This window comes from Trichomycterus rosablanca, chromosome 11 (assembly GCF_030014385.1).
Source record: "Trichomycterus rosablanca isolate fTriRos1 chromosome 11, fTriRos1.hap1, whole genome shotgun sequence".
Lineage (NCBI taxonomy): Eukaryota > Metazoa > Chordata > Actinopteri > Siluriformes > Trichomycteridae > Trichomycterus > Trichomycterus rosablanca.
In genome coordinates, this window is record NC_085998.1 from 38,552,085 (window position 1) to 38,696,263 (window position 144,179).

General features: G+C 41.3%; 1 protein-coding gene and 1 non-coding gene across 2 annotated transcripts; one reads left to right on the forward strand and one right to left on the reverse strand.

Annotated features, from left to right (window-relative positions):
* Positions 1-15,490: 15,490 nt before the first annotated feature.
* clmpb (CXADR like membrane protein b) lies at positions 15,491-77,461 on the forward strand. Its single transcript, XM_063004913.1, has 7 exons — positions 15,491-15,783; positions 67,304-67,461; positions 70,706-70,901; positions 72,529-72,696; positions 74,319-74,441; positions 74,914-75,055; positions 76,984-77,461. Exons 1-7 carry the CDS (start codon positions 15,753-15,755, stop codon positions 77,294-77,296), a joined length of 1,131 nt encoding a protein of 376 aa, XP_062860983.1. The 5' UTR covers positions 15,491-15,752; the 3' UTR covers positions 77,297-77,461.
* A 14,869-nt stretch (positions 77,462-92,330) lies between these two features.
* trnap-agg (transfer RNA proline (anticodon AGG)) lies at positions 92,331-92,402 on the reverse strand. Its single transcript has one exon. It is a non-coding gene; the product is annotated as a tRNA-Pro (tRNA).
* Between the last annotated feature and the right edge of the window lie 51,777 nt (positions 92,403-144,179).

Sequence of the window (144,179 nt, forward strand, 5' to 3'; positions counted from 1 at the left end):
TCCTTTATTATTCCACCATTACCATATTTATTACAGTTCTGATTGGAGTTGATATATGGTCATGCACACAAACCATTTTCTTGGTCTCTGGAGGCCGAGTCTGTGATCGTTCCCACTTCAGAGAAAGTGAGACGTTCCTCATGAGGATTCACAGAGAGAAAATCAGTAAATCATTTAAATCAGAGCACAACAACAAGGTGATGAATAAAGTAAAGAGACGAAACTCTCTCACCTGTGCATCCGGAATGGGCTGCAGGTACCTCACGCCTCATGGTACGATGCTACAATGATGATGGTACATATCATGGTATTTTGTGATGTTGGTTGATGTTTTGGGTTTATTTCTGGTTAACTGATGGTAGGAGCTTCCTCGCCTGGGTCTGCTTTAGCAGGATCTGCATCTACAACTAAATCAGAATCTTTCGCCGTCCATTGACCTTTGTACTTTGTGGTGGGCAAATCAAATTAAATATGTGTGTGTTCTCAAAGACCCGACATAGGCTCTAGGTAGTTAAAATAGATCTATATGATATCACAGATTCCCATAGACCAACAGCCTATGGATTGTCCTGACCCCCATCTAGGCTCACTGAAGCCTCGGACCCCTGATGAGAACCACCGATTTACACTACGTACAGAGTACTTGTGTAAAATAAATACAAAGATATAAATAAAAAGTATAGTAGCATTATAATTGAAAATATAAATAAATAAATAGATAAATAAATAAATCATGTTGGGAGTCTGAGGTTGCATCTTGGAGACCTTGATCCAAAGCGGTTTGATTTACTCCTCCATCCCAGCATCCTGTCAGAAGCGACGCCACTAAAAGTCCTGATTTCCTCGTCCAAGGAGAAAATCTATCGTCATTTCTATTTCTGCTGCGGTGATAAATGAAACCTGTGCTCGACCCAAAGGTCGACGCCTTTACCAGGCAGATTTGTGTTGTACACTTGACATTGTAAATCAAAGCGGCTGTAATCTGGAACCATGCTAATCGCCGGCTATTATCCTCTCACATGTTCTGAAATGAGAGAACCGCGCGTTCGGAGGAGTGACGGCGTTAACGGCGAGACGCATTCTGACGTGTCCAAGGTGACATTTGTAGATTGTGACCGAAGACAAATAATTTTCATTAGTTCTCCGTCCGTCCACTTCCTGTTCACGCTGTTTAGCAACATAATGGGTTTAGAATAGACAATTACCCTGGTGGACCTTCTCACTTTATTAATGTGTTCCCAGATCAAGGGCATTTCAGAGCCGCGATCCACGGACGACGGAAATGATCTTAATAATTCAGCGTTGAGTTATGGTGCAGTAACACTCTACACTTACAGCTTGTATTATCCTGCAAAATATAGATTATTAAGGCTGGGTTTGGGGTTTAGGACCTTTTCTTTAATAAGAAGTAAGTCAAATTAGTAAGTCAGTATGTATGTAAATCATTCAGTAAATTAGTCAGTATGTTATACAGTAAGTAAGTATGTGAGTAAGTCAGTAAATAAGTCAATAAGATAGTAAGTAAATCAGTCAGCAAGCTGTTCAGTAAGTGAGTATGTCAGTAAATAAGTAGGTAAGTCAGTAAGTCAGATAGTCATTCAGTTAGTATGTAAATTGGTAAGTGTGTATGTCTGTAAATAAGTCAGTAGATCAGTAAGTCAGTAAGTCATTCAGTCAGTAAGTAGGTAAGGAAGTCAGTAAGTAAGAATGTAAGTCAGTAAACAAGTCAGTAAATCATTCAGTAAGTATGTAAGTCAGTAAATAAGTAAGTTATTCAGTAAGTCATTCAGTCAGCAAGCTGCATGTATGTAAATCAGTATGTAAGTATGTATGTCTGTAAATAAGTAAATCAGTAAGTAAGTCAGTAAGTAGGTAAGGAAGTCTGTAAGTAAGGAAATAAGTGAGTATGTATGTCAGTACAGTATGTAAGTATGTATGTAAGTCAGTAAATAAATCAGTAAGTCATTCAGTAATTAAGACAGTATAAGGCCTCAGTAAGTCAGTAGGTAAATAAGTAAGTATGAATGTCAGTAAGTAATTTAATAAGTATGTAAGTCAGTAGGTAACTAAGCATGTAAGTCAGTAAATAAGTCAATGAGCCATACAGTCAGTAAATTACTCACTAAGGCATTTGGTAAGTCAATAAGTAAGTAAGTATAAAAATTAGTAAGTAAGTAAATCTGTAAGTAAGTCAGTAAGTACATATGTAAGTCAGTAAATAAGTCATTAGTCATTAGTCAAATAAGTAAGTCATTCAGTAAGTCAATAAGTAAGTAAATCTGTAAGTCACTAGATAACTAAGCATGTAAGTCAGTAAATAAGTCAGTAAGTAAGTCATTCAGTCAGGTAAGGAAGTCAGTAAATAAGTGAGTATGTATGTCAGTTAACAAGTCAGTAAATCATTCAGTAAATAAGTCAGTAAGTCATTCAGTAAGTCAGTAGGTGAATAAGTATGAAGGTCAGTAAGTAAATCCGTAAGTAAGTATGTATGTCAGTAAGTAATACAGAAGGTAGGTAAATAAGTTAGTAAGTTATTCCGTATTCTTCTTTTGTTTAGTCCTGGTACAGGAATCTCTGAAACCGTAAGATGAATGAATAAATAAAAAAGCTCGTGATTTTTAAACACACGCTCGGTTTGTGATGGTGGGCTCATGGTGCGAGTGTGAGGGAGTTCATCTAATAGCCTGGATGGACTGATTGATTTTTATAAATGTCTGGGTGCCTCCGGGGGGGATGTTAAATGGTAAATCCCCGATCTCCATCGAGAACCCATCAACCTTTGGCATTTTTCACAACAATCCAATCTCTAGTTTTTAATGGTCTGTCCTCTACAGACAGTCCTGGATAACCCGTGTCCGCTTGAACCCCAGGACTGCAGAGAAAGCTATATTTAGCACGCTCAGCGTCGGGTGTGGAGTTCACTGAGGCGTACCGGGACCGCGGTGTTTTCTCTTACCCACGCGCTCATTACTGGTGGATGTAAATCATACCATACTTCATATCACACACCTGAGCTCGCTAATAGATCCCCGTGGTGATGATGCTGGTGCACGCCCGGCTGGATTAAAGAAGGAACGGGGTATATCATTTGCTCGTGTCGTGTTTAAATGTTGATATTCCGTCCCGCCGCCACTGCAGGGCTTGTCAGAGAGATGAGCTTGCTTGGCTGAGCTCGCTTTCGCTCTCTGTTCAGTCTGCAGGCTGTGTGGAAAATCACCAGAGCTTTTGGGTAAGACGTTCAACAGGGACGTGTGTGTCCGTCAACTCCCAAAAAAAATAGAGGAAAAAGGACACAGGCGCACCAGCACACCAGCACCAGCCAGAAATATTTTAACACCCGAATCTAATGAGCAGCTTTCGGTTGATACTGTAGGTCAGATGATAAAACAGTACAAAGATTACAATCGTGGGTTCTTACAGCAGTATGTAAGCTGAAGAACAAGGAACAGAACTGTGGGCCTCCCTGTATACTACTCTAGTCACAATTTCAACAGTAGGACTTTGGAACCTCCATTCTGTGCTAACTGTTGTTCCTTATCTGCTTACAACATCCTGCAACAGCTTACCGACAGACACGTCGCCCATCTCTGTTCTTTAGACTCCCAGCCTCACCTTGTGGCCAAAAGTATGTAGACACCAGACTACGAGCATGTTGAACATTCTATTTAAAAACAATCCACATTTATTTGCAGTCCCACCCTCCCTTGTGGAGCTTTAACAGTCTCCACTCTTTAGCAAGGCTATTAGGATAAGGATTTTTGCCATTGTTTACGCATTTTCTCCCTTTTCCTTCCAATTTAGTGGTGCCAGTTAGTCTTTCCGCTGCTGGGGACCCTGATGGCATACAAGGAGGGTATATTCAGCGGACATGTGGACCCTCTGACGCGTGTACTGTCCACCTACCTGATTTATATTTGCCATATATACTGTACTTATACATGTGTGCAGTACAACGAAATTCTTTCTTTGCTCATGTGGAAGCAGAGCTGGAGCAGAGAGGGTTAGGGGCCTTGCTCAAGGGCCCAACAGTGGCTTCATGGCTACCACTGTCCCACTGATTTGTGCTGATCTCCATAATCGTCCACTTCTGTACAGGCGCCTCGGGCTACTAACCAGGGTCCTTACACAGTGCCGAAGACTCCACCCACTTTTTTTTAGTCTGGTCTTTTTTATTTTTTTTTATTTTTTATTTTTTACCCCTTTTTCTCCCCTTTTTTAGCGCATCCAATTGTTCAATTAGCATCGTGCTTCCTCTCTGTCTATGCCGAACCCTGCCCTGACGGAGGTGATTGAAGCTAACCCGTATCCCCTCCGAAACACGAGCAGCAGCCAGACGCATCTTTGCCACCCACACATTGACGAGTTTGGCGCCACCCAGCGTTGCATGCGGAGAGACACACCCTAAGGGCACCCTCTCCCATCTCTGTGTAAGCGCCTCCAATCGGCCGGCAGAGAACGCAATCGCATTCTGACAGAGAGAGACCCACATCCGGTTCCTTGTCCCACCCCCCACATGAGCAACCGGCCAATCGTTGCTCATATAGCCACTCAGCTTCGAACCGGTAAAGCAAGGCTGGATTCGATACGACGCTTTCTTTTTACCGCTGCGCCACCTGAGCGGCCTTAGTCTGGTCTTTAACACCCAGCAGACTAGTGGCCGATTTTGTCCGCTGCACTGCCTGCACTGCCAATTGAGCCCACTAGTGGGCGCCCAGCCCAGAGATCAGAATCCCAACGCTGGCGAGCTAGTGAAATATCACGCTATGCCACTTGGTCGCCCGGCTAATAGAGTATATGTCTTAAATGTGAGGTCAAGGAAAGTCCTGGCTTGCAATCAGTGTTCCAGTTTATCTCAGTAGTGTTTTGAATCAGGTTGAATAGAGTTTTTATTTCTCTATATTAACTACATTTGCTCTTAATAAATAACTTATTTCACTCAACCGAAGTAAAAATAAAGTAGATTTTTTATTACTCCTCCCGGATTGTCCCTGAATTCTTGCTAAATAGAGTCACAATGGAATTTATTCACAAATTACTTTCACTTCTAGAGAAGAATAGCTGTATAATTTCCATCAGCTCTGCCATTGTAAGAAGACTGAAGGTGAATCCCTCAGCTTATCTCAGCACATTTACGGTTCCTTTCAATCTACATAAACTATAAAACCAAGCTCCTCATTTTCCTCCAGCACACCAAATTGAAATGAGGACCTCTCCGCCCTCGCTCTTCTCCCAGCGCCAATCCACAGAAGAATTCCGGCTTCTCTCTGACCTCTGGCTTTCGGCTGATTAGGAGACTCACGCGTGTAAAAGTGCTGCCAACAGTCGTTCTGGAACCGAGGAGTTCTGGATGGATAAGTACCAATAACCCAGGAATCCAGGAACGGGGGTTCGGGGAGATAGCGCTCTCGTTCTGCAGGCTTATTGTCTTTAAACTAGAGCATTTTATGCCATTTTATTCTTGTCCTCAGAGAGTTTCCAATCACAAGGTGATAAAGTGATTGCTTGTTCGCTAAATGCTGTAAATATAAAACACAGACATTTTAGATGTCAAGCATCTTCTTATCAACAACGTATTTACATGTCCTTCCTCAGTAACACCACTAACAGGGGACCAGCCTACCTCAGGGCATCAACCATCAACCAATTAACCAATCAGCCTACCATTTAATTAATCAATTAATCAGTCAACCAATCAATCAACCAACCAATTAATGAATGAATCAACCAATCAATAAATCAACCAACCAACCAATCAATGAATCAATCATTCAATCAACCAATGAATCAACCAACCAACCAATCAACCTACCATTTAATCAATCAATTAATCAATCAGTAAATCAGTTAATCAATCAATCAACCAACCAACCATCCAACTAATCAATTAACCAATCAATGAATAAATGAATGAATCAAGCAAACAATCAAATAATCAATCAACCAACTAATCAACCAATCAGTTAACCAACCAACAAATCAATTAATCAACCAATCAGTAATTTAACCAATCAATCATTTAATCAATCAACCAACCAACCAATCAACTAACCAACCAACCAATCAATAAATCAGTCAATCAACCAACCAATTAACCAACCAGTCAATCAAAATAATGTGACAATTTGAATTTGTTTTCCTGCCTGGACAGGAAACCGTCGCTGTTTCGTTTACTGCAGTCGTTCTGAAGAGCTGCAAAACGCTGAGAAATCGATATCAGGAAAAAACTTTAATTAGCATCACAAGCAGAATAATTTGCTAATTGATTCGGTTCAATAAAATCTCTAAAGCCGTTCAGCCGCTTCCCTTTGTCTGGGTGAATTTCCGGTTTGTGTGTTATACTGGTTTTACCTGACTCGGGTTATTCCTCACCACACAGACGTCGAGAACGCTGGTGAAGATGCACGACCGGCCGCTCACATCTGGTTGTAAAACCCTGTAACTCAATTTGGCCGCCATCTCAGTTCATCTCGTCTCATTAGCGTATTTGTCGCTACACAGGACGGAGACAATCTGTTCGAGCGCGGGGGCTTTTAGGAGGAAGACGGAGAGGGATGGCTTCAGAACTGTGCTGAGCCACGTCATTACAGAGAATTCATCCTCTTTATTAATTACACCTTGATGAGCAGAACCGTGTAATGAACCTGTTAAACACGTGTTTCACAGATATGTGAGCACATGATGTAAATCTGGTCAGGTTTTTATGTGTTTTATTTATTATTTATTTTATTCATTTTTTCTGCTCCGTCTGGTGGGTCTTGTGCTACTTGGAAACATTAGATTAGATGAAAAGCAGGAAAACACCCTGAACACCCTGGACACCCTGGACACCCTGGACACGGCTCCGACTGATCAGCAGCCAACACACGTTCACTTACTCGTACATCAAGAGCCAATTTAGAACAACTGATCCACATTATTTCATATTATTTACATTGTAGGGAGTAAAAATCAAGTAAAAATTGATGCAAATGTTTCTACAGGATGGACAGACAGACAGACAGACAGACAGACAGACAGACAGACAGACAGACAGATAGACAGACAGATATAGATAGACAGACCGACAGACAGAGACAGATTGATAGACAGACAAACAAATAGACAGACAGATACAGATAGATAGATACACTGTAAGCCCGGATAAATTCAATCTGCTTAAAAAATTTGAGTAAACCGGTTGCCTTAAAAAACTGAAGTAATGTATAATGAAAACTTGAGTTAGCATAACTTAAAACATTAAGTTATTACACCTAAAAGACAAGTTGATTAAACTTTCTTTTTTTTTGTTATACCAACTGCTTTTCCCAATAATTCTACTTAACATCTTGAGCTCAATGGAAAAAACTATTGATTTTTTCTTAGTTTTCATGTTAATTACATTTTAAATATGAATTACAAATGTTTATAGAGAAACAGACACAATTATAAAATAATTTTTCTTTATTTCACTTCAGAAGTATTTACTTAAAATACAACATGTCAAGAAAACATCTTTAAAACTGTACAAACTGTATATAAAGTTCTGATGAAACACAAACAGCTCCTCACAGTAACCATGAACCTGTAAAACAACAAAAAGAAACAAGAAACAGAAGTATTAAAATCAACATTAATAGCATTAATTTAAGGATTAAAATAAAGCAAGCCAGCACACTCTTTGCTTCGTATGAAGGCTAGCATGCTAACATGCTAGCATGTAGCCTAAATACGGCAAATAAAGCAGCGCTGTTTGATTATTTATTTAGTGTCAACATTAAGATCATTTATTTTAAACAAAATTGTTAAGTAAAGTACAACACTTACCAAAATTAGACGGAAGATGAAAAAGCCCCATCAGACTGGTGTACATGCTACTCAAAAATAGCATAATGAGGAAGAAAATGTTTGTCCACTTAGTTTAACAAAGGTTCTACTTCACAAAAGACATTTCAGGAAGACAAGTTTACTTTTGCAAAAAGCCTTCAATGAAAAGTAAAAAGTAATTTGCAACAACAGGTTTCAAAAGTTAAAACAAATGGCTGCCTGATTCACCAACAGCAAGCTGAAAAAAGGCGACTTACATGTAAATGGTTTTTCTGTTTTATTACCTTAACTTAACTTTTTTAAGTTAATCTGATAGAAAAGTAAATTTTTTTGTTTAGTAAACTTAAATCTTTTAGCACATTTAAATGTGTACTCAAATTAGTACAATGTACTCTGCATTTTATAGTAGAGCAAAAAAACTTAAATAATTTATGTATGTTGTACTAAAAATGTTTGATTAAATATAAAGTCCGGGCTTACAGTGTAGATGACATATAGATAGAAAGACAGATAGATAGATGGACAGACAGACAGACAGACAGACAGACAGACAGAAAAACTGACAGACAGACAGATATACAGACAGACAGACAGATATATAGACACACAGACTAAAGATAGATAAATAGATAGGCAGCCAGACAGTCAGGCAGATATATAGACAGACAGACATTAATAGATAGACAGACAGGCAGATATATAGACAGACAGACATTAATAGATAGACAGACAGGCAGATATATAGATAGACAGACAGGCAGATATATAGACAGACAGACATTAACAGACAGACAGACAGACAGACAGACAGACAGGCAGATATATAGACAGACATTTATAGTTAGACAGACAGACATTAACAGACGGACAGACAGACAGACAGACAGACAGACAGACAGACAGACAGACAGACAGACAGACAGACAGATAGATAGATAGATAGATCAGATGAGATATGCAATATGTATTGTAATAAACTGCTATAATGTAAGTAATATATAATATAATATACGTTATATAATATAATATAAAAGTTATTTAAAGTCCTTTACAAATTAAACCAGACGAAGGGAATAATGATATTTTGGAAGTGATTATGTTTTTGGAAGGGGGGTAAAAGCAGAACGCCCGAGCAGAACTCGAGAACAGGGAACAGAGGCAAGAACTGAACCCGGGTTGTGAGTACCCTCTCTACCAGCTGTACCACCCCCCCGGTACCCCCGATCACACAGTCAGTCCTGTGTCGTGTTGGTGATTCTGAACCGTTCACAGCTGTAACACGGTGATGATGAATATTCCAGCGTATATCAGGAGCACATGCTGGATGCCAGACGTTGCTTTTGTCCTTGTCTCTCCCTCTCAAGGTCGCTGTAGAATCATGAATAAATCAGATCAGAGGAACAATGCGGACCTTCTGAAGTCGGCTGTAATTCTGCAGGAGTGTTCCGACATCCTGCTCGCTGCAATCAGATCAGAAGCTGGTGAGAAGATTTATCAGGCTCTTCTTCTGCATCTCTGCTGCTTTAATGGAGCTTTTTACTGCAACATGAGCTGGTCCACGCGTTTTTTTATCATCCAGAGTGATGAGAAGATAACAGGCGCCGGTGACATGCAAATACGGCGTGTTTATTTATTTATTTATTTATTTATTTTTTACAGGATTAAAGGTGCAAGACTTGGCAACATTGAAGCAAATGTGAACGCACTTTACTGAGCCATAAACAAACACTGAATGAAGATGAATAACCTTTGGAGGACCACGATGCTTCCAGCCCTGGAGTATAAATCTCAGAAGGCTGTCCCCTCCCTCATTAAATTACAACAGATCCATGAGCCGTGAAACTCGAACGCTGAAGGATCTGGGCGGCGAGCTAAAAATAGCTCCGTGTATGAAGCACCGCGCCCATATTGTTTCCCACAAATCCTTTTAACTTTGCATCGGTCCCGGGACGTGAGCTCAGACGGGGTCACCTTGCTGTGGAATGTGGGTACTGCAGGTGTATCTGTTCCCTGTCCTCCTCCGTGACAGGAAACCGGTGCGTCTGCTCCTCATTTTTGGGATGATTTAGTGGCTGTGAGTGCGCTGGTGCTCGTTCTGGAGAGCAAAGAGACGGTTTAAAGAACCGGTCAGTGTTTAACTCCTAAAGCTAAGCTGTGAATGATGGAACATGGACACAGAAAGCTCACGTTAATCTGATAATATCACTCCTGCAGCTCAAAAAAACCCATAGTGAAAATCATCATCTATTAGACAGACAGACAGGCAGATAGACAGACATATAGATAAACAGATAGAAAGACAGATGATAGATAGATAGATAGATAGATAGATAGATAGATAGATAGATAGATAGATAGATAGATAGATAGATAGATAGATAGATAGATAGATAGATAGATAGATAGATAGACAGACATATAGACAGATAGATAGACAGACAGACATATAGGAAGACAGGCAGACAGATAGATAGACAGACATATAGATAAACAGACAGCCAGATAGACAGATGAACAGATAGATAGATAGATAAATAGATAGATAGACAGACAGACAGACAGACAGACAGACAGATAGGCAGCCATAGAGGCATCTATCTATCTATCTATCTATCTATCTATCTGTCTGTCTGTCTGTCTGTCTGTCTGTCTGTCTGTCTGTCTGTCTGTCTGTCTGTCTGTCTGTCTGTCTGTTTGTTTGTCTCTTTTTCTAAATACAAACCGGTGCATTTTATTGGTCCTTTTGCTACTCGAGTGGTTCTCAGGATTTCTGGGAGGAAGAGGGTCCATCTGTGCAACCATCTGCATTAGCGGAGTAGATCAACTCCACGGCCAAGTCACACTGAGGACCTGTAGCTTCACCGTACTGGATTATGAATAAAGGAAGTAAAATTCAGTAATATTACACTGATGATCTCTGTTTTATTAAATACATTCCGGTGGGTGGATTGCCCTGGGTATGAGGGAGGGAATAAAAGGGGAGGGTGTGTACCCAGTGCTCCCATATTTTAGGTGTGGCCACAATAGAGTGGATCATTCTGGTCTGAGTACCTGATGCAACAGTTCTTATTTTATCTGAGATTGGGACCAGCACTGAGAGCGCACTGATAAATGCACCTCCCGATAGCTAAACTTTTTATGCAACACACTTTATTGTCCATAAAGAAGAAAAACTACAACAGTACCTTAAAACTCATCGGCAGTCGGTTCTGGGAGTGGCGTCGAGTTTTAAACACGTTGAGTTTCAGGGTATTTTTCCTCATAAGGATGTTTGGGAAACCTGTTAATGCGTCCATGGTCCTGTAGAGCTGCAGATATTTTAGTCTCATGTAAAATAATGAGGATGTTTTTGACACTTTTACACTGAAAATAACACAAATATAATATAAACACACTGAAATACAATTACAAACAGTTAAACATCAATAAAAATACAATAAAAGCTGCACTTTAGTTTTACTACTTTATTGTTTCCTGACGCTTCTTAATGGTGGAGATGCTTGCTGTTGAAATACCGTATTGCCTTCAGCACCGGCGTATTCACATGAGAAGTGACAAAACCACTATGAATTTCCTATGAAGTGTGACGGCGGGTGCACAAAACTTAGCGTGACTTATTGTAGTAAAACAGCGAGTGAGGAATGTGATTAGTGGAAGAACTTATGAGCAGTAATAATGAAGAGAAGTTTAGTGCTCCTGTCTCCTTCTTTTACTACATTAAACCACGTTAAGCTTTACTTTCAACCAGAAGCGTTTTAGACTCTGGGAGAAGCTGATTCTGATTCTCACCATTTCTCAGAAGCTCGAGCTGTAACACAAGTTTAAAAGTGAAACAGGGAGGAAGATTCTGTAATGTGTCCAGTTTGCTTCGAGACCCACCAGAGCCGCCATTCATCACCTCACTTTTCTACCTCACTTCTGTTTATTTCACATAACTTATCGTTAAATCCATACATCACCGGAGCCTTTTAGCTTTGTCATTTGTTTTGTTAGCGATGTTCACGCTAGGTGGGTGTTTTCATGCTATTTCGGTGCTGACAAACGGCCTGCTGCTGAGTCCTGACAGATCTGACAAGTGATGCTGTGCTATCATCAGCACAACAAATCACTCCGGCTATAAATATATAAAAAACTACATACAGAGCATGTTTTCAGCCAGAGCTTTTATTTATTTATTTATTTATTTATTTTTCCTTCATTCATTCATTCGTTGTCTGTTTTACCACAGCTTTATTTTATTTAGGGTCGGAATGTGCTGCTCTATATATTAATTAATTTATTATTTCTTTTTAGGGCAGGGGGGTGTAACATGACGTCTAATATATACTAATATATACTGATCAGCCATAACATTAAAACCACCTCCTTGTTAGAGACGATCAGAGACGATCGCTCATCTATTGCTGCTGTTTGAGTCGGTCATCTTCGGTCATCTAGACCTTCATCAGTGGTCACAGGACGCTGCCCATGGGGCGCTGTTGGCTGGATATTTTTGGTTGGTGGACTATTCTTAGTCCAGCAGTGACAGTGCGGTTATTATTATTATTATTAAGTTATCTGCAAACCTGTAGTGCAGGTCTGCAGGTTAGTGTTAATGTGTGTGTGTGTGTGTGTGTGTGTGTGTGCGTAGTTCCGGTGTGGATGAGGTAGTGCAAGTAGGTCTGCTGGTTGTGGCTGCACTTTCTCTTTTATTCAGCATGTTTACTTAAACACATCATCACCTCACACCTTCACACACACACACACACACACACACACCACGAATAAATCACAGATCCTCACGAATCCTTGCTGCCTTAAAGGGAGTGTGTTCTGCAGAAACACACTCTCACTCTCTCTCTCTCTCTCTCTCTCTCTCACACACACACACACACACACACACACTCACACACACTTGGTACAATTTAGTATTTCCAGTTAACCTGACTGCACGTCTTTGTACTGTGGGGGGGAACTGGAGCTCCTGTAGGAATCCCATACAGACACTGGTGACCTGTTCGTGTTTCCTACCTTTTGACCAGTGACCAAAGTGGACCTCTGAGCGAGGATCTTATGCCACAGCTGCTTGAATCGTATTGAGTCGCAGTCACGGTAATGCAAGACCACCTGATGCACACATTACAAAGGCATGGCTGCAAAAGAGTAGAGAGTACGGGTACTGGACTGGCCCGCCTGCAGTCCTGACCAGTCCCCAATAGAGAATGTGTGGAAAATTTTGCACCCCATATTGTTGCACACCTTAATATGTGTTTGTAGAAAAAACGGGACAAAATAGGACCAGAAACAATAGGCAGTTGTAGCCCAGTGGTTAAAGTACTGGACTAGTAATCGAAAGGTTGCTGGTTCAAGCCCAGCCCCACCATCAGGTTGCCACTGTTGGGCCACTGAGCAAGGCCCAACTGTATACTTGCTTAGACTGTATACTCTCACAGTACTGTAAGTCTCTTAAAATAAAAACGTAAACGTTAATATTACCCAGAAGTATCTCACATGGACAGGACAGAACACACCACACGGGTGGTGAAGAAGGCCCAACAACGCCTCTTTTTCCTCAGACGGCTCAAGAGGTTTGGCATGAGTACCCGTATCCTCAGAACATTTTACACGTGCACTGTGGAAAGTGTACTGACAGGCTGCATCACCGCCTGGTACGGGAGCTGCACTGCTCTGGAACGGAAAGCCATGCAGAGGGTCGTACGGACAGCCCAGCGTATCACCAGGGTTCAACTGCCAAACCTCCAAGATCTTTACACCAGCCGCTGCCTGAGGAAGACCAGGAGGATTATAAAGGACTCCACCCACCCGAGCCACTGCCTGTTTTTACAGCTGGAGGAGGTACAGGAGCATCAGGACCAGAACCAGCCGGTTCCGAGACAGCTTCTTCCCCCGAGCCATCAGACTGCTGAACAGCAATGGACAAGCACACCCCTCATAATCAATACAGTGATCTCCCCCACCATACAACCCATTCTGCACTCTGCACTTTACCATGTGTAACTCTTGCACAATATCTTGCACAATAACTGTACATCTTGGACTTATTATTTCAACTCTATTTTATATATTTATATTCATTCACTTTCATAATTTTGTACATCTGCACATAAACATTCCTGTATTATATCTGTATATATTGAACAAATGGTGCTAGTTTTTATGTAAGTTAATGTGTATATTTTTTGTAATTAATGTGTATTGGAACTGTGAGGGACTGAGCACCTAAGCATTTCACTCACCTTTCACACCTGTGTTAATGTGACGTGACAATAAAGTGATTTGATTTGATTTGAAGTGGTAAATGCTGTCCCAACATTTTTGGAATGCGTTAAAGGCCTAAAATGCAGGAATGGATGTTTATTAACAAATAAAATGAAGTCTGGGAATGACAGAGATCAGTGCGTGACTCTCCATGCGCGATACGGATCTCCGTATGATCGCGCCTGATAGCGGTCGGTACTGCACACGTATGAGCTGTGTGTCAGTCACAGATCTGCAGGACTGCAGCAGTAAAGCAGTAAACGATTGGATAATCGGATATGACTAAATTGGAAGGAAAATTGAGGGGAAAATGCATTAAATCCTAAACGAGATCAGCGTCACAGTGCTGTCCTGCGCTCGCTGTTATTGAGAAGGCTAATTAAATGGAGGAAGCATGTGACGGCCTCCCAGCGGGATCACGTACAACCACAAAAATCAATACCAAAACCTCGAACCAGTGAAAAAACGTCCTCTAGTTCACATTGCTCACGCTTTTCTTCAAACGACGCCACATACAGCAAGTGTCTGCGCTGGGTCTTAATATAGCAAAGATCCAGATGTTCCTGCATTGTTGATTTTTTTTAAAACAGCTGTATCAAATATAAACATTTAGGCCTTAAAACATATCATTACAGATACCATATGTCCTGTTAAACACACACCGTACACCAGTATTCATTTATTTATTTATTTATTCATTTATTTATGTTTGAATCATTCAGTCACAGAGACACAGAACAGATTAAACCCCCAGTACCATCACCACATAAATGTCTCATACAATTTTCCCTTTGACTGGCATGAAAACTGGCACCAATAGTGTCGTGATGCAGAGCGAGTGCTGTTTTGTGCCCGTCTTTGGTAGAGGGGGGGTTGAGGGCCTTCCTGAAGGGCCCAATAGTGGATGCATGGCAGAGCTGGGATTCAAACTCAACCCGATTGAGAGCACAAAGCCCTACCCACTAGGATACCACTGTTCCTCTATGTTTGACCACTCGAATTTGTTAAGCCCACAATAACATATTTATTTAATTATTTATTTATTTATTTATTTATTTGTGACAAACAAGTGTGTTTAAACCATTCAGAGAGCTTACAATCATACAATTTCGACTTGACTGGCACACAAACTGGCACCGATAGTGTCGTGACGCAGAGCGCACGCTGTTTTGCGCCAGTTTTCGGTACTTCACGTTGCTCTGTCCCCGGTTGTGTGTGTGTGTGTGTGTGTGTGTTTCTCTGAAGGTAGTTGGACTCTAGAGGTCTCCATCCTCCCTCCTCTCTCCACCTCTCCAGTCTGCTCCGGTACCCGCAGCCGCGCACTCCGTCCCGCGCATCGTGCACACGCACCGCACCGCACCCGCACCCGCGGTGCCCGGAATAAAGGACGCACGGTGCCACGGGTAAACCACAGAGAGCCTAAAAAAGGGGTGCTTTTATGAAATTAATTTTGGAGCACATTTGGATGGGAGTGTTTCGGTGACACGGCTCGGTCTCTTAAGCGCGGATGGATCCCTCCGTTACAGTATCTTAGAAGCGGCGTCCTCGGCTCGAACAGCCGCTGTATTTTTATTATATTTTATTGTGAAATAGTGTCGCACAGCAGCTCGAGTGAATTATCGCGGGTTCGTGCATCGAGCTGCTCGGTTTTCATCCGCAGAGGACTTCGGTCAGCTCAGTCCCGGGTCGAGATGTCCACCACATTCCCGTGCTGGTTCCTCGGTGAGTAAAGCCTGCAGTGCGTTCTGCGTTTTTACACATCAGCCTGCACAGGAGAATACGTTTTACACCCGGGAGTCTGTTTTCCAGGTGGAATAGATGTCACAGTATGTTCTGCTATAGCAGTTTTATTGCTCGCGTTATGATGCGCAGAATAAATAAATCAAACCTTTAGGTTCAATTTCTCTGCTTTTAGATGCAAACTCTGCTTCTATAGGTGCACCTTTACCCATATTCATCAAACATACACCCTTGTGGTGTAGCCTACCTTCACTTTATTTATTTAAAAAACATTGATTTATTGATTTATTAATTAATTTACCTACTTTGTCTGGCAGCCTTTGCACTTCCCAAGTGTGCACTGATAAAATAAAAGTGCTTTATTCTCTGTGGATGTGATCAGTGTGGAATAACTAGAGTTTATGTTCCTTTTATATTATTATTGCTGTACAAGAGCTCATTTCTTCTATGTGCAATATGAATGCATCCCAAATTTAAGGTACCCTGGAGCCTCCTTCAATAGAACCGAATAATGGTTCTACTCTAATGCTGTACACCTTCACCCAAAGATACCATTACACACTGATGGAGGGCAGCTTACAGCTTTTATTTTTTATATATATAATAAAACAACAGTACTTATCATTCCTCCAAGGTACATATATTCATTTATATCGTAATTTCCTTTTTAAAAAATAGAAATTATATACAGGGACAGTTAAGGTACTGAACTAGTAATAAGAAGGCTGCTGGTTTAAGCCCCACCACTGCCAAGTTGTCACTGTTGGACCCCTGAGCAAGGCCCTTCCACCTCAATTGCTCAAACTGTATTCCATTATAATTGTAAGTCTCTCTCACTCACTTTCTTAACCGCTTATCCAGTCAGGGTCACGGGGGGGGTGCTGGAGCCTATCCCAGCTTTTCAATGGGCGCAAGGCACACAGTAACACCCTGGACGGGGCGCCAGTCCCACAACACACCCATTCACCTATAGGGCAATTCAGTGTCTTCAATTTACTTGACTGCATGTTTTTGGACTTTGGGAGGAAACCCACGCAAACCCGCACCGCCCCACCTGGGGATCGAACCCAGGACATTCTTGCTGTGAGGCGACAGTGCTACCCACTTAACCACCCTAATTGTAAGTCACTTTGGATAAAAGCATTTTCTAAATGCTGTAAATGTAAATATAGTATCAGGGTTTGGCGGTTGGGGGGGGTTGCCCTGGGATTTACTGTAAAACACCTATTTTTATTTTTTAGAGCCGATTCGGTTCTGAAATAATGTAACGAAGGCATCGAAATTCTCTTCTTTAAATAATCCAGCTTGTTACGGTACCCTTGAGGACTCGTCCCCAATGACAAATGTTGGCACCGCTGTGTTACAGCTACTTAAATCTTCTGTTTGTTTAACGAGATGGTTCAGATATTGACGATTTTACTCTAAGTGATTCTGATCGGTGGTTTTATTACAGTCTTTAACGATGTCTTCATAATAATGTTAATATTACTGTATAACTCAGGGGTTCTCAGCAAGCTGTGACACATGGACGTGCAGCCCACATTTGAGCATTTTAGGTCTATTATTGTTGTACATTTATGCATTCTAAGACCCTTGGGGTACGGCGCACCAGTGACAAGTGTTTATACCTTACGAATATCCTTTAAGCACATTTTTAAAGTGCATGGAGGCAGTACAATTGAATATATCACACATTATGTGTATTTAAACCTCTCTTCAAGGGTACCGTAGCTGTACCTATAAGGGCATCTGCACCAGTTGGAGCTGATGCAGTCATCTGCAGTTCATTACTGACGTCTCTTCATGCAGGGACTCTTTTATAAATAAAATCCACATGCATGTGTTGCTCTGAGCAGTTTCAGGCCTTTTTGTATTCGTTTGTTCTCCTCAATACTTCAAGCGTTCCAACCGGCAACCCGAACAGTTCTTTATTTTGTTTAAAGGTTCCATCTACACCTCAAATGATGGAATTTTTTGGTTTTAGAACACGGGCCAAGTAAAACACTTTAGGGTTCCTGAACTCGTCCCTCGAGGCCCTCTGGGCTGGAGAGGTTCGGATTTTCGCTGATTCCGACATCATCAGTATGAGCTTGATGTGCTGTGATGTGAGCAGGAATAAAGTTATAAAGCTTTGCTATACTGTATTGTGGGTTGATTACAAGTACCACACAAGGTTTGAACTTGGACTCAGCTGGACTTCTTAAATTTGTTATTTTAAGTAATAGTGGACTAGTATTTTTATATTTATATAATATTTTCGGCATTTAGAAGACGTTTTTTTTATACTTACAGTAATGTGACAGTATACAGGCTAAGCAATTGAAGGTTAAGGGCCTTGCTGAAGGGCCCAACAGTGGCAACCTGGCAGTGGTGGGGCTTGAACCAGTGACCTTTCGATTACTAGTCCACTACCTTAACAGCTAGGCCTAGTGTGTAAATGTCTCGGCTGAGTTTGGCCTGGTGGCTGGTGGTGGTGGGACTCTAAGTAGAGCGTCTAAATAATCTGCCTCATGAGCTCCACGTCTTATTAGAATCCTCTGAGAGTTACTGAGAAGCGTGTGGATTAAAAGAGGTTAAAAGCATCTATTCATGCCATTTTTTCCTCTTTTCATTTGTTTGTTTTATTCCCTGTAACACATTTTCTCCCATCCAAGGTTTTTTGCGTCCCTCTTCCATCCAGAACTCCCTCGGAGGGACGGCTCAAACGTTCCTGAGATTTATGACACCCACTCTATTAAAATTCCTAAAGCGTTTTTCAGGGAGTGTGAAGGTCAACCACCTCTTGAAAAAAAATAAAAACAGACACGTCGAGGTGAGAAGTTGATGCAGGACAGGCGTAGAGCGAGATACGACTGTGTTAAGGACGTTTGGAAAACTACCGTAGTCAAGTCAAGTCAACTTTATTTATATAGACATTGTATTTTTACAATAGACATTGTCTCAAAGCAACTTTACACTCCCTTAATAATACAGGAAGAAACCTTGAGAGGAACCAGACTCAGCAGGGACCCACGTCCTCCACGGGTGGCCTGGAGGATAGTTTCAATAAATAGGATTTACACAAATCATACAAACACAAATTAAAATGAACTAAAAGTTATAACTAGCAAAAAGTTCTTCATTATTCAGTTCAGTCTGTGATAAAGTCTGTAGTGAGTTCTTGACATTCTTGGTGCAAACACGCCAGGTTTCCGTCACATCTAGCAGGAGCAGCATTGTTGGCAAGGCAGTCTCGACTTCATTCCTTAACCTCGGGTGGGTGAACAGGTTTCCATCAGAACCACTTTGGTGTAAAACAACAGAAATGGAGTTAAAAATGTAAAATGTGAATTAAGTAAGATGTCAGTTTTACAGAGAGTAGCTTTAGACTCCGCCCACTAATTATTACAGCATAACTAAAAGTGAGAGCGAGCAGGTAACAAGGTCATGAAGGCTTTCATAGGATGTCAGCACCCACCTCCACCACCGTCATCAAACCTGAGTGATCGTACAAGAGAGGCAGAACGACAGCAACCCAACATCCCTGATCACCACGAGTTTCTATCACCTAGATCCCCCAAGCTCTGCGCCTTTGTCTATATTCGGTGTCCAGAAGCCAGACGCAGCTCCAGCAAATCTGCCAAAACATGCGAGCACCAGACCGCCCAGACCCCAGATCTCCAGGACTCCAGGATACACAGCACAGCTTCCTTAATAGTCGAATGTAAACCTAGAACATCCAGCGAAGGTGCGAGGCTTCATGTTCTGTCTCAAATACGACAAAACAAAATTCACCTCTCTGTTTCAACCCCCCTCCTTATGTCCACAGAATTGGTTGCTAGTTTTTCAAACTAAGTTACCCGAGTCGTGTACCCGGCATCTTGGACGTTTTGACTACGCTATTGCTGACTGAATTGCCGTAGGATTGCTAGGACGCCTCATAGTGCAGATTAACCGGTAAACGTGAGGCACTTGAACGCCGTGAATTAGGTAGGGCCTTAATTATAACATACTAATATCACTATCACTAATTTACTAATATTTAATATGCTGTAAAATATCTAGTTGGCTTTACTTTCTGTGCTCATCCAAAAACAATCTAATTGTACGGCTTGTTGGACATCCTGTCTTAAAACACCTTTGTAGACCTTCGTTCCTCAAGGAAAGGCTTTCCACAAGATTTTGGAGAACGTCTGTGGGACTTTATGCCCATTCAGTCCAAAGAGCGTCTGTGAAGTCGGACACTAATGTTAGACCGGAACGCCCGACTTTTCACAGTCGACTTTTCTCAATTCTGATTCATCCCAGACGTCTTAAATTCAGGTTTATTGTTATTTTTCACGTCTTGGATGGACCAAGAGATACAAGAAAAAGTAAAACTGAACTGGGCTTAGGAGCTTCATGAAATTAATTGAATAAAGGTGATTATTTTTTCTCTGCAGCCGCTAAGATAATAAAGATCGCTTTAATTAAGTACCGACGTGGAATCATGAAGCATTCAAGATGGAACGGGGTGAAACTTTTTTATCTGAACCAGAGTGCAGGATGATAAATGAGCCTCTCCTACATTCCATCCGTGTCTGTCCGAGCAGGAATAATGGACTTTAATTCACTCGGTGCTGACATGAATGATAACGTTCCGCTAATGAAGCACCTTTTTGAGAAAATATTTAAACATTATTGAAGATTTAGCTCGTTAATGGCACTGAAACCGCGATGTTCGGTTCTGTGTTCGCCCCTGTCGTCGTCGTCGGTATGAGGACGGTCGCCGGAGCAGGTTAAAGAAATGCAGATCGGGGTTCTGCTCTATATTTAGCCGATATCCTGCAGCACAGAGCAGATCTCAGAAACGTAATGAAATGTAGAGATGACAGAACATCGCACACCCAGGGGTTACGGAGTGACATGCTGATGCTCTTGTGCCTCGAAAAGCTGAGCGCGCACACACACACACACACGAATACAAAATAGAAATATATTAAAAGGCTGAGTTGTTTAGTATAATTATGGTGTTTTTTAAGGAAAACATTGATCGTGCCTCTGTTATTGAGAGATCTGTACCTATAAATGCAAAAATAATAATATTAATAATATGAAGGACGTTTACTGTGGTGTGGTTGTTGATTCACAAGTTACATGCATAGCAGAATGCAGAGATTTACACGTGATAGTGTAAGGGGCCGAGGTAAAGCCCTAAATTTCCAAGCAGGATACTAAAACAAGGTAGAACAACACTGTACCTAAAAAGCCGGGGTAAAAAAACGGGGATGGTCAAAATAACAGAAACAAAACAACAAATTAAAGACACACAAAATAAACATCAGCAGTCCGTGATGGAGAAAGTGGATAGAAAAGGAATAGTGCAGGACTCAGAGTTGGTTATCATAGATAGTCAGCTCTGTCCATAAGTACCCCAATACTTGGAAAAAGAGGAAAAATAAGGAACCCTAAAATAGACTGTGGCGTCGTTTCCTATACAGTGAGGCACACACTTTTGCCGCATTAGATTGTATTGTATTTTTATTGATTTTTAACTGTTTTTAATTGTATTTCAGTGTTTTTATTTTATATTTATGTTATTTTCAGTGTATAAGTGTCAAAAACAACCTCATTATTTTACATGAGACTAAAATATAAGCAGTTCCACGGGACCATGGACGCATTAACAGGTTTCCCAAACATCCTTATGGGACAAAATACCTTGAAACTCGACGTCTTTTAAACTCGACGCCACTCCCAGAACCGACTGACGTCGAGGAAAGATAGGAAACCCTAAAACAAGCCAGGGATGGCGAAATAGAAGCAAGAACACCACACCACTGACTGGCACAGCTCACACCACGCATGGTTCCATAAGTTTCATTAACCGGCCTGTAACTGGCCTGGCATTACAGAGAAGCTGGCAAATCGGTGATGGAGAAACCGTGATGAATAGAATAATTACCACCTGGAGCGAATAAGCGCTCAAACAAGCCAGGCCAATTTGGGCAGAACAACGTGATGAAAATAATTATATATATATATATATATATATATATATATATATATATATATATATATATATATACTGTATATATATATATATATATATATATATATATATATATATATATATATATATATATATATATTTATATTTTCACTGTGGGCATCTTGAAGCCTTAATTGCCAAGAACAGCTTTAAATTTTTATATACGTACATTATTTGTCTGTAGTTACAAGTACATAGTCAAAAGGCATCATGTGTGTAAATAATTCATTCATTGTCTGTTTTACCAACACTTTTTGGGTACAATTTACTGGCCGAAAGGTAGGAAACACCCTGGACAGGTCGCCAGTCCATCACAGGGCAAACACACATACCTAGGGGGAACTTTAGTGTCTCCAATTAGCCTGACTGCACGTCTTTGGACTGTGGGAGGAAACCGGAGCACCCGCAGGAAACCCACACAGACACGTGGAGAGCATGCAAACTCCACACAGAAAGGACCTGGACTAAATCAGTCAGGAAAGTCACTTGGAACCATTTCTAAGTAACTCTGTACAAAAACGTGTTGTTGGTATGAAGTACGTGGAACAGTGGTCTGCTGGCTAAATTCAGGAAGAACCTTCACCAAACTGTCGCCAGATCCTGCTGTAGAAGCTGTTGTACAGCACCGTGTTGCTCCAGTGCGTTCCTGCCTGTCTGTGGTGAGCAGTTTTAGGGACGTATCGTATCGAACTCATTTTAATTGAATACGAGTTCGGAGCTGTTTACAGGAAACCAGATGTGGACGTGGAATTCTGTAACGTTGCTCGGAGAACATGTTTGTTATGAACCCGAGATTGATTCATCGTCGTTCCTTCGGCGACCTGCTGTGTTTATTTCTGTACTGAAGCGTCGTGTACTGAGTGTTGAGAAAGGCGACTGTGCTGAAATCTTGCTTCTCACCCTGTTGCAAATGAAGTGGGTTCGACAAGGCTGATTAATTTAGGATTTACAGGCATTTTATAACAGTGTTATTCATTTATCTGAGCAGAGGAGGTTGTATTTTTGGGTTTTTTGTGGTCGTTGGACCCAAGCTGGATGATTAGGGGGACAAAGTAACACCTCATCAGTGTTTAAAATGGCTAGATGGGTTCCATACAGTGAAATACAGCTTATTGTGTTCAAATGAATTTCCTCACATGTTTTATGTTGGACGTGCATTTAGCAATCAGCATGATCAATAATTTAATATACAAGTAGTATTTATAAATATAAAGCAGTATATATAATATAAAAGTAGTATATATGATATAAAAGCAGTATATACAAATATAAAAGTAGTATATATAAATATAAAATCAGTATATATAATATAAAAGTATATAAAAGCAGTGCATATAGTATAAAAGCAGTATATACAGTATAATATAAAAGCAGTATATATAATATAAAAGTATATAAAAGCAATATATACAATATAATATAAAAGCAGTATATATAGTATGTAAGTAGTATATATAATATAAAAGTATATAAAAGCAGTATATACAGTATAATATAAAAGTAGTATATATAGTATAATATAAAAGCAGTATATATAGTATAATATAAAAGTATATAAAAGCAGTATATACAGTATAATATAAAAACAGTATATATATATAATATAAAAGTATTTAAAAGCAGTATATACAGTATAATATAAAAGCAGTATATACAGTATAATATAAAAGTAGTATATATAGTATAATATAAAAGCAGTATATATAGTATAATATAAAAGTATATAAAGCAGTATATACAGTATAATATAAAAGCAGTATATACAGTATAATATAAAAGCAGTATATATAGTATATAAGTAGTATATATAATATAAAAGTATATGAAAGCAGTATATACAGTATAATATAAAAACAGTATATATATATAATATAAAAGTATTTAAAAGCAGTATATACAGTATAATATAAAAGCAGTATATATATATATAATATAAAAGTAGTATATATAGTATAATATAAAAGCAGTATATACAGTATAATATAAAAACAGTATATATATATATAATATAAAAGTATTTAAAAGCAGTATATACAGTATAATATAAAAGCAGTATATACAGTATAATATAAAAGTAGTATATATAGTATAATATAAAAGCAGTATATATAGTATAATATAAAAGTATATAAAGCAGTATATACAGTATAATATAAAAGCAGTATATACAGTATAATATAAAAGCAGTATATATAATATAAAATTATTTAAAAGCAGTATATACAGTATATAAGTAGTATATATAATATAAAAGTATATGAAAGCAGTATATACAGTATAATATAAAAACAGTATATATATATAATATAAAAGTATATAAAAGCAGTATATACAGTATAATATAAAAGCAGTATATACAGTATAATATAAAAGTAGTATATATAGTATAATATAAAAGCAGTATATATAGTATAATATAAAAGTATATAAAGCAGTATATACAGTATAATATAAAAGCAGTATATACAGTATAATATAAAAGCAGTATATATAATATAAAAGTATTTAAAAGCAGTATATACAGTATATAAGTAGTATATATAATATAAAAGTATATGAAAGCAGTATATACAGTATAATATAAAAACAGTATATATAATATAAAAGTATTTAAAAGCAGTATATACAGTATAATATAAAAGCAGTATATATTATATAAAAGTATATAAAAGCAGTATATACAGTATAATATAAAAACAGTATATATTATATAAAAGTACGTATATAAAAGCAGTATATACAGTGTAATATAAAAGCAGTATATATAGTATATAAGTAGTATATATAATTTAAAAGTATATAAAAGCAGTATATACAGTGTAATATAAAAGCAGTGTATATAGTATATAAGTAGTATATATAATATAAAAGTATATAAAAGCAGTGTGTACAATACAGATGATGAATAACATCCATTTGACTTCATTCACTGTCCAAATCTCTCATTCACATCCAACCGTAGAAGTTCATTATTGTTACTGTCGTTATTATTATTATGATTAATAAAAGTACTTTTTTTACGTTTACTCAATAGAAAATGACTCTTGAGTTTTGCTTCATTGCTCAGAAATGCAGACGGGATCCAAAATAAACTTTAGGCAGTATTCAAGTCGCTTTTAAAGCCATAAATCTTTGGGGTTTTTGATTTGGACCCAGCAGGCTAAATTACTCCCAGATTACTGTGCAGCGTACGAACAGGAACTGGACGTTTTCCGTCATGCTAACCTCTGACAGATGCTGCTAAACGTTTGGGGTTTACTGTAATTTAAAGCAGATGCCACACGCTCGTACTGTAGGTTTCTTTTTGGAACATTTTGTAGCGTACACAGCGCACCCCACCCTCAGTACAGCTCAGGCTGCTGGTACGACTTTATAAAGCTCGCTTTTCAGTGCCAGGGTCTCCAAAACTGACTGTTTTATATAAGAGCAGAGCAGATCTGTGTGTTATTAACTGTAGAAAAGCTTCAGTGTAAATGTCAATGAACTTGAGTGGGGGAAGTGAAGTCTGTTTGCTCAATAGTCTCTGATTCCTGGAGATTTGGGACACACCCGAAGCTCTTTAGAGAGAATAAACACTCTGATGAGGGTCTTTAGGAGCGCTGAGATTTGCTCTGTCACACAATGATGTACTGGAGAGCTTATCAACAATAGGGTAGTGATACCAAATGGATTTACCATATAGAAGCACTTTGTAGTTCTACAATTACTGACTGTAGTCCATCTGTTTCTCTACATTATTTTTAACCTGCTTTTATGCTGTTCTTCAATGGTCAGGACCCCCACAGGACCACCACAGAGCAGGTATTATTTAGGTGGTGGATGATTCTCAGCACTGCAGTGACACTGACATGGTGGTGGTGTGTTAGTGTGTGTTGTGCTGGTATGAGTGGATCAGACACAGCAGCGCCGTGTACCGTGTCCACTCACTGTCCACTCTATTAGACACTCCTACCTAGTCGCTCCACCTTGTAGATGTAAAGTCAGAGACGATCGCTCATCTGTTGCTGCTGTTTGAGTCGGTCATCTTCTAGACCTTCATCAGTGGTCACAGGACGCTGCCCACGGGGAGCTGTTGTCTGTATGTTTTTGGTTGGTGGACGATTCTCTGTCCATCAGTGACAGTGAGGTGTTTAAAAACTCCAGCAGCACTGCTGTGTCTGATCTACTCATGAGCCCAACTCTCCTTTAAACAAAATAAAGGGCATAGCGTACAATGTTTAGAGTGCAGTACGGTTTAAATACTTATTTACAAAGGGTGAGTTTCAGGGTGAGCACAGACCAAAACGATAAACAAAACCTCCAACTGACCACAAAGAAAATTCAACTAAACTGAGCATTAAACAAAAGCACAATCCTAAACCTTCCCTTCTATAAAACACAGGATACAAAAGTCATCTAACATAAATAGCAGCTCACCACTACAAACATTTAAATAAATCATAAAGCAAAAGCAGGACAAAAAACACATCAAGCTCAGTGAACCACAACCACAATGCCAAGTAGTATTAGTAGTAGTAGTAGTAGTATTGTTAGTATTATTATTATTAGTAGTAGTAGTAGTAGTAGTGTTAGTAGTAATATTGTTAGTAATAGTAGTAGAAGTAGTATTATGAGTATTATTATTATTATTAGTAGTAGTAGTATAGTATTATTAGTAGTAGTAGTGTTAGTAGTAGTAGTGTTAGTAGTAGTATTGTCAGTAATAGCAGTAGTAGTAGTAGTATTGTTATTATTACGAGTATTATTATTATTAGTAGTAGTAGTAGTAGTATTAGTAGTAGTAGTATTAGTAGTAGAAGTGTTAGTAGTAGTAGTAGTAATAGTAGTAGTGTTAGTAGTAGTATTAGTAGTAATAGTAGTATTAGTAGTAGTAATAGTGGTAGTGTTAGTGGTAGTATTAGTAGTTATAGCAGTAGTAGTAGTGTTAGTAGTAATAGTAGTAGTATTAGTATTATTATTGTCTAATAGAGTGGACAGTGAGTGGACACGGTACACGGCGCTGCTGTGTCTGATCCACTCATACCAGCACAACACACACTAACACACCACCACCATGTCAGTGTCACTGCAGTGCTGAGAATCATCCACCACCTAAATAATACCTGCTCTGTGGTGGTCCTGTGGAGGTCCTGACCATTGAAGAACAGCATAAAAGCAGGTTAAAAAGAATGTAGAGAAACAGATGGACTACAGTCAGTAATTGTAATTATTAGTAGTAGTGTTAGTAATAGTATTAGTAGTAATAGTATTATTAGTAGTAGTGTTAGTAGTAGTATTAGTAGTAATAGTAGTAGTAGAATTATTATTAGTAGTAGTATTAGTAGTAATATTAATATAAACATAAATTTACAGTCAGATTTGTTGATGTTTCTGTCGAGTTTCCTGTCAGACCAGAGTTTTGACTGTAAATAATAAATTCTGCTCCGTTAATTCTGCTTTACAATCGTGCAGCGTTTCTTTATCTTCCAGACCAGATGCATGTAGCCGGAGGTAAGAACCATGCTAACACAAACCCACCGACTTTCCTTCCAGCTTACTGGACAAATTGCATCTTTAATGGAGCAACTCCTGAAGTGAAGCTCAGGAAAATTATGTTGAAAATTATGGCAATCATTTAGAACTGCATACGAACGATATCATAAGAACGTGTACCGCCAGCTCTACTCTAAAATAAAGAATAACTTCATGTGGAAACTTTGTAAGGTCAAAATGCTTCTAAAATAAATTATTGATTCATTAAAGTTGTAGCTAATTACGCAGAATGCACTTGGACCCCTAATTATGGGACTAGATTTAAAATCCAGATAAACACATGTGCTGAACTTTTTAACATGAGGTTCGAATCTCCTCCGAGCCTCCTCCGAGCGTCAGCTGAAGGTTGGGTTATCACACCATCGTAGGATGATGGATCATCTCTGTAATCGTACCCTCATGCAGCAGACGTCCTTTACTGCGGGAGGCTCGGAACCCATCAGTCACACTCACTAACCTCTTTATTCAGGCAGGATCTGCTGAGGTAAGGCATAACCCCGGTTCAGAGGGAGGTGGAAACTGGTTCAGTTCAGAGCTAAGATGTTTTTTTCTCTCAGTACTTCTTGGTTATCATGCAAGAGCTTCATCTGCACCAGGATCTGCAGGACTAGATGATCTTAAGACGTTTGACGTTTGAGGTCGGTTCTTTATTGTTTTCCTAGAACCGCAAGTGTTTCTTCTTCCTGTTGCACCAGGATGTCAACAGCAGATCAAAAACCACTTTTATTTTCTTCAGGATTGACAGATTTAATAGTTTACTTAAACATCATGAAGTGATCATCATTTGCATATCATTTCTGCTTTCACTGGGGTTTTATATTTAAATAAATATATAAAAACCACAGTTTACACCATCAGGGTCATCGCCAGTCCATCACAAGGACAATTTCTAGTAGCTCCAACTAGAATGCACGTCTTTGGACTGTAGAATAAAACCGGAGCACCCGGAGGAAACCCAGGCAGATAAAAGATGAACACGTGAGCCAAACTTATAACTCAGCTGATATTTTAAGATGTGATGCAGAAGAGATTGTGTTTCCTCTCACAAAGCATTGTGTTACTTCTCAGAAATGTTGTGGGGTAAAATAAAAGTCTTTATTGATCTGCTTAGGTCTTAGTAACATAAAATCATTATTGTTTAATATTAAGGTATTAAATCTTTGTCTTTTAGCTTTTTTGGAACATGATTACCCAACTCATACCTTCTACACCATAGAACCATGATGGATGGGTGGATGGACAGATAGATAGATAGATAGATAGACAGACAGATAGATGGATAGACAGATGGACAGATAGATATATAGATAGACAGACAGAAAGACAGACAGACAGACATAGATAGATAGACAGATGGATAGACAGATAGATAGATAGATAGATAGATAGATAGATAGATAGATAGATAGATAGATAGATAGATAGATAGACAGACAGACAGACAGACAGACAGACAGACAGACAGATGATAGAGATACAGATAGAGACAGACAGACAGACAGATAGACAGACAGATAGATAGATAGTTGGACGGACAGACAGACAGACAGACAGATAGCTTGCTAGCTAGGTAGGTAGCTAGATAGATAGACAGACAGATAAATAAATAGACAGACAGAAAAACAGACAGGCATATGGACAGATAGATAACATTAGGAAGAGCTTCTGCTGGGAATTTAAGGGAGAATTTAGCATGTATTTGGTTTTATTTTGTATTAAAAGTATTAATCAGAAGGTTTCCCAAATATTGATCAGATTGTAGATTAATCAGTTTGGGGATTAGATTCTTGATTGATGTTTGTAAAAACACAAACAAAAGAGCAAAAACAAAGTAAACAATCTGTGTTAGTCTCAGTCTTCAGGCAGCAGAACTAACGTCTGAGCTTCCTGAGCTCGTCTCAAGTTCGTCATGATTCTATTATCCTGTATCAGACTGCTTAAGTGAGTCTGTATGAGTGTGATGGCTGCTGGACGGGAAGAGGATATGACCAGTATTAAGCCATCTAAAGTCTCTGAGGTACTGATGTGAGAAAGAGCGCCGGATTCGTTCACCAGCCACCAGATCAGACATCTAGAACTCATGAGTTTGAATCTCTATTTGAAGCGCTATTTGGATCTCCATATGAACCTGTCTGGTGCAGGTGAAAAGAAGTGGTCGGCTACTGCACACGTGTGTTAGTCACGGCTCTCCTCAGTCGGTGGGTAGCACGGTCACCTGACAGCATGAAGGTCCTGGGTTCAATCCCCAGGTGGAGCGGTCCAGGTCCTTTTTGTGTGGAGTTTGCATGTTCTCCTCGTGTCTGTGTGGGGTTTCTCCCACAATACAAAGACGTGCAAGTGAGGTGAACTGGAGATGCAAAGTCCCCATAGGTGTGTGTGTGTGTTTCACCCAGTGGATCAGATGCACCGCGACCATGACCAGGATAAAACGGTGGTAAAACAGACAATGAATAAATGAAGGATTTTAGAGTATGTAGAGTATAACTGTCTAAATAAACAATCATATATTTGTCCACAATGACCAACATTAAACAAATAATAATAATATTATTAATAATAATAATAACAAAAAATTATAATAATGATAATAATTAAACAATAATAAAAATTATAATAACAAAAATAAAAATGATAATAATGATAATAATAAAACAATAATAATAATTAATAATAATAATAACAATAATAATATTTAAAATAAAAAATAATAATTATTAAAACAACAATAACAATAATAATAATTAAAACAATAATAATAAAAAATAATAAAATAATAATAACAATTAAAACAATAATAATAATAAAATAATAATTATTATTACAATAATAATAATAATAATTAAAACAATAATAATAATAAAAATAATAATAACTATAATTAAAACAACAATAAAATTAATAATAATAATAATAACAATTAAAATAAAAAACAATAATAATTATTACAATAATAATAATAATAATAAAAATAATAATAATACAGACATTAAATAAATGAATGAGCATATGAGCTTAGTAAAAGCACATATTTAAGGTCCATTTATTTTTATTTTAGCTAGAAACAGGAACTAAAAACAATATAAATGTTGTGTTGATCCCCTCAGACCCCCTGCTGCACATTAAAATAGTCCATTACCTGAGCGAGCGCTCCAGTACGTTCAGTGTTTTGGTCGTTTATGGTTCACTGTGTCTGTCTGTAATTTTCCCTGGAGGTGTGATAACCGTCCTGTAGTATTAAACCTAATCAGGAGGAACCGCGCCCGTTCATGACCTCTAATCATCCTGTCCTCCACTGGATCTGGACTTTTCTTTATATTCCTGCAAAAACAGCTACAGCAGCCTACACTCATGTGTGAGGGCTTTGAACAGGATTCTGGAGTGTGTCTGTTTGAATTTGTGCCTATTTAATAAATCTATATTTATGTTTGTGGTGAGGTTCGTAACTCATAGTTGATTTCATTAATCTCAGACGTGTTTACTGGAGTCCAGACTGGGATTCTGAGGCTACTGGAGTTCCAAAACTCATTTAATCAAGTCTGATTGGATCCTGTTTTGTGCACAGGGGCAAAGTCATGGTAAAAAGGACAGGATCTTCCCTAAACTGTTGCCAAAGCTGCGTGCATATGTTTTATATCTATGCTTATTAATAATATGTGGCTATTTACTATTTATGAGGGTTGGAGGGGTGGCCACATTCGTTTGGATAATACAACATGAGGCCGTGCTTATCATTATACACACTATATGGTCAAAAGTATTAGGACACCTGAGCTATTATGTATTATACTGTATGAATAATGGATAGCACAGTATTTAAGACATTTGCCAGCGTACCTCGGGCTGGTTTTATCTCATTTACTGCATGACTATTGTCTTTAAACTGATGCTGATGTATTTTTAATGAACTGCGCCGCACTGCACTGTGTTTAATCTATTAAGCTCATAAAAGTTTCATGAATTGATTGGACGCTTTTGCAAAAGGCTCGGATGATGAATGCGGGAATTTTGAACGATATTGACCGAAGCAACTGCGTCTGTGGCACAGGAAGCCTGGTGGGGCACGGTAAACCATGTACGGGCGCGGCCCCATCAAGCAATATCCGACTGGTCAGTAAAACTAAACACAAACTCACGCTTATTACTAGTGAGCTGGTTTATGACCTTCCTGTAGAGCAGACCTGGGCATTGTACGGCCATCCCCAACCGGCCCGCATGAGGTTTGAGGCAATTAAAAATCAGACGTAAATAAATGTACATCATGCAATACATGCAATACAACAGGATTGTTTCTGACGGGAGGGCTGTGTCTTTAAATATCCGCAAGTTTCGTTTTCATGTGTGTGAGTGTATCCAGCTTCACCGTAATGCGAAGTTGCGAACAGAACTGAGTGTGACTGACTGTCGAGTTTTTAACAAGATGTGAACTTCTGAAGTATTTATTTACTGAAGTCAGATGTAAAGCTGTTTAACGATCACAATTTAGGGTTTAAATCGCTGTTATGGTACTAAACTGAGAAATACATGAACATGAACGATGCAGAGCGTCACACCTGAAGCTTCACTAACTGAACTGCAAAAGCAACAAGGACTTTTTATAAAGTTGAACACATCCAGAACTGAAGCAGTCAGGACCAACTTTGTGATTTTAATAAGAATATCCAACAATAACAAAGGACTCAAAACAAAATAGTGTAAAGTTTAAAAACCTGCACATTTTGTTCACATTTGTTTAGTTTTTTTGCATTTGTTTGTTTAAATAGTAAAATAATGTTGATGTTTTTACTCTGCCTACTTGTAATTGTCTGATTGTAACATCTAAACATTAACAACTTATTAGAACTGCACAATTTACTGCTTTTAATAAAGAGTGAGCAGTTGTAGCCTAGTGCTTAAGGTACTGGACTAGTAACCAGAAGTTCACTGGTTCAAGTCCCACCACCACCAGGTTGCTGCTGGCCCTTAACTAATATTGAGCAGAATTAAGTTCACCTTATTGGTCCGTCCCTCCACAACAGTCCCAGTTTCTTATGTGGCCCTTTCGAAAATGTAATTGCCCACCCGTGCTATAGAGCATCACGTTACAAACCCATACAGTCAGATCATCACTCAGAATTTAGACACGCCCTCTTCTCAGGAGTGTAGTATGATGTGAAATGCCTCTGTGTAGAGAGATCAGTAGGTTTTCAGACAGACAGACCCTTTATGCTTACGTAACGGGTACAGGAAGATTTTCGGAATGTATCGCCTCTAGAGAGGGAGTCCGCTGATCGATCGCCAGCCTGCCTTCAATTACCTCGGCTAACAGTTTTAGCTTAACAGAGTGTTTCAACCTTTAAACCTCTCCGTCAGTGTCTCACACACACACACACACACACACACACACACACACACACACTGACTGGAAGACGTTGCTGTTTGCATAGCAGATTAAGCCTCCAGGTGTGTTTGCCGTCCGGGACATGGTGCTTCAGCTTTCCCCCACCCCGCCCTTTTCTCTCGCTCCGTTTCCCCCTAACACCCCCCCCCCCCCCCCGGAAAACGTTCCACAGCAGATGGTTCCTGCTTTTTTATTTTACGAGTCGTTAGACGTGACTTGTTGATGAAATGGAGACTTCGCACCCCTGTGCAGATGTGTATCTGTACGCATTGATGTATCACCCGCGCCTCCGGAGCGCTCGCGTGCCCGCCGTACGGCCCGGGTAAATCACGTCCCGATATGGATGTCACACACCGGCATTTCACATATACAGTGTATCACGAAAGTGAGTACACCCCTCACATTTCTGCAAATATTTCATTATATCTTTTCATGGGACAACACTATAGACATGAAACTTGGATATAACTAAGAGTAGTCAGTGTACAGCTTGTATAGCAGTGTAGATTTACTGTCTTCTGAAAATAACTCAACACACAGCCATTAATGTCTAAATAGCTGGCAACATAAGTGAGTACACCCCACAGTGAACATGTCCAAATTGAGCCTAAAGTGTCAATATTTTGTGTGACCACCATTATTATCACTGCCTTAACCCTCCTGGGCATGGAATTCACCAGAGCTGCACAGGTTGCTACTGGAATCCTCTTCCACTCCTCCGTGATGACATCACGGAGCTGGTGGATGTTAGACACCTTAAACTCCTCCACCTTCCACTTGAGGATGCGCCACAGGTGCTCAATTGGGTTTAGTCCATCACCTTTACCTTCAGCTTCCTCAGCAAGGCAGTTGTCATCTTGGAGGTTGTGTTTGGGGTCGTTATCCTGTTGGAAAACTGCCATGAGGCCCAGTTTTCGAAGGGAGGGGATCATGCTCTGTTTCAGAATGTCACAGTACATGTTGGAATTCATGTTTCCCTCAATGAACTGCAGCTCCCCAGTGCCAGCAACACTCATGCAGCCCAAGACCATGATGCTACCACCACCATGCTTGACTGTAGGCAAGATACAGTTGTCTTGGTACTTCTCACCAGGGCGCCGCCACACATGCTGGACACCATCTGAGCCAAACAAGTTTATCTTGGTCTCGTCAGACCACAGGGCATTCCAGTAATCCATGTTCTTGGACTGCTTGTCTTCAGCAAACTGTTTGCTGGCTTTCTTGTGCGTCAGCTTCCTTCTGGGATGACGACCATGCAGACCGAGTTGATGCAGTGTGCGGCGTATGGTCTGAGCACTGACAGGCTGACCTCCCACGTGTTCAACCTCTGCAGCAATGCTGGCAGCACTCATGTGTCTATTTTTTAAAGCCAACCTCTGGATATGACGCCGAACACGTGGACTCAACTTCTTTGGTCGACCCTGGCGAAGCCTGTTCCGAGTGGAACCTGTCCTGGAAAACCGCTGTATGACCTTGGCCACCATGCTGTAGCTCAGTTTCAGGGTGTTATCAATCTTCTTATAGCCCAGGCCATCTTTGTGGAGAGCAACAATTCTATTTCTCACATCCTCAGAGAGTTCTTTGCCATGAGGTGCCATGTTGAATATCCAGTGGCCAGTATGAGAGAATTGTACCCAAAACACCAAATTTAACAGCCCTGCTCCCCATTTACACCTGGGACCTTGACACATGACACCAGGGAGGGACAACGACACATTTGGGCACAATTTGGACATGTTCACTGTGGGGTGTACTCACTTATGTTGCCAGCTATTTAGACATTAATGGCTGTGTGTTGAGTTATTTTCAGAAGACAGTAAATCTACACTGCTATACAAGCTGTACACTGACTATTCTAAGTTATATCCAAGTTTCATGTCTATAGTGTTGTCCCATGAAAAGATATAATGAAATATTTGCAGAAATGTGAGGGGTGTACTCACTTTTGTGATACACTGTATAAGGACCCCCACAGAGCAGGTATTATTTAGGTGGTGGATGATTCTCAGCACTGCAGTGACACTGACATGGTGGTGGTGTGTTAGTGTGTGTTGTGCTGGTATGAGTGGAGTTTTTAAATACCGTGTCCACTCACTGTCCACTCTATTAGACACTCCTACCTAGTCGGTCCACCTTGTAGATGTAAAGTCAGAGACGATCGCTCATCTATTGCTGCTGTTTGAGTCGGTCATCTTCTAGACCTTCATCAGTGGTCACAGGACGCTGCCCACGGGGCGCTGTTGGCTGGATGTTTTTGGTTGGTGGACTATTCTCAGTCCAGCAGTGACAGTGAGGTGTTTAAAAACTCCAGCAGCACTGCTGTGTCTGATCCACTCATACCAGCACAACACACCACCACCATGTCAGTGTCACTGCAGTGCTGAGAATCATCCACCACCTAAATAATACCTGCTCTGTGGTGGTCCTGTGGGGGTCCTGACCATTGAAGAACAGCATGAAAGGGGGGTAACAAAGCATGTAGAAAAACAGATGGACTACAGTCAGTAATTGTAGAACTACAAAGTGCTTCTATATGGTAAGTAGAGTTGATAAAATGGACAGTGAGTGTAGAAACAAGGTGGTTTTAATGTTATGGCTGATCAGTGTATATTATTATTATTAATTTACTATTTTGATACAAGGTCAATCACTGTGTGTGTAGATGTGAAGTAAATATATGCACAGATGTATTAAATATATAAAATAATAAATATAAACGTGTATGGATGCGTGTTAGACGTGTGGACGTTAGCGTACATGCTTTATCTTTAGCACAGCGACCTAACCGCACTGGTATCTCAAAGCTGCAGTTGCTATCGTAGCAGAACCTTCCTGACCTTGAGCCGCGTGGAGGTTTTAGCTTAGCGCTAACAAAGCTATTAAAACATGGAGGGACAGGGGGGCGGGAGGGGCGGCAGTCGCCGTCTCAGAACAGCAGCAGAGGTTTTTCGCCCTCGCCACGCTCTGTTAGACGTTTCTTATTGTGCTCGTATGAGCCTTACTAGCCATTTTAGCTTCTGGCTAATTCTTGCTCAGTGACCCCCATGTAGCTACGCTCGCTCTGCTAATGTAAAGCAACCCAATGAACGAGATCTATTTTTTAACGAAGCGCTAGTGCTAGGTCTGATCTCCTTTTGTGGTGTGATGTTCCCTTTTTGGAGTCTGATGTTCTCCTTTTAGGGGTTTGATGTTTTCCTCTTTAGGGTCTGATGTCCTATTTTTGGGGTCTGATGTTCTCTTTTGGGGGGTCTGATGCCCTCCTTTTGGGGTCTGATGTTCTCCTTTTTGGGGTCTGATGTTCTCCTTTTGGGGGTCTGATGTTCTTTTTGGGGTCTGATGTTCTTTTTGGGGTCTGATGTTCCTCCTTTTAGGGGTCTGATGTCCTTCTCTTAGAGGTCTGATCTTCTCCTTTTGGGATCTGATGTTCTCCTTTGTGGAGTCTGATGTTCCTTTTGTGGTTGAATGATCAGAAGGTTGCAGGTTTAGTCCCTGGTTTGATTGAGACTCTGAAACAGTTTAAGTTTTGATGACTATTCTTGAATTTTTGTTGTTTTTGAGCTTTTAAAACAGATCTTGGTATTTAATCATCTTTCCTTTCACTCTGTAGGATTTACTCCTGAGATTAAGACCTTGGTATGATGCTCGGTAAGCGCTCACACTTCAGCAGCTCACAGAACAGCTTTGTGTTTCAGCCGTGCGTCTTTCCTCTGTATAAAATTCTTCTCGTATTTATTATCGCATTTATTTCACCCTCCTCTCCCCCCCCCCCTCCCTGCGATTTCATACCGGGGTAAAGTAGTTACTCAGAATAATTCGTCTCCCTGTCGATTGTTTACCCGACGAAGCAAAGTTCGGCGACGGGACAATAAAACACAAACACACTAACACTGAAGAGGTTCCTCCGGTACCGACCCGCCTCACCGCGGTGTCGTCCCGAGGATGCTCGTGAGGGTGGCAGCTAATGCCTTCAAATCAGGCCTGATTAAAAGAAGCGAGTTGCCTGATAACGACAGGATTAGAGCTGCTCGGGAGCATTAGCAGGCGTAACTGTCTGTCGCTGAATGTTTCTGCTCACTTATCTGACGGACAGTTTCAAGTCGCTAACGAGACTTTAGTTTTGTAATTACTTATAATTGTATATATTTTGGGAAGCACAAACACATGGGTATTTAAATGCCGAAAATGTAAATGCCGTAGGTGCTCATTTGCGAATATATTTTTTTATTATTGGAATGAGTAAGTACGCCTGCGTTTTATTGTAGACACACGAAGGATTGCAAAGCGTTCATCATGTTCCTCAATTATTTTCTTGTCCGTTTGTCCACCTTCTTTTTTGTCCTGACTGAAGGTCGATAAACGTCATTTTAGAGGTCGTATTAGCTGCCATGTTGCAGATTGATTTGGGAGGAAGGGATTCACTGTACCCCCATTCTCAATCGAGGAGGCTGTCTCACGTCCCATTTGACACGCTGATCGCTTCTTTTCACCTACCAGGGATGAAGTCCGTCACAGCGCAGTATTGCATACGGAGATCCTCCCCCCTGGACAACTTATCTAACAGACAGTTTCAGGTCGCTACAGGACTTTACTTTTGGAATTACTCATAATTTAATATATTTTGGGAAGCACAAAACACAGCAGGTAGTGTATTTAAATGCCAAAAATATACATGGTGTAGATCAGTGGTGGGCAAACTACGGCCCATACTGTTAGGCTGTTTAATCCGGCCCGCTGAGTATTTACAAAATTGTCCTAAAAGCGCATTAATTTTACCTTTATCCTGCCACACCCTGCGTTTTAATTGATTCCACTAGATGGCGCACGCCAAACACTACCGACCTTTGCTAAAGCCGAGTCTATCTGGTCTACACACAGATTCGTCACATTTGCCATCGCACTGAGCCCTACTACCCCTCTGGAGTCGCCCATCACACCAGCGTGATCTAACCACTTGGTCGGGTTTAAAACATCACACATAAACCATTAACTCATGTCGAAGGTGCTGCTTTAACCGCTGAATTGGTTTTGTTTTGACGGCGATACACCAAGTAGAAACAAAGATAAAAATAATAAAAAATACATTTAAAAAATCACATTCACGCACGTATAAACGTGCACATAATGTGGTGAGTCTGAATATTCAAAAATTCATCCTTGAATCACGTAAATTGAGTCACCAAATTTCGATGCATTGGCAAAAAAGGGTGACCAACAACACTGTTCATACTGAAACTGAATACGGTAGGTGGGCAATCTTTACCTCTTAGATTTCACATGAGTTTCACATGTAATTTATATTAGTTCCAAACCCTCACCCCCGCACCCACCCGGCCCGTCTGATCAATTTGAAAACCCAGTGTGGCCGAAAGTAGATGTAGATGCTCATTTAATATCGTTACACCATCCCGAATCTCAAACTATGCTGACACGATTGGTTAGTGTCTGTCGGGTGGGAGGACCGGAGTGAAAAGAAGTGGTAGGCTACTGCACACATGTCAGAGGGGGTGTGTTTCAGGTGCAGCCCTTTTCAGTAGTTGGAGTTGAGGTATGCAGCAGTGAACAGAGACACAACTGGGGAATTGGATATGATTCAATAAGGAGAAAATAGAAGAAAATACAAAAAAATTGAGAAATTATATTTATTGTGTGTGTGATCGATTGCGCTGCTGCGACATGATTGGTTGATTGGATATTCACATGAATAAATAAATAACGATGTTCTTAATACAGGTGACCAGTGAGATTATCAGTATCTGATGAAATAAACAATACAGAGTAAAGCTGCTCTTAGCAGAGAGAGATTGATGTACGTATCATGTCATCGTCGTCGCTTCATGAGATCTGGATCAATACACACAGATCAGCTCTTGTTTTCAGGTCAGCTGGAGGGCACGATGATAAGACCTTGATAAATTGCCGCGTAAGATTACGGTGGGCGAGGACGAGACGGTACAGAGACGGTACAGAGACGGTACAGAGCCCTCGAACGCCGTCGCTTTCACTTCAACCACTCAGGAACAGCAAAAGATCTCAATTAATTATGTGCCACGAACGGCGTAAACAGAGGCGCGCTGTTCCTCCTCGTTAGAGCGAGCGAGCACCGAGCGCTGGACGCGTGTCTTGTTTTAACCTCGCTACGCCGCGCTCCTGTCGTTTTGAGTCTGAGTTCGCTAACGAGCGCTCGTTATCTGCTTGTTTACAAAGCTCGCCGCGGCTTCCCTCGTCAGCTTCACTCGTCGATACTCGGTCGGGTGTGAACTCCACACCTACAGTCCAAATTTAGACCGTATGGATGTGCATTTAAAAGGCATCTACAATTTTCCTGCACGTCTTTGTACTGTGGGAGGAAACCGGAGCACCCGGAGGAAACCCACACAGACACGAAGAGAACATGCAAACTCCACACCACACCTGGGAATCTAATCCAGGACCTTCTCGCTGGAGCTTCAGCGGTGGCAGCTGTAGCTCAGCGTTTAAAGTACTAGCAATCAGAATGTTCCTGGTTCAAGCCCTATCAGTGCCAAGTTGGCACTGTTGGACCCCTGAGCACGACTCTTAATTTCTAAGTTGCTCGACATCTTCAACAAATAAATAGAACACGTAGCAGCGACTTAGTAATGCGTAGGAACGGGTTCCTAATGCATGGCCATGACTTAGTAAGGTTGGGCGTGGCAAGACGACCCAACAGAATCGTATATTTGCTCAGGTATTCATGTATACGACTGTCCAAGAAAGGCTTTATACGCGTTAATGCGCCGAGTTTTATCCCAAACACGGATATATCAGTTGTGCATATCCCATTCCCACTTGTAGGATCTGCAAGGCGTGGCCATGCACTATTTGTATTTAAATTGTTATACCGGTGCTTGAGGTGAGGCTGGGAGTCTAAAGTACAGAGATAAGCTAAGCTGTAGAATGTTGTTAGCACATAAGATACAACAGTTAGCACAGAATGGATGTTCCAAAGTCCAACACCCAATGCGCAGTATATAGGGAGGCCCACAGTTCTGTTCCTTGTTCTTCTTCAGCTATTCCACTGCTATAAGAACCCACGATCGGGCCAATAAATCCTCTCAATCCAGTCAACCGTAATCTTAGTTTTCATTTATCATCTCACCTTATTTTTCCACAACAAACCGCACACACACAAACACACACACACACTCATCAATCTATAATACGTCACTTTACCTTCTTAATTACCAAGTATATATAAAAAACCGCCAACGCTACACCTACTCCTTCATGTGTGAGTGTTTTCAGGGCATCGGGGCATTAAAGTCGTCTATCGCAATCATCCATCTTCGTCTCCTCTGTGACTCGGGCGTACGGCGCCATGACAAGGTTCAGATAGAAACCGTCGGAGCTGACTCTGCAGATATTAAAGTACATACACATCGAGCGATGCAGCTACAGAGCACGGTCACGGTGTGTAGTTATTTAATTAACCTCTCTTACACAAGTTGGGATGGTAAAGCATTCACCACTTGTGATGTTTTGGCACAGAGGAGACCAAGCGATGGAGTGTTTCTGTTATTTTGTCCTGTTCTTTCTGCAAACACGTCTTAAGGTGTGAGACAGTGCTGGGTTCAAAATTCTTCACACACTCTCTGGTGGGGGCAGGTCAGGACTGCAGGCAGGCCAGTCCAGCACCCGCACCCTGTTCTTCTGCAGTCACGTCTTTGTAATGTGTGCAGGAAAAGACGACGTCTTGAAGGCAGCACATGTTGCTCTAAGATCTCAACTTACTTTTCTGCATTAATGCTGCATCACAGAAGTGTTAATGACCATCACCAAGGGCACTGATACACCCCAATACCATGACAGACCCTGGTACTGACACACCCCATACCATGACAGACCCTGGTACTGACACACTCCATACCATGACAGACCCTGGTACTGACACCCCCCCATACCATGACAGACCCTGGTACTGACACACTCCATACCATGACAGACCCTGGTACTGACACACTCCATACCATGACAGACCCTGGTACTGACACACTCCATACCATGACACACCCTGGTACTGACACACCCCATACCATGACAGACCCTGGTACTGACACACCCCATACCATGACAGACCCTGGTACTGACACCCAATACCTTGACAGACCCAGGTACTGACACACTCCATACCATGACAGACCCTGGTACTGACACACCCCCATACCATGACAGACCCTGGTACTGACACACCCCCATAACATGACAGACCCTGGTACTGACACCACATACCATGACACACCCTGGTACTGACACCTCATACCATGCCACACCCTGGTACTGACACCTCATACCATGACACACCCTGGTACTGACACACTCCATACCATGACAGACCCTGAACCTGGTCCAGGTCTCTTATGAGTTCATCAGCTTGCTCCGTTTGTTGGCAAACATGGCATGTGTAAAGCCGTAATTAAATCCTTGATGTGACACTTAACCACTGGATCGTGACGTCGTTCTTGGCTTTCCGTGACACGTCGGTTTCCCATGACACGTCGGTGCCAGGCTCGCCAGTCATGGCGATGCAGTGATAAGTACTAACTGGTGGGAACGTGATCTTATCGTGTGTTTCGCAGGGCAGCAGGCAGCCTCCCCTCACCGAAACGACTACGCTCACGGCTCAGTGAGCGCTAATGAACAGCTATATAGCGGCCGTAATGACCGACCCTGGGAGAGCTCCTGGTTTTGGCATGATTAGCGGGATGAGTTTCAGCTTCACACAGTTTAAATTACCCAATTTTTTCCTTTATGGTTTTCCAGCTTATTCACGCTGATTCCCAGAACGGTTCCAGGTTTATTAATCAGGTGTAAATCTGAGTAACTCTGGTCTGGTACCATGAGGAACGTCTAAAAGTGACGTTCTTTACTGCGTCAATTGTTTTCCACCGTCAGGTTTAATGAAATAAAATAATTTGTTTTTAATTGGCGCACATTCATTTTGATCCTAAAAACCTCACTTTACAACTTGAATGTGTACCTGAGAGTCCAAGAGATCATAATTGGTCGTTCTTTAGGAGTTTGTAACGCTGGGTTGATGGTGGTGGCACCCCGCTTCATCGGTCCATAGGTAGGAGTGTCTAATAGAGTGGACAGTGAGTGGACACGGTATTTAAAAACTCCACTCACACCAGCACAACACACACTAACACACCACCACCATGTCAGTGTCACTGCAGTGCTGAGAATGATCCACCACCTAAATAATACCTGCTCTGTGGGGGTCCTGTGGGGGTCCTGACCACTGAAGAACAGGGTGAAAGGGGCCAACAAAGCATGTAGAGAACCAGATGGACTACAGTCAGTAATTGTAGAACTACAAAGTGCTTCTATATGGTAAGCGTTTTTCTTCTAATGATTTAGTACGATGATAAAGCGATTTTATTTTTCTTATTTTCTCTATTGAGATTAAAGGAACATTAAAACGTCTTTCTTGAGCATCTGAAAGCTTAATAACAGCATTTGAATCTAAATTCCTCCATAAATTGCTTCCTGGGTTCGAGCACGACTCCCCGATATACTGAATTAAGACTGAACTCGGCTCTACAGATTCTCGAGCCGTGAGGAATTTCCTAATGAACGTCTCCGCAGGCCGAGACGTAGAAAATCAGCGCTGTAATGTCGCCGTCGTTTGATAATAAGCGCGTTTGATTTAAACGAGTCGTGCTCGACTCACTTCACATCGTTCTTTAATGACATTTGTCTACTGAGAGCGGCTTGTGCTGCTCCGCCGCTTTCGTAATGTGACCGCTGGGAGCTAGAACGTGCCCGCCGGTGGGACCCGCGCTGGATGCGGATGCTTCCGCGGTGTCCAATGTCTTTAGGGTGCTGGGAAGACTCTGAGCCAATCAGAGAGCTCGGTGATGAGCGCTCGGTTCAGTCGGGGGGTGACATTTCCAGATGTTTGCAGACGTGAGGTTGAGGTGGGAGGAGAGTTCGCACTGGGCGCTCGTACCCTCCTTGGCGAGGAGGGTCGTGTTTCATTCCTGGCACATTAAGGTCCTTGGCAGTGTCGCTGACAGGTTGTTAACTCGCTGTAAACACTCAAACCTGTTATTTTATTCTCTCATTCTTATGCAAGAAGGTCATGGGTTTGATTCCCAGGTGGAGCAGTCCGGGTCCTTTCTGTGTGGAGTTTGCATGTTCTCCCCGTGTCTGTTTGGGTTTCCTTTCACAGTACAAAGACGTGCAGTCAGGTTAATTGGAGATACTAAACTGACCCTCGGTGTGTGTGTGTGTGTGTGTGTGTGTGTCCGTCCTGTGTTTCCTACCTCTCACTCAGTGAATTCGACCCACTGTGACCCTGACCAGGATTAAACTGTTGTAAAACACTCACTCACTCACTTTCTTAACCGCTTATCAAATCAGTGGTCGCAGGGTCCCAGCTTTTCAATGGACGCAGGGCACACAGTAATACCCTGGACGGGGCTCCAGTCCATCGCAGGGCACACACACACACACACACACACACACACATTAACCTATAGGGCAATTCAGTGTCTCCAATTAATCTGACTGCATGTTTTAAGGGACAGTTGTGGCCTACATGTCAAATTTATTAATTTGGTTGAATTTAATGCCATTTTATTTTACCCAAAACACACTGGGGTGTCTGAGACACCAAAGAACAAAGCAGCAAACTCAACATCAACAGATTATAAGGGTTATTTTTCTTAATCGGCTTTTTTAATTGGCAAACCTGACATATTATAACCAAAACATCAATAAATAAATAAAACAGTACAGTCTTTGTGGCTCTCGTTCTGCCTCTGTTTATTAATCTTTGCACTAATAAAAACTTTACACATGAACGGGCCAAAAATAAAATAATTAAATAATAAAACACTCACATTTTTAAACTCTCGTCTCGGGAGTCACTGAACGCGGCTCTTTAATTGCAGGGCTGCAAAACCGCGGTGCTGCTGGTTTAAATTGCTCTTTTTTAATGGGAGCTTTTTTGTGGACTGGAAAATGCGGTAATTGGTCGGCGTGGGTAATTACAGCAGCACGAGTTTTACGTCAGGACCAGAACAGGACCAGAGTGAGCGCGGGCGGACATGATTACACCGGATACCCGTCCAACCTTTATACCTGAAGATCACTGGTTTGTGTTGACGATTTTGGAAGGTCAGCGAGGTTATACAGGGTTCTGCACGGTTTACTGATCGTCCTGATGGATAAAGACCCCCTATACAGCAGAGATGTTCACAAGTCACAGAATACGAGTCCGAGTCTTTAGACTAGAGTCTGAGTCATCACGAGTCTTTGGACTAGAGTCCGAGTCAAGTCACGAGTCTTTGGACTAGAGTCCGAGTCAAGTCACGAGTCTTTGGACTAGAGTCCGAGTCAAGTCTTGAGTCTTTGGACTAGAGTCCGAGTCAAGTCACGAGTCTTTGGACTACAGTCAGAGTCAAGTCACGAGTCTTTAGGCTAGAGTCCGAGTCAAGTCTCGAGTCTTTAGGCTAGAGTCCGAGTCAAGTCACGAGTCTTTAGACTAGAGTCCAAGTCAAGTCACGAGTCTTTAGACTAGAGTCCGAGTCAAGTCATGAGTCTTTAGACTAGAGTCCGAGTCAAGTCACAAGTCAATATAATAAACACAAAACATATATTATAAATGTAGCGTAAAAATAAAGAAATAATTTGTAAGTTCAGATAAAAAAAAACAACAACAGATTAGCGAGTGTATTTAGCCGTTTTACTTCGTGTCTTTACTTTCCTCCTCATTGTGTAAATGAATGTAATTTCTGTAACAAGAAGATTCCAGTTAAAAGCTTCAACTGATACGTTTTGTTTTCATTACAGAACAAAAGCGCTCGATAAATCACGGCACAGCGGCCAAAATCCCAAACACAGCAAAAACAATCATAACCGCTGCTTACCTTAGCTTCTGTTCTTTCAGATGCTATTACATTTATAAGCGTGCGTCCCATTGGGAACAGAATCCGTTATTTTGTAAATGTGCTTATAATTAAAAACCTCCAAACTTTTCCCGGTTGTGAAGTAAAACAGGAAGTGGTTAGAAAGCCGATCGAGCGTTTCATTACCACGTCATCTGTGTGACGCAAACTGAATAAATGCAAATAACAGCATTTCTTACTAACAATTACAATCAGAAGCTCTGATTGGTTCAGAAAGCGTCTTTCAACCATCAGCACCGATTCTGTAGGAGCGTTCCATTCACCCCGGTTGTTCCTGTGAAGTGCACTACGTAGGGTATTCCACCATTTTAAGTGAGATTCCAATCCAAAGGTAACGAAAATGTTCAAATGAAGTGAACTTCAAACTGTTAATGCTAGGGACTTTTATTCTTTGCGAGTCATGAGTCGAGTCATTTGAAACGAGTCCGAATCGAGTCTTAAGTCGCTGTGTGTGTGACTTACTCGAGTCCCCATCTCTGCTATAGGGGAGATAAACGATAGTGGTTAGTGTGCCAGCGTGGGTCCAAAGCAGCACCTGATTAAACACCAGGGGAGGTATTTAATTCCGAAGCCAGGGGGCGTCACTATCACCCTTCCAAAAAAAACAATGTCTTAATAATTACTGATGTTTATTACAATACTGTTGTTTATTTAAGGAAGCATCGGACGCTCCCTCATTATTCAGTCGGATAATCACTCAGAATTAAGGCGCCTCAGTAGGAGCATAATAAAGAATCTAAGAATTTAGACACGCCCTCTTCTCGGGAGCGTAGGATGACGTCGTAAATTGCGTCTCTGTGTAGATAGTAGTAGAGAGAGTATTTATAGCGTCCTACATTTATTGCAACCTTGGTGTAGGTTACATTCTTTAAGCAGATTAGCAGTTTTACTGTTGCTTCCATAATTCCGGGGGTCGGAAGCTCGTCGTCCTCCGAATTTACAACCTATAGATCTATAGATCCAGGCGGGGCGAACGGCGTCAATTTAAGAAAGGAATAAGTCACCGTCAGAGGAGGAATGTTGACTGGATAAAGGTCCGTCACTGATAGCGCCGCTCACGGTGACAGAGAGTTAGTGACATGAACCGACACGCTGGTGTTTATCTCCAGCCATTGTGGAGCGCTTCAGAGAGAGTGATGGGAAATAATGAAGCAGAAGGAGATAACAGGGCGGGATAAAACGGTTTAGTTGATCAGTAAGAACCAGACGGATAAGTGGAGAAGGTTCCTTTGGTATGTGCTGGTCCATTACTGACTAATTAAACATAAAAGCTAATCTTGAACTATCGACACTGGGTGTCATATCTACATATCGTACTTCAGCCTTTTTAGAGTTCTAGTACTGGTTTTACTGGATGCCAGCACAGTCCTTAAAACTGTCTTAATAAAGTTTTAATAAACAGGCTGAAGCAGCAGACTGGAATACTTAGAACTGACCTTGAATAATGTATTTTTAATTTGTTTAATATGAAATTTGTAGAGTTTTATGGTAACAAGATCTCTTTTACTGTGACTTTTAACTGTAGGGTGGCACAAGGATCCATTTCTAATGTAGTGGCGGACTGTGTTAGGTAATAACAGTTTTCCGAAGAGGTTCCAAACCAGCCTGACGGCTCCATGCAATGCTTGAAGATCACAGACTTTCAATTCAGCCCTAAACACTAAAATTTCTCTGAATTACCTGAATCTTTTCACAATATTTTGTACGGTAGATGGTAAGAACCTCAATTATTCACAAGCTCATGCTGACCTGACAGTACTCTCGATACACGACCCATTATTGATTGCAAACATTGCTTTCGTGGAACCTTTTATACGTCAAACCCAAGCCTGTGATAGACTGTGCATGATTGTCCACAGTCGAGCCAGCTTTATTTATTAACAGTTGGTTTAAAGAAAGCTTGTGATTCTGCCTTTGTCACTGTCAGATTGATTAGCTCTGAGCTGCCAGTTCAACGATTTAATTTGGTGATTTAAAGCTCGCTTGACTGTGGACACTGACAGCTTTAGGCCTGTTTTCTTTTTAGGTTCTTGAAATACATCTGAGCATCTTTATGACCTTTCGAAGATCCACATCACATTAATATACTGGACTAGTAAGCAGAAGTTGTAGCCTAGTGGTTAAGGTACCGGACTAGTAATCCAAAGGTCGCTGGTTCAAGCTCCATCACTGCCAGGCTGCCACTGTTGGGCCCCTGAGCAAGGCCCTTAACCCTCAGTCGCTCAGACTGTTTACTGTAAGTCGCTGACCGGCTCAGACTGCTGTGCTGCCCTGGTTTTATTTCCTGCTCTAATCAATAGGCCGGTTATGATCCTGCTAATTGGTTTTACATGATCTGTCGTTAAGACATAAAAGATCTAATCTGGTTAAAAGCTTCGGGTACTTCAATGTCATCCAGCAGGATATAAAGTAAGTAGAGATATGAACCATCCGTTCCCAGAGTGGGTTCACATGTCCAAAATGTTCACAGGTCTATTAAGGTAAGCCTATTGATCATCCAGCACCTACATATCACATCCTACAGATATTTATATGTCATATACACCGATCAGTCATAACATTAAAACCACCTCCTTGTTTCTACACTCACTGTCCATTTCATCAGCTCCACTTACCATATAGAAGCACTTTGTAGTTCTACAATTACTGACTGTTGTCCATCTGTTTCTCTGCATACTTTGTTACCCCCTTTCACCCTGTTCTTCAATGGTCAGGACCCCCACAGGACCACCACAGAGCAGGTATTATTTAGGTGGTGGATGATTCTCAGCACTGCAGTGACACTGACATGGTGGTGGTGTGTTAGTGTGTGTTGTGCTGGTATGAGTGGATCAGTCACAGCAGTGCTGCTGGAGTTTTTAAACACCATGTCCACTCACTGTCCACTCTATAAGACACTCCTACCTAGTCGGTCCACCTTGTAGATGTAAAGTCAGAGACGATCGCTCATCTATTGCTGCTGTTTGAGTCGGTCATCTTCTAGACCTTCATCAGTGCTCACAGGACGCTTCCCACGGGGCGCTGTTGGCTGGATGTTTTTGGTTGGTGGACTATTCTCAGTCCAGCAGTGACAGTGAGGTGTTTAAAAACTCCAGCAGCGCTGCTGTGTCTGATCCACTCATACCAGCACAACACACACTAACACACCACCACCATGTCAGTGTCACTGCAGTGCTGAGAATCATCCACCACCTAAATAATACCTGCTCTGTGGTGGTCCTGTGGGGGTCCTGACCATTGAAGAACAGCATACAGAGAAACAGATGGACTACAGTCAGTAATTGTAGAACTACAAAGTGCTTCTATATAGTAAGTGGAGCTGATAAAATGGACAGTGAGTGTAGAAACAAGGAGGTGGTTTTAATGTTATGGCTGATCAGTGTGTTGGTCAGGTGTAGCTAAAGAACAATATGTGCAGACATTAAGGGCTGATTTTTTATTTTTTTGTTATTGTAATTTTCTTGCCTGTTGTGTTTTTATATGCCACTTAAATTGGCTGGCATATGTGTGGCGTTAAACATGGCACCGGTACAGGATTAAAGGAGGGAGGGACGGGGGGGACGTTTCTCTTTCTGTCCCCTGCTGCCATTAAAGGTGAGAGACTGTTAGCTTTACTGTATAAGGGCAGACTAGAGAGGACGGTGCAGGGACGAGGTGTGTGTGTGTGTGTGTGTGTGTGTGTGTGTGTGTGTGTGCGTATGCTGAAGGTTGGGGAACTTGGCGGCGGGTGTGTGGCTCTCACGGTTCCCCCCGGCAGGTTCTGCTTTGGCTCATCTTATCCAAACAACAGCTCTGAACCAACAAGCCAAGTGTGTGTGTGTGTGTGTGTTTTGTAATTTTGCCACTTTAATGTGAGTGTACAGTGTTTAGACGTGGTATTTTTTACACCCTGGTGTTGAATGTGTGCAATTTTTGCCATGCAAGAGTTATTTATTTAGTTTGTATTTATTTCTCATTTATTTAGTTTGAATTTGTTTTTATTTAGTTTTTTTGTATTTATTTTTATTTATTTTGTTTGTTTTTATTTCTAATTTATTTAGTTTGTATTTATTTTTCATTTATTTTGTTTTTGCTTGAATTTATTTCTTATTTATTTTGTTTGTATTTATTTCTCATTTATTTTGTTTGAATTTATTTAATATTTTTTTGTTTGTATTTATTTCTCATTTATTTTGTTTGTATTTATTTCTCATTTATTTTGTTTGAATTTATTTAATATTTATTTTGTTTGTATTTATTTCTCATTTACTTTGTTTGTATTTATTTCTTATTTATTTTGTTAGAATTTTTTTAATATTTATTTTATTTGTATTTATTTCTCATTTATTTTCTTTGTATTTATTTATATTAATTTTGTTTGTATTTATTTGTATTAATTTTGTTTGTATTTATTTATATATATATTGTTTGCATTTATTTTTAGTAATTTTTTTGCATTTATTTTAATTATTTTTGTTTGTATTTATTTGTCATTTATTTTGTTTGTATTTATTTCTCATTTGTTTAGTTTGTATTTATTTGTTATTTATTTATTATAACCCCGCCCACTTTTAAGTCCTGTCTTTTCCTTCCCAGCAGATTAGTGGCTAGTTCTTTTTTTCAGCATAAGGTGGCTAAAGACCATGTTCTTTTTAAAGGGTGCTGCCAAACTAGCCCTATTTATATAGGCACTGAGAAGTCACAGGCTGTAATCAACCATAATTACTTAAATTTTTTAATTGACAAACATCCACGCAACAGTTTGTTAGTTTATCAGATTACTTCGATGCCTATTTTCTGCTTCGCTCTAATTGCTACAGCAAACCCCGGATTGATAAATGAGCCGTTACGCTAGCTCCGATTTAAATAGCACAACATTTTCCTCCGGTGCCGCTACGTGAGCGCGCACAGCTGTAGAGGCGGAAAAGCGCCGAGGCAGCAGAACGGGCACGCTGCGTCAGGAAGCGGCGCCACTGCCCGCCCGCGCCACCTCGTCCGTCCTCGTCATCTGTCGACTCGCGGCTCTGTCGTTTCGGCGAGCCGCTTCAACTCCGCTGACGGCGTGACATTAGGATCCGTTTCCTGTACGGTGCCCGTGACGTTGGTCCTGATGCCCTGAGTCTTCCAGATGATGTTCTGTTGAATAAAATATGCCCGAGTGCACCGGCGCCGCTTCACCCTGCCCTTCATGCATATGCAGATCTCCTCTATTGTTTGAAGTGGCGGGGACGGAGCTAAACGCCACAGCGTGAAGGTCACGCCGCTAAGCGTCTGCTTGGCACCAAGTACCCAGACGCTTAATAATAATAAAAAAACAATAATTATATTTTAGGGTGGATGGAACACATTTATTTGTCATAAGTACTTAAATACAAGTGAATTCTTTATTCGTATACCCCAGAGTGCTCAGGTTATCGGACTAGTAATCAAAAGGTTGCTGGTTTACGCCTTACCATTGCCAGGTTGCTGGATCTGCAGGCTGTTGGACCCCTGAGCAAAGCTCTTAACCCTCAGTCATAACTGTAAGTCGCTTTTATAAAAGCATCCGCTGTGTGTGTGTGTGTGCACGCGAGTCCAGTAGGAATCCTGATACGGTAACGCCGTCAGGGCTGGCACGCTGATTTACGCTGCGTCCGCGGGCGTGTACTAACAACACCCTGCGTACCAGCAGCTGAGACCGAAACCTAACCGCGGTGAAGATGCCGGTGATCCGAGTGATGTAAGGAAACATGGCAGCTGGTGGAAAGAAGGGTGAAGGCGTGATTATTCATGATTAATCATGTTACCACTTGCATGACATCACACATGACTGTCAGGGGACTGGACGATGGGCAGGAGGGCTTTTTTTTTTGGCAAGATTTGTGGACTCGGACTTCACCCGGACACACCCTGTGAGTCAGAGACAGAGTGAGGATGATTCAGAGCAGCAGGAGGAAAAAGAAAGCAGAATATTTTATGTGTAGATGTCGTATAAATAAACATTTAAGATTTAAATAAAAGCTGTACTTGTGGACGCCTGTTGAAATGTATAGTTTTATTAGTATTATATTATTAAGCATTAACGTTCGTCCAAACCCAGTGTACACTGATGCTGTGCCTGACTTTACTGTTCAAATCATTAAAGCTGAAGCTCTGAAACATCTGCTGTATGTATGTAAGTGAGAAGCTGCTGTGAAATGAGGAAAATGGTAAAACATAAAACCTAGAATGTATAAAAAACTAGAATGTATAGAAAATGAACGTTAATTGAAAACGGTGGCTTTCGATTCTCAAAAATTGCCATTATTATTTTTTTGACTCTTAAATGTTTGATGCCTGTGAGTGCTGTTAATGATCTGGGTTGCCAGATATGCTAGACAACCATTGCAAAGGAAGACGAACGTCTTTATTCATCATATATAAATATGCACGTGTACAATGGAATTCTGTTTTCTCATATCTGTACTGTATGGCACCCTGCGTTTCTCCTCACCCCGTATCTTGCGTTCTCATTGGCTGTCATTGCCAGTCGGCCGACTCATATCCAGATATTTGACATGATAGATATCTCTCTTCAGTCAGCCGCTCGGATCGAGTTGTTGAGTAGTTTACACATAGCGATTGAGAGTTGAGTTTCGATCACCGAGCGAACGCCAAGTTGGTGAGCGAAAATCAGGGCAAAATTTGTGTAGTGTAAACTAGGCATAAGCGATCGTACTGGTACACTGGTACACTTATACTAACTAGCTTATAATAATTAGCTGTTGTTAATAGCAAACAATAAAAGTTATTGTTCAAATTTGGGTTTAAATATAAAAAAGTGATTCACTCGAGCAAAATGTAAACACTAGTAACTGCTGGTTATCGCCTCCTGGGGAGATTTTTGGCAAATTACTTGCAATTATGACTGCAAAGGAGGAGAACCACACAGACACAAGGAAAACATGCAAACGCCACATAGAAAGGACCCGGACCGCTTCATCTGGGAATCAAACCCAGGACCTTCTCACTGTAAGTGCTACCCACTGAGCCACTGTTCCGCCTCCAATCTAGATTATGTTTTTAATAATTCATGCATGGAAGAGTCAAACCTAATATGCCATGGTACATTCTTAATATTTCAAACCTGTTTTGTCTGGGCATTTTGTCCAAAATTTTGCCCAATTCTTTTTCTTGCTCATAATCATTAGAATAAAAAGCACAATTTGCATCTTGCATCACCAGTTTTATACATAACATGCTATGTTCTTACCACTTTTTTTTTAGTAAAAGGACAAGAGGGTGTCAATAATTCTTGAGCTCATAAGATGTGAATCTGCCAGGATAAACCAGATACCTGAAGAATAAGAGCTGATCGAGTTACAGGCGTGAGAAGCACATTAGCTTTAACTCACACTGTCATTTCCATGCATCTCAGATCAGATTTCCAGCTCTGAAGCGGAACGTTTTCTTTAAACCATCTCCGGGTGATCGGATCGTACCGGAGCTCTTCTGGACAGAGGTTATTCTGTGAAACTCGATGGTCGTTATTCATCTATAAACCAGGGGCGTCCAAACTTTTCTTGTTGGGGGGGCAGAGGAGTAAAAATATGCAACCACGGGGCCACAGAGTCTTTAGTAATAAAACAAATAAAACCATACCAGAGCTTTTGCCGATTTCACTCATTAGTTTAGAATCCTAACGGGAAGATTATTATACTTCTTTAAATTAGACATACCCACTTCCCACTGAAATCCTCTGCATTTGACGTTTAGGTTTTATTTCTCTGGAGCCGCCGCCTGGGGAACGTTAATGTAGGTGTGACGTTAACGTTTCGAGTCGGGGGAGAGAAGACAGGGAGCGTTTCAGACCCGTTTTATGTCAGAGCGCCACCCAGAGTTCAAACCGTGGGCCGTAGTTTGGACGCCTCTGCTATAAACGGAGCCCTAATTCAGCGTCAGTCAGGTTCGGAGCCCTGGAAGGAAGGACCAGCGGCTCTCAAACTTTCAGCCCGTCACGTCGCATCGATCCGTTTTAATTGAGAGGAAAATATCGCCCTCGGGATGTGGACGCGAGAGACGGAACACTTAAATACGTCGTCTTACTGAAAATAAATCCATTAATTTAATCCTCCGGGGCGTGTCGTACCTGACTGAGAGGTGGTCAGCTTTGATTAATTTAATCCTCTTTATTTATTTATTTATTTTTACATGTTTTGCACGCCCTCGTCCCTTAATTATGTAAATTGACTTTGTTTCCCTCAATAAAAATAAAATTTTGATATAAATTTGATGTTTCATGGTGGAAGTTGGGTTGCCAGGTATTTATTCACACTTTCAGCATTTAGCGGACGCTTTTTATCCAAAGCGACCTACAGTTGTGACAGTGTACAGTCTGAGCAATTGAGGCTTAAGGGTTTTGCTCAAGGGATGGCAACCTGGTGAGGCTCGAACCGGCAACCTTCTGATTACTGGTCCAGTACCTTACCTGCTGGGCTATAGCCGGCTAGAATAGAGGCCCTGTGATGGTGTAGGATGCTTTTATCCAAAGTGACTTACAGTACATAGTCCAAGCAATTCAGGGTTAAGGGCCTTGCTCAAGGGCCCAACAGTGGCCCAACAGTGGTGGGGTTTGAACCAGCAACCTTTTGATTACTAGTCCAGCACCTTAACCGCTGGGCTACAGCCGGCCAGAATAGAGGACCTGTGATGGTTTAGGGCGGTTTGTTTTTTAAGACCATATAGTAGACGCTTTTATCCAAAGTGACTTACAGTACATGAATTCCGGTTTAAGGGCCTTGCTCAAGGGCCCAACAGTGGTGGGGTTTGAACCAGCGACCTTCTGCTTACAAGTCCAGTACCTTAACGGCTAGCCTACTGCTGCCCTGTAGAGCAGGATGAGGTGGTTTTATTTAGTCTGACTGAGCGAGCTGATTAAGGACTAATAACGTATCGTGTGTGTTGTGGGAAAAGTGGAAGCAATTAAACCCAGCAGGTCGGGGAATCAGGAGTGCGCTCTTTTATACGGCATGATGAGAACCACATGCCTTTTCTTTCTCCTGCCCTCCCCATGCACCGCAAATCACTCTAATCTTCTTATATGAGGGATTCCCCACGGAGTGGACACACCACCGTTTCAGTGGGCGCTCATCATTTTAGCTCACTGCCTTCCTCAAAAAAGCCTTTTCTTTTATCGGCTAATGCGGACTCTCGTTATTTGGTTGATTTTGTATAAATTTGCACATTTTTTACCAGAAACGAGGAGTAAATTCACATTTAGGTTACATTTCCTTACTAAACGTTCTTATAGTCTTAGTTGTTCTCACAGTGAGTTGAAACAGGTGTAGCCTAGTGGTTAAAGTAATTCGCTAGTAATCATATGGTTGTCCAGAAGGGCCATTGAGCAAGGCCCTAACCATCAATTGCTTAGACAGTATGTTAGTATGTTATATTATGTTAGTATATTACTGCTCACGGCTCCTCTGCCCCGTGCGAAGCCCTTAGCGGAACCCTTTTCTCTGCACAGACGCCTCTATCCGCCAATCAGGGTCCTTACACAGCGTTTAAAGACCCCGCCCATATATTCATACGGTCTGAGTTTCAAACCCAGGAGTTTAGAATCTCGGCGCAGGTGTGCTAGCGGAATATTCTGCTGCGCCACCTGGGTGTCCTTATTATTAAATTAATGAATTATTTAATACATTAATTTGTCTGTTTTATCCTGGTCAAAGTCACAGTGGGTCTAATTTATTGAGTGAATTTATTGGGCACACACACACACACACTTAAGACGATTAGGCATCAGATTCTATCGTATTCTTTATATTTACAAAATACGATCACCTCACTTACTCACTTTCTTATCCGCTTATCCAATCAGGGTTGCAGGAGGGTGCTGGAGCCTATCCCAGCTTTTCAGTGGGTGCAAGGCACACAGTAACACCCTGGACGGGGCGCCAGTCCATCGCAGGGCAGACACACACACACACACACACATTCACCTATAGGGCAATTCAGTGTCTCTAATTAACCTGACCGCATGTTTTTGGACTGTGGGAGGAAACCGGAGAACATGCAAACTCCGCACAAAAAGGACCCGGACCGTCCCTCCTGGGGATTGAACCCAGGACCTTCTTTCTGTGAGGCGACAGCACTACCCACTGAGCCACCGTGCCGCCCTACGATTACCTTTTACACTTAAATAAAAGCTCAAGCGATTAACAAAGTGCAGCTCTTAGTTTGTACTGCACTTTTTAGAAAGTGTCCCATCTGTTTCTGCTGAGAATTGGGTTTGTAGAAGTCTGGATAGAACTCAGAATTCTCAGAAGTACGATTTGTAGAAGGAAGAAAAGCTCAGAAGGTTCTCAGGGTTCACGTTTCATTCGGAGAACGAGAGCCAGATGAATCAGTCAGAATAATAATAATAATAAAAAACGGAATAAAAAAACGAGTCTGGGCTTCACTGTTTAGTCAGACTTTAGGGAGAGAAACACAGGCGTGCCACACCCATCACTCCAACGCCTTATTCATCTGGTTTTAATCTCCGGTCCTCTCGTCCCCCAGAAAGAAAGAACAGAACTCAAGTCGGCTCAGATGGATTTTTATTCTTTTCCCAGCAAATAGTGTCTATTTTTCCTATGAAGGGTTTAGTATCAGTATCAGTAGATTAAAGCCACAGTCACACTAGAAACTTTGTGATATAAGCATAGTAATAATAATAATAATAAGTTTGATGTATATAGCACCTTTCACAATCGCTTTCCAGGAGAGGAAGGACAGAAATACTGATTGAAAAGAAAAGTGTGTGTGACGTTACCGGCCGCTAGTACAGTTCATTAAGAACGGGGGTGATGTGGGTGGTTTTTATGTTCTGAGTGATCGCTTTGAATGTTTTAGCTGGAAGACCAGAGTAAAATGAAGGCATGAACCAGTGTTTTGGAGCGCTTTGCAAAGCGGTAAAACATCATCATGTGTGAATCTGAGCTCCACATGTATCTGTGTTCATCTGGATTCTCCTCCTTGTTTCACTTTTAAACTTGTGTTACAGCTCCAGCTTCTGAGAAACTGTGAGAATCAGAATCAGCTTCTCCCAGAGTCTAAAAGGCTTCTGGTTCAAAATAAAGCTTAACGTGGTTTAATGTAGTAAAAGAAGGAGACAGGAGCACTAAACTTCCCTTCATTATTACTGCTCATAAGTTTGTACGGCCTGAGTCACTTTTACCACCTTATATCAAACAGTTCGTCTCATTGGAGGAGCTTTGAAACTTGGCAAACTTGGTCAAAATTCAATCAGTCCAGCACAGTAAAAGTGAACAGTGCGGCGTTTAGGGAAGCAGAGCAGCACATCGCCACTCTCCATAGGGAACAACGGCACAGCTGGCACAAAAGCGTCGCAGCCACGCAGCCGTCGCAGCCTTTTTTCCCTTGGAGCTCCTCCGAGTATCTAATATCTAAGAAAAGCTGAAGCCTCCAGCCCACGAAAATTCTTCTCTAAACAGCTGAACATTTAACTGTTCTTTGGTCTCGTCTCATTTTGCTAGGCTTCATTAAGTTATAACACATTCTGGCCGAGTTCTGTCCTTCACGATAGAGCCGTACTTACTCATTTCATACTGATAACGCATCAACACTTCTACATTTCTGACATTTATTCATATATATTGTGGCGCCGGCGAGCAGGAAGGCGAGCGTCGGGACCTCGAGTGAGCTGCCCTTGGCAGATCTCTCAGTGGTTTAGGACGTACACTCATTCATGCACACATACATCCATACAACAGACAAACATATAAGCTACCTATCCAGCTCTCACCGCAGCCACCCAGTCTCCCACACTGGGATACACGCTGACGGTAAGCCTGGATACCACGGCTCCTCCCACTGACGCTACAATATTTATATTCAGGTGAAGATACAAACTAGGAGAATCTAAAACTCAAAGTACGAGACAGAAACAAGGTCAGTCGATCAGCAAACTGCAGAAACTAGGCAAAAAACAACGGTCAGGTGTACCAATGGTCAAACGTAGCTGTAGAAATATACATAATGCTTGGTAAAGCTTGTGGATAGTCACTAATACCTCACACAGGTCTGCAAATACAAAAGGGATTTAAACACATGGTTAAACAAGGCCCTGGTGTAATCAAGCAAACAGAACAGAAAACGGGTGTGGAAACAAAACATAAGAGAACATGCATGGCAAAACAGGTGGGGAAACAAATCAGGATGTCAGCAAATCAGTCAAGCCTTAAATATTAAACCACGGGTCACTTTTGGGATCTGAACTCCTTACTTGTTTATAAAAATGCGGCTCCATATCATGATGCTCCCATTTTCATATCTTTACACCTTTATATTTTGTCCTTATACACACAACACATCTCTTATCCAAAAAATAATAATAATAATAATAATAATTATTATTATTATTATTATTATAACTATTATTGTTATTGTTATTAGTATTATAATTATTATTGTTGTTGTTATTATTATTATTACTATTATTATTATTATCATCATTGTTATTATTATTATTATTAATAATAATAATAATAATAATAATATTGTTATCATTATTATTATTATTAATATTGATATTATTTATTATTATTAATATTAATATTTTTTATTATTTATTGTTAATAATATTATTATTATTATTATTATTAATTGTGTTATTATTATTATTATTAATATTGTTATTATTATTACTATTTTTTTTTAATTTTTTTTTTTTATTATTATTATTATTATTAATAACATTGTTATTATTATTATTAATATTATTATTTATTATTATTTATTATTATTAATAATAATAACATTGCTATTATTTATTATTATTATTATTGTTATTATTATTATTCATATTATTATTTATTATTTATTATTATTATTATTATTATTATTATTATTATTATTATTATTAATATTATTATTTAACAGTTCTAAGGTGTTTTAAGGTGCAGATACTTTAGGAAGGTTCTTCACTTTTGGGATCTGAACTCCTCCCTATCGTCCACTCGTTTCAGGTGCCGCTTCTGTGGTTTGATGGCAAATTAAAGCGCTTGCTCATCCAGACAAGTGAAGCTAATATGTCAACACTCCACTTGCAGCAAATTGGTGTAGAGGGGGTCTGAGTTCCGTCTGTTTCTAATTAGACAGCGAACGGTCCAGCAGGGAAGCTGCTGCCTGCTTCTGCTGTTATTGCATCTCAATCTTACCCTGACAGAGACCCTCGTTCCACCGCTGACAAACTTGGCGTCTGCAGGAATCATCCTCACTGTACTGCACATCTGTGTGTGGAAGAATACAGATCGTTTTAGTCGTTCCTTGAGCAACTGAATGATAATAAAGCCAGAAGTAGAAGGAGAAGTTTGCATCACATTTTTCTTCACATTTTTTTTTCTCCCAATCTAGTCATATCCAGTTCCTCTCACTGTTGCAGACCTCTGCCATGACTAACACGCCCCCTCCGACACGTATGCAGTACCGACTGCATCTTTTCACCTGCACGAGGCGAGTTCATACGAGGGTCAGCTTTGCGCACAGAGAGGCACGCACCCTTTCTGCAAACGAGCCGATCGTTGTTCATGTAGGCGCCCGACCCGCCGGTAGCCGAGCTGAGATTCGAGGCCGCGAGTTTGCCACCTGAGTGCCCTACATCACTGCCACTGTTGGACCCTTGAGCAAAGCCCTTAACCCTCTCGATTCCAGGGACAGCAAACAACTGCTGACCTTGCACTTTGACCCCAACTTCCAAACAAACTGGGATACGTGGAAGAAGAATTTTATTATACTGCACACATGTAGATTTATATATAACAAATAAAGGTGTTGCATTCCAGTAAATAATAATAATAATAATAAATAGGAGGATATGTACAGTATGTATTTAGCATTTTATTGCTGTATTCAGCAGACAGAAAGGAAATATTCACTGACCAATCGATACAGGAATAAAAATAATTGTAGATGATCTTTACCACTCGTTCTTACCCCCTTACCCCTTTTTTTGGGTGACAGGCAGTGTAATCACTTCAACCCTTTCGATAAAACACAAATTGTGTGCTGATGATTCCTAAATTGTCCTCATGTGAGGAATTAATGGAGTGTAAAGCACCAACTTTTCCACCCCAGGCTTCAGGGATAAGTAGATTCTTTCTCTCAGAAAGATTTTCTACATCGTTTTTTGGGAGGTTTGGGATTGTTGTTAGAAATTGGAGCTGTGGAGTCGGACTCGACCTCGGTAAGCTGCTGATATTTTAATATCTTGTAATAATAAAGCAGTGAAGAAAGTGCTGGCAGTAAAGCGCTGTGAGATGAGATCGCTTCAGAAGTTTATTATATTATATTTTATTATATTCTGGTTTGTTGAATCAAACCAAACTTGACAGAATGTGAATATAAAACTCGAGCACCTTTATCAGGGAAAATATTATTATAAGATGATAGTAATAATGTAACAGGGATAATTCACTGTTTTCTTTCTTATTTTCACAAAAATGTAAGCAAATTAAGGTTTAAGAGAGAATTAAAGTAATGAATGATGAATTCATACGAGCGTAAATGTTCCTACCTAAAAATTATCCAGGTTTTTAATATAAATACCAGAATAATTCAGCAGCATCTGCCGTAATGCGATCGGTAATTGCTAGCATCTGTTAGGAGGCAGTTTTAATCACCCAAAATCACCCGAATCGGCCAGACTGTGCTCTGGTTTTGGCATAATATGAGTTTTGGAGGTTAGAAATAAAAAAGGAACATAAAAAAAAAAACCAGACCCCTCAAAGAGGACACATTTACCCCCTATGGCAGATATTACAGAGCTTTAAGATTTACAGAGGGTCAAGCATTCAGGCCTGTACTTTCCTCTTGCTGTAAAACAAATAAAACATGAACTAGCTGAGCAGTCTGTGTGTCTGTGTGACCGAAGCTCCTGCCATCCACAATGAACATTTTCAGTGCTGACCAGGTCTTTTCCTGCAGCTATAGAGCCGGACCTGATGGATGTACACGCCACCGAGCTCGGCAGGACGTTTCTAGACTGAATTTGTCAATGATCATTTTAGAACTAAGGGATCTAAGAATTTAGACATGCCCTCTTCTCCTTCCTCCAGACTGTTAAAGCACTGTGAATAAAAGCTGAGCTGTATTTCATGTTGTCACCGGCCCGGTGCTATTACTGAACAGCCATTATCCTGATAGCCGCCGGATACCGATATAACACCTCGGCGGCGGAATTTCTTACCTAATGGACGGTAAAAAGGTGCGGTTTTCAGCAGAAATGGTCACCCCGAGCTACGACCACAGAAGGGCGATTTGTCCGTTTAACTACATAGTGCGAGTGCTATAAACGATTATCATTATTATTATTAAAGAATGTGCAGGGAGGAACATTAAAGGGCATAAAAAGGGCTGCGTGTGTGGCACTACTTTTTTGTCATTAATCTTGGGAAGAAAATAGTCAGAAACTGTTAAGCAGAAACACGTCAGCTATTTTTATTTCTTTTTCTTTTAATACTATCTATAACAGGGGTGGGCAATTAAATTTTGCAAGGGGCCACATAAGAACCTGGGACTGTTGTGGAGGGCCGGACCAATAGGATGAAGTTAATTCTGCTCAATATTAATTTTATCTCTTTATAAAAAGCAGTAAATTGTACAGTTCTGATAATCTGTTACTGTTTACATGTAAAAACATCAACATTATTTCACTATTTAACCCAAATAATTTCTCAAAAAACAAATGTGAACAAAATGTGCAGGTTTTTAAACTTTACACAAAGTTCTTTACACTATTTTGTTTTGAGTCTAATCACCTTATTTGCTGTTTTTCAGTCCTTTGTTATTGTTGGATATTCTTTTTAAAATCACAAAGCTGGTCCTGACTGCGTCAGTTCTGGATGTGTTAAAAAAGTCCTTGTTGCTTTTGCAGTTTAGTTAGCGAAGCTTCAGGTGTGACGCTCCGCATCGTTCATGTTCTTGTATTTCTCATGTTCTTGTTTAGTACCGTAACAGCGATTTAAACCCTAAATTGTGATCCTTAAACAGATTTACACCTGACTTCAGTAAATAAATACTTCAGAAGTTCATGTCTTGTTAAAAACTCGACCGTCTCTATCAATCACACTCGGTTCTGTTCGCCGACACATTACGGTGAGGCTGGATACACTCACACACACACGTAAATCGAAATTTAAGGACATAGCGCCCCTGTTGTATTGCATGTGTGATGTACATTTATTTATGTCTGATTTTGAATTGCCACTGACCTCATGCGGGCCGGTTGGGGATGGCTCGCGGGCCACATCCATACTGGCCAGCAGAGGGCTGGAGGAGCGGATGAACGGAAGCGCTCCTTAAACTGCACTTCAAATGCACTATCCGAGCCTGATCATTCACCTGGGCGTGGCTCTTTATAAGCGATCTTGTACTTCAGCTCATTTCTAATGATCCTTGACTGTCTGCCTGTTTTCCAGTCCATTTCTTTTGGGTCTAAACTGGACGTGAGTGGTTTCCAGTGGTGGTTGAGTAGCTGGCGTATTTTTATTTATTTGTTTTCTGTGTTTCCTAGCGATCTTGTGGAGTTTAGTGATTTCTGCTCCAATAACGCACCGACTTTCTCAGGTTCCGCTTCAGATTAAGGTTACATTATTTATTTGGCTTCCAATTTCATGGTTCACCACCTTTTTATCCTGGTCGGATCCGGTTTCCAGGGAATCACTGGGCACAATGCAGCAAAGCACCTCTTGCAGGACGCCAGTCTATCGTTTTTTATTTGCTTTATTAGCCTTTTGTTTTGTTCTGCCTTGGTTAACCTCGGTATCCTGGAATTGGGTGCAACTATTAACATCGCGGGTGCGCGAGTACACCTGGCGCCTCTGGCACAAGGCTGTGACAACCAACACTGGGTGCACAGCAGGAATAAACCCTGGATAGGGCACCAATCCATCACACGGCACAGAGTAGCCAATTTATGGAGGAAACAGAAAGAAGGTCCTGTGTTGAAAGAAGGAACCTTTCTGTGTGGAGTTTGCATGTTCTCCCTGTGTCCACGTGGGTTTCCTTCAGGTGCTCTGGTTTCCTCTTACAGTCCAAAGACATGCAGTCAGGGTAACTGGAGCTACTAGAAATCAACCGAAGTGTGTGTGTGGTCCTGTGATGGACTGGTTCCGTCTCTGGTAGGTGAAAAGAAGTGGTCCACAACTCTGTGTAAAGCACCAGGCGTCTGCACATTAGTATTAAATGTCAGTACAAAGGACTGGAAGAGTAAAATGCTGCTTTTGTCGACTGTCACCCACCAGAACATGCTGTCAGTGCTCAGGTCCAGTTCCGATGCTCACATGCCCATTGTTGCCCGCTTTCGGTGGTGGACAGGGGTCAGCATGGGCACCCTGACTGGTCTGCAGCTATGCTGCCCTATACACAACAAACTGTGATGCTCTGTGTATTCTGACACCTTTCTATCAGAACCAGCATGAACTTCTTCAGCAGTTTGAGCTACAGTAGCTCGTCTGTTGGATCGGAATGGTGACCTGTCCGGGGTGTTCCCTAACTTTTGCTCAATAAATTAAACCCACAAATGTGTCATTTGGAATTTGTGCCCATTCAGGCAAAAGATCACCTGTGAGGTGTCCTGTGCTAGAGGGGGAACGCAGAGGGGGTTTAAAGTTTTAGGCCTTTTTCACCCCCGATCAAACTAACGCCGAGTTCTCGTCTTGACTCCGTTTCCAGACCGTTTCCATTGCAGGCTGATCTCTCGCCGCTGATTCCTGGCTGCGTTTTTCCCGATGGTGTCTATTTTCATCTCCTGCTGTGTGCACCACGTATTTATAGATGCAAAGTTCAGCACAAAGTGTGCAGAACTTTTTTGTTGTGCTGTTTTATGCCAGCGTGCCCGGCTCCCTTTATCATAGCTGTCTCCCACGGTGCTGGACACACGGCTCTGGGATTTAACGTGTCGGGTTTAGTCCCAGAACGAAACGCTGTGACTGGAGGCAGCTGCTCAACGGCTCAACCTAAAAACTTATAATAAATAAACTTTCAGGGAAAGTTTAGGTGGGTTTAGTTGCAGCAAGAAGGTCCTGGGTTCGATTCCCCAGTTGGGCAGCCAGGATTCTTTTCTGTGTGGTGTCTGTGTGGGTTTCCTCTGGGTGCTCCGGTTTAGTTGTTTTAATGCTTATGTCATTATACACCATTATATACCAGTTAATCACGTGTCAGCCTTGTCAGAGCTGTACTGGTCAAATATCTATACTGGTATTGTAACAGGCTTTAACACCCATCAGCACACCAGTACTCTAGTGCAGTGCTTCTCCAGAGTCACCAGGGTGTCTCAGTGAGCCTAAAGGGGGGTCCTCATGATGGTGTTTTGTGTTCTGCATGTACGCCGATAAGGCAAAACATTATGACCACCGTTCCTAATATTGTGTTGGCCCCCCTTTTACTGCCAAAACAGCCCTGCTACCAATGCTTAGGTAGGTGCTATGTGTCAAAGTAACCTCCACGTGGATGGCAGGACCCAAGGTTTCCCAGCATCCTGGTGCCATGTGTTACACAGGTAAGCAACGCACATGATTCCTCAGACCAGGCCACCTTCTTCCATTATACCGTGGTCCAGTTCTGATGCTCACGTGCCCATTGTTGGCGCTTTCGGCGGTGGACAGGGGTCAGCATGGGCACCCTGGCTGGTCTGCGGTGATGCAGCCCCATACACAACAAACTGGGATGCTGCACTGTGTATTCTGACACCTTTCTATCAGAACCAGCATGAACTTCTTGGCCAGCCCATGAGACTTGGCCGCCCATGATCCTGTAGCCGGTTTACCACTGTTCCTTCCTTGGAGCACTTTTGATAGACACTGACCACTGCAGACTGGGAACACCGCACAAGAGCTGCAGTCCTGGAGATGCTCTGACCCAGTCGTCTAGCCATCACAGTTTGTTAATTAAATTCCCACAGTCGTGACCTTAAATCCCATCACAGAGCTGAAACTAGGATTGACCATTGTCCGGAGCTGACCTTTTGGAACAGAGAGTCCATGCCAGTGGTTGGTTGTTTGTTTGTGGCTCTGCTAGTCTGATGCTGTAAGATTCTTACGTGTGTAATGAAGACAGAAGCCCAAATTCACCTTAATTATTCACACCCTTCTGCCATTAGCGCCGAAGCTTTAACCCACCAGAGAGTTCCCACACCGTCTCGTCTCGACTCTTTCTCCAGATGTACACCAGCCTCGTACCTCCCCGAATTCTTCATTTATTCATTTCCTCAAACACACTAAGCACTGCTGAGGTGGAGGCTCCGACTTCCTCATTTATTTATACCCCTGCTCTTGTTTGTGTAATGTTGCGGAATAAAAATGCAGCTCATCATCAGTAAGGGTGTCGTGTGAAAAGAACCGGCTGTGAGGTTTCATTGCAATATTTTAATGGGTGACCCCAAATCAGAAAAAGTTGGGACGGTCTGGAAGACGGAATATTTCGGATTATTAGAAATCTGGGGGTTAACGTGCCACTTAGCCACCGTGCCGCCCCCCAACATACTGATGTAAAATAAAAAATAAACATAAGAATATATAAACTTGCTTTGCATGATGTTGGGATCCGTCAGCAATCCCATCAGTAATTGTGTAGGAATGTTTTAGAACGGCAGGAACCCCCCCTCCCCCAAAGTTCACTTCATGATTACCGAATTTAAAAATGCAGCGTTTCTTACATTTGTCTGGTCAGCTTCATTTTATTTGTGAGTAAACATCCATTCCTGCATTTTAGGCCTGCAACACATTCCAAAAAATGTAGGGACGGTAAAGCATTTACCACTTTTTCCATCTTATAACACTTTAAAGACGTTTTGGCATTAAGGATACCAAACGATGACTTCAATAAGGTGTAAAACAGTACAGGGTTCAAAATCCTCTTCACTTTGTTTTAGTAGGACTGCAGGCAAGCCAGTCCAGCACTCGTACCCTGTTGTGCTTCCAGTCTGTCTGTGTTTGCATTAGATAGATAGATAGATAGATGGATGGATGGATGGATGGATGGATGGATGGATGGATGGATGGATGGAAGGATGGATGGATGGATGGAAGGATGGATGGATGGATGGATGGATGGATGGAAGGATGGATGGATGGATGGATGGATGGATGGATGGATGGATGGATGGATGGATGGATAGATAGATAGATAGATAGATAGATAGATAGATAGATAGATAGATAGATAGATAGATAGATAGATGATAGATCACTTTATTAATCCCAGAGGGAAAGTCAAGTATTACAACATTACCTAAACACATGCCAGCAGGTTGATTGTCTCCTCTAAATAACTAAAAAATGTGAGACACCCTATCAATCATGAAAAGTACGGATCAATGGACACAAAACCCTGGGGGGGTTTCGTCCTCTCTGACCTTTAAGTGCAAAAGGAAATTGATCGTGCGTGCGTATGCATATTCAGATCAGGGGGCAGAATCCTGATCCTGGCGTGTAGCCGTACAGTCGGGGCGCGGTAGGGGGGGGACGTTTTGCATGCCGTGGTACGCGCGTGACGAACGCGTACGGTCCCCGTCGATACGCTAACCTTCCCCTGCTACGAGCGCCGTCTGAGAGCGGCTGTTAATCAATGTCACGCGGTGAAGTGGAGAGGCCGCCGTCCTCTATCATCCGGCCGCGGCGTATCACCGGCAGCACCTGGGACCTCCATTAATCCATTAAGGAATGAGGCGGAAATGAAAGGAAGCAATTTCACGTCGGTTCCATTTCTGTGTCACGAATTTCTCACGATGGATCCGCGGCAGCACCGGAGAACTCCGGAGAGAGACGAGAGACATGATGAATGTTTAAATTCTTACTGTGAGATTCATTCAGGCTTTCTTTAGTCTGTTAAAACATGCCAGTAGGTAGGTTTGGCTGCCACACACATTCCAAATACATGGTGTCAAGCCCTGAGTGCGAGCGTCTGGTCAAGCTGGTTGGTTGAGCTGGTTCCATCTCTGGCAGGTGAATAGAAGTGGTACTTCACTATAGTGTGCCATCTACAGGTCATTCTACTGTCCAGACTGCATAAACCTGACCGACACCATTCAGTGTAAATCATCAGAATAAGAACTCGCTTGCCCTGTAATGCTGAATATCAATTTACAAGACAAGAGAGGTTTTATTGTTATTTCAGCTCTATACGAGTACATATTGAAATGAAACAACATTCCTCCAGGTCCAAGGTGCAACATAGAACAAAAAGTGGAACAAATTTAGGAACTGAAGCGCATTTTAAAAAGGCCGACTTTAAAAAGTAGATCGTGAAATAGTAGATCTCAAGCTACGAAAGTGTGGACAGCCCTGCATTAGAGTGTTATGGGTATAATTTCGCTGGCTGGACGGAACGGCGACGGTGATGTGATTGGCACTCCGGTATAGAGGGTACAGAAGGATCCGGAGACGGTGTGTAATAAGATTTTGGAAGTCAGAGAGAATGGATTTCCTCCAGCACTCCCTCCCCAGGGCTTCTCATATCGAAACTTGTGCCTCTTGTTTTCTCTCCTCTCCTCTAACTCTGACTTTCCATCTTGTTCCATTTTCCACCGCGGCTCCGCCGGCGCCTTTACTCCGCTCCTCTCTGTGCTGTTATTTCCTCAGACTTGGAACCGGGTTCTGTTCCGCATGCCAGGCATGGTGACCACATACTGACCACGCTTACATGGATTTCTGAGAGCTGTATGCAGATGCAAACACGCAGAACCGTTTGTGTTCTCTCACTCAAGCATGCGGTCGCATCTGGGTCCAAACCGCCTGGCAATGCGTTTAGCACGCAGAGCCGAGCAGACCGAACCCGGCGGCGTGGGCGGACCACCCGTCACGGACCGGTGAGCTGCTCCGGGCGACGTCACCCTCGGTATGTTCACCCACTTCCTGGATGTTTCAGCTCCCTTGACGATGTGGTTACGTATATTCATTCGCTCATCACTTCATCCTGGTCAGGGTCACAGGGAACACTGGGCACATGGCTGAAATACACCCTAAAGAGGTCATTACACATTGACTGCTCATGGGGCGAATACTTTTGGACAGTGTAGCTCATCAGGAGGGTATTTGGTTCTTCCAGGAGAACCAGCTAGCCTCAAATCCTCCTGAAATAAATTAGCCTAGCACGTCGCTAGTGAAATAGAGCTGACAGGCGGGCATTACCTTATGTGCTAGCCTTGCTCAAGGCTAAATGAATCAGGTCAGGAGCATTATGAAGCTCGCTGGACGGTGGGTGTAATGACCCGCAGGTGAGACGAGGTACCACAAGATTCGCTGTGTAACGAGCCAACATGGGAGCAGAGAAATTCAGAGTTGTAGGAACTACAATAGAGGTGAAGAAAGAACTGACCGGGGAAAAAAGGTGGCGTTCGAGTGTCTGACATTTCTACCTAGTTGGCGATGGCGAAATCTACGATCAGCACCAGACTAAACAATAAAGTGGAGATCAAACGAGCCGAAGCTGCAAAAATCGCGAAACTGCTTATGAAACAAAGATCACACAATTAAAGGAGAAAAAAAATTTACTTTATTATTTTACAGGTTTAAATATCACTAATAATGCAGAATTTTGGAGTCTGGACAGGAATAATTTTTTATAACCAATAACTATAAATGTTTATATTTCGTCGAGATAAATCGAGCCAGATTGGTTTTAACCTTCTTCTCTGTGTTTTTATTTGTGCAGTGCTGCTTGGTGTTCTCCTCACCGAGGCTCAGACCGAGATGAAAAAGGTCTTCGGAGAAAACGCCACCCTACCGTGCCATCACCAGTTCCGCCAGTCCAACGGCCAGACGCTGGACATCGAGTGGCTCCTGCAGAAGCCCAACTCCAAACAGCGTGTGGTAAATATAATCATATTTACACTATAATTATTCATTTTAATCAAATAATCTGAGACACTTTAAAAGAACAACAGCTCCAGGGTCCTGGAGACCGGGCTTTAAACCCTACATTTGGCTCCTGACTGTATGAAGTTTGACATGCTGGTATATGCCGATAGGCGGATTTGCTACTCTGTTTTGCTTTTAGAATGTTAATACAGTAAAGGAGAGGTTTTGGTATTCGGGATGTCCTCTTTTTTGGGGACTGATGTTCTTTTTGGGGTCTGATATCCTCCTTTTTGGGGGTCTGATACCCTCTTTTTGACGGTCTGATACCCTCTTTTTGACGTCTGATGTCCTTTTTGAGATCTAATGTTCTCCTTTTGGGGGGGTCTGATGTTCTTCTTTTTGAGGTCTAATGTTCTTTTTTTTAAGGTCTGATGTTCTACTTTTTGGGGTCTGATGTTCCACCTTTTTGAGGTCTGATGTTCTCCTTTTTGGGGTCTTATGTTCCACCTTTTTGGGGTCTTATGTTCCACCTTTTTGGGGTCTGATGTTCCACCTTTTTGGGGTCTGATGTTCCACCTTTTTGGGGTCTTATGTTCCACCTTTTTGGGGTCTGATGTTCCACCTTTTTGAGGTCTGATCTCCTTTTTGAGATCTAATGTTCTTCTTTTTGAGGTCTGATGTTCTCCTTTTTGGGGTCTGATGTTCCACCTTTTTGGGGTCTGATGTTCTTTTTGAGATCTGATGTTCTCCTTTTTGGGGTCTGATGTTCTTTTTGAGATCTGATGGTTTTTTAGGGGGTCTGATGTTCTCCTTTTTGAAGTCGTATGTCTTTATTTTTGAAGTCTGATGTTCCTCCTTTTGGGATCTGATGTTCTTCTTTTTGGGATCTGATGTTCTTTGTTTTGGCGTCTGATGTTCTCCTTTTTAAGGTCTGATGTTCTTCTTTTTGGGATCTGATGTTCATTTTGGGGTCTGATGTTCTTTATTTTAATGTCTGATGTTCTCCATCAAGGCTAAAAAATCAGACGTTGAAAGGGAAATCAAGCGCTTATAAAATAAATCCATTATTTTTTACGCCCCATCCTCTCCAGTTCACGTTTCTCTGTGTGCTTCTGTACCGGGTGAATTTTATTCTAAATGGGTGTGACCGTGATTTACCCTCAAACTTCCTTCAGTTCATTTTAAACCTCAGTTCATCCTTCAGTTCATTTTAAACCTCAGTTCATCCTTCAGTCACCTCTCAGAGCCTGGATCTGATTTCAGATTTCCTTTCTCCATTTCTCTGGTGTCTTTACTTTTTTAGATGTATTTCCTTATCTCTGCTCCTGTCAGTCTCACTTGCTTTATCTGTCGGCGCTGTCTGTGCGTCTCTTCTCTGACGGGAAGCTGGGCGTCGGCGTGGTTGTTGCACGGTTGTTGTTCTGTTGTTGTACCATTTTTACCGCGTCTCTCTCGCTCTCTTCATGGCTGCTGGGTTTGATTTACAGTTTCTCTCTGGTCTCGCCCTGCCGGCGTCTCTCTGGTTCTCCATGCGTGTCGTACTTTCTACTCCCTCCTGATGAAACATCTGCGGCAATCTGGCTCTCAGATGTACAAATCCTTCATATAATATTCTTCTTTATTACATATTGCACAGTGCAGCAGTAAAATTGCACTGGTTTATATAACATAGTGCAGCTGATCATAAGATTACTGGACGTCCCATTTTCAAAACCAATAATATTAAATATTAGAATATTAGAGCGAACTTTATGTGATCTTCTCAGTTATAACAACAGTCGCTCTTGAGAAAAGGCTTTGCACAGGACTCTGAAGTATGCCTGTAGGAATTTGTGCCTATTAAGTCAAAAGAGGAGGCCAAGGAGCAGAGGATGCTGAGTAAAGTGTGCACTGACTGGGATATGTTTGGAATAAGAAATCTTCCTTGTACGATCCCAAGAACACCAAACCCACAGTGAAGTACGGTGGAGGGAGCATCATGGGTCACCCTGCACAAACTTTAATGTTATATGTAAAAATGGAATTTGTAGAACATTACTGTTGTATGGAAGCATATTTGTTTCTTTTTGGGGTCTGATGTTCTTTTTGGGGGTCTGATGCCCTCTTTTTTGGGTCTGATCTCCTGTTTAGGGTCTGATCTCCTTTTTAGGGTCTGATGTCCTCATTTTGGGGGGTCTAATGTTCTCCTTTTGGAGTCTGATGTTCTCCTTTTGGGCTCTGATGTTCTCCTTTTGGAGTCTGATGTTCTCTTTTTGGGCTCTGATGTTCTCCTTTTGGAGTCTGATGTTCTCCTTTTGGGCTCTGATGTTCTCCTTTTGGAGTCTGATGTTCTCCTTTTGGGCTCTGATGCCGTCCTTGTTAGGGTCTGATGTTCCTCCTTTTTGTGGGGTCTAATGTTCTCCTTTTCGGTGTCTGATGTCCTTCATTTTGGGTTTTAGTCTGATGTTCTCCTGTTTAGAGTTTTGTGTTCTTTTTGGGGTCTGATGTTCTTCTTTTGGGGGTCTGGTCTCCTGTTTAGAGTCTGATCTTCTTTTTGGAGTTTGATGTTCTTTTTTTGGGGGGGTCTGATGTTCTCCTTTTTGGGGGTCTGACGTCCTCCTTTTTGGAGTCTGATGTTCTCCTTTTTGGAGTCTGATGTTCTTCTTTTGGGGGTCTGGTGTTCTCCTTTTGAGGTCTGATGCCCTCCATTTTTGGGGTCTGATGCCCTCCTTTTTGGGTTTTAGTCTGATGTTCTCCTGTTTAGAGTCTGATCTTCTTTTTGAAGTTTGATGTTCTTTTTTTGGGGGGGTCTGATGTTCTCCTTTTTGGGGGTCTGACGTCCTCCTTTTTGGAGTCTGATGTTCTCCTTTTTGGAGTCTGATGTTCTTCTTTTGGGGGTCTGGTGTTCTCCTTTTGAGGTCTGATGCCCTCTATTTTTGGGGTCTGATGCCCTCCTTTTTGGGTTTTAGTCTGATGTTCTCCTGTTTAGAGTCTTGTGTTCTTTTTGGGGTCTGATGCCTCTACTTTTGGGGTCCGATATCCTCTTTTTTGGGGTCTGATCTCCTGTTTAGGGTCTGATCTTCTTTTTAGGGTCTGATGCCCTTCTTTTTGGGGTTTGATGTTCTCCTTTTTGGGGTCTGATGTTCCTCCTTCTTGAGATCTGATGTTCTCCTTTTTGGGGTCTGATGTTGTTTTTAGGGTCTGATGTGAAACAATAACAAACTGATGTACAGAATATAAACCCTCTCTCTCTCTCTCTCTCTCTCTGCCCCCCTAGATCATCACGTTCTTTAATAACGAGGTCTACATCAGCGATAACGCGGCGAGCCGGCTGTCGTTCGCCGGGGACTACCTGAACGGCGACGCCTCTCTGCTGATCAGCGACCTGCAGCTGAGCGACTCGGGCGAGTACCACTGTAAAGTGAAGACGGGAGGGAAGTACCTCTGGAGCCAGGTCAACCTGCTGGTTCTGGGTAAGCGCACCCTCGGCTGGGCTCAGATTCCAGGAAGCGGTCCTGTTACAGCATCATTTCCTCGCAGCCAGACCACATAATAACTCCACAATTCAATTTCAGCTTTCAATTATTTGATTTTGCTGCTGTCCATATTGTTATCGTATCAGAACGAGGGGGGTTTGCTTTGTTTGTTGGTCGGTTTTCGGTCTGACGCTTGGTCGCTTGGCTAATGGGTTATTCTGGACGTCGGTGCTGCTTTAGAGGGGGAAACTGTGTCAAAAATTTACTCTGTAAGGACCGTAACAGCCACGCCCAGACATTTTCTGAAAGAAACCTGATTCCAGTTTTGAAAAATATGAATAAAAAATACAAACACTACAAAGACGAGATATTATACACTGATTATATGCGATTCTGATTCAACCAATCACGTTACTTAAATCGCTTTTTTAACAGCGTACTGTAAAAATTTAGGAAGATCATTTGGGACACGAGTTGTTGTGAAAGTAAAATTTCTGAGCCTCGTGCCTCATCTGCCAGCCAGACTAGGCAGCACAGAGGGATACAGGGCACAGGTGATAGATCAACATGCCTCTGCACCTCCGTGCCCCAACTGTCAGCCAAACTAGGCCGCACAGAGGGATACAGGGCACAGGTGATAGATCAACATGCCTCTGCACCTCCGTGCCTCGTCTGTCAGCCGAACTAGGCAGCACAGAGGGATACAGGGCACAGGTGATAGATCAACATGCCTCTGCACCTCCGTGCCTCATCTGTCAGCCGAACTAGGCAGCACAGAAGGACACAAGGCACAGGTGATAGATCAACATGCCTCTGCACCTCCGTGCCCCGACTGTCAGCCAGACTAGGCAGCACAGAGGGATACAAGGCACAGGTGATAGATCAACATGCCTCTGCACCTCCGTGCCTCATCTGTCAGCCGAACTAGGCAGCACAGAGGGATACAGGGCACAGGTGATAGATCAACATGCCTCTGCACCTCCGTGCCCCAACTGTCAGCCAAACTAGGTCTTGCAGAGGGGCACGATTTCTAATATAAAGAAGCTCCTGGGCGCTCATTGAACGCTCTGAACGTGCCCTCACCCGGCGCCAGACACCTGCTCACGCTAATTAGTTTTCTTTGACCATTAAAGCGTTTTATCCTGCGTGTGCATTCATCACCGATTGGTAAACACTGCTCGACATGATGGATGCTTCGGGCTGGTGCTGCACCGAGCACACACTGATACGCGTATACACTCACACATACACACACACTACGACCCACACTACGAAAAAAGAATGTAATTAGACTGTGTATTCATAAATATCCATAAATATATAAAGTATATAATATATTTGATGGGGGAAAAGGTATTTAGGCACCACAAATACCTAAAATAAGTACGTTTTTGCAAAGCTATCTTTGGCAGTTATATTTTTAAGTCATCTGTGGTGGAAAGTTATTCTTTTCTAACCGTTTTTGTAAGATTTTGACCCATTAATCTCAGGAAACTGTCTTTAATTCCTGAGGTTACAAGGACCTCGCTGATCGACTCTAAATTTTAAAATATTAGCACGTGACTGACACGTTTTAAACCACTAAATATTTTTCTAAGCTTTATTTACTATCTTTGCTGTGTAGTGAAGCCGTCCAAGCCGGACTGCTCGATGCAGGGGGATCTACTCGAGGGCAGCGAGGTGAAGCTAAGCTGCAAGTCCTCCGAGGGTTCCGACCCCATCGGATACAAGTGGGAGAAAGTTCTGGACAAGGGCAAAAGTGTCGGAAAGCTGCCGCATTTATCTCATGTTGGTAAGTCTGACAGGAAGGAAGGAGAGAAGCCGTGATGTTTAGGAAACCTTCCACCTGAAGCGACGTAACACTAACAGGCTCAGAGATCACACGCAACTGAGCCTCGTGCCTCGTCTGCCAGCCAATTTAGGCTGTGCAAAGGGATACAAGGCACAGGTGATAGATCAACATGCTTCTGAGCCTCCGTGCCCCAACTGCCGGCCAAACTAGGCCATGCAGAGGGGCACGATTTGTAATTTGAAGAAGCTCCTGGGCGGCTGCAACCGTTTTACACTGCTGCACTAAGCATGGCATGATTTGCTGAGCCAGCACATCAGACTCCAGTGCCACCCAAGTACATAAAATTCGTTTTTTCATAAGCATAACTGTAATCCTGCCCACTAAAGTGGCTGCTAATTTACCCCAGTGCTAGCTTAGCCTCCCCGTGGCTGCCACAAGTGCCAAATTAAACCTGCATTTGGCTGGTGGGTGTTAATTCCAAGCCCAGAGCATCAAGCATTTAAAAAATCGATGTTATTTACAAAAGCCAGGATTGAAAGAGTGCGTTCATTTCTGTCTGTAATTGATAAAGGACGGTGAGATGTATGGATTGAATTAGCGTAGCGGACAGCTGGTCTCCCAGCGGCTCACTGCAAAAACGAAGCCCTGAGATTACATTAGTACTGCGAGGCAACTAATGCGATTAGTTCAATCAGATGCAGCTGCACACCTACTGCACTCGCACCTTGTACCCAGAGTACGTGATATTCAAAATCACAAAAATTACATTATTAATGATCCTAAAACAATCTTTCATTTCACATAAATTCCTCACAGTTTCCTGATTAACTTTGGAAGGAAAATTTAAGTGAAACTGATGCTGCAGTCATCAAAATTATATTTTTTTTATCTGTATCTATAGAACATCATAATACATTAAAATAAAAGTAACTTATCATTCATTTATTATCTGATTTGGCCAGAAACAGAAACACAAACAGTTTGACACACAATTTCTGTCAGCTCAGTTTGACCTGATTGCATGTTTTTGGGAAGAAACCGGAGCACCCGGTGGAAACCCACACAGACACTCCACACAGAAAAGATCAAAGTCATAAAAATATATGTAGCATGTAAAAGCAATCAAAGGAGTTCATATATCAGAGTAAATGTTTCAAATACAAGTGATCAAAGTAAGTGAAACATCAAAGTAATAAAAAGAAGTGAGTTAACATACCAAAGTATACACCGATCAGCCATAACATTAAAACCACCTCTTTGTTCTACACTCACTGTCCATTTTATCAGCTCCACTTACCATATAGAAGCACTTTGTAGTTCTACAATTACTGACTGTAGTCCACCTTTTTACCCTGACATGGTGGTGGTGTGTTAGTGTGTGTTGTGCTGGTATGATTGGATCAGACACAGCAGCGCTGCTGGAGTTTTTAAATACCGTGTGCACTCACTGTCCACTCTGTTAGACACTCCTACCTAGTCGGTCCACCTTGTAGACGTAAAGTCAGAGACGATCGCTCATCTATTGCTGCTGTTTGAGTCGCTCATCTTCTAGACCTTCATCAGTGGTCACAGGACGCTGTCAGCTGGATGTTTGTTAAACCGTTTGTATTTCTTTTCTTTAGATCAGAAGTTCGCAGGGATCATGACCCTGAAGAACCTGAGCCGGGAGAGCTCGGGCGTGTACCAGTGCACAGCCAAAAACGAGGTGGGAGAGGAGAACTGCATCATTGAAGTCACCATGCAGTGTAAGTAGATCTGTCTAGGGGTCAAGATCTAAGAACACGCACCAGGGCCTCCTGTACCCAGTAACCAGTCCAGAACCTTAAACTAGACCCAAATTCAGGCTGCCACCATATTAGTGGGCTGTGGTTGTGCCTACGACAGCGGTTCTGATGCCAACTCAAAGTAAAGCTTTCCAGACTGTGTGAGGTAGATATATGGAGAACACATATTTTGGAGGGTGGGAGGAGGAGTAATCGGACGCTTATGGTCCGGATTTAGCTCCATCTGATTTGCACCTTTTTTGGACGCTCAAAGAAGCTTTAAGGGGAAGAAGATCTTCATGTGATGATGATGTGAAAGCAGCGGCGCATCAGTAGCTACGAGCTCAACCAAAAACTTTACCAGTTACAAATACTGTGATAAAATATACAAAAAAATAAAAATTCCATCAAGAAGAGCGGTTGTGAGCTATTTTTATTATTTGATTATTTACAGATGTGCAGGGCGTGGGTGTGGTGGCCGGTGCTGTAGTCGGCGTAGCCTTCTGCGTCCTCATCGTCATCCTCATCATCTGGCTGGTCTTCCGCAAGAAGGAGAAGAAGAAGTATGAAGAAGAGGAGACGCCGAACGAGATCAGGTGAGATCTCGCCTACTGAGATGAACCTGTCGGTTTACTGCATTGAGTTATTGTAATGTAACTGATGGTCTTTTAGCTTTGTATCCTCACATCCTCATGCACAGTTGGTTTCTGTGTAATTGAGGTTGTGTTTATACTGATCATCTATGGTTGGATGAAGATGAACCATGGTGTGGTTCGCTTGGTTAGCCTGGTCCGTTACTGTAAGTCTGAAGCTTTATTTTGGACTCTGGTGCGCCGCCAAATAAGCGGACCAGAACCGCCTGAGCAGGGGAAGGGGGTCTCGGGCCGTTTCTAACCAAATCATGAGCACGATATGAACCGAAGGCGTCTAAATGAACCAAAGACAGGACATGATGTCACAAGATGCAACACTAAACATCTTGTGCAACACTGATGACTCTGATGCAACACTGATGACTCTGCAATAGTCGGACGTATCAGAAGGGGTGATGAGGATGAGTACAGGGCAACGGTGAAGGACTTTTTTTGCATGGTGCGAGCTGAACCACCTGCAGCTCAATGTGACAAAGACAAAGGAACTGGTGGTGGACCTGAGGAGGGACAAGGCACCGGTGACCCCTGTGTCCATCAGGGGGGTCAGTGTGGACATTGTGGAGGACTACAAATATCTGGGAGTGCACATTGACAATAAACTGGACTGGGCTAAGAACACTGATGCCCTCTACAGGAAGGGCCAAAGTCGGCTCTATTTTTTGAGGTGCCTGAGGTCCTTCAACATCTGCCGGACTATGCTCAAGATCTTCTATGAGTCTGTGGTAGCGAGTGCTATCCTCTATGCTGTTGCATGCTGGGGAAGCAGGCTGAGGGTGGCAGATGCCAACAGACTCAACAAATTGATCCGCAAGGCCGGTGATGTCGTGGGTGTGGAGCTGGACTCTCTGACAGCAGTATCGGAGAGGAGGACGCTGTCTAAGCTGCAGGCTATTATGAACAATGGCTCCCACCCACTTTATGCGAAAGTGATGAGTCAAAGGAGCACATTCAGTGCAAGACTCATTCTCCCAAAATGCACCACAGAGCACCACAGAAAGTATTTTCTACCTGTGGCCATCAAACTCTATAATTCCTCCCTTAATATGTGACACTATGGTTCACCTGTGCAATATTCTGTGCAATATTCTGTGCAATTTTTGTATTCATATGTGCAATAATAATAATGCGAGCATTTAATTATTTAATTACGTGTAAATAACTTTTTAAATTGTATTTGCAAAATTTTCTTCTTTTTTTTTCTTCTTCTTAGTTTTTAGCTAGTAGAGTGTTTATTCTTTCTACATAAATGGGTGCTACTGTAAGAACTGCAATTTCCCTCTGGGATCAATAAAGTATTCTGAAGTCTAAACGTGCCGTGAGGGGACAGAGGACCTTCTTTGGTGCTGTTTTGACTCCAAAGGTGTTAAACAGTCTGAGGTACATATACGGATAGTGGAGAGGCAAAAGCAACAAAATGTATTAAGAAAAAGAGTAAAGAACCTAAATACCAAACTTAGAGAGGCGCAACAGCAGAGGATTTACTGTATTAATGGAAGGTTGCAAGTTTAGAACCCAAAAAATGCCACTGTGTGGAAGGGCTGGCATGAATTTTGGCAGCCTGGGACGTCTGTATGGGCACAAATACTGAAAAGTGTGGTTACTTCCTATAAATACACGTTCGACTGCTATATGATGCTGTGCAATCAAGGAACTGTTTAAAAAAAGGCAGAAGATATGTCTAAGATGTCTCACATGTCGGGTGAGATGTTTCCAGCCAATAAAAAAAGCAGATCAGTTCAACATTAAAATAAAAGATTAAATACCATATTAAACAGCAAAACACTGACTAACACCACATATTTACTCTTGTTTTCATTGAGAAATACTCTGACATGCCGTGTTAACCTTGTGTGTCTCTGTTTTTCGTACAGGGAGGACGCAGAAGCTCCGAAAGCGAAGCTGGTTAAACCCAATTCACTATCGTCGTCTCGCTCAGGCAGCTCCCGCTCCGGGGCCTCGTCCACCCAGTCTATGGTGCACAGCACCGCCCCTCGTACCCAGCGGCCCCGACCCCCGGCGGTCTGCGCCCTCAAGGAGAACGGTCAGCCCCCCGAGTTCCTGCAGACCTGCCCGGAAGCTCAGACCACCCCCAAATTCAGGCCGCCGAACCCATCGGTGGGCCTGACTGTGCCCACCACGGGGGTTCTGATGCCACCTCAGAGTAAAGCTTTCCAGACTGTGTAGGGAAGAAACACAGCCAACGTAACCGGATGGAGTTCATGCAAATATTGTGTATAAATAAGAGAAAAAAATTGCCGAACTTAAGGATGTACATCAGAAAGCATCTATCCTATAAAACGAACTGAATGCGTACGTTAGATATGTGCTTGCCCCTCGCTGAAATGTATACGAAGACAAATGTAAAAAAAAAGAATAATCCAGAATATTCCACTCACATCCTTGATCTGTCTCTGACTGTCTGTCAGAAGTCATTTTTTATTATTTTTATCATGTATTTTTATTTTTTTCTGCCATTGGATGCATAGAACATGACCAGGTGGAATAATTTGCCCTGAGTGGAGGTTTATTTATTTATCGGAAGTGAAAGTGCAAAAAATGCCAAGACACTTTAAAAAGTTAAAAGAAAAGATAAAGGACTGAAGAAAGGATGCAGAACGGACAGCACGGCCCACAGAATGGTCGTGCCCGACATCCCAACGGGCACGTCCTCCTGGAGAAGAAAAACATTCATTTAATCATCGATGTTATGGACTTTACGTGTTTCCTTTCAGGATGATGATACTCGCAATCACATGGCACAAGGGCTCACTGAGTGGACGTTGTAAATCCTTCGCTCTGGCCTGTCCGGTCATCAGATCTTGTTTAGCATCGATGCCAGGTCACATTGTAGTAGATCTGGCCGTTTGACACGACCCAACACTTTGCATTTCTGTTTTTTATCACCTGTCTGTATTTTATTTGCATTAAGGAAAGGATTTAATTCACGTCAGCTTTTTATTCACTGACCGCTCACTATTCAAGGGTCGAGCTGCAGCTACGCTAACACACAACACTGTGTGAGTTGCTCTTGTGTTACGTGTATTTAGCTTTTTAACACTATATACATACATACGGTACCTGAGCTGGAGCTGATGGTTAAAGAGCTTTGCAGACTCTTAGGCTTACAGATGGATAAACGTTCTTTTATTATTGCTCTTTTTTTAAATAGTGACTATAACACCAAAACCAACCTCTGAGTGAATTTCTGAACGTGTTTTTGGTCTTCAAGCCCCTTTCACACTCAAAACTCAAAAGAAAATGTTGCTATACCTTTACCTTTACCAGTAACGTTCCAGCTTTTGTAATTCACACCATCATACCATCATCATTTAGCTCTAAAATAAGTGACCGTATGGCTACTTTATATCCTTATGTCATTTTCAGGGTCTATAACAATAATCTACAACATCTCTAATCGCCATCAAGTGTTCTTATTACTCTTATATTAAACAATATATCGATTAGGCTTGAGTAAAATTATCAGATCTGGGGTTCGAATCTCAGTGGTGCTACTGTGGGTCAGTCTGAAAACCTAGTGACCCGTCCTGCTCCCCACTACCTACCTGATCAGCTGCCTCAGTAGAGAGGATTCTAATACGACATGAACTCATAAGGCAGATTATTTAGACACACTACTTTACATCATCTTACTAAGCTAAAACAGTTAGTCTCAGGACGCTCACCAGATAACGTCTCCCTCCGTGTACCGAAAACGGTTAAACTGTACCTGACGATCCCCAATTTACAAATAAACGACACTCGTATAATTACACATTTATACAGATTAAACATCAACGAGAATTTATTTACATTTGAAAAGAACTCCGTTGGTTGCTCCGCATTCGTCTCTACACTTGCACTGCATGCTGGGATTGCCTTCAGCGCTGATGAAGCGTCGGACGCTCCCTCGTCATTCAGTCAGATCATCACTCAGAATTAAGCCGCCTCAGTAGGACCGTTTTAAGGGACCTAAAGAATTTAGACACGCCCTCTTCTCAGGAGTGTTGGATGCTGTAAAATGTGGAGAGAGCGCTAGGTTGTCACACAGACCCATAGCCGTTGGGAGGTGCGCTCTCAGTGCCGGTCCCAAGCCTGGATAAAAGTAAGGATTTAAAAACTGTACCAAATCAAGTATGAGGACCAGATTGGCCCCCTGTGGTGACCCCTAAATATGGGAGCAGCTGAAATAAAAAAGATATTGATTACCATATGCAAAGACAACATGTAGACTTAACTAGCTGCTTTTAAAGTTAGACATCAAATATGTAGTCCCCCTAAAGTCTATACTCTTAAACCTAAACACTCTTAAACTACTAAAATACTTAATAAACTTAATATAGTGTGTAAAATTACGTATTAGCCAAAACATATCTATGTTTGAAATTTCCTGTTCTGGTGTAAATCTACCAGTCCATATATTCTATTTAGCTGGATACATCAAATTGTACCATCTAAGGATTTTTAGTACTTATGTAATTAATAAGAAGTGTGTATAATAATAAAATGCATTTATTTGTCATATATTTATATGTATATATATACGTATATATACATCTTTATGAGTGCATTATGATAAAATGTATTATTCACGTATCCCAGCTTCATTGTACGGCTCCTCTGTAGTCGAGAGGGCTAAGCACCTTGCTCAGGGGTCCAACAGTAACCGACAGCTCTATCTGCTAGGCTACCTCCGCCCCTATATAGCGCAAATAAATTAATAGAACAAGGCAAATCAATATCTGAAAAAATAAGTGCAAGTCCAGGAGCTCAGACTAAGAATGAAGCATCTGGATAAAAGTCTAAGACTTCACCACCATACCGCTTTCATTCCTCGTCAGTTTTCATGTCAATTTTTCTGAAATTTTGTGTGTCTTCTAATTTTCTGGGCAAAAACACACGTGTGAAAGGGGCTTTAGATACTCAACATTGATATTCCAGTGTTTGAGGCACAAATAGGCAAATAGAATCTCACACTTACGTGGATATGATGGGAATTTCACTCCAAACAACGTATATGTGTGTGTGTGCACATCAGGTCTGACCCGACATGCACCAAGGTTTGCATTTTATTACTATAGAAATGATATTAATCCTGTCCCTGAGTTATTCGGGAGGGATCGGGTGCATTAGTGAGGTTCACATACTCATTCCTATTCGTTCATTAACGCTGGCTCTGTACAGGCTGGACCGTCATAGGAGGACGAGGTACGAGGTTTGACCGTCACTTCATCCATCAGTTGTATAAAGTCCAGACGATGCACTGTAATTACTGTATAATGCTGTTTTATATTGTACATACAAGAAAATAAACACACATTATTCTGTAAGTTATCAGGTGACGGTCATGAAACGTGACCGTCGATACTGTAGACCGATATTAAAGCATTTTGAAGATTATTTTTATGAGATTCGTGTCTGTTCTGGAGGCTGGGAAAGGAACTAGTCCCTCTTCATTTTAATTCCGTTTCAGTATTAAAATTACACCCAGATTTAATTTAAAGCAAATGCAGGTGAAATTATCATAACTTAAACCACGTGAGTTCTGCTAATAATGTTTAAATACATCTATCTCGCCAAGCAGCACTGGACAAACAACATTCTTCCAGTGCATTCCATAACCTAAACCTCTCCCGGTATATAACATTAAATCTGATACCTCTCATAATGCATTACGTTATAGACTAAAGCCATTCCAGTGCATTACAACTGATAGCCCTAACAATACATTATAACCATTATAATGCCTGCCAGTGCATCACATCACAATTCAGACCTGCATTAATACATCATAAGCAAACCTCCCTCCAATGCACTGCATCATAACTATTATTTATCACAGTGCATTACATCATAACCTAAACCCCCACAGTTTCCCCATCATAATCCACACCCCTTACTGTATATTACATCATAACCCTTTTCAAACCTAACAAAACATCATAATTAAAAACCTATTCAAAACTGATACCCCCAACAATACATTGCATTATAACCTTAATGCCTGCCAGTGCATGACATCTATAACCTATAACAATGTACAGTATACCTACCTATACAGTATATCATAAACATAAACCCCATAATCATAACCCCCTTATCACAGTATAAGTTATAATAATCACAGTACATCAACATAAACCCCTTATAGTATATCATAACCCTTATCAAACATCAGAGTTCATACCTCACGAGCTAGTTCAAAAATGGTAACTGGCTGCAAATGGCCCACATACCGTAGTTTAGACATCCCTGACATAGCCGTTCTCGACAGCCACCTTTTGCATAAGTCACGTCAAGTGAACTTTATTTTCACACAAGTTTTTTACATCTAAGCTGGGAGTAACAGAGAAAGTGTTTAGGTTTAGCACCAGGTTAGACAACTCGTCTCTTGCAGCTTTAGATCCAACAAATAAAACCTCTGTTTTATCTGAATCCAGTTGTTTTATGTCGTTTACACAATCTTTAATCTTACTGATTGTATTAGTGTCATTTGGTTTGGCTGATATATACAGCTGTGTGTCGTCTGCATAGCAGTGAAAATTTATACCACGTTTATGAATAATTTTTCCTAATGGAAGCATGTAGAGTGTAAATAATAGAGGTCCCAGTACTGACCCCTGTGGAACACCATATTTTACTTTTGTAGCTTCCGAGCATTTATTATTTACATAAACGAATTGAGACAACTGAAACACACACAACAATGGCAACTTTGCAGCAGAGGGGCTTGAACTGGCAACCTTCTGACTACTAGTGCAGTAGACTTAACCACTGAGCTACATTTACATTACATTTACATTTTAAGCATTTAATGGACACTTTTATCCAAAGCGACTTACATTACTGTGACAGTATATTTCCTAGTGATTTTCTAAGCAATTAAGGGTTAAGGGCCTTGCTCAGGGGCCCAACAATTGCAGCTTGAAAGTGGTGGGGCTTGAACCAGCAACCTTCTGATTACTAGTCCAGTAGACGTAACCACTGAGCTACCACTGCCCAATCAAATCCAGTCAAGGTTCATAAAACCACTAAGTGTGCAGGGTCTTAGAGACGTGTTGTGTCCTTTTTCTTACATTTTTGGGATATTATTCTGATACCTAATACACACACACACACACACACACACACACACACAAACACATAAACACACACACACACACACACACACACACAAACACACGTGGACATATTTACTGTTCAAGTTTGTTGCTGCAGCAGTGATGTTGTGTAATCCAGCAGATTGCTTCAGTTAACGTACAGGACCGGCCGTCAGCGCTCGCCGCCAGAAACAATAACCACGCTCGCTCTCACCAATCCAATCTAAGCGAGTGCTCGTACGGAGGTGTTACGGCGTTCACGGCATCACTAAACGTGATAGATGCGCTGACAGTGGGGTGGAGGATGAAGAATGGACCTGAGCCAGCAGGGAACTTAGACTAGCCACTGTGTGACTTTAACCCCACTCATCCACACCTCCCCTTCACCCATCTATCCATCCAAATAAATCAACATCCTCCCTCGGTGTGCACAGCATTCCATCTATCTAGCATTGCTATCGTTTCTGAGTGTGTGTGTGTGTGTGTGTGTGTGGTGTCCTTAAAAAAGCAACCAAATAAAAATACGTCCTTCAGCGGTTCCTCTTATCAGATTCAGTCTATGGATCTCAGGTGGCGTTTCAACCCATTTATGAGCCTCCGTGCCCGTGAGCGGTGGCACATTTTTACACTCCCACAGTCAGATTGCCATCAGAAGCTGTCAGGAAAACTCGAGGTGGCAAAAGTGCTCGTTTTCAAACTCTTTAAATGCATTGGATGGTGGTGTGGGGTTCTTAAGCTGCAGCATAAAACATTTCAAACTTTTTTTTTGTCTGGATTTATGGAGGACAATTTAGCTCGGTCCGCCCTGGCTGTTTGATCACACGCTCTGCCCCCAAGCTTTCAAATCAGTCAGATGTTAAGACCCATGGATGCCACATTGAGTCCTGAACTTATTTAGGATTCTGTGGTACAGATAACACCGTGTGATGTGGCACCATCATCATGATTCTGCTCTGGTCAGCAGAAACGAATGAAGAAAGATTCCATCGGTGCCAGAAATAAACCTTGGGCCCTTGAGAAAGGCTCTTAATCCTCCACTGCTATGCAAATTGACTGGTTTGGATTCTGGCCTCACTTGAAGGTCACTTTGGAAAAATCATTTGTCAAGTAGATCAATGTAAATGAAAAAGGTCGAGCAGCTCCAGGACTGAGTGAGGATGAGTCTTATTAAAATATAGAAATAAATATTAGATATATAAATATTAGTTTCTATTTAAAGAAAAATAACAATTATTATAAAATAAAATACATTTAATAAATAAATGTATTTGAATCATCTTCTGAACAAAAGAACTTCTGAAAAATGACTGATTCCAGGAGGAGAAAGCGCTGGTTGAAACTGTGACAGAGACACACCAGCTGCTCGATCCACCAATGTACCATCACATGACTACAGTCCAAAGCTTCTTCCTCAACCTTAACAAAAATAAATCCAGAAATAAGGAGGAATCAAAAGAATCCGTGAATTATCTCCTGAACCGATTCTGCTCTCAAAACAAAAGAACTGACTGATTCTGGGAGGAGAACTGTGGGTGGAACTTTGACAGAGACCATCATGCCAGCTGCTCGATCCACCAATGTACCGACACACAACTACAGTCCAAAGCTTCTCCTTCAACCCTAATAGAAAAAAATCAAGAAATAAGGAGGAATCAAAAGAATCAGTGAATCATCTTCTGAACAAAAGAACTGACTGCTTCCAGGAGGAGAAAGCGCTGGATGGAACTGTGACAGAGACCAACATGCCAGCTGCTTGATCCACCAATGTACCCACACACGACCACAACCCAAAGCTTCTCACTCAACTCTAATAGAAAAAATACAACAAAGAAGTAAGGAGGAATCAGAAGAATCAGTGAATCATCTCCTGAACCAATTCTGCTGTCAAATCAAAAGAACTGACTGATTCTAGGAGGAAAAAGCGCTGAGTGGAACTGTTTGCCAGCTGCTTGATCCACCAATGTCCTGACACACAACCACAGTCCAAAGCTTCTCCCTCAACCCTAATGGGAAAAATCCAGAAATAAGAAGGAATCAAAGGAATCAGTAAATCATCTTCTGAACCGATTCTGCTGTCAAAACAAAAGACAGACACCAACACGCGATTTAAAGAATTAAGAGCTTTTAAGACATATACAGAAGTGAGAAATGCTGTACTAGTGTTTTACCTTTGTTGAGACTGTTGCAGCACAGCTGGTACAAAAATTGAGAACCGCAACTTCAAAAATAAATAAATAAATAAATGAAAACGATGTGCAGCGAAGAATCAATTCGGTTCATAAAATTCCATCCCAGCTATCATGTCGACACTTTCAGAGCGAAACGTTAACGACGTTCCCTCACGTCTGCATCGCTCGCTTCAAATTAGCTTCGCGGAGTGACACATTCTTCACCTCGCTCGCACCCGGGTTCAGCACGCGTCCGCAAACGAGTTGAGAATTTATTGCGCCGCTGAATCATCGAGTGTAATTTAGAGAAGTAAATGAGTTTAATCAAACAGCGAACCACGCCAAACAGAGCGGGCAGAACCGCCGTAAAAGGGAACCGTCTGCAATAAAGGGAGGAAAATATTTCTGTTTGGTGACTCCTGACCCAGACGGGGCTGAATAACGAAGTGAAATGATAATTAAAATATTAATAAAGTTCAATATCTGAAAAAATAATAATTAAGTCATTTAGTTTAGGTTCTATCTTATCATGTTTAGAATGTGCTGTTATATTCACTTATGTATTCATTTTTATTAGTTATTTCATCCTGGTCATGTTTACAGTGAATCCGTGACAATCCAAAACACTAGGCAGGAAAACAGTGAGTCGATTCACACACACACACACACACACACACACACACACACACACACACACACATCCCATTCCCATCAATCCACCCTCTGCATATAAGTACTTCTCAAAGACATATGTGAGGATCACACTCGGGTCCCTAGGGACCAAGGTCATAATTGCATTATATATATATATATGGGGTGGGGGGCACATCCAACATTCACATATGATGCTCAACACACCCCCCACCCCGCCATATATGATAAAATGTATAGAGTAAAATGTATAGAGTAAAATGTATAGAGTAACATGTATAGAGTAACATGTATAGAGTAACATGTTCCCCTCAATAGCTGTGTGTAATGTCAGGATTCATCAGTGGAATGTTTGAGAATCGAACCAACACCCCCCGAGGTAGACCCACCCACCCACTCAGCTACGGCCTTGGTTGAACCCCTGTGGCACCCCGTTGTTTCGGTACAGTCCCTAATTTACAATTCATGAATTATTGTGCAACAGCGCCTCCTTCTGGTTAGAAGAGTGATGACAGGATTAGTTTGTATACTGACACAACTGTAATTCTCTTTCTAAAAGTGCAGCAGATGTAAATGTAAATAATTAACATTTAATGTGTTCTGTCTAAAAGCTTAACTCTGTTACCTCCTGTTTCCCATGATTCACTGGGGCGTGATGAGAGAAGTACCGTGACCCACATCTAAAGTGCATTTCACTGAGGAGCGGATTCATTAGGACAGAGCTCATGGTGCGGAGAGGAAAATGTGTTCCTGCTCACGATAAAGCATTCTGAGGTTCCTGTACTTCTGTAATACATTTTATATACTTTTTATTTTACGTTGACCACCGTGATCAGGGTCGTGGGTGCTGCCAAGGGGTTTTGAGCCCATGAGAAGATACCACATTGGGCCCCAACACCCCAAACCAACCCTGCTAATATAACACAGTACAAATAGCTCTGCAATAAACTGTGATTATGAAATATTATGGCTTCATTCTCGATATAAAATATATAAAATATTTAACAGGGGTCCACAAACCCGGGGGGAGATGTGTTTGTGGGTTTGGTACTGTTTTACTACGAAAGTCCAGAAAGGACGTGTGTTATTTATTTATTATGTTTATCTTGCGATCTCAAGAAAACAACTTTTGATATCTTGAGATCCTGACCTGAGATTTTGCAGTCAAGATAACAGAAGGTCCTGAAGCATAACATTAAAACCACCTCCTGGTTTCTACACTCACTGTCCATTTTATCAGCTCCACTTACCACATAGAAACACTTTATAGTTCTACAATTACTGACTGTAGTCCATCTGTTTCTCTACATGCTTTGTTACCCCCTTTCACCCTGTTCTTCAATGGTCAGGACCCCCACAGGACCACCACAGAGCAGGTATTATTTAGGTGGTGGATGATTCTCAGCACTGCGGTGACACTGACATGGTGGTGGTGTGTTAGTGTGTGTTGTTCTGGTATGAGTGGATCAGACACAGCAGTTTTTAAACACCTCACTGTCACTGCTGGACTGAGAATCGTCCACCAACCAAAAACATCCAGCCAACAGCGCCCCGTGGGCAGCGTCCTGTGACCACTGATGAAGATCTCAAAGATGACCGACTCAAACAGCAGCAATAGATGAGCGATCGTCTCTGACTTTACATCTACAAGGTGGACCGACTAGGTAGGAGTGTCTAATAGAGTGGACAGTGAGTGGACACGGTATTTAAAAACTCCAGCAGCGCTGCTGTGTCTGATCCACTCATACCAGCACTACAAAGTGCTTCTATATGGTAAGTGGAGCTGATAAAATGGACAGTGAGTGTAGAAACAATGAGGTGGTCATAATGTTATGTCTGATCGGTGTATATTTACATTTTTGGCATTTAGCAGACGCCTTTATCCAAAGCGACTTACATTACAGTTACAGTATACAGTCTGAGCAATTGAGGGCTAAGGGCCTCGCTCAAGGGCCCGACAGCAGCGACCTTCTTGGTACCAGTCCAGTACCTTAACCACTAGGCTACTGCCGGGAACAGTGGGCAAGGTCATAAAGTGAGTCTTAAACTTTAAATACAACTGATCCACGTATGTTTAAAATGATGATTATTACATATTCTTTTAGTTTCATATATTTTTGTGTCATGTGACGTCACACCACAGGGCAAGTTATGTTCCTCTTTGTGAGAGAAGCTTCTAAAATGATGGAGAAAGAAAATACAGTAGATCTGGTGACACCAGCAGTTAAGGACAATTTAGACTTTGACCTAATAAAATAAGTAGTTTGTTTAAAATATGTATAAGTTTCACCTCTATTTGTTAAATAAACTGTATGTATGTATGTATGTATGTAGGGATCGCCTGCATTGTGCTCTGTTGGCCACATGGGGGCACCCTGGCAGCGCAGGTGAATTACAAAAACGCAGCGGATTTATCTGCAGTACCTGCAGTGATTGTATTTCCATTTTAATGGTTTAAAAGACTGGCATTCACACCATAACCAAACTTTATACCAGGTCACCTTATTACTCATATATTACTGTAAAGAGGAGCACACTTCACACCTTCAGTTCAGTTATTTTTAAGTGATTAACCCAAAATTATTTAAATTACTTATTAGAATTGCAGCACATGGAGATCAAGTATGTACAGGAACCTCGATTTAACGGACTTTAAAAGGGAGCACTGGTCCGAATGTGATTGTCCGAAAAAGGGGTGCAAAAATATCCGAAAACACAGAACTAAGGTCCACAAAAGTGCTAAACATGCACTTATGATCAACAGTAAAATGAACACCGTAAATATATATGTTAATATGTAAAGTAAAACTTTTACTTTCATTTCATTTACCTCGTGTGGTAGAGGAGATGTTTATTTATTTTGATGTGATGGTATAGATGGTATAGCTCTGCTGGTGATCCTGGAGCAGCGCTGGTGCAGAACTAAGCACTAGAACTTGCAAAAATGAAGCATAAAACTCATAGAAAAAAGGCGAGAACGAAGCGAGACTCCCGACAAAATAAAGTATATCACTCATGTAAACAGAGAGACGTGCGCCTGCTAGTGGACGATTCCTGAACTACTGGTCTTGGTACGCTTCTCACGGGAGTTTTAAACAATCGGACCGAACATTTTCTAGATTTTGTCCGTTAAATTGAGGTTCCACTTACAGTATTTACAAGTACACACAGGAACGGTTTCAGTCTCTGTGTCTCTGAGCACGTGGACTCAGTATTTGTGTTTGTGTTGCACACCCCTCCGTCTTGTCCCTCCCGTTAATTCGGCGTGTTGATTATAATCCTCAGCTGTTGCTCATGTGTGCATGATCACGATGTATAAAGTGTATAAAGTCTGTCAGCTGTTGTTGCTATTCTTAACTACTATTTTTGTGATCCATGATCCATATGATCCTGTCCTAGCTTAGCCTTGATCTTGATCTTGATCTTAATCTTGTGTCCACTAGTGTTTCCCATGCTCTGTGTTCTGTTGTGTTTAGTACATGTTCCTTTATTTCTGTGCTAGCTTAGATTAGTTCTTGTTTAGCATTTCTGGTGTTTGTTTAGCACTTTTTTCCCTCTGTGTTCATTGTGTGAGCCTCGTTTCTTTACCCACTGTGTGTGTTTGTTTGTTTTGGGTCTAGTTGAATATCTTAGTCCTCATGTCTGTGTATACCTGTTGTTCCATGTGTTGTCTAGTTCTTGCTTAGTAAAACCATTATGTTGATAACGTCTACGCACTTCCTGCTACCTCTCCCAATCCAACAATCCAACGTTACATACACTATATGGCCAAAAGTATTAGGACCCTTCTAATTAGTGTACTTATATATAGTTCCAATCAGAAATATGTAACCCCACCGTCTTTGTAGCTCTATTATGTCTTTATGGAAGTGTTGACTGGTTTTTGGCCAGTTTCAGTTTTTATTTGCCACTCCTGTCCTATAACTGTTTCCCAGAATTCCTCAGGCTTATCCAAATTCTTTCTGGCATTTTCCAGTTGACTTCCTCTGCTTCTTGGTCAAGATTGACTTACATTGTTGAGTCCCAGCCTCTATCAGGTCGTCCTGTAGGTCTTTTACAGTAACTTGGGGGTTTTTCTACGTCTATGATGAGACCGTGAGCACGCAGCTATAGGGACTGGACATCAGAGAAATAGATGAAGGATGAGTGATCTGATGATGAGTGGATTTAGATTGTGCATTGTTTACCTGCAAAAGAAATGTAAACAAAATGCACTGTTCACCTAGAGCTTCTAATGTATTTTTCTGTGACTCTACCTGCGTCTGAAGGGACCCCAAACGGTTGAGACCTGCTGCAAGTCGATATTAAAAACGTCAGTGAAAAGGGCACTCATGCACTCCTGAGGCTTATGTTACTATACATAGCTACACGTGAGGCGTTCTCCCTGCGTCCACGTATCTCCTTGCTTTTTATTTTGAAAGCCTGGATGTTCTTTTCCAAGCCGAGAAGGCTGCAAATACCTTCTAATCATGGTGAAAGGTTATTTAATTGTGATATGAAAATGTTAACCAAGCTTCAATTCACTGTATAAACAAAAACCCACCAGCATTTTCTATCAGGAGGCTCTGAAATGTTCAGTGGATCTGCTGTCAGTTTTTGAGCATCAGAGACGTTCATATTCTTCTCTATTCTTAGACAGAAACATTGAAATTTGCTTAACTGAGATCTTTAAATGTCAGGTTTGGTGTTGGTGGCATGTAGGTGAACAAGAGAGAACAAAGTTTGCAGAGTTCATCATGGTTTGCGCTGCTCAATTATATTTTTTAGCCAAAATTGGATTCAGAAAATATTAAGACCACTTGACTTTTTGTGTCACTTTTTGACTTGTGTCTGGTGCTCAGGTGGCGCAGCGGTCCTACTGGGATGCCCTAAGAGATCTCGACCTACTGTTGTGTTCTTTTATGAAGGAAAAGACTCAGATCACCAACTAACAGTTACTTATTTATTCAATATGATGAGAAGATCAAAAGTGTGTTCCCAGCTGGGGGCTCTCTATCTACAACCACCTTTAACACACAAGCATCAGGAAAGTTGAGAAGAGCACCCGAATGCCTCCAGGTGGGGGCTTAAATATTCTTAACCACACCCATTTATGGTGTGAAAAATAAATCCCGAATTACATAGTGAAAGGAAACTTAGATGTTCTGAATAACAAAATAAATCTTATTATTCCAGCGTATGTGTACTGGGGTAAGATTATATGAATATGTGCGTGTGCATGTACGAGCTGGGTGCTACTTTCAAGGACATAAGAGGCAAAGGTTTTCGGTGACAGTCCTTTTCTCTCTTAAACCCCAGAAGGGTGTGATACTCTGGCAATTCACCGATCACCCAGCCCCCAATGTGAGATACTCCACCCTCAGAATTCATGATTTATTGCAAAGTTAAGCATAAACTATTACAAAAAACAACTACTTTACCTGATGTCTTAGACATCCTCTGGATCAACCTCGTACATTTCAAATCCCTCATTGGTTAATATTGTCACTACAGTTTTTATTAAACTTGGTCACCGGAGTCCTAACGCACTGTATGCAACAACAACCACAGACGACTAACAAAGCCGCACTTAAGGTGATGGAAATCAAAACACCCAGGATCAATGACTTGTACTGTCCAAAAGTCTTTGTCAACATCGTGTTAAAAGGATTTTCAATGCCACTATTTTCAGCCAACTCATTGATCAGAGAAACCCCTCCAATGCTGATGGAACCATCGGGGCCGGTGTTGTTTGGTATAAAGGTGCAACAGGTATACCCAAACATTTTACAAACACCCCCCTTTTTGGCTAAAAGGAGATCTAAAGCTATCCTGTTTTTCCAATTCATTAAACTAGTTTTATCCAATTGCTCATGAATGCCTATTACTGCATCTCTAGTGTATTTTATTCATTATGGACCACCAAAACAGAATACTACCAGGTTCAAACCTTGGCTGTGTCTGAGGAAGGGAGGGAGGTTGACGTGGTTCCTCACTGCTGCTGCAAATGTGTTTTCTGCTGGCCGGTCGAGGTGCCTGCATAACGGTGCATCGCAGCCTGTCTCTCCGTACGTGATACGGCTCTCCGTGACTTAATGCATGATGGTCTGCGGTTCTCATCAGTCGAGGCAGTTCAGTCGAGGTATTACAATCAGAGGAGATCGGAAAAAAGTATATTAACGGCTCGGACGGGCGGTCCAGGTCCTTTCTGTGTGGAGTTTGCATGTTCTCCCTGTGAGATGCTCCGGTTTCTTCACACAGTCCAAAGACGTGCAAGTGATGTGAATTGGAGATACTAAATTGTCCATGACCATGACTGTTTGATATTAAACCTGAACTGATGAATCTTGTGTAAGCAGCAACTACCTGTGCTGTCATGAATGTGACCAAAGTGTAAAACATGACGTTAAAATCCTAATAAACAAATAAATAATGTTAAACGCTGTGTGATATCAAGTGCTCAGTAAAAGGTTTGAATACACTGACGTTTAAACACTGAAATTAAGGAATAAACACAAAATTACTGCTCAACCAAAGAGACATTTAATCTGACTTCGTTTTGGGTTTCTGAAGTTTCTGAAGAAACAGAAATTCACTCCTCGAGACCCGGTGCAGTTCACACACTGACGCCGGCGCTTCATCCCAGATCTCATTCAGCGTGTGCGGCGCCGTGTAGAGAAACAAATAAAAACAACGATTCTCTGTAATTGATTTTCCTCATCTGGTCCTGAATTATTCACCTGCGGGGCTTCATGATTAATCCATGAACCAGGGCTGGTCTGATACATCACACGTGTGTAATAAAATACAATGGGAGGTATTTATATCCTCCAGCTCGGCTGCATGGTAATTCACTCCCACGCTGCTCTATTGTTTTGGTGATGATTCAGAAAGGTCCAATTTTCTACCGTTACAAACCTGTCCTGAGGGAACCTTAGAACCCGGCTTGACATTTGGGGTCTCGTGAGTGACGGACCGATTTGTGGCCTATAATTGTAAAAACCATGCCATCTCTCTATTTAATGTAGGTGTAGCTTCGTATTGGTGTGACCGGGAGGGCTGAACCCATGTTTAGGATCAGAGATGCCAGATAAAACATTTACATTTACATTTTCAGCATTTAGCAGACGCTTTTTATCCAAAGCAACTTACAGGTATGACTGAACACAATTTTGAGCAATTGAGAGTTAAGGGCCTTGCTCAGGGGCCCAACAGTGGCAACTTGGTGATGGTGGGGCTTGAATCGGCAACCTTTTGATTACTAGTCCAGTACCTGAACCACTGAGCTATCACTGCCCTATGAAATAGGACCTGGGTAAACAAGGGCTCGTCCGGGATTTGAACCCGGGACCTCTCGCACCCTAAGCGAGAATCATACCCCTAGACCAACGAGCCAGCATGAGAGCGATTTGTTATTTTAAAGGGTGCCAGCAGTCAAAACTCAGCTCTGCTACCAGTCGGCTGGGCGCCCCCTAGCAGGGAAGATACGGGACTAAAAAACGGGGCGGGCGCTGTGTAAGGACCCTGGTTAGTAGCCCGAGAAGCCTGTACAGAAGTGGAGGAACGTGCAGATCAGCGTGTGCCTCTCCGTGCACGAGACCGACCTCACGCATAAACCGATGAAGTACGGGGGGATAAGAAGGGGACGGTGGAGCACACACGTGTCGGACGGAGCATGTGTCGGGCGAATATACCCCCTCCGGCAGTGGAAGACTAATGGGTTATGATAATTGGGAGAAAAAATGGATAAAATGCACAAATAAAATAGTATAGAAATAATTGGCTCTAATTGAGATCAGTTTGAATTATGAATCTGGCAATATGGAATCTATACGTTTATAAGCTCTGAAACCGGAGCTTTTAGGCTTATTAACAATTTACTGGTGAGACCATGGAAACCCCGCTTCCACTCCTGTAGTTTCCATAGCAACTCCACTCAAAATAACATCTATAATCAATGAGTTCTGAACGCGTTCGCCTCGTACGGCCGATCCGATCATGATGCCGAATAATGATCCGTTATTGCTTCCTGTGGGATTAATGGGTCACGCCGGTGCAGTCGATCACGCCTCGAACCGCGTGTGTAACGGCGGGTAGTCCAGTGGACATCAAACCTGCCATGGTTATGAAACGTTCCCAATTATAGCTTATTTTATAAAGACAGAATAGTAATTGATTCATCCTGATCAGGGTCACAGTGAGTCTAGGCCTGTGTGAAAACACCGGACACCAGAAATAAATAAATACACGCTGGACAGGAAACCAATCACAGTGCATGGCATTCTTACTCATTCATTCATTTACTCACACATAAAGAAAATCACACTCAATCCACCTGCTGCATGTGTCTGAAAGATGTTTGTTTATTTGTTTATTAGGATTTTAACGTCATGTTTTACACTTTTGGTTACATTCATGACAGGAAACGGTAGTTTATCTTCACACAAGATTCATCAGTTCACAAGATTATATCGAACACAGTCATGGACAATTTAGTGTCTCCAATTTACCTCACTTGCATGTTTTTGGACTGTGGGAGGAAACCGGAGCTCCCGTAGGAAACCCATGCAGACACGGGGAGAACATGCAAACTCCACACAGAAAGGACCCGGACCACCCCACCTGGGGATCGAACCCAGGATCTTCTTACTGTGAGGCGACAGTGCTACCCGCTTAGCCACCGTGCCGACCTATCTGAAAGATGAAATGAGGAAAATAAACCACCATTGCACAAACAATGAACCCATAAGTTCTCGCAGAACTCACTGTTCTCCTTGCTCAGAATCTGGTCAGGGTGGCAGCGATCTGGATTCTCTCCCAGGTGGAAATTCATCGTGAATAGGGTGCAAACTTGCCCCAACTTGGAGTACTGCTGCTTGAAGTAGCAATCCACATACTAGCATGTATTGTGGAGTTTGCAGAAAACGAAATCGGCAATCACTTATCAATATATATACTAATCGGCGTATCGGTAATAGGCAGGCAGGGTGGAGTGGATGGTGCTGAGCAACAGGAGTGATTTGTGATAGAAGGTTGTCTGCCAGTCAAAGGGGAAGTCTACAAGACAGTAGTGAGACCTGCTACGTTGTACGGCTTGGAGATGTTGGCACCGACTGAAAGACAGAAGAGGGAGCTGGAGGTGGCAGAGATGAAGATGCTGAGCATTCTCATCCAGCATGTCTAGGACTACGTGAGTGAGGAGAGAGATGGTCTGAGCATGTGCAGAAGAGAGATGAGAGTTCTGTGTTGTGAGGTGGGTGTTGAGGATGGACAGGAAACCAAACTGGAGGTTTATGGATGCGGTGAGGGAGGACACGCATGTAGTTGGGGTGGAGACGAAGTCTAGTTTATATTTTCAACTGTAGGAGTCTCGTACTTACCAATCATAGAAGAAGGGAAGCAAATTTAGCAGATTTTTTTACTAAGCAAAACACCATCAGTTCTCTAAGTGCGTAGCAACAGATGGGTTACAGTCAAATATAGTGTATCGCAGGGGCATTTGATAAACTTGCATCTGATGAACATGTCAAACACCAGCTTACCCACCTGCATGGGCTAAATTTAGAAAGACACCAGCACCGCATCGTGCACTGCACCTAACGCATCTTGTGCACGGGTCCACGAGCAAGGATGCAGCGAGTGCTATGAAGCATGCAGGAAGGAGGAGGAGGAGTAAGCACATGGGGACCGTGTGTGTGTGTGTGTGTGTGCGCGCTCGAGTCAGGTCATTGCTGGAGTAACACTGGAAGTGAAAACATACAGTGAAGCACGAGGCGAAAGGAGGAGCGACGCTCTGCACCATCATTAACGGCACGTCGGGTCCGAGGCATCCCCCGTACGAGGGGTTCCCGTACTACGAGGGACGGGCATCGTGGGGAAGACACGCTCATGAAGAACGCAAGATACAAGATCAGAAGAAGATGAAAGAGGAAAGACTGGAATAAGAAATGATGCTTTATTATGTCACGTTCTTCTCCGGCACAACTTGGCACTCGAGGTACCAACATCTCGGCACGTTTCCTCTTTCCACACATCGATGTGAATGAAGTGTGTGTGAGTGTGTTTGGCTCTTGAAAGTGTGTGTGAGTGTGTTTGGATGAGAGAGAAGTGTAGAAAGAAAGTAGCTGGGTGTGAGGAGAGCATCATCAGACAGCAGTAGAAGTTTAATGATCCATCAGAAGGTAAACACCAGCGCAGAGATTAGCACACACGCCGTATTTAACCAGCTGTAGATGATATTGCACGCTGTAGGACTTGCACAGGTTGATTGTTTGCACCCGGGACTCGACGCTTCAGGTTGATGCAATGGTGTGACAGGCTGTGTCTTCTGTATTTGGAACTAGGTATACAATTACTGAGGAAGGAAAACCAGGTTGGCGTTGGCGTCTGTGTAGTAACCAGCAGTAGTTCATAAGGGTGAACAAGCACACTGTTCATTGTTTTACCACTGCTTTATCCTGGTCAGGGTCGCTGTTGGTCATTCACTGGGCAAAAGGCAGAAAACACCCTGGACAGGTCGCCAGTCCATCACAGGGCACACACACACACACCTAGGTGGATTTTTAGTAGCTCCTATAAACCTGACTGCATGTCTTTTGACTGTGGAAGGAAACCAGATCACCTGTAGGAAACCCACACAGACACGGGGACACGGTGAGAACTCCACACAGAAATGACCCGGACTGCTCCACTTGGGAATCGAACCCATGACCTTCTTGCTCTGAGGTAACAGTGCTACCCATCAAGCCACCATTCCACCCACATTCAGGGTTCGAATCTCAGTGGTGCTATCAGCCGGTCAGGCGTCTGCACGAACATGATTGGCTAATTTCCGAGGGGGGTGTGGCCTAAACAGCCTAGTCATTGGGATGTGCACTCATCAGTGCGTTCTCAGTGCAGGTCCCAAGCCCGGATAAAGATAGGAGGAAGGGAAAAAATCCCTTTGAGAGGAACCACATTGGGTGTCCACATATTTTTGGTCATATATTGGTAATATGCTAACTGTGTTAAGATTTATAACAAATAGAGAGAGTTTAATGACTTCATTCATCAAAAACCACCATTATTATTATTATTATCATTGTTCTTATTATTATTTAAGTGGTGTCAAGTTGATTCCGCCTCCTGGCGACCACATAGATGATGTTTCTCCAGAATCTTGTCTTCTGTTTGGTTCTTCAGGCTTCTTAATCATTTCCTTTAACTCTATCCATTCATTTTGCTGTTGACTGTCCTCTTCCTCTTTTACCTTTTTTTCTCTTCCAAGCATTTTTGAATACACGTGATTTGGAAGAAATGAACCAAACGGTTGATCCTCTGCAGGAAACGGCCTGTTTATCTTGTGAAATGCAGAGAGTTCTTCATCTTTAATGAACTCATTAAGAAGCACACATTCCTCTGCTGAAGATCTGATGTTTTTATCTGATTATTTAACAGCTTTCCTGGGCTCCAGGATGCACCTTAGAGATTTTGCACGTCTCCTTATGTTCATATTTATTTTTTATGTCACTTAATGAGCTCTAAAGTTCACCAGAAGTATCAGTTTGCAGTCGTGTTTTAGAGTTTATGCACTAGTATGAATTTCAATCAAATGTATTGAGTATCGGTTTAAATGTACCTCAAAGTACAGTGGAAGATTCCGGGACATAAAAAGACTTTAGTCTTAAACCTAAACATTTAATATAAGTTATGTGTAAAACGCTCAGGAAATTACTCTTAAAGTAAGATGTGTAAATATGAGCCTTAAAAGCAGGACAGTTAGATATTTTCTAAGGTGTATACAGCCTCTGTCCGGGATTTTTTTTAAATATTAGCACAATATCATCGGTTTGAGGTTTCTAACACTCATATGCTGATTACCTGCTGCGTTTAAAGCCAAAAGAGAGAGAGAGAGAGAGAGAGAGAGAGAGAGAGTTATTAAAAACGAAAGCATTTATGTTTAATCCTGGAAAGAATTCAGTGATTAGAAAGCAGTTTTAATCCTTAACTAATATACTGCAGATCTTTCTAAAGGAATCTTTATTCAACTGATGAAAGTAGAAAGAACAAATTTCCAATGTTTCACTGATCAAATTCATTGTATTTTTTTTAATATAAACACGTTCAGAATTCGATGTCTGCAACACACTTCCAAAACGTTAGGCCAGAAGCAAAATAACAATTAAAGATTTATACGATATTCAAGTTACAGCGTTCCACAATGAGCAGGTGAGTTTGGTGGAATAAGGATCCACCAAAACATCCGTCTGTACAAGCAACGGTGGGTCGTGGCTTACCACTGTGTTCCAAACTTCAGGAAAGAATCGCCAGTCAAGAACATTACTCAGTGTATGATTGTAAATAATCAAGTCTTTTACCATCTACTGTTCATAATATTGTGAAAAGATTCCAGGAATCTTTGTGTGACTTTTGAGCTCTTATACGGCATTGCAGGTAAACCCATTAAAACCAGTCACCTAACACAGTCCACAACCCCACCCATTAAAAAGTGTCAGTAATAAGAGAGCTGATGAAACACAGGGGTAAACACACCTCTGTCCCAACTTTTTTTGAAGTGTTTTGCTGGCATTGAATTTAAATATGTTTATATTTACAAAGTACAATCACAAGTCCTTATATACAGTGTACAAATCAATTATCAATAAAGGATTTATCAATACATACATAATACTTATAAATACAAATATATTAATACATTTAATCTATCAGTCTGTCTATAATCTGTCTGTCTATAATCTGTCTGTCTATAATCTGTCTGTCTATAATCTGTTTATCTATCTATAATCTGTCTGTCTATAATATGTCTATCTATAATCTGTCTATCGATAATCTGTCTGTATATCTATAATCTGTCTGTCTATCTATGTGTCTATCTATAATCTGTCTGTCTATAATCTATCTGCCTATATATAATCTGTCTGTATAATCTATCTATCTATCTATCTATAATCTGTCTGTCTATAATCTGTCTATCTATAATCTGTCTATCTATAATCTGTCTGTCTATCTATAATCTATCTGTCTATCTATAATCTGTCTGTCTATCTATAATCTATCTGTCTATCTATAATCTGTCTATCTATAATCTGTCTGTCTATATGTCTGTGTATCTATAATCTGTCTATATATCTATCTGTCTATCTATAATCTGTCTGTCTATCTATAATCTGTCTATCTATAATCTGTCTGTCTATAATCTGTCTGTCTATTTTTAATCTGTCTGTCTATAATCTGTCTATCTATAATCTGTCTGTCTATTTATCTATTATCTATCTATCTATCTATCTATCTATCTATCTATCTATCTATCTATCTATCTATCTATCTATCTATCTATCTATCTATCTATCTATCTATCTATCTATCATCTAATCTATCTGTCTATCTCTAATCTGTCTGTCTATTTACCTATAATCTGTCTGTCTATCTATAATCTGTCTATCTATCTATCTATCTATCTATCTATCTATCTATCTATCTATCTATCTATCTATCTATCTATCTATCTATCTATCATCTAATCTATCTATCTATCTATCTATCTATCTATCTATCTATCTATCTATCTATCTATCTATCTATCTATCTATCTATCTATCTATCTATCTATCTATCTATATCTGTATATAACAGTAAAACAAACCTGTTAGTCGTCTTTACGACCCTGTTCTTGCAGAAATCCATAAGCATATTGAGCTATAAAAATAATCCCAGTGGGGCAGAGATCTCAGTGAGTCTTACGCATGTGTAACTACACACTACTGCTGGGACTGAACTTTCCATGTTGTTATTTTTACTGAATGATGAATAATACCAAAGTACAAAAATGTAATCATGTCTTTATTATTACTTGAACAGGTTGTTTTTTTCTTAATATTATTTAAGAAATTAACAAATCGGAACCTGTAACTGTATAATCAGTGTATCTGTGTACCGTCTCTCTGGCTCAGCGCTCTCCTGTAATGCTCTCCGTTTCCTGGTTTTGTTTCCAGCTGGTTTTATAGTTAATGAATCTAACCTGTTATTTACAAGCTGGCTTCAACCCCCTGCGCTAACTAATCTGCTCCACCTGCCATTACCATCGCCGCGTACGTCATGCTTGACGTTAGCATTTTGTTCATCATGCTAGTTGCACCTGGAGCGCCTGCTAATTGTTTTCTGCTTGAGGAGCAGAGCTGCAAAGCTGCTGTGAAACGATCAGGTCAGGTCGATCAGAGTAAAAGAGAAGAGCGCTCCAGAGCGTGGAAAACAGGCAAGATCAGAAACCAAGAGTTACGTTTGTCAATAAATGATGTCAGATTAAATAAAGACACTGCTGTCAGGGTATGTAAACGATGTGAAGGGCAATATTTACATTATCATCTTCGGCATTATCCAGAACTACTTACAGAAGAGCTTCCACAGTAAATATTTCCTACTCTAGTTTAGGTAAACAACAGTCCAAGAATACAAATCTGCTGAAACCAGGTTGGAACAAAAGTTTTTATCCGTGTGCATCTGTTAAAGGAGGGTACGGAAAGCTGCTACGCCACCCATAAACAAAACTCCAGACAGAAGAATGTCCATAGCAGCTACAGTATACAGTATAGGAGCGCAGTTACTGTTTACCAGTTATAAACAGAGCACAAGAGCTAGCAGGATAGCACAGACAGGCAGTCGGAGAGCAAAGTTGAGTCCCTTGTACACCTTTATTAAGGTGTTTCTCACAGTCTTAGCGAGTACCGTGCAGGGAATGAACTACACTTCGCGTCTACCTGCGCCCCCTGCCTGCCAACCATGGCATGGCAATAGCAGGTCAGGACATGCATTTAGATTTACATTTTCGGGCATTTAGCAGAGGCTTTTTACCCGAAGCGACTTACTGAACTGTGACAGTAAATTGTTTAAGCAATCAAGGGTTAAAGAGGAGGGTTAAGGGACCTTTCGATTTCTGGTCCAGTACCTTAAACGCTAGGCTACAACTGCCCATGCACTAGGGAGACTAAAGTTCAGCAATCGTTTTGGAATGGGATGCCCAAGAAGCTGATGCTCATGAGTCCACATTTATTCACTTTGTAATAAGTTCTTGTCATAATTGTGTAATTTGTCTCTATATTTAGAGCGCAGGGCTGCTCTCATTAACACCTCGGTGTTTACTTCATACTCAACGTACCACTTATTAGTTTCCCTTCTCTGAATCTAATAAGAGCAGCGCTTGTTATTGAGACCCGGAGGAGTTTGGCGCGGCCGCTCGTGAACCAATTTACTGTTACAGGATCTGAGGGATTGTGATTTTGTGTAAAATTGCTCATCGTAGGTTTTCTGAAAAATTTACACACACCACTTTAGATTATGTCATGTATTATGTCCTATTCATTTATATTAACAGGACAGTGGAAGCTCAGCCTGACCACAGTCCACTTGGCACTGTTGGTCTCCCGAGCACTACCCATAGTCTTCCAATTAGCTTTCCAATTCATTGGTAGAGATCCTATAGAGGTCTATAGTCAATTGAAATCACTGTGTCCATATAAATAGGGCTAGTCTGATTATTAATAAATATTAATGAAAAGTACATGGAACAGTGGGCTCTTTCCAGTGTTCTGTGGTCCAGGAATAGTAGAGATGTCTTATGTTGGCAGTTTGATATGTCGGGGCATATAGGGGCAGTGTATATCACACACTCCTCGATAGATAACTATAGTAACTTCTTTTCGTCCATATAAATAGGGCTAGTCTGATTATTAATGAAAGTACATGGAACAGTGGGCTCGTTTCAAGGTCGGAAAAGAAACTAAACTATTACCTTATGCTGAGAGAAAATGTAATCAAAGAACAGTAAAATTTGAGAATGAGTTTAAACACTGGTGTCGTTGGACACAGTCAAGCAAGCTTTACGATCCCATTGGCTTAGCTCTATTGACGTCCATGTGATCAGCACCAAACGTCTTTCAAACCTTATCGGGCCAGTTTTGCACCCAACCTTCAAGCACAAGGTGATGTAAAGCTCGCTTGACTGTGAACAATACTAGGAAATAGTGTCCTATATAGTGTCCCATTACTTTTCCTTATCTGTTGTGGATTAGTGGTCCAGGGCAGCTTGACGATCCATCAAGCTTCAACTTGTGGATTTTCTACTCGGTTGTTTGCAATCGCTCTGTAGCCATGGTACTTGGAACAGTGGTCTCATGTCAAGGTCCCCAACTGCCACACTCTCATACATCATATCATATATTATATATAATATAAATAATGATTAAACAAACAGTGTTTTCATTTAGTCATTCATTTTTACTTACCGCTTCATCCTGGTCAGGGTTACAGTGGGTCCTACATTTATTCTGCTTAGCAAATGTGAAATCAGAAACCATTTTCACGCCTCTGTTCATATAAACGGCTCGTCCCTTTTTCTCTGCTCTCTGAGTAGCTTATTCAACCCAGCAACAGGTTACATAAGCACTGGTTTCCAGCGTGCCGGGTCTGTAAATCTCCAGAGGCGAGGAAGTTCATGCAGCACTTTAATGACACTAAAGCTGTTGATGAGCCTCTGCCGTCAGACACATTGTCGGCGCGTTCACAATTTCCTGTCGTCAACAGAAAGGTGTAATGAAGGACTCATGACTCGAGACGAGGACGGACACACACCCTGAGATGTTACAGATGTTTATTCATGATAACACAAGACAAGACACGAACGTAGGAACTATGGTAAATGCCAATCTAACCACATGAAACATGAATCTATACCAGCGGTCCCCAACCATTTTTGCACCACAGACCGGTTTCATATAAAATATCATTTCACGGACCGGTGAGGACGTGAGGATTTAATATAAAATTATATGACGAGCATAATAAAAAACACAAAGTGCATCACAATGCTACTCACCAATGATGGTAAATCAGTGGGAACCCTGAGCTTGTTCAGCTGCAACGAAATGCTCCCACCTAGAGGTGATAGGAGGCAACAACACCCGCAGTTGTCCGTTATGTCCAGTCTACTCTGTAACTTTGAGAAGTCATTTGTGGTTGGGAAGTAATGCTCAAACTTACAGTATTTGAGAATCTGGTTTTTCAGAGTGTGATTGTCAATAAAACAAAAAAAAAATTAGTTATTTAACCTTTCTGTGTGGCCCGGTAATAAAAGACCCACAGACCCACTATCCTAAACCCTAAGCTAAACCCACAAGACATGACACTCTAAACAAGATTAAGCTAGATACAAGAGCTAGAATGCAATACATAAACTGCAACATCAAATTAGCCTCCACTGAATGAGCCAGGGCGGTACGGTGGCTCTGTGAGTAGCACTGTCCCCTCACAGCGAGAAGGTCCTGGGTTCGATACTCAGGTGGAGCGGTTTGGGTCCTTTCTGTGTGGAGTTTGCATGTTCTCCCCATGGGTTTCCTCCGGGAGCTCCGGTTTCCTCCCACAGTCCAAAAACATGCAGTCAGGTTAATTGGAGACACTGAATTGCCCTATAGGTGAATGGGTGTGTGTGTATGAGTGTGTGTGCCCTGCGATGGACTGGTGCCCCGACCAGGGTGTTACTGTGTGCCTTGCACCCATTGAAAAGCTGGGATAGGCTCCAGCAACCCCCCGCGACCCTGATTGGATAAGCGAGTGAGTGAATGAGCCATTGGTTAGTATTACCAACCAATCATAATGAATAGGCGTCGACTTGCCACTATAAACAAAACCACCCCAAAAATGTGCTCCCGGAAACAGAGGCGTGGCACATACACATGAGCTCCGGGAGCACAGAGAGGCTGGATTCGTGACAAAAGCGTTCATGCAGAATTGCTTTACCTCCGATAAAGTCCGTCAGACCTCATGAGCAAAATTTATAATATGCTTCACATCGATCTAAAATGTAGCAGGTTCAGTAGTCTGGACGGTGGGTAGCACCGGTGCCTAACAGCAAGAAGGTCCTGTGTTTGATCCCCAGGTTTTCTCTGTGTCCACGTGGGTTGCGTTTCCTGCGGGTGCTCCGGTTTCCTCACACAGTCCAAACACGATCAGTCAGGTTTATTGTCACTACTAAAAAGCCCCGTCAGGTATGAGTGCATTTGGTCTGTGATGGACTGGCGACCTGACCGGGGTGTTTCCTGCCTTTCGCCCAGTGAATCGGACCCACCACGACCTTGAATAGGATTAAATGGTGGTAAAACATACAGTGAATGAATAAATAAATAAATAAATAAATATCATTTAGCTTCTCTTGGAATTACATCTGACATGACTGTTCTGAATCAGGATGTTCTGAGACCTGCATTATCCTCAAAAGAAGAATAGAATACTACAGACTTTTGTGCTAGACACTTATTACTCTTATATATTACTGAATTTCATGCCTGCTTGTGCCTGACGCAAAAAAAAAACACTGGTGTACGTGTGTATATTAAATTATAAGGCAAGGCAAGTTTATTTGTATAGCACCTTTCATACACAGTGGCAATTCAAAGTGTTTTACATAAAGAAAAAAATTAAATAAAAGCATTAAAACATTCCTGAGATCTAGAACCTCAGAAAGACTTCTTGCAAACATTTAGTTACAATTAAGAGAGCATGAAATTCAAACAAGAGAGATAAAAAATTAAGTATTAAAAATATTGTAAAATATACCCTACAATTTGGGAAATACGAAATTAAAACGAGAGAGATAAGCAATTAAAACATGAAAACTAAAAGAAAATATAGTAAAATATACCCTACAATTTAGAATGTACACTACTCTATAAAAAGAATTATTAAGAGCATGAAAAACTAAAAGAAATATGGTAAAATGAGGGTAATAGCAACAATTTTGAACTCAATCATAGGCACAAGAAAAAAGAAAAGTTTGTAACCTGGATTTAAACATTTCTACATTTAAGGAACATCTAATATCTCCTGGCAGTCTGTTCCAGTTATATGCAGCCCAACAGCTAAATGCTGCTTCACCACGTTTAGTTTGGATTTGGAATTATAAGAACCATCACTGTCACAAGTGGAGCAAATTTCTCATTATTTCATTCATGAAACACCCCGGTCAGGTCACCAATCCATCACAGACCAAAGAGAACGTGTGTATATTATATTATAAGAACCATCACTGTCACAAGTGGAGCAAATTTCTCTATCGTAATGATTTTACTGAGAATCTCTCAACGACTTCACATTAAATATCTCGTTACTTCTCTCCGTGTCGCACATGTTAATAATAAATACGGTTATTTCATTCATGATTAACTGACGTCATATCATGGTGTTTAATCACTTCAGACTGGGAGCTGATCTGGTTGAGATGTTTTCTGAGAGCTTGTCGAGGGCTCTGTGATTTTGTGAGGGTTTTTTTGATAATAATGAGGAGAAACGTGTTGAACGTGTGATGAGGATGAAGAGCGGCGATGTCGTACGTCGGCAGTCTGATATGTCATTTTATAAATGTGTATTTTTCTGTGATAAAGTCCGTGAGGAGATTTTGCTTAGTGATGAAGCCCAGTTTAATCAATCAATTAAAGCAGCTGTGTCCCAAATCACATACTAATTTAATAAATAATATGCATATTTAGTCTATAGGTGTATAGTTAATTGGTTAAACTATATGTAGCGCACAGGATATTGACACGCAGCCTTGAAATCAATTGTTAAAAACGTCCGGATAAGGCAAACAAATCACCTTATAATTTCAATTACATGTTAGGAAATCAACGTAATAAAGAGAAATATTATTTATAGGAAAATATAAATAAGTCGAGCGAGACTAGTGGCTTGGACGTTGCGTGGTACAGAGCGGGGTTTTTCTAAGGTAGCTTACTATTTGCTAAATATATTGCAAAACTGTTTTTATTTTTAGGCCGCTCAGGTGGCGCAGCGGTAAAAACACACGCTGGAACCGGAGCTGGGATCTGGAATACATCGTATCGAATCTCAGCTCTGCCTGCCGGCTAAGGCTGAGCGGCCACATGAACAACGATTGGCCTGTTGTTCAGATGTGGGCGGGACTAAGCCGGATGGGGTCTCTCTCTCATAACTGGTGCAATTACGACCTCTGCTGGCTGATTGATGGCGCCTGCACAGAGATGAGAAAAGAGTGCTCTCAGGGTGTGTCTCTCCGTACACAATGCTGAGCTGCACTGCACTCGTCAAAGTGTAGGTGATAAGATGCATACGGCTGCTGCCCACATGTCGGAGGGGGGGCGTGGGTTAGCTTCGTTCTCCTCAACCAGAGCGGGGATCGGCATTGGTGGAGAGGAAGCATGACGCAATCGGGCAATTTGACGCGATAAAAGGGCGAAAACGCTTAAAAAAAAAATTTATCAAATAAAGAAGCTCTACACATTGTATAGTGATAATTCTATAATATCTATAATAGCGCTCCACACCATTGGCTACAATTCTATTTTATGATAGAGAAAAAAAATCTTACTGTTAAAAGTACCTGCTCTGTTTCAGGGCATCTTGCGACAGGCACAGTGGTTGTGATGGTTCTGGTGGTTAGGGGGGTGGGGGGTTAATACTCCACCTCGAGCACAAATTTAGAACAGAGGAACAAAACAGTCAAACAAAATGCAATCTGAGTGCCATAAAAGCAGAGCGAAATCCATTTTAGCTATTAAATCCACATCATCGGTCTGTGATGGCCAGCAAAATTGATATCGCTGTGATATTTGATCTCGGCTTGACTTCAGTCAAGTTCGGTTATCTGAGTCTGCACAAGCATCCGTTTTTCTGAATATATTTACAATCAAGAGTAAAGTTTCACATTCTACCTCTTATTGTGGACCAAACGCAGCACAGAAGTGGAAATTACTTGGTGATGATTGCGGCGCTGATACAAACATATCAAACAGGGGCAGATAAGTGCTAATCAGATACAGAAAACCCAGGGTCCCTGCTCCCGCCTCAGTAGAGAGGATTCTAATAAGACTGGAACTCATAAGCTTACTAAGCTAACACAGTTAGCCTAAGGCAGAGCTAGCTAACGTCTCCCTCTGTGTACTGAAAACGGTTAAACTGTCCCTGACGAGCCCGAATTTACAAATAAACGACACTTGTATAATTATACCTTTATACAAATGAAACATCAATGAGAATTTATTTACATTTAAAAAGAACTCCGTTGGTTGCTCCGCATTACATTCGTCCGCCACGTTTGTAGTCGTGCCGCACTGAATGCTGGGATTGCCTTCAGCGCTGAGGAGGCGTCGGACGCTCCCTCGTTATTCAGTCAGATCATCACTCAGAATTAAGGCGCCTCATTTGCAGGGTTTTAAAATATCTAAGCATTTAGACACGCCCTCCCACAGTACAGAGACCTGCAGTCAGGTTTATTGGAGGTACTAAATTGCCCCGAGTGTGTGTGTGTTTGTGTGTTTGTGTGTGTGTGTGTGTGTGTGTGTGTTTGCCCTGTGATGGACTGGTGACCTATCTGGGGTGTTTCCTACCGGTGAGAAAAACAGACAAATAATGAAAGAACAAGCTCTTGTGCTAGTTGTGTTTCCAGGGGCTGAATGGAACTCACTAGTTTACGTGATTATGATGCCTAGCTGCAAGACTGAGATGTTGTTGCTCCTAGACAGCACGTATCGTTAACACGGATGGCACAAGCAGGTCAGAACAAGTTTCAAGGCATCATTAGGGCCTTTATTACTGCCACTGGGGTATGGAGCAGAATATGGAGCACAAGTCACAGAATATGAGTCTGAGTCGAGTCATGAGTCGATATAATAAACACAAAAAAAACACGTGCCTTTACTTTCCTCCTCATTGTGTAAATGAATGCAATTTCTGTAACAAGAAGGTTCCAGTTAAAAGCTTCAACTGATACGTTTTGTTTTCATTACAGAACAAAAGCGCTCGATAAATCACGGCACAGCGGCCAAAATCCCAAACACAGCAAAAACAATCATAACCGCTGCTTACCTTAGCTTCTGTTCTTCCAGATGCTATTACATTTATAAGCGTGCGTCCCATTAGGAATAGAATCCGTTATTTTGTAAATGTGCTTATAATTAAAAACCTCCAAACTTTTCCCGGTGGTGAAGTAAAACAGGAAGTGGTTAGAAAGCCGATCGAGCGTTTCATTACCACGTCATCTGTGTGACGCAAACTGAATAAATGCAAATAACAGCATTTCTTACTAACAATTACAATCAGAAGCTGTGATTGGTTCAGAAAGCGGTTCTTACAATCATTAGCGCCGATTCTGTAGGAGCGTTCCATTCACATTATCTGTCACTGTGAAGTGCACTACGTAGGGTATTCCACCATTTTAAGTCGCCGCTTCATCACTACACCGGAAGCTGGCTGGAACATTTACACATTGCGAGCGTTGCGGTTTAAGACGGCAGGAGCGTTATTATTATTAGAGAGCAGAAAATGACACGATCAGAATGATGTCGGATCATATACTGTATATATAATTGTCACACGTAACTAATGTTGTTGACTTTTGTTGTACACGAGTCATTTTTTGCGAGTCACGAGTCGAGTCCTGAGTCATTTGAAACGAGTATGGTGTGTTGTATTTAGCAGTGGGTGTAGAGACATTAGAATTTAGCTTAAAGGCTTGAGCTGCTCTTTCTGAATCAAAATAAACGACATATATCATGATAGATTTATATTTAAAAAACTTAAATGGCTTCAAACACACACACACACACACACACACAGTATAATTACTATCTGGTAAAAGATAATGGTGAGTAAAAAAATAGAGAAAGGCTGAGAATTCCTGCCATGTTTGTTGTTGTTTCCATAGATTCACAAGCCTACCGGTGATTCAACATGTTCATTTACTGTTAGGATTGAATGTTAAAAAGAAGATGCAGACTTGAAAGAAAGCTCTGTAATGTAAATGGTAGCCTACTATTACAACCCCAGATCAGAAAAAGTTGGGACAGTATGGAAAATGCGAATGAGTGTCTTCCATTGACTTTGACTTTTATTTGATGTTAGACAGGATGAACCTGAGATATTTCATATTTTATCTGCTCAACTTCATTTCACTTATTAATAAACATCCATTCCTTCATTTTAGGTCTGCGTTCAGATTAAGCTTGCGCCCTTGTCCTGTATGCACTGAAATTCCTCCCGATTCCTTGAATGGTTTAATGATATTATGCACTGTAGAGGGAGAACATGCAAATCCCTTCCAATCTTTCTTTGAGGTTCATTGTTTGTAAACATTTTAATCATTTTCTCACACATTTGTGGACAAACTGGATCCTCTGATCATCTTTGCTCATCAGAGACTCTCAGCCTTTCCTGGATGCTGCTTTTGTACCGAACCATGATTACAGTCACCTGTTCACATCACATCATTATTTAGTTTTCACCTCATTACTAGTCCTAAATTACCCCTGTCTCAACTTTTTTTTGGAATGTGTTGCAGGCCTGAAATGCAGGAATGGATGTTTATTAATAAATGAAATGAAGTTGAGCAGATAAAATATGAAATATCTCAGGTTTGACATCAAGTAAAAGTCAAAGTAAATGTAAGAAAGTTTTTATTTTATGTGCATTTTCCATACCCAACTTTTTCTGATTCGGGGATGTAAATAGTTGAGTATTAACAATAAAAACATATGTCCAATGTCAACTTTTAGACTGTGTGTGTCCACATTGCTGTGTTTTGGGTTAGCTGGCTCAGAAACACAGTTGGTCTAGTGTTGTCTGACCATTTATTCTGCCTCTGTTTGTAATCTTTCATTGTAAGATTTCTTATTCAACAGCAACAGCATTAAACATTTACTGCATTGAATAGCAAATAGAAAGTAAAACCCTACAGGCTAAACATTCAAATCAGCCTCTTAACCAGGGTTTCATTCATTCATGCCTCTTGCATGCCAGTTAAAGGATTCATTAATGCACAAAGTCATTTCCTATTCAAATTGCTTTAGCCTTTGTCCCTCAGATACAGGAAGTCAGCCAGTGGGTACAGTGAGAGAGATGGATTGGTATTCAGCCAGAAGCTCTACAAGTCCTGCTTTAAATGGACTAATAAATCTTTATACACAGACTCTGCAGTCCAGCAGTCCTGGGCTCACACTACACACTACACCGTATTCATACTGCATAACTTATAAAATAAGATCAATACCAGTCGGGATCTTGTTCAAATTATTAATTCATATTATCAGATCATTACACTTTGTGTGTGTGTGTGTGTGTGTGTGTGTGTGTGTGTTTGATGTCGTCTTACTGGTCTATGTCATGTTAAAATATTAAAATAGCAGGATTTATCAATAAAGCCAAGATTTAATCTGTCTTTTTGATTCCTTTTTATCAGTATGTACTGCCAACCACTTATTATTTTTGCACACTGCTTTTATTTTGTCTTTACTCTTTTAGTTTGTGTGTTATTGGGTTCATTTTCAATTATTTCATGTACAGCGATATGCCTGCCACCACAGTGTTGAGGCGTTATCCGCCCAGTTACAGTATAGTGTATTTTCTGTATATGCATGAATTCGTTTATCATGAGTAAGTGGTTTATCCAGGACAGGGGTGTGGTAGGACTGGAGCCTGTTCCAAAAACTCTAAGCACAGGGTTAAAATATTTACAGGGTATACAATCACCAATTTACACTCACACTCAGGGGCAATGTAAGTGAAAAAATATTCACTGGTCATTTATTGTGTTAGTTTGTCTACATCAAGATCCAGCTATGCTTATGATACCCATGATCTTCAGAAATGTTAGTGGTGGGTTATTAAGATATGTTTTGCATGTCATGCCCATTTTACTAAATTCTAATTAATCACTATAAATACTGATGGGTAAGCAAATACAATGTTTTCCCCAATAGGAACAGGAGTAATGTTTAATGAGCTTTCACACAGAATGGTCCGTTTGTTTAATCTGTAAATCTGGAATTGTTTAATCTGGAACCAGCCGAGACTGTTTGCGCAGTGAGATTTTACAACCTGCTAATTACAGTAAGGTCGTTGAGAGCATGTCTACATAGTGAAATCCCAGTGGAGCAGTGCCTTATCAGGTCACCTTTTAAAATCCTCAAAGCTTAGGTCACCACAGGCCTACTTAATTCCATGTGTGACCCATGATGGTTTAAATACTTCAAGAGGCAAGATAAAGAATCAATGGCTTGTGTCAGACCAGCATATCAGGTCTCAGTAATTCTGACACTTTACCGTCAGAGGATACAACACACTGCAGGTCCAAAAGCTTCTAATTATATCAAGCATCTTTGCAGGAACAGTCAAACATTGCTCACGTTTCAAATTCTGAGGCTCAGTAATTTTGTGTGCCAGTCAAGCAATGAGTCAGGTTGATGAACACCGTTCACAGCTTTTTACTTCTATTTTGGATGTCTATTTTTCAATATAGTTGATATGTGACTTTTGCTTTCAGTAGAACAGAATTAACTTGGTTTGGTACGTTTGGTATGAAGGATATTGTGACAGAAAAATGTTAATTTATTAATACACAATCAATTACCAATTGAAGCAGCAGCGCCGGCTGACACTGTGGATGTGCGCCTGATTCCTTCTCTCTGAACCGCGAGGTAAGGCTCGAAGATCAGTCCCTAAAAAGGAGCTCATCCACAGCCCCCAGACCAGTCGAGCCGCCCCACGTTGGGCGCCAATTTGTGCTAGAAAAACCCTTTATAAAAAACCTCAGAGACTGGATTGTGAGTAGAAAAGTTTTAATCTTGTCTGCAGAGAAGGAATCACACAGACCGAGTCTCACACAGAGGCCCCGTGTATGCCATAACAAATGATAAACTGAACATCTTTTTATACTGTTGTCGATGACCTTGTAGGACTGTGGAAGATTCCACGGTTAACATAGGAGCTGGTCTAAATGAGCTAGAACTGAGTTGTGGATGCACTTCTTATCCAGTAACATTCTATTGTAGCAGGATTCTTGGTATATGACTACTGGCAAAAATGCCCTAAGCAGATCTATATGTTCTAAGGGGCCAGTGGTAGCTCAGTGGTTAAGGTACTGGACTAGTAAACAGCAGGTTGCCGGTTCAAGCTCCGCCACCACCAAGTTGCCACTGTTGGGTCCTTGAGCAAGGCCCTTAACCGTCAATTGCTCACTGTGTAAGTCGCTTTGGATAAAAGCGTCTGCTAAATGCTGAAAATGTAAAATGTAAATGTTCTAAGTAGTAATTGGTTATGTATTAATAAATTAACATTTTTCTGTCACAATATCCAACCCCCGTGGTAGTATTCATTATATAATAGACACATGGTGGTGTTAATGCAGTGCTGTCTGAGGTACTAAAGATCACAGATATTCAACACTGGTTTTCTCTGAATGCTTTGAATCTTTTAATAATATTATGGAACATACAGTGCTGTGAAAAAGTTTTTGCCCATTCCTAATTTTTTGTATTTTTGCATATTCGTCACACTTGTGTTTCAGCTTATTAAACTACGTTTAATATTAGACAAAGATAACTGTGGCAAGACCTTAAACTGGCAGTTCATGCTTCGAAAACTGTCCAACGTAGCCGAATTAAAACAATTCTGCAAGGAAGAGTGGACTAAAATTCCTCCACATCGATGTAAAAGACTTGTTGAAAGGTATCGCAAACGTTTGACGGCAGTTGTTACTGCCAAGGGTGGCAAAACCAGTCATTAGGTTAAGGGGGCAATTACTTTTTCCACACGGGTGATTCAGGTTTTGAATAAATGCTTAAAATTTAAAATCTTGTGTTTAGTCTTTATCTTATATTAACATTAGTTGGAAGATCTGAAGCATTTAAATGTGACAAATTTGATGGTTTCTTGTGATCATGGTTTGAGACACTCGTTGTTCTCAAACTGTTGATCTATGCAGATTTTAATCTTGTTTACTAAGCGTCCACTTTTACTAGCAATAAATAAATAAATAAATAAAGTGACCACATAAGAAGTAGCCCAGGAAACAGCACTTGCTACCACAGTTTAGAGCGCTGTGGGGAAAAGAACTGCATCGTAAGTGGAAGATGTGCATCGCAAAACTGGAGTGAATATAAACAGGCTACTTTATTTTATTTATGATTTATCTAAAGCATTTAAATGTGACACATTTGATGGTTTCTTGCGATCATGTTTTGGGACACGTTCTCAAACTGTTCAACTATTTGCTCATGCAGATTTTTCATATCAAATTGGCATCCATTGGAACCCGTCCATTTTTGTAAACACTTGAGCCTTTTTGTAATGTTCCTTTTATACCGAATCATGACAGCATCACCTGTAAAACGTTCCTAATCAGGTTTTATCCCGTCCCAACTGTTTTAACATTTACATTTTCATCATATAGCAGACGCCTTTATCCAAAGCGACTTACATTACAGTTACAGTATACAGTCTGAGCAATTGAGGGTTAAGGGCCTTGCTCAAGGGCCCAACAGCAGCAACCTGGCAGCTGTGAGGCTTGAACCAGCGACCTTCTGATTACTAGTCCAGTACCTTAACCACTAGGCTACAGCTTGCCCTCAAAATACCCTAAAATGAGTAAAAGTCGTCGAATTAGCCAATATTTACAAACAATCAGTGAAGTTAGTAGGGTCATATTTCTTCTTTGAGCTGTTTTTAAGTGAAATATCAGTTAATAACGATAATAACAGTTTATAAATCACTGCGTTCTGCTTGTGTTTGCAGTTTTAGCTTCTGTCCCAACTTTAATGAAACAGACTTTGTAAACCGCTGTTTTGGTCAGCACGCGCTCTTATCTGATTGGACTGCGTGAGGTGGTGTGTTTTCTCTTACCCATCTTGATTCGCTAAGTCGCGACCGTTTGCCCTTGATCCCGCCTTTGTCGCACTCTGATTGGTTATTCGTTTAAAACGGCTTTCTACTGAGCAAGCGATTGGTGTTTTCCCGCGTCACTGTCTAAATCGACGGTTAACGTGTATCCGAACTTGCATACTACTGTACTAGATAGTATGCGACGATAAAACGATTGTTTTTATCCGGTTGGCATGGCAACATTGGAAACTATTTACTTCTATACTCAGTAGTATGTATTGTAATAGTTGTATACAATCAGCCGTAGCTTGAATACTAGTGTACTTAGTATTCATAGCCAGTGAGCCATGTCTGGAAGCCTACTAATCTGGCATACTTATGAGTAGGGTAGTACTTAGTACGTGGATTAGACCGACTGGCATGTACGATGCTCACAAGCCGGAGTTAATAACGTACAGGATAAACACTAAAGTGGAATTAACGCGTTATTAATCTTTAGTTTTATGTGTTTGGTGTCTGAAAACGTAATTAGTCTATGTCGTTACTTTGATTAGTCAACGCGAGAATGAAAGTGGAGCTCATTCGGAATCAGAAATCCTGCTTTCTGCATCAGGTAGGATTCAACATGGGCTTTATTATCATCATAATTATTATTATAATTATTGTTATTTTGGGCTTTTAATGAGTATTTAAAGTCTCTAAAGCTCATTCAATGTCAGTTCTTGTTGTTGGTGTTATAATCTAAACAATCAAATGTATTTAAATGAGCACAGATTTGCTGGTGTAATCAGGTTTGGTGCAGCAATAATGAAATAATTAACCCTATTTATATATTTATTTATTAGAAGTACCATATTTATATTAATAAAAGTACCCTGTTTATTTTAATAAAAGTACCTTATTTATATTAATAAAAGTTCCCTATTTATATTAATAAAAGTACCTTATTTATATTAATAAATATACAATATTTATATGAATAAAAGTACCTTATTTATTTTAATAAAAGTACCATATTCATATTAATAAAAGTACCCAGTTTATATGAATAAAAGTACCTTATTTATAATAATAAAAGTACCTTATTTATATTAATAAAAGTTCCCTATTTATATTAATAAAAGTACCTTATTTATATTAATAAAAGTACCTTATTTATTTTAATAAAAGTTCCCTATTTATATTAATAAAAGTACCTTATTTATATTAATAAAAGTACCTTATTTATTTTAATAAAAGTACCTTATTTATATTAATAAATATTCAATATTTATATTAATAAAAGTACCTTATTTATATTAATAAATATACAATATTTATATTAATAAAAGTACCTTATTTATATTAATAAAAGTTCCCTATTTATATTAATAAAAGTACCTTATTTATATGAATAAAAGTACCTTATTTTTTTTAATAAAAGTACCTTATTTATATTAATAAATATTCAATATTTATATTAATAAAAGTACCTTATTTATATTAATAAATATACAATATTTATAATAATAAAAGTATCTTATTTATATTAATAAATATACAATATTTATATTAATAAAAGTACCTTATTTATATTAATAAAAGTTCCCTATTTATATTAATAAAAGTACCTTATTTATATGAATAAAAGTACCTTATTTTTTTTAATAAAAGTACCTTATTTATATTAATAAATATTCAATATTTATATTAATAAAAGTACCTTATTTATATTAATAAATATACAATATTTATAATAATAAAAGTATCTTATTTATATTAATAAATATACAATATTTATATTAATAAAAGTATCTTATTTATATTAATAAATATACAATATTTATATTAATAAAAGTACCTTATTTATATTAATAAATATACAATATTTATATTAATAAAAGTACCTTATTTATATTAATAAATATACAATATTTATATTAATAAAAGTACCTTATTTATATTAATAAATATACAATATTTATATTAATAAAAGTACCTTATTTATATTAATAAATATACAATATTTATATTAATAAAAGTACCTTATTTATATTAATAAAAGTACCTTATTTTTTTTAATAAAAGTACCTTATTTATATTAATAAATATTCAATATTTATATTAATAAAAGTACCTTATTTATATTAATAAATATACAATATTTATATTAATAAAAGTATCTTATTTATATTAATAAATATACAATATTTATATTAATAAAAGTACCTTATTTATATTAATAAATATACAATATTTATATTAATAAAAGTACCTTATTTATAATAATAAATATACAATATTTATATTAATAAAAGTACCTTATTTATATTAATAAATATACAATATTTATATTAATAAAAGTACCTTATTTATAATAATAAATATACAATATTTATATTAATAAAAGTACCTTATTTATATTAATAAATATACAATATTTATAATAATAAAAGTACCTTATTTATTTTAATAAAAGTACCTTATTTATTTTAATAAAAGTTCCCTGTTTATATTCAGTCCAGTACATTTAAAATTATTAAAACCTGTTGATTTCTTGGGAACACTTGTATTATTCTTTCTGCTTAACCGTTTAATAATAATAATAATAATAATAATAATAATAAATAAAATAAATAAATAAAGGCATATTGTGATGCACACTTTCCTCTCATGAAGCAGTACTTTTCCCCACAGCGCTCTAAATTGTCATATCAAGTGCACATGTCTACTTTAAAACTGGACTGATGTGGTCACTTTATATATACATGTACGTATATATATGTACAGTATATTGCTTTATTTTATGGCAGTGGAAGTGGATGGTAAGTAAACAAGATTCACATTATATATATTTCTATCATATTAAAACATCATGGCTTAGCTGGTACAGTAAGTGTCCTAATCCTCACCGTAGGTCTGTGTGCTTCTCCTGCCTCCCAGAAACATGCAGTAGGTGGTTTGGCAGCTCTGATGTATATAAATGGGTGTGCGCTACTGGCTAATATGTCTTCCAATGTTTATGGGCTGGAATCTGGTCAAATTCTTCATGTTTAGTTTGTTCAGATCATTTTTTTATTCAGTTTTGACCTTTTTGACTTCAGTATTACTTATATAATATTACTAATAATTTATTAATAAAATATATTTAATAAAGTAAATGGCTTTGGTAATATTTAGACAACATATATAATGCCAATATTGTACTTTAATTGTCTGTAATTAAACTTAAATAAAAATGGAAATAACTAAAATTACAGCATATTTATAAACTCTAAACATTGTTATTGCTTAACGAATCATTGCTTTGTTTTACCAGCATGTTACGTACTGTCCTAACTTTTATGCAATTGAACATTGTGAGAAACACATGACTACATGAACAAATATGTAATAAATAGAGATGGGACGATCGATCGGCTACGAATCGGTATCGGCCGATTTTTAATCAAAATATGCTATCGGCGATCGGCCGATATTTCCTAAAAGTAGCCGATCCGATCGTGTGATATATATAAAGATCACGTTAACTTAACAGCTCAGTGGATCGATCCAGACTTTGAGCTACGAAGCACCAACCATCACATCACCATTCATCAACCATCGTACAGAAACCATCGTGAAAGCTCTTACGATGTAATTTTGCTGATTGTAATATTTACTTTAAAAAGATAATTCAACCCGGTCACATCTGAGTCGATTCTATCAGCACGTTATATAAACTCCTGGTTCACTTTGGTAAATCGTGAGCGGTTCTTACTTGTGATGTAGATGAGAACAGAAGACGTTACAGAGCCAATCGGAGGCAAAAGTTTATTCATTACCAAATTCGTTAGTTCAGGATCATCTGCTGAACTTTTAGAAAACTTTTAGCTCCTTAGACGGAACGAGTCTGACTCGGTTACAGATCTGTGCTAATAACGGTGTAATGAAGCTTTTTAATGTAAGAGAGTCACACAGAATGTTCTGTAGTAGCTGGTGTTTATTTAAAACCACGACATTTAATTAATAACAGTAAACACGGAGAGATAACCGAGAAGAGAAACTTACGCTTCACATAAAAGCGAATCGACTCATGAATCAATGAATCACTTATAGCGATACTGTGAACAAAGCGTCTCTTCTAAAGGCACAAACACACACACACACACACACACACACACACACACACACACACGCTGCGCCGGTTTATCTTTACTGTGAGGCTCTTTTTAAGTTTATTTACTGCTAATCACCCCCCCTTCCCCCCCGATCGGAATCGGCTATCGGCCGATGTCCCTGAATCGGAATCGGTGCCAAAAACCCCGATCGGTCCGTCTCTAGTAATAAACATATAAAAAAGCATTTTAAAAGTGGAATAAGAGGGATTCCTAACAGCACCTTGATTATTTATCCATATATGGAAATAAATCTTACACAAATCTTACAAAATTCCCATTAAATTCCCATTCTAGTGACCACTGGCTTAATGGTCACAGGGTCCTGTTTTGTATTTAATACAAAAAATTATAAATGTAGGTAAGAACTAAGAGGCTTTTACTTAACACTAACAATAACAAATCTCTTACTCTCACTTTCTGAGTCCACACACACACACACACACACACACACACACTATAAAAGCACTGTTGTTGGTTTGGTAACTCGACCTCTTCCCAGCTGTTGGAGGACACGAGGTCTCTCCTTGACTTGTCCTCTCTGACAGTTGGGGTTCCACTTGTGTGTTTGCATATGAATAATCAACAGGTGTTGAACAGAAAGCACTTTTGACACCATAACAGACCCCTGGAACCGAGCCACTCGAGTCGTGGAAAACAAATGAATAAAGTCATTACATGTTCAATTCTGTGTTAAATTATTCTCTGGTTTATGTGAAATGACTAAATTACTACAGTAATAGAACACGTTCTAAACCCTGTATTATCATCAATCAAACTAAATCACACGTCAATTCAATATTATTATTATATTATTATTATTTGTGAGATGGTCCAGAACATCCTTTACACTGGGAAGGGTATAGAGACAAATAAAGAGGAAAACAGTGCAGGTACGATGTATATTATTGTCTGTACTGTCTAAGAACCGTCCTGCAGTTACAACGGGACGTTTCATTGTTTAAATGGACGCCCGGCTGGTTGGTAGCACAGCTGAGACTCGTACTTCAGAGTTCAAGATGTCAGGTGTTCTATCGTGTTTTACCTCTTAATCTGAGTTTTAATGATTTCAACCTGAGTGGATGTAAACTTGTGACTGCAAGTGTGTGTGTGAGTGTCGGGCCCTGGTTTACTTATAGGGTTTAGTTCTGAGTCGTTCTGTTCTGTTCTGTTCTGTTCTGTTCTGTTCTGTTCTTTCTTTCTTTCTTTCTTTCTTTCTTTCTTTCTTTCTTTCTTTCTTTCTTTCTTTCTTTCTTTCTTTCTGTTCTTGCTGTTCCTTTCTTTCTTTCTTTCTTTCTTTCTTTCTGTTCTTGCTGTTCCTTTCTTTCTTTCTTTCTTTCTTTCTTTCTTTCTTTCTTTCTTTCTTTCTTTCTTTCTTTCTTTCTTTCTTTCTTTCTTTCTGTTCTTGCTGTTCCTTTCTTTCTTTCTTTCTTTCTTTCTTTCTGTTCTTGCTGTTCTTTCTTTCTTTCTTTCTTTCTTTCTTTCTTTCTTTCTTTCTTTCTTTCTTTCTTTCTTTCTTTCTTTCTTTCTTTCTTTCTTTCTTTCTTTCTTTCTTTCTTTCTTTCTTTCTTTCTTTCTTTCTTTCTTTCTTTCTTTCTGTTCTTGCTGTTTCTTTCTTTCTTTCTTTCTTTCTTTCTTTCTTTCTTTCTTTCTTTCTTTCTTTCTTTCTTTCTTTCTTTCTTTTTCTTTCTTTTTCTTTCTTTCTTTCTTTCTTTCTTTCTTTCTTTCTTTCTTTCTTTCTTTCTTTCTTTCTTAATTTCTTTCTTTCTGTTCTTGCTGTTTCTTTCTTTCTTTCTTTCTTTCTTTCTTTCTTTCTTTCTTTCTTTCTTTCTTTCTTTCTTTCTTTCTTTCTTTCTGTTCTTGCTGTTCCTTTCTTTCTTTCTTTCTTTCTTTCTTTCTTTCTTTCTTTCTTTCTTTCTTTCTGTTCTTCCTTTTTCAGTTCTTTTTTTTTTGTTCATTTTGTTCTTTCTTTCTGTTCTTTCTCTCTGTCTGTCTTTCTTTCTGTTCTTGCTGTTCCTTTTGTTCTTTTTGTTCTGTCTTTTTGTTCTTTCTTTTTTCTTTTCTGTTCTTTTTTTCTGATCTTTCAGTTCCTTTTGTTCTTTCTTTCGTTTCTGTTCTTTCTTTCGTTTCTGTTCTTTTTTCTTTCTGTTCTTGCTGTTTCTTTTGTTTTTTCTTTCTGTTCTCTTCTATTCATTATTTTCTTTCTTTCTTTCTTTCTTTCTTTCTTTCTTTCTGTTCTTTCTGTCTGTCTTTCTTTCTTTTCTTGCTGTTCCTTTTGTTCTTTTTGTTCTGTCTTTCTGTTCTTTCTTTCTGTTCTTTCTTTTTGTTCTTGCTGTTTTTTTGTTCTTTTTGTTCTTTCTTTTTTCTTTTCTGTTCTTTTTTTCTGATCTTTCACTTCCTTTTGTTCTTTCTTTCGTTTCTGTTCTTTCTTGCTGTTTCTGTTCTTTTTTCTTTCTGTTCTTGCTGTTTCTTTCGTTTTTTTTATGTTGTTTCTTACTTTTCTTTCTTTAGATGAATTGACCTCGCAGCGTTTTGGTGTTGTGATTAATGCTTCAGACGGGGAGATCATTGTTGGGACGTAGTGAAAGTGAGTTTATTCATCCGCCCGTCTGAGTCCGTGGGGGGTTTTCCTCCGCATTAGACACCGGCGACCTAAACGGAGGAGATGAATCAGTGGCGAACCGGACTTTCGTTTTCCTTAAACAGGCGGAGAAAAGAGGTTTTACTGAACTGAACCGTGTTCCACACGTAGCTCCTGAGGTTTTACTGAACTGAACCGTGTTCCACACGTAGCTCCTGAGGTTTTACTGAACTGAACCGTGTTCCACACGTAGCTCCTGTGTTTGCTCTTTGTTTCATTGTTGTTTATCTGGCGCTGATCCATTTTTACTTTCTGTTTATTTTAACGTGTAAAACTTGTTACCGGTTGAGAATAACCGGCCGGGGGAGTGAGAAGATCCTGTAAAGAGTTTCATACACAGAAAACCTCGACCTCTACACACAGTAAACTCAGACATAAAACATACTTAACGTAAAGTACATGGCCAAAAGTATGTGGACACCCACTCATGGCATTGTTGCTTAAGCCATTATAAAACATTAATATGAAGCTTATAACAGGATCTCTGCACCATTTTGAACATGACTGTTCCCTTGTTTGCAAAGCCTGACCTCAGCCCAGAACTGGAACATCAGCATCAGTGTGTCGTACAAATGCTGTCATCTTTTGACTGAATGGGCACAAATTCCCACAGACATGCTTCAAAGTTTCATGAGAAGCCTTCTCAAAAGATCACATAGAGGTCGCTCTATTGTAAAACCATTTGGGACGTCCATAATGTTACGCCTGATCGGTGTGTGTTTTTATATATATATGCAAAAAGACTGACTGGTAGATTTCAGTGGCTTTGTTTTACATCTGTATTTGAATCTCTAGAACGTGGCATCAGATTTATAATCATGCTCGGCTCTATCTAGTCAAATCTATCAATTGAATTTGGTACACTGGTAGATTTAGTAGCTAAGGGTGCATTTACTTTTTCCACACAGGGTCAGTTTGGACTGACCAATGAAATCAACAAACGCATTCACATGAGAAGCGAGAAAACCGCTTTGTTTCCTATAGAATGTGGCGCGTCGGGCTCGGGTTCATGTGATTGCACTTTGACCCAGTTTGCCGCTGACCTTTTCAAAGCGCCTCCAATGAGACCAACTGTTTGATACGACTCAGTAACAGCGACTCAATACTTACGAACAAATCTCACCGTGACTTACTGTAGTAAAACAGCGAGTGAGGAATGTGATTAGTAACCCTGGATCTGACGCTTATTCCACACTGATGCAGGTTCGTCTCACATTTGCACTTTGAAGACGTACTTCGAGGCTCGCGGTGAGAATGCAAATGCGCCCTAAGAAACATATAAGAGTGACAAATATACAAAAATAGAAGAAATTAAGAGAGGGGGGGGGGGGGCTACTTTTTCACAAATTTTATCACCAGTAGTTATCTTCTTGTATCCAGCCAATTGACCAGTCTGTCACCTGTACTGGTGTTGCTACTGGAACAAGATGTACCATCAGTAGCAGCCGAGGTTGTCGCTTTTATGTGATTAAAGTTTGCAGAAACGGAAGTGCTGAGCTATAACCAACACCCTTAGGCATCCTCTCGGGATCATCGACCTTGCACAAGGGCACAACAGTGTCATCTTAGCAGTGGTAGGGCTTGAATTCCCAACCTTCTGATGACGTTAGAAGTAATAACTTGTGTGGCGTGTTGGAACAGGAACGGTGAGATGTACAGGCCAGGCCAGTTTAGCAGATGAGTCTGTGATGTGATGTAAGTCTGTGAATGGTCGTGTGTGCACGGATGGATTTGTGTGAACTTGTTCAGATGCCAGCGTGAATGCCATTCTGTTTACACACATCTCATCTGCAATTCTAAAATTCTTGGTGTCCTGGCTACCTGGCAAACGCTGTGACTTCGCTCTAACCTGTAGGCAGTGGCAGCCGCTTGGGGCGGAAATCTGAGAAGAGGAGCATCGAGAAGAAAAGCCTTCGGGACGTGAACGGCCCGACCTCAGCCCTTTGTCTCTTGCGTGACCGCACGGCGGCTTTTAAAAATACATGCGCCACAGTGGCAAAGTGGCGAACAGGTTAGACGCCACTTATAAGCGGCATCGTCACTTTGAGACATCGGAGGCTTAACGTCATCCCTTCAACCCCCTGACTCTGATTCGACTTGGATTCCGTACGTTTCTGGAGTGTACGAGCGAAGAAGGACGTCGACTGATCCCAGAGCGTCTTAGATGGGATGTGTCTAAGTGTGTCTACACGTGTCGCTGACATTACGGGAGGCCTGGAGTACGGTTACACCGACAGCCACGGCTCATGCATGTTTCATCTGCTGTAAGGAGACACCCGTCGCCAACCTAATCCATCTCCTCCATCTCCCGAAGCCCCGCCAACGAACCTCGTGTTCCTCGCACGTGTTCCATCGTCTGTCGATCCAGTCCGTCATCTCAAGGGGATGACGAGCATCTGTCCATTTATCAGCCTGACGTTTCTTGACAAATAACTGATCGAGGAAGCTCTCAGGCGTTCGATTTCTGATCGACGAGCATCAGCGGATACTCCCGCGCTGCTGAAGGCTTGAGGATTTCACTGTGTCTTCAGAAAACGAGCGAAAGGCTTCATAACAAACGACAACAAGGTGGAGACTTTCATGGCCGGGTGATTCCTGCTTGACTGGCACCCATTGACACACCCATGGATCATCTAACACCAAGGAGGACTTGAGGATCGTCTGGGCAGGACAACTGGTCAGATCAACGACTCTACTAACCTGTAATTCAGTCCTTCATCTGTTTATTGGGCGGACAATTCTAGGGAACATATTTGGGGACCATTGGGGACCATTTTCCAGCCTTGGAAACAGTTGAGGGATCCCATGAAGGTAACTTGTGGATTTCGGAGTTGCTTTGCAAGTCAACATCTGTAGGTCAATCCGTCCAGTCCTCCACACGTCAAATTAGTGCTAGCAGGTTCCGAAGTGCCGGACCATGACCGACACTCTGAGGCTGCCCTCTCTCCGGGTGCACGTCCCGCGGGACGATCCCGGCCCGACCCGGTCCAGCTCCTCCACGCCCACCGTGCGCCGTCGCCGCTTAAAGACGCGCCGCTCCAAGAAGACACCGACCGAGAACGGGTCGCCGAGGTGCCCGGTCGACGGCTCTGCCGATAAGGAGTACCTGCAGCTTCCTTCCATAGAAATCACGCCGTCCAGCGATGAGGACGCGCTGTGGTCCAATAGCTCGACGCCCAGCGCTTCGCCGCGACGCAAGCGCTTCCTGTTACGCAAGTGGCTGAAGGTGCGAGAAAGGAAGGAGCCCGGCAGCGAGAGCAGGTTGGTGTTCGAGTAACGCCGCTGTAGACACCAAATATTATAGGGGTGTCGTTTTTATTTATTTATTAAGACGTGGAGCTCATGAGGCAGATTATTTAGACGCACTACTCATACAGAGATTACACCGATGATGTTATCGTGGTTTGAGCTCAGGCGGCACAACCCGCTACCACGCCGGCTAACGTCTCCCTCCGTGTATCGAAAGCGCTTAAACTGTCCCACATTTATACAGATTAAACATCAATGATCATTTATTTACATTAGGAAGAACTCTGTTGGTTGCTTCGCATTATATTCGTCCGACATGTTTGTAGTTTTCTGTGAGGAAAGTCGTGCCGCACTGAACGCTGGGATTGCCTTCAGCGCTGAAGAGGCGTCGGACGCTCCCTCATTATTCAGTCAGATCATCACTCAGAATCAAGGCGCCACAGTACGAGCATTTTAAGGGAGCTAAGAATTTAGACACGCCCTCTTCTCAGGAGTGTAGGATGATGAGAAATGCGTCTGTATAGAAAGAGCAAGAGCGCTAGGTTTTCAGACAGACCCGTACTTACACTTGGCCACATATTGGATGATAGCACAACAGCAACAGGCGCGAGTCCCAACAGCGCTGTTCATCTCTCCTCTCAGTTATTGATGAGACGAAGCAGCCGCTATTAATCGGAGCCTGAAACTGAGATGCGAGAAGAAAAATAAAATAAAAAATGAAGAAATAACTCAGAGGCTGAAAAATAAATCCTGTTTCTTCATTATTTTAGACCGTTATCACATAAAAGCACTTTCAACAAGTGAATCTTAAATATTTAATATTTAGGGACGTTTCAGGCAATGCGATATGGTGTACTCGTATAGCATTCATTTATGATTTATTTATTATTTTTTAATGATGAATGTTTGTGTAGAATTCAGCGCAGTAACCCTGTGCATCACAGTCGCAGACCAGTCAGGTAGGAAGGTGGTCATAATGTTATGCCTCATCGGTGTATATACACACACATAAACCATAATACTCACATACATACATACATACATACATACATAATTATATCTCTAAGCACAGAGGTCATTCTAATTTAATAAGATTCGTTTTTAAACGGGACGTCCAACCACCTCTGGTCATATTGTGTGTCATCAGCTACAGACCATAACGTTTGGGAACAGGACCGTCTCTCCTCTCTGGTTCCTGAGGAGTCTGGTTAGAAGTGGCACCACCATGGTGAGTCTGTCTCTGATAAGAGCCGAGACTATTTTCAGAAGCGGTTCGAGATCGATCAGTAAACTTCTCAGCACAGCGGTTCCAGCTCTGTGAACATTCCCGATATAACGGCGGCGTATTGCTTCCAAGTCATTCCGACGACATAATGTGTTCACGGCGAGTGACGTAACTCATCACAGGCATGAAATGATTCATAATGACGTGATCTAGACTGTTTTATTGCTTTTATACGATAGTTTTTATAAAATAAAGTCCCTAAATTTTATACTGAATACAAAATACTGACAATATCTTTCACTTACTGAAATTTTGCTTTTTTTAATAAGCTGTTGCTATTCGGCAGTGCACTTGGCGGGTGTAAAGTAATTTAATGTAATTGGTGGCATGTGTGTGAAGTAAGGGTTTAAATATTTAACAAATTCATCAATAACCATCCAACTGTGTTACTGAACTTTAATAAATAAGCAGCTACTTTTTAACAAGACGACTAACGAATGTACTGATGTTCAGGTACGATTATTACTTTCAATTCAGCGTTTAGCCCTAAACCTTTTAGTTTATGTTTTGTTAGATGTTTAATATTCTTTTTTTATTTTTTATTATTATATTCTATGTGTGTGATGTTTGTAATAATTGTAATTGCTGCTGCTACACCACAATTTCCCTTCGGGGATCAAAAACAATCAATCAATCAATAATAACAACAAATAAAATAGTTCATCAGTGGAGCTATTTCCACAGACTGTGGCGCTATCACGGCGTTGACAATAACCTCCATCTTAGTACGAGTTTCAGAATCAGGGAGAAAGGTTTTAACAAGGCCGATGTGCTGCTGGACTATCCATCTGTACCTGTCGTGATGCTTTGTGGTGTGAAATGCAAAAACTCCCCCTGCAGCAGTAACGACATCTCCTGTTTACTCGGTCTTTACCTGCTGAACTCTCTCCTGTAGCTGAACTAACACCTTTATCTAACACCGACGCGTACGTATCAGCTTTGCAGGGATCTCGACCGAGATAAAAACACATTTTTTTCGGTAATTCGTCTGTAAACTTTCATTTGCGCTTGTGCATTCTTAAGAGAAGTGCGAGACTTAAAGAGGAAAAGTAAGATCAGTGCAGAAACACACAAAGAATAGCACACACAGACTACAGAAGCTGAATCCCGGGCATTCTTGGTGATTTAGAAATCCCGGCCAGACGCATTTTTAGGTCCAAAAAAAAAAGGGACATGCTTTGGAAAAAGAGGACGTACGGTCACCCTGGCCTCAGCACAACAGGCTACAAAAGGCATCTGGATTATTTAACACCACCACGTATTGATAGTTTAAAATACAAAAAGCAAATAAGTGAACATGAAAGGAATAGACGACAAAAAACTGAATGTTTGTTTTTCTCTTTTCATCTTCACTTTTATATGATATTGTCAGTAGTTACAACATAATCACCTGATAATGCACTTACACAAACGATTTAAGATTGTGACTAAATACAATTCAAGCAACTGTAGGTTAAGGGCTTTGCTCAAGGGTCCAACAGGGGTTTTATTGTGTTGGTGGGGACCTCTGATCACTAGTCCAGCACCTTAACCAAGCAAGTTACCACTGCCTTGTATACAACCCCTGGCAAAAATTATGGAATCACCGGTCTCTGAGGATGTTCCTTCAGGTGTTTAATTTTGTAGAAAAAAAGCAGATCACAGACATGACAAAAAACTAAAGGCATTTCAAATGGCAACTTTCTGGCTTTAAGAAACACTAAAAGAAATCAAGAAAAATAATTGTGGTAGCCAGTAACAGTTAGATTATTAGAACAAGCACAGGGAATAAATTATGGAATCACTCAATTCTGAGGAAAAAATTATGGAATCATGACAAACAAAATAACACTCCAACACATCACCAGTACTTTGTTGCACCACCTCTGGCTTTTATAACTGCTTGCAGTCTCTGAGGCATTGACTTAATGAGTGACAAACAGTACTCTTCATCAATCTGGCTCCAGCTTTCTCTGATTGCTGTTGCCAGATCAGCTTTGCAGGTTGGAGCCTTGTCATGGACCATTTCCTTTAACTTCCACCACAGATTTTCAATTGGATTGAGATCCGGACTGCTTGCAGGCCATGACATTGACCATATGTGTCTTTCTTCAAGGAATGTTTTCACAGATTTTGCTCTATGGCAAGATGCATTATCATCTTGAAAAATGATTCCATCATCCCCAAACATCCTTTCGATAGATGGGATAAGAAAAGTGTCCAAAATGTCAATGTAAACCTGTGCATTTATTGTAGATGTAATGACAGCCATCTCCCCAGTGCCTTTACCTGACATGCAGCCCCGTATCATCAATGACTGTGGAAATGTGCATGTTTGCATAAATCTTATTGGAACGGCACCAAACAAAAGTTCCAGCATCATCACCACTGAATATGACTTTCATCCAGTCATCCACAGTCCACGATTGCCTTTCCTTAGCCCATTGTAACCTTGTTTTTTTCTGTTTAGGTGTTAGTGATGGCTTTCTTTTAGCTTTTCTGTATGTAAATCCCATTTCCTTTAGGCGGTTTCTTACAGTTCGGTCACAGACGTTGACTCCACTTTCCTGCCATTTGTTCCTCATTTGTTTTGTTGTACATTTTCTGTTTTCAAGGCATATTGCTTTAAGTTTTCCTTGGTCTACCAGTATGCTTGCCTTTAACCACCTTCCCATGTTGTTTGCACTTGGTCCAGGTTTTAGACACAGCTGACTGTGAACAACCAACATCTTGTGCAACACTGCGTGATGATTTACCCTCTTTAAGGAGTTTGATAATCCTCTCCTTTGTTTCAATTGACATCTCTGGTATGGAGCCATGATTCACGTCAGTCCACTTGTTGCAACAGCTCTCCAAGGTGTGATCACTCCTTTTTACCTGCATACTAACGAGCAGCTTTAATCTGATGCAGGTGTTAGTGTTTGTAATGAACATTTGCAGGGTGATTCCATAATTTTTTCCTCAGAATTGAGTGATTCCATAATTTATTCCCTGTGCTTGTTCTAAAAATCTAACTGTTACTGGCTACCACAATTATTTTTCTTGATTTCTTTTAGTGTTTCTTAAAGCCAGAAAGTTGCCATTTGAAATGCCTTTAGTTTTTTGTCATGTCTGTGATCTGCTTTTTTTCTACAAAATTAAACAACTGAAGGAACATCCTCAGAGACTGGTGATTCCATAATTTTTGCCAGGGGTTGTAGAAGATGTTTCTTATGTCTTGCTTTGCCTTTTGACCAGTGTATGGGGCAGTTTCATTTAAAAGTTCTAACTACAATCGCTTGATAATACAGTATTTCAGACAGTGGAAAATATGAGCTGAATGAGCTTTGATATCTTTTCCAGCCTCCACATGTTCCTAAGGTATTAATTAGCTTCGTTTTCAGATCATCAGCTGCGTAAAAGAACCCAGTGGTGTCGTGTTCTAGCGTAAGCTTTGAAACGTTTATTCCGCTGTGGAATTATCGTTCGTTTCCGAATTAACTAAGACAACCCGAGCCAATTAAGACTTAACACCGTGATTTATCTGCGTCCATCAGATATAAAGTAAAAATTTGATGGCTCACTGCTGCCGGGATCCAGGGATTGAATTTTAAAAAGCTAACATGAAGGCGCTCGGGTGGTCCGTCACGTTAGCCTACCATCGCCGAGATCTACAGTCATGATTGGCCGAGTATGTATGAGGGGTGGACACAAACCCTGTGATAAGTTAGCGCCCAGTTTAGGGTATTTCCCAGTGGAACCGGACCTGCAGTGACCCTGATCATAACAAGGTGTTTGATGCATTAAGGTTCGGCTGTTGAAGAAACCGGCCTAGTATCTATCTGAAGGTTGCTGGTTCAAGCCCCACCACTGCCTATTTAAGACTGTTGGGCCCTTCAGTAAGGCCCTTAACTCACAACTGCTTGCATTGTACGTCTACTAAATACAATACATTTAAATGTAAGCTACATCACAACACAGCTATTAAATACAACTGACTAATCTCACAAACTGTCCATAAAACACTGTTATTTTCTCATTTACTCATTAATAATTAGACATGGTGAGGATTTTAACCTTTATTTACTATTATTATAATGTAAAAAGGGTAGATTTATGATCATTTTAACGTTTAATGACTAAGAAGTGACTCGTTTTGCTCATGTGGGAATCTTACAGCGCCCTCTGCTGACCAATTCATGTTACACACAACTTCACTCGGTTTAGGGTGTAAATAAAATATTAAAATATGTGTTTAACAGCAATTGTTTGTAAACTTCAGTGTATGGTCGTATACAAAAGTTTACACCCCCCCTTCCTGGTCAAATTCATATTTGTAATAATTAGAAGGCGTGACCAGCTAGAAAACAGCAGAAGTGGTATTGATGGCGATTAATCGAGTGACCAGTGTCCGTTTTCCTTCCAGTAGCCAGCAGAGCAGCCAGCAGAGTAGCCATGAGGACGATTCCACTCGCCTCCTGACTCCGTGCATCCACCCAGAGAGGTAACTCGTCCGTTTTTGTTGAATGTGGATCTGTATGTGTGAGCCAACTGCTGAGATCCAGGGTTCAAATCCGCCTGGGGAAGGGGAAGCTTGCCAATGGGAGGTGCGCTCGTCTGTGCGCTCTCAGTGCAGGTCCCGAGCCCGGATAAATAAAGGGGTTGTGTCAGGAAGGGCTTCCGGCATAAAAAAATGTGACAATTCAAAGATCTGTTGTGGCGACGCCTATAATAGGAGCAGACGAAAGGAATCATTTTTGCAGTTATGCCTCCGAGTGCTACTTTTGTGTAAATAACTGTACTATCGTATCATAGCTGCATATTTGTAGTTGCATGAAGTTTCCATTACATGCAGATCTTCTGTAATATCGATGCTGAAGGTCTAATAATGCCAAGTTCACACTACAAGACTGATCTGTGATGGGGGTCACACACTACACCATCTATCACCAGGAGGAATCTCAGATGAGTCCAACTGGTCTCTGATGCAGTTATGTGATTGAAACCAAGAACCAAAAATCAAGAGTCAAGAACCAGGAACCAAGAACCAGAAACCAAGAGCCAGAAACAAGGAACCAGGAGCCAGGAACCAAAAACCAGAAACCAAGAACCAGAAACCAAGAGCCAGAAACAAGGAACCAGAAACCAAGAGCCAGAAACAAGGAACCAGGAGCCAGGAACCAAAAACCAAGAACCAGAAACCAAGAGCCAGAAACAAGGAACCAAGAGCCAGGAACCAAGAGCCAGAAACAAGGAACCAGGAACCAGAAACCAAGAACCAGAAACCAAGAGCCAGAAACAAGGAACCAGAAACCAAGAACCAGAAACCAAGAGCCAGAAACAAGGAACCAGGAGCCAGGAACCAAAAACCAGAAACCAAGAACCAGAAACCAAGAGCCAGAAACAAGGAACCAGAAACCAAGAGCCAGAAACAAAGAACCAGAAACCAAGAACCAGAAACCAAGAACCAGAAACCAAGAGCCAGAAACAAGGAACCAAGAGCCAGGAACCAAAAACCAGAAACCAAGAGCCAGAAACCAAGAACCAGAAACCAAGAACCAGAAACCAAGAGCCAGAAACAAAGAACCAAGAGCCAGGAACCAAGAGCCAGGAACCAAGAGCCAGAAACCAAGAGCCAGAAACCAAGAACCAGAAACCAAGAGCCAGAAGCAAGGAACCAAGAGCCAGGAACCAAAAACCAGAAACCAAGAACCAGAAACCAAGAGCCAGAAACAAGGAACCAGGAGCCAGGAACCAAGAGCCAGAAACAAGGAACCAGGAGCCAGGAACCAAGAGCCAGAAACCCAAAAACCACAAACCAGGAACCAAGAACCAGAAACCAAGAGCCAAAAACAAGGAACCAGGAGCCAGGAACCAAAAGCCAGAAACCAAGAACCAGAAACCAAGAGCCAGAAACAAGGAACCAGGAACCAAGAGCCAGAAACCCAAAAACCACAAACCAGAAACCAAGAACCAGAAACCAAGAACCAGAAACCAAGAGCCAGAAACAAGGAACCAGGAGCCAGGAACCAAGAGCCAGGAACCAGAAACCAAGAGCCAGAAACCCAAAAACCACAAACCAGGAACCAAAAACCAGAAACCAAGAACCAGAAACCAAGAGCCAGAAACAAGGAGCCAAGAGCCAGAAACCCAAAAACCACAAACCAGGAACCAAGAACCAGAAACCAAGAGCCAGAAACAAGGAACCAGGAGCCAAGAACCAAGAGCCAGAAACCCAAAAACCACAAACCAGGAACCAAGAACCAGGAACCAAGAACATGGAACCAAGAGCCAAAAACAAGGAACCAGGAGCCAGGAACCAGAAACCAAGAGCCAGGAACCAAAAGCCAGGAACAAAGAACCAAGAGCCAGGAACAAGGAACCAAGAGCCAGAAACCAAGAACCAGGAACCAAGAGCCAGAAACAAGGAGCCAAGAGCCAGAAACCAAAAACCAGAAACCAAGAGCCAGAAACAAGGAACCAGGAACCAGGAGCCAGGAACCAAGAGCCAGGAACCAAAAGCCAGGAACAAGGAACCAAGAGCCAGGAACAAGGAACCAAGAGCCAGAAACAAGGAACCAGGAACCAAGAGCCAGGAACCAGAAACCAAGAGCCAGGAACCAAAAGCCAGGAACAAGGAACCAAGAGCCAGAAACCAAGAACAAAGAACCAAGAATCAGGAACCAGGAACCAAGAACCAGAGACCAAGAGCCAGTATAAATCAGAGCAAAAATCATGTAGTGTGAACCAGGCATAAGATGCACGTTATGTTATCGATCAGTGCATGTGTTGGTACGGGCAGTACAGAGGTAGAGAGGTCAGTGCTGCCCACTCATCTGCCCACGCTGACATGTGATCACTGCATTGTGTTCGTTAATGTCCAATAACGCCGGCAGCATGTGCGCAGTGTCCAAGCCTCAATACAGATGCAAGCTGTGGAATGTCATTGTTTAGACTTTTAAAGTGGACGGTCAGAAAACAGCAAACCGGACAAACACATCAGCTGGACGACAGGATTTAGGACTGGATTTAAGTTCTGAGGTGGAGCTGAACCCGATCCCACAGGTAGAGACCAGTTTAATGGGTTTCATGGATTTTAAGAATCAGGTGTTTTAATAAAGATGATTTATTTATTTATTTATTAGGATTTTAACGTCATGTTTTACACTTCACTTACATTCAGGCCAGGACGGGTAGTTACAGATTACCCATGATTCATCAGTTCAGGTTCAAACACAGTCACATCCAGTGTTGTATCTCAAATTCATCTCACTTACTTTGGACTGTGGGAGGAAACCGGAGCTCCCGGAGGAAACCCACACAGACACAGGGAGAACATACAAACCCCACGCAGGGAATCGAACCCAGGACCTTCTTGCTGTGAGGTGACAGTGCTACCCACCGAGACAACGTTATTTATTCCACGAACTTTAAACCACTCTCGCAGAAACTGAATACTGGACTGGCACCTCTCAAACCAGACCTGAAATCTGTACGGCAGAACCAGGAACCAAGAACCAGGAACCAAGAGCCAGAAACCAAGAATCAGGAACCAAGAGCCAGGAACCAAGAACCAGAAATCAGGAACCACGAACCAGGATTCAAAAACCAGAAACCAAGAATCAATAACCAGGAACCAAGAACAACGAACCAGGAACCAAAAACAAGGATCTAAGAGCCAGAAACCAAGAACCAAATACCAGGAACCAAGAACCACAAACCAAAGAAGCACAAACCAGGAACCAGGATCCAAAAGCCAGAAACCAAGAGCCAGAAACCAAGAATCAGGAACCAAGAGCCAGGAACCAAGAGCCAGGAACCAAGAACCAGAAATCAGGAACCACGAACCAGGATTCAAAAACCAGAAACCAAGAATCAATAACCAGGAACCAAGAACAACGAACCAGGAACCAAAAACAAGGATCTAAGAGCCAGAAACCAAGAACCAAATACCAGGAACCAAGAACCACAAACCAAAGAAGCACAAACCAGGATCCAAAAGCCAGAAACCAAGAGCCAGAAACCAAGAATCAGGAACCAAGAGCCAGGAACCAAGAACCAGAAATCAGGAACCACGAACCAGGATTCAAAAACCAGAAACCAAGAATCAATAACCAGGAACCAAGAACAACGAACCAAGAACCAGGAACCAAAAACAAGGATCTAAGAGCCAGAAACCAAATACCAAGAACCAGGAACCAAGAACCACAAACCAAAAAACCAGGAACCAGGATCCAAGAGCCAGGAACAAGGAACAAAGAGCCAGAAACAAAGAACCAGAAACCCAAGATTAAGGAACCAAGAGCCAGAAACAAAGAGCCAGAAACCAAGAACCAGAAACCAATAGCCAGTAATCAGGAGCCAGGAACCAAGAACCAGAAACCCAAGATTAAGGAACCAAGAGCCAGAAACAAAGAGCCAGAAGCCAAGAACCAGAAACCAATAGCCAGTAATCAGGAGCCAGGAACCAAGAACCAGAAACCCAAGATTAAGGAACCAAGAGCCAGAAACAAAGAACCAGAAACCAAGAGCCAGGATTCAAGAACCAGGAACCAAGAGCCAGGAACAAAGAACCAGGAACCAAGAACCAGAAACTAAGAGCCAGGAATCAAGAACCAAGAAGCAGGCGTCTGTCATGTAAATCACCACGTGCACCAGCATGACCTCAAAGCAAACAGAACAACACAAGAAGAGTCGTTTTCTAACACGCGCACACACACACACACACACGTTATGTTCATTCAAGTGTGTGTGTAAGTGTGTGTGTGTGTGTGTGTGTGTGTGTGTGTGTGTGTGTGTGGGCATCAGCATGTTTGCTTGTTTTCATCACCAGCTGGTATCACCGTAAGGGGCAGAAATCTTCTTACCTAAAATAACCTGTCACTAGGCACCCTGCCACTCCACAATCACCTCTGCAAACTGGTGAGGTGTGTGTGCGTGTGTGTGCGTGTGTGTGTGTGTGTGTGCGTGCGTGTGTGTGTGTGCGCGTGTGTGTGTGTTTAATTGGCAGTAATTATTAGTGTGGGTGCACTTCTCAGAATCGACTACATTTTTAGTCACTCGTGTGTGTGTGTGTGTGTGTGTGTGTTTTAAGTGTGTTTTAAACTCATGTTTTGGGGGGGGGGGTGGCTCCTTGTTGCCATGGGAACAGATGTCCCTGCATGTGGACTTCAAACAGGTGACAAAGTGCCTTAATTCTGAACGTGCAGCAAACACACACACACACACACACATACTGTATATGTATATATACAGTATATGTGTGTGTGTGTGTGTGTGTGTTCTATTGCTTTTATACAACAGTTATTACAAAATAAAGAAAGAAAATAAATCAAAGAAGCCCTGAAATTCATAATAAATATGCTTTAATATTGACGATACCTTCCGCCAAAAAGTAGTTCCACACCCAATATAAAGTTTAACACTACAGTACAGAGCAGAACATCCCAAACTGCAAAATCTCATTCAGGGAGGAAAGAACAACAAGAAGAAAAAGTCAAGAACCTCCGAAGAGGGAAAAAAAGAAATAAAAAACCTCTCGCACACACCAAAGGATTATGGGTGATAACAGAACTTTTATGAGCTGCTAACTGGATAATAAAGCTAACTGTTCGCGTTACAAACACATTAATGTTCCCTACATAGTGCACTAGATTGTGTATCGGATAACGGATTTATGTTCCCTACATAGTGCACTAGATAGTGAATTAGACAATTGATTTATGTTCCCTACACAGTGCGCTAGATAGTGAATTAGACAATTGATTTATGTTCCCTACATAGTGCACTAGATAGTGAATTAGACAATTGATTTATGTTCCCTACACAGTGCACTAGATTGTGTATCAGATCACGGATTTATGTTCCCTACATAGTGCACTAGATTGTGTATCGGATCACGGATTTATGTTCCCTACACAGTGCACTAGATTGTGTATCAGATCACGGATTTATGTTCCCTACATAGTGCACTAGATTGTGTATCGGATCACGGATTTATGTTCCCTACACAGTGCACTAGATTGTGTATCAGATCACGGATTTATGTTCCCTACATAGTGCACTAGATTGTGTATCGGATCACGGATTTATGTTCCCTACACAGTGCACTAGATTGTGTATCAGATCACGGATTTATGTTCCCTACATAGTGCACTAGATTGTGTATCAGATCACGGATTTATGTTCCCCACACAGTGCGCTAGATTGTGTATCAGATCACGGATTTATGTTCCCTACATAGTGCACTAGATTGTGTATCAGATCACGGATTTATGTTCCCTACACAGTGCACTAGATTGTGTATCAGATCACGGATTTATGTTCCCTACATAGTGCACTAGATTGTGTATCAGATCACGGATTTATGTTCCCTACACAGTGCGCTAGATTGTGTATCAGATCACGGATTTATGTTCCCTACATAGTGCACTAGATTGTGTATCAGATCACGGATTTATGTTCCCTACACAGTGCGCTAGATTGTGTATCAGATCACGGATTTATGTTCCCTACATAGTGCACTAGATTGTGTATCAGATCACGGATTTATGTTCCCTACACAGTGCGCTAGATTGTGTATCAGATCACGGATTTATGTTCCCTACATAGTGCTCTAGATTGTGTATCAGATCACGGATTTATGTTCCCTACATAGTGCACTAGATTGTGTATCAGATCACGGATTTATGTTCCCCACACAGTGCGCTAGATTGTGTATCAGATCACGGATTTATGTTCCCTACATAGTGCACTAGATTGTGTATCGGATCACGGATTTATGTTCCCTACACGGTGCGCTAGATTGTGTATCAGATCACGGATTTATGTTCCCTACATAGTGCGCTAGATTGTGTATCAGATCACGGATTTATGTTCCCCACACAGTGCTCTAGATTGTGTATCAGATCACGGATTTATGTTCCCTACATAGTGCACTAGATTGTGTATCAGATCACGGATTTATGTTCCCTACATAGTGCACTAGATTGTGTATCAGATCACGGATTTATGTTCCCCACACAGTGCACTAGATTGTGTATCAGATCACGGATTTATGTTCCCCACACAGTGCTCTAGATTGTGTATCAGATCACGGATTTATGTTCCCTACATAGTGCACTAGATTGTGTATCAGATCACGGATTTATGTTCCCTACATAGTGCACTAGATTGTGTATCAGATCACGGATTTATGTTCCCCACACAGTGCTCTAGATTGTGTATCAGATCACGGATTTATGTTCCCTACATAGTGCACTAGATTGTGTATCAGATCACGGATTTATGTTCCCTACATAGTGCACTAGATTGTGTATCAGATCACGGATTTATGTTCCCCACACAGTGCGCTAGATTGTGTATCAGATCACGGATTTATGTTCCCTACATAGTGCACTAGATTGTGTATCAGATCACGGATTTATGTTCCCTACACAGTGCGCTAGATTGTGTATCAGATCACGGATTTATGTTCCCTACATAGTGCTCTAGATTGTGTATCAGATCACGGATTTATGTTCCCTACATAGTGCACTAGATTGTGTATCAGATCACGGATTTATGTTCCCTACATAGTGCGCTAGATTGTGTATCAGATCACGGATTTATGTTCCCTACATAGTGCTCTAGATTGTGTATCAGATCACGGATTTATGTTCCCTACATAGTGCACTAGATTGTGTATCAGATCACGGATTTATGTTCCCTACATAGTGCACTAGATTGTGTATCAGATCACGGATTTATGTTCCCTACACGGTGCGCTAGATTGTGTATCAGATCACGGATTTATGTTCCCTACATAGTGCACTAGATTGTGTATCAGATCACGGATTTATGTTCCCCACACAGTGCGCTAGATTGTGTATCAGATCACGGATTTATGTTCCCTACACAGTGCGCTAGATTGTGTATCAGATCACGGATTTATGTTCCCTACATAGTGCTCTAGATTGTGTATCAGATCACGGATTTATGTTCCCTACATAGTGCACTAGATTGTGTATCAGATCACGGATTTATGTTCCCTACATAGTGCACTAGATTGTGTATCAGATCACGGATTTATGTTCCCTACACGGTGCGCTAGATTGTGTATCAGATCACGGATTTATGTTCCCTACATAGTGCACTAGATTGTGTATCAGATCACGGATTTATGTTCCCCACACAGTGCGCTAGATTGTGTATCAGATCACGGATTTATGTTCCCTACATAGTGCACTAGATTGTGTATCGGATCACGGATTTATGTTCCCTACACGGTGCGCTAGATTGTGTATCAGATCACGGATTTATGTTCCCTACATAGTGCACTAGATTGTGTATCAGATCACGGATTTATGTTCCCCACACAGTGCTCTAGATTGTGTATCAGATCACGGATTTATGTTCCCTACATAGTGCACTAGATTGTGTATCAGATCACGGATTTATGTTCCCTACATAGTGCACTAGATTGTGTATCAGATCACGGATTTATGTTCCCCACACAGTGCGCTAGATTGTGTATCAGATCACGGATTTATGTTCCCTACATAGTGCACTAGATTGTGTATCAGATCACGGATTTATGTTCCCCACACAGTGCGCTAGATTGTGTATCAGATCACGGATTTATGTTCCCTACATAGTGCACTAGATTGTGTATCGGATCACGGATTTATGTTCCCTACACGGTGCGCTAGATTGTGTATCAGATCACGGATTTATGTTCCCTACATAGTGCACTAGATTGTGTATCAGATCACGGATTTATGTTCCCCACACAGTGCGCTAGATTGTGTATCAGATCACGGATTTATGTTCCCTACACAGTGCACTAGATTGTGTATCAGATCACGGATTTATGTTCCCTACATAGTGCACTAGATTGTGTATCAGATCACGGATTTATGTTCCCTACATAGTGCACTAGATTGTGTATCAGATCACGGATTTATGTTCCCTACATAGTGCACTAGATTGTGTATCAGATCACGGATTTATGTTCCCTACATAGTGCACTAGATTGTGTATCAGATCACGGATTTATGTTCCCTACATAGTGCACTAGATTGTGTATCAGATCACGGATTTATGTTCCCTACATAGTGCACTAGATTGTGTATCAGATCACGGATTTATGTTCCCTACACAGTGCACTAGATTGTGTATCAGATCACGGATTTATGTTCCCTACACAGTGCGCTAGATTGTGTATCAGATCACGGATTTATGTTCCCTACACAGTGCGCTAGATTGTGTATCAGATCACGGATTTATGTTCCCTACATAGTGCACTAGATTGTGTATCGGATCACGGATTTATGTTCCCTACACAGTGCGCTAGATTGTGTATCAGATCACGGATTTATGTTCCCTACATAGTGCACTAGATTGTGTATCAGATCACGGATTTATGTTCCCTACACAGTGCGCTAGATTGTGTATCGGATAACGGATTTATGTTCCCTACATAGTGCACTAGATTGTGTATCAGATCACGGATTTATGTTCCCTACACAGTGCGCTAGATTGTGTATCAGATCACGGATTTATGTTCCCTACATAGTGCACTAGATTGTGTATCAGATCACGGATTTATGTTCCCTACATAGTGCACTAGATAGTGAATTAGACAATTGGTTTATGTTCCCTACACAGTGCACTAGATAGTGTATCAGATCACGGATTTATGTTCCCTACATAGTGCACTAGATAGTGAATTAGACAATTGGTTTATGTTCCCTACACAGTGCACTAGATAGTGTATCAGATCACGGATTTATGTTCCCTACATAGTGCACTAGATAGTGAATTAGACAATTGATTTATGTTCCCTACACAGTGCACTAGATAGTGTATCAGATCACGGATTTATGTTCCCTACATAGTGCACTAGATAGTGAATTAGACAATTGATTTATGTTCCCTACACAGTGCACTAGATAGTGTATCAGATCACGGATTTATGTTCCCTACATAGTGCACTAGATAGTGAATTAGACAATTGATTTATGTTCCCTACATAGTGCACTAGATAGTGTATCAGATCACGGATTTATGTTCCCTACATAGTGCACTAGATAGTGTATCAGATCACGGATTTATGTTCCCTACATAGTGCACTAGATAGTGATTTAGACAATTGGTTTATGTTCCCTACACAGTGCACTAGATTGTGTATCAGATCACGGATTTATGTTCCCTACATAGTGCACTAGATAGTGATTTAGACAATTGGTTTATGTTCCCTACACAGTGCACTAGATTGTGTATCAGATCACGGATTTATGTTCCCTACATAGTGCACTAGATAGTGAATTAGACAATTGATTTATGTTCCCTACATAGTGCACTAGATTGTATATCAGATAACGGATTTAAAACGCGATCGGGAATAAAGTCGGTGTCGCCTGCGTGCGCGTTTGTGTGCATGAAACTCGTCGTTAATGGCAACGCGTCGGCGGAGTAATACGGTTGCGGTGTGAAAAGGCCGCGCCGTTATCACCAATATCAGCACGGTTAGAACGCTTCTCAACCAATCAGATCGTGAGGTCGGAACTAACTGTTGTATAAATATATAATTACACTATACTGCCAAAAGTATTCACTCACCCGTCCAAATCATTTAATTCAGGTGTTCCAATCACCTCCATGGCCACAGGTGTGTAAAACCGAGCACCTGGGCATGCAGACGCTTCTACACACATTAGTGAAAGAACGGGTCGCTCTCAGGAGCTCGGTGTATTCCAGCGTGGTACCGTGATGCCACCTGTACAACAAGTCCAGTATTATATTATATTATATTATATATAGCTATTATAACAAAGTGGAAGCGATTGGGAACGAGAGCGACTCGGCCACCGAGTGTTACCACGTAAAATGACAGGGCGGGTCAGCGGATGCTGAGGAACATAGTGCACAGAGGTCACCAACTTTCTGCAGAGTCCATCACTACAGACCTCCAAACTTCATGTGGCCTTCAGATCATCTCAAGAACAGTGTGTAGAGCTTCATGGAACGGGTCTCCATGGCCGAGCAGCTGCATCCGAGCCTCACATCACCGGATGCAGTGGTGTAAAGCACGCCGCCACTGGACTCTAGAGCGGTGCAGACGTGTTCTCTGGAGTGACGATGGACGAGTCTGGGTTTGGCGGTTGCCAGGGGAACGGTACCTGTCTGACTGTATTGTGCCGAGTGTAAAGTGTAGGTGGAGGGGGGATTATGGTGTGGGGGGGTTTTCAGGAGTCGGGCTCGGCCCCTTAGTTCCAGTGAAAGGAACTCTTAATGCTTCAGCACACCAAGAGATTCTGGACAATTTCATGCTCTCGACTCTGTGGGAATAGTTTGGGGATGGTCCCTTCCTGTTCCAACACGACTGCGCACCAGTGCACAAAGCACAAGCTCCATAAAGACGTGGACGAGCCAGTTTGGTGTGGAAGAACTTGACTAGAACTTGACCGATAGATAGAACACCTTTGGGATGAATTAGAGCGGAGACTGTGAGCCAGGCCTTCTCGTCCAACATCAGTGTCTGACCTCACGAATGCGCTTCTGGAAGAACGGTCAAAAATTCCCATAAACACACTCCCAAACCTTGTGGAGAGCCTTCCCAGAGGAGTTGAAGCTGTTATAGCTGCGAAGGGTGGCGACATCATATTAAACCCTGTGGATTAAGAATGGGAGTCACTCAAGTTCATACAGTTCTGATGGGAGCTGTTCATTCAGCACTACACTCTCCTACTGATCCTGCTTCAGCTCTTTAATGGTGCAGTGGAGTCCCGGCTCTTTAATGGTACAGTGGAGTCCCGGCTCTTTAATGGTACAGTGGAGTCCCGGCTCTTTAATAGTACAGTGGAGTCCCGACTCTTTAATGGTGCAGTGGAGTCCCGTCCCGGCTCTTTAATGGTGCAGTGGAGTCCCGACTCTTTAATGCTGCAGTGGAGTCCCGGCTCTTTAATGGTACAGTGGAGTCCCGGCTCTTTAATGGTACAGTGGAGTCCCGGCTCTTTAATGGTACAGTGGAGTCCCGGCTCTTTAATGGTACAGTGGAGTCCCGGCTCTTTAATGGTACAGTGGAGTCCCGGCTCTTTAATGGTACAGTGGAGTCCCGGCTCTTTAATGGTACAGTTGAGTCCCGGCTCTTTAATGGTGCAGTGGAGTCCCGGCTCTTTAATGGTACAGTGGAGTCCCGGCTCTTTAATGGTACAGTGGAGTCCCGGCTCTTTAATGGTACAGTGGAGTCCCGGCTCTTTAATGGTGCAGTGGAGTCCCGACTCTTTAATGGTACAGTTGAGTCCCGGCTCTTTAATGGTGCAGTGGAGTCCCGGCTCTTTAATGGTACAGTGGAGTCCCGGCTCTTTAATAGTACAGTGGAGTCCCGACTCTTTAATAGTACAGTGGAGTCCCGGCTCTTTAATGGTACAGTTGAGTCCCGGCTCTTTAATGGTGCAGTGGAGTCCCGGCTCTTTAATGGTACAGTGGAGTCCCGACTCTTTAATGGTACAGTGGAGTCCCGGCTCTTTAATAGTACAGTGGAGTCCCGACTCTTTAATAGTACAGTGGAGTCCCGACTCTTTAATAGTACAGTGGAGTCCCGGCTCTTTAATGGTACAGTTGAGTCCCGGCTCTTTAATGGTGCAGTGGAGTCCCGGCTCTTTAATGGTACAGTGGAGTCCCGACTCTTTAATGGTGCAGTGGAGTCCCGGCTCTTTAATGGTACAGTGGAGTCCCGGCTCTTTAATGGTACAGTGGAGTCCCGGCTCTTTAATGGTACAGTGGAGTCCCGGCTCTTTAATGGTACAGTGGAGTCCCGGCTCTTTAATGGTACAGTTGAGTCCCGGCTCTTTAATGGTGCAGTGGAGTCCCGGCTCTTTAATGGTACAGTGGAGTCCCGGCTCTTTAATGGTACAGTGGAGTCCCGGCTCTTTAATGGTACAGTGGAGTCCCGGCTCTTTAATGGTGCAGTGGAGTCCCGACTCTTTAATGGTACAGTTGAGTCCCGGCTCTTTAATGGTGCAGTGGAGTCCCGGCTCTTTAATGGTACAGTGGAGTCCCGGCTCTTTAATAGTACAGTGGAGTCCCGACTCTTTAATAGTACAGTGGAGTCCCGGCTCTTTAATGGTACAGTTGAGTCCCGGCTCTTTAATGGTGCAGTGGAGTCCCGGCTCTTTAATGGTACAGTGGAGTCCCGACTCTTTAATGGTACAGTGGAGTCCCGGCTCTTTAATAGTACAGTGGAGTCCCGACTCTTTAATAGTACAGTGGAGTCCCGACTCTTTAATAGTACAGTGGAGTCCCGGCTCTTTAATGGTACAGTTGAGTCCCGGCTCTTTAATGGTGCAGTGGAGTCCCGGCTCTTTAATGGTACAGTGGAGTCCCGACTCTTTAATGGTGCAGTGGAGTCCCGGCTCTTTAATGGTACAGTGGAGTCCCGGCTCTTTAATGGTACAGTGGAGTCCCGGCTCTTTAATAGTACAGTGGAGTCCCGACTCTTTAATAGTACAGTGGAGTCCCGGCTCTTTAATGGTACAGTTGAGTCCCGGCTCTTTAATGGTGCAGTGGAGTCCCGGCTCTTTAATAGTACAGTGGAGTCCCGGCTCTTTAATAGTACAGTGGAGTCCCGACTCTTTAATGGTACAGTGGAGTCCCGGCTCTTTAATGGTACAGTGGAGTCCCGGCTCTTTAATGGTGCAGTGGAGTCCCGGCTCTTTAATAGTACAGTGGAGTCCCGGCTCTTTAATGGTGCAGTGGAGTCCCGGCTCTTTAATGGTACAGTGGAGTCCCGGCTCTTTAATAGTACAGTGGAGTCCCGACTCTTTAATGGTACAGTGGAGTCCCGGCTCTTTAATGGTACAGTTGAGTCCCGGCTCTTTAATGGTGCAGTGGAGTCCCGGCTCTTTAATGGTACAGTGGAGTCCCGACTCTTTAATGGTACAGTGGAGTCCCGGCTCTTTAATAGTACAGTGGAGTCCCGACTCTTTAATAGTACAGTGGAGTCCCGGCTCTTTAATGGTACAGTTGAGTCCCGGCTCTTTAATAGTACAGTGGAGTCCCGGCTCTTTAATAGTACAGTGGAGTCCCGGCTCTTTAATAGTACAGTGGAGTCCCGACTCTTTAATGGTACAGTGGAGTCCCGGCTCTTTAATGGTGCAGTGGAGTCCCGGCTCTTTAATGGTACAGTGGAGTCCCGACTCTTTAATGGTGCAGTGGAGTCCCGGCTCTTTAATAGTACAGTGGAGTCCCGGCTCTTTAATAGTACAGTGGAGTCCCGGCTCTTTAATAGTACAGTGGAGTCCCGGCTCTTTAATGGTACAGTGGAGTCCCGGCTCTTTAATGCTGCAGTGGAGTCCTGGCTCTTTAATGGTACAGTGGAGTCCCGACTCTTTAATGGTACAGTGGAGTCCCGGCTCTTTAATGGTGCAGTGGAGTCCCGACTCTTTAATGGTACAGTGGAGTCCCGGCTCTTTAATGCTGCAGTGGAGTCCTGGCTCTTTAATGGTACAGTGGAGTCCCGACTCTTTAATGGTGCAGTGGAGTCCTGACCCAGCTCTGGCTGTTTAGGTCCTGTAGGTTCTGCTCTTTAATAGGAAATGACATCAGAGCTTGATTATACTAGTCTGAGGTTATAAGGGAGCCACACAAAGCCCATTATGTCCGTGTTTAGATCTCTGAGTGACACTGGACAGGACGACAGGAGCGTGTAATTAACGTAATTAAGGTACAGGCCGTACCGCAGCGGCCGCTCCAGTCCCGTTAAAGCAGTGTGTGGTGTTTACGGTGTTAACTTCCCCGCTGGTCTGTTTCCTCGAGATCATGTGAGGCGCTGGTCACTGCGTTTCAGCTCGAGCTGCTAAATCCTTTTTCTGTATCAGGGTCACCCACAAACTCTCACAAAACCCACTCTCACAAGAGCTGGCACTCACTGGGTTATTCATGTACGCCAAGAAGTACCAAGTCCTGTTTAGTGTTGCTTTACTGAAGGCTTTAATTACAGGCTGTTGGAACAAACTCTTAGTGGTGTTAGTTTAAATACACGAGGAAACAAAATGCTTTTTTACATTGTTCTAATCTGGGGTGGCATGTTGGCTCGGTGGGTAGCACTGATGCCTCACAGCAAGATGGTCCGGGTCCTTTCTGTGTGGAGTTTGCATGTTCTCCCTGTATCTGTGTGGGTTTCCTTCAACAGTCCAAAGACATGCAGTCAGGTTAATTAGAGACACTAAAGTCCCCCTCAGTGTGTGTGTGTGTGTGTGTGTGTTTGCCCTGTGATGGACTGGCGACCCGGTCGTCCGGGGTGTTTCCTACCTTTCGCCCAGTGAATCGAACCCACCGCGACCCTCGATAGGATAAATCGGTGGCAAACCAATTTCCTTGTGCTTGTGCGACACCCATTCTGGTTCAGAGGGGTCTCGGACTTGCACAATTCCCATGCTCCCACGGACTCTCACGTGACTATCACATGTCCCCGGAGTTTTGATTCAGTTCAGCTGTGTTCAATGCCATGCGCATCTCATTTAAACTCTTCTGTCCGAGTCTCGTTGTGAAGTTTTGCCAATCGTGTTTGCGGTCCTTATTTCTAAATGTAATTATTACCGTGTATGACCCTTGTTGTCTTCCGTTTGCTGTTTTGGTTTTCGCTGCCTGTCTGTTTATCCTCTGATTTTGTGCACCGTTTTTGCCCTTTTGCTATTAAACTTCACTTGATTTATATTCCGCGAGCGTCTGCTCACTTTCTGCCTCGTGACGTGTTGGTATTTTAATTAAAATATAAAGTATGTAAACAATCGCGATTGTCACATTTCTAACATCAGGTGAAAACGTTCATTCAGATGAACCGAATTAATCGTTAAAATCGCCCAGCCCTATCTCACATCCGGATCCGGGCCCATATCATTGCGAGGCGTCAGCGCTACTCCCTGCGCCGCCTTGCTGCCTGAAATGGAAATACGGGACTTTACTTTATATACGTTATACTTTACTTAGGGCTGGACGATATGGCTCAAATTTATATCACCATATAACTCATAATTTCGGTCGATACGATATAATTCCGATATCGATATGAATAACACAAATGTCAGAAAAACTGCCACCAAAATTGAATGGCTGTACCTGCAAACCTCTTTTCTGGTCTCTGGCAAGAAATACAAGCTGAATACACGACTGAAATAATCCTTCCTCTCTTATCAGCTATTTCGTCTGCTTCTTTTTCAACTGTGGACAGTGGCGGAGCCAGACAGTTT

What these genes read in the sequence shown, in the direction of transcription:
- clmpb (XM_063004913.1), top strand. Translation starts at nt 15,753, where the DNA reads ATGTCCACCACATTCCCGTGCTGGTTCCTCG. An exon ending in ATTCCCGTGCTGGTTCCTCG is followed by an intron (nt 15,784 to 67,303) that starts GTGAGTAAAGCC and finishes TTATTTGTGCAG; the next exon opens with TGCTGCTTGGTGTTCTCCTC. An exon ending in CCAACTCCAAACAGCGTGTG is followed by an intron (nt 67,462 to 70,705) that starts GTAAATATAATC and finishes CTGCCCCCCTAG; the next exon opens with ATCATCACGTTCTTTAATAA.